At 40.1% G+C, this 144179-nt stretch overlaps 8 protein-coding genes across 13 annotated transcripts; 2 read left to right on the top strand and 6 right to left on the bottom strand.

The window, feature by feature from the left end:
• The first annotated feature begins 824 nt into the window (after positions 1-824).
• On the top strand, positions 825-4165 carry bcl2l10 (BCL2 like 10). The gene is made up of 3 exons (XM_041044697.1): positions 825-949; positions 1944-2390; positions 3901-4165. Exons 1-3 carry the CDS (start codon positions 917-919, stop codon positions 4021-4023), a joined length of 603 nt encoding a protein of 200 aa, XP_040900631.1. The 5' UTR covers positions 825-916; the 3' UTR covers positions 4024-4165.
• A 10903-nt stretch (positions 4166-15068) lies between these two features.
• Positions 15069-51682, bottom strand: trpm7 (transient receptor potential cation channel, subfamily M, member 7). Of its 3 annotated transcripts, none has more exons than XM_041040683.1 (40): positions 51503-51681; positions 44090-44169; positions 42850-42888; positions 41960-42167; positions 41256-41469; positions 40071-40195; positions 39762-39933; positions 38042-38216; positions 36968-37091; positions 36548-36620; positions 35158-35258; positions 34568-34702; positions 34408-34461; positions 34179-34319; positions 33774-33908; positions 33311-33588; positions 32975-33203; positions 32450-32605; positions 31843-31986; positions 29013-29141; positions 28563-28814; positions 26856-27030; positions 26150-26282; positions 25835-26013; positions 25487-25619; positions 24515-25317; positions 23324-23418; positions 22374-22470; positions 22115-22191; positions 21933-21970; positions 21658-21686; positions 21099-21152; positions 20048-20092; positions 19753-19818; positions 18099-18382; positions 16660-16742; positions 16182-16387; positions 16027-16078; positions 15791-15897; positions 15069-15665 (listed from the first exon to the last, which is right to left on the bottom strand). In XM_041040683.1, exons 1-40 carry the CDS (start codon positions 51503-51505, stop codon positions 15553-15555), a joined length of 5736 nt encoding a protein of 1911 aa, XP_040896617.1. In that variant the 5' UTR covers positions 51506-51681; the 3' UTR covers positions 15069-15552. The 3 variants fall into 3 exon arrangements, with proteins under 3 accessions (XP_040896617.1, XP_040896608.1, XP_040896625.1); XM_041040674.1 differs by having other exon boundaries at positions 24014-25317; XM_041040691.1 differs by lacking the exons at positions 15069-15665; positions 15791-15897; positions 16027-16078; ... (17 more) ...; positions 29013-29141; positions 31843-31986 and having other exon boundaries at positions 32470-32605; positions 32982-33203; positions 51503-51682.
• Positions 51683-52768: 1086 nt separating this feature from the next.
• On the bottom strand, positions 52769-63397 carry zgc:123258 (uncharacterized protein LOC641502 homolog). 3 transcript variants are annotated; one of them, XM_041037480.1, is made up of 17 exons: positions 63189-63397; positions 62382-62492; positions 61801-61983; positions 61276-61365; positions 61044-61177; positions 60552-60706; positions 60362-60458; positions 59850-59951; positions 58981-59062; positions 58621-58695; positions 58188-58244; positions 57581-57634; positions 56491-56590; positions 56167-56247; positions 55431-55591; positions 53921-53954; positions 52769-53221 (listed from the first exon to the last, which is right to left on the bottom strand). In XM_041037480.1, the coding sequence occupies exons 1-17, from the start codon at positions 63240-63242 to the stop codon at positions 53181-53183; spliced, it is 1611 nt and encodes a 536-aa protein (XP_040893414.1). In that variant the 5' UTR covers positions 63243-63397; the 3' UTR covers positions 52769-53180. The 3 variants fall into 3 exon arrangements, with proteins under 3 accessions (XP_040893414.1, XP_040893431.1, XP_040893423.1); XM_041037497.1 differs by lacking the exon at positions 57581-57634; XM_041037489.1 differs by lacking the exon at positions 53921-53954.
• A 6328-nt stretch (positions 63398-69725) lies between these two features.
• On the bottom strand, positions 69726-71360 carry LOC121182170 (type-2 ice-structuring protein-like). 2 transcript variants are annotated; one of them, XM_041038536.1, is made up of 6 exons: positions 71306-71360; positions 71036-71139; positions 70722-70849; positions 70434-70568; positions 70232-70343; positions 69726-69941 (listed from the first exon to the last, which is right to left on the bottom strand). In XM_041038536.1, exons 2-6 carry the CDS (start codon positions 71088-71090, stop codon positions 69871-69873), a joined length of 501 nt encoding a protein of 166 aa, XP_040894470.1. In that variant the 5' UTR covers positions 71091-71139; positions 71306-71360; the 3' UTR covers positions 69726-69870. The 2 variants fall into 2 exon arrangements, with proteins under 2 accessions (XP_040894470.1, XP_040894478.1); XM_041038544.1 differs by having other exon boundaries at positions 70722-70846; positions 71306-71357.
• Positions 71361-73703: 2343 nt separating this feature from the next.
• LOC121182689 (type-2 ice-structuring protein-like) lies at positions 73704-75389 on the bottom strand. Its single transcript, XM_041039339.1, has 6 exons — positions 75326-75389; positions 75056-75159; positions 74728-74855; positions 74414-74548; positions 74212-74323; positions 73704-73920 (listed from the first exon to the last, which is right to left on the bottom strand). The coding sequence occupies exons 2-6, from the start codon at positions 75108-75110 to the stop codon at positions 73850-73852; spliced, it is 501 nt and encodes a 166-aa protein (XP_040895273.1). The 5' UTR covers positions 75111-75159; positions 75326-75389; the 3' UTR covers positions 73704-73849.
• Positions 75390-85674: 10285 nt separating this feature from the next.
• Positions 85675-89863, top strand: LOC121179533 (gonadotropin-releasing hormone II receptor-like). Its single transcript, XM_041034428.1, has 4 exons — positions 85675-85687; positions 86767-87370; positions 88198-88402; positions 89340-89863. The coding sequence occupies exons 2-4, from the start codon at positions 86822-86824 to the stop codon at positions 89861-89863; spliced, it is 1278 nt and encodes a 425-aa protein (XP_040890362.1). The 5' UTR covers positions 85675-85687; positions 86767-86821.
• A 3315-nt stretch (positions 89864-93178) lies between these two features.
• wdr93 (WD repeat domain 93) lies at positions 93179-101191 on the bottom strand. Its single transcript, XM_041038668.1, has 18 exons — positions 101188-101191; positions 100794-100906; positions 100430-100494; positions 99803-99947; positions 99360-99561; positions 99125-99189; positions 98785-98863; positions 98595-98680; positions 98063-98147; positions 97742-97892; positions 97405-97475; positions 96979-97068; positions 96714-96845; positions 94258-94465; positions 94097-94157; positions 93829-93985; positions 93439-93625; positions 93179-93296 (listed from the first exon to the last, which is right to left on the bottom strand). The coding sequence occupies exons 1-18, from the start codon at positions 101189-101191 to the stop codon at positions 93179-93181; spliced, it is 2019 nt and encodes a 672-aa protein (XP_040894602.1).
• A 3053-nt stretch (positions 101192-104244) lies between these two features.
• On the bottom strand, positions 104245-127548 carry LOC121183140 (RNA polymerase II elongation factor ELL-like). The gene is made up of 12 exons (XM_041040034.1): positions 127404-127548; positions 126739-126786; positions 114099-114226; positions 112729-112892; positions 110583-110827; positions 108911-109035; positions 108259-108373; positions 107456-107942; positions 106842-106893; positions 106022-106193; positions 105825-105869; positions 104245-105337 (listed from the first exon to the last, which is right to left on the bottom strand). The coding sequence occupies exons 1-12, from the start codon at positions 127539-127541 to the stop codon at positions 105227-105229; spliced, it is 1830 nt and encodes a 609-aa protein (XP_040895968.1). The 5' UTR covers positions 127542-127548; the 3' UTR covers positions 104245-105226.
• Positions 127549-144179: the final 16631 nt, after the last annotated feature.

The following is a 144179-nucleotide window of genomic DNA, read 5'->3' on the forward strand; positions in this document are numbered from 1 at the left end:
TTATCACTTTTCAGGGATAATAATTAAGCTTGCTTCATCTCTAGCCCACATTTCATTTGCAATTGATCCTGTTGCTGCAGTATGGCTGCAGCTGGTGATTATTTTTCTGTTAATTATTTGGTTTTCTGTTAATTATTTGGTTTTTAAAATGTTAGAAAACTGTGAAAAAAAGTACCCCAGAGTACAAAAGACTATATACACTGTCATAAAGTTCTAACCAAACCAGTAAATATTTACAATAGAGAGACTGAGAGTGGAAGCAGGGATTTTTTTTTATTTATTTATTTTATCATTATGTTATTTGTCTTTAAAAAGGATTTTAAAAAAAACTCTGTAAAAAGTGATTTCATTAGTTGATTAATCGACTAATCGTTTCGACTTTGGCTCCGGTATTTGGCTTTATTGTGTCATTAATTGTTTCCCCATAAAATACTGCTATTGTTTTCAGGATTTTTTTTTACCACCACCACAGATACAGGTTTTGACATGACACTGTTCCAAGATTTAAAAAAACAAAAAAAAAAAAAAACATTTATAAATGCATACATAGATACGTATATCTATGTATGTATTTATCTATCTCTATCTATCTATCTATCTATCTATCTATCTATCTATCTATATATATATATATATATATATATATATATATATATATATATATATATATATATATATATATTTTTTTTTTTTTTTTTTTTTTTTTTTTCTACTGTGAGAAATTTGGTTTGTGCAGCCCGCCCGCCTCACTCTGTGATTACTGACGGTAACGTTACACTTCATGGCTCTTTCCAGTGGGTGATAACGGGACTTTTGCGGATATTTCTTTTTTTGCGGAGGCGGAGTTAAGACGATAAACGTGGGGCCGGCTGAAGGGAAGCAGTGAGTGTACCGAGGTTCTCCTTCCGCCGTCCGTATGTGCAGAGAGCAGTCTGATATCGCTGGGAGGGTAAGCTTTTGTTATATTTCCGCCCGAAAAATGTATTTTATCGATGTATTTGTGTATCCTTTTGGGTGTAGAAAACACCGGCTGAACAGAGGTGTTCGTGTAATGATGTGAAAACTGGTTTTAACGCGTCGATTTGGCTGCGGGAGCTGCGCTGTTTCACTGCCGCCTGTGTGGATGTGGTCCTTTGTGTCCTCCATTACTCTGGTGACAGAGCAACGCTCAGGGTAGCGGAGGAGAGGAGAGGAGAGGCAGCCGGTCCCCGTCAACTGCAAGTTCACACGGATAATTAACCTTATGCAGCTATCAGACTACAATACGGGTTATATGGCCGTGTTGTGCCGTTAAGTTTAACGTAGCTTGTATTTATCCCCCAGCATCGCCCGGCTTCAGTTAGGAAGAACTAACGTTAATGAACACCAGCGGCGTCTCTGCGCTGCTGTTAGCCGTTTGAAACTTCAGACGTCAAGATGTCGATTTGGAAACCTGGTGGAAAACTCTGCCGGCAGCTGCCGGTACAGGAACACGTCTTTGCAGTCGACATTTATACACCTCGTTGCGTTTTACAAAAAAAGAAAGAATGAAAGAAACTGAAATCGGCCGGTGTTAATGAAGGAGCGTTACCGTTTGTAAGGAGGCAGAGCTCGTGTGTAACATCGATAACTGCACGGTGTGCTGATGAAAGCTGAGACGGTTAAACGAAAACCTTTTTTTTTAACAATAAATGACAGATTTTCTTTCTTTTTTGTCACTGTAAATTGAAAATGTTTGAATTTTGACAAGTCAGAAATTTTAAGAAGTCACTTCGGTCTCTATAAATAATGGGCATTGTTTGAATTTTATAAAATCAAACAAATAACTTTCAGGTTAATTAATAATGAATAGTGGTTCTTTGTTCTTGATGCACCAACAAGCCATATTTGCTTTTCCTCATAGCTTTTTATTACAGTCTCTTATTTTATAATGAGTGAGTTGTCTTTTTATTCCCCCCTGGCAGAAAATGTCATGCGGGCTGTGGAAAGAGACCCTGGCTCTGGCAGAGGACTACCTGTACCTTTGCTGCACAAGCTCATGGGCAGCCCCTCCACCTCCCAGCGAGTCAGCCGCTGCCATGAGACGCCTGGCCCAGGACATGGAGAAGCAGCACCAGGCTCGCTTCCAGAACCTTGCTCAGACCTTCCTGGGGCAGTGTGGGCAGGACCCCTACTCCAGCCTTAAGAAGGTGATGCATGAGCTGGTGGGAGATGGACACTTGAACTGGGGGAGAGTTGTTTCCATTTTCACTTTTACTGGGATGCTGGCCAGACAGTGTGCTCCAGGGCTGGGCCCTGGGCAGGGGCAGGAACTGGGACAGGGGCCCGGAAACTGCAGGAGACTGGCAGAGACCATAGCTGATTACCTGGGAGAGGAGAAGAAAGACTGGCTGCAGGAGAATGATGGATGGGTAAGTCATAACAACGTCTGCTGTGAAGCTGATTCACACAGGTGATACTACAGAGCCGATTGACCTTACACAAACACTGTAGATAAGATAAGCAAGGTATTTTGAACCCAACTTCAGACACTACGAGTTTAAAATGGAACTGTTAAAAAAAAAAAAAAAAAAACCTCCCACAAAGACGTAAAAGTGAAAGTGATTTTTTTTTAACCACTGGAAACCACCTAGCGTAATACAGCCGTGTTTCCTTCCAGCTCAGGTATATATCTTTAGATCTTTGTGTAAAAAGTGGCTAAGTTTAAATTCAGACTTTTTTTTGTGCTTTATTATTTGCCAATCAGCATTTTGAAGTCTCGTGTGGCTGTAATTCCACATAGCTGCATGTGGCTGTGTGGAAGTGCAGGGTAGCAATAGGCCAGATTCTGAGGAATGTGTACTCTTAACAAAGAGAGACCTCAGCAGTGTAAACGAGGCCATGATCACACAATGCTGGGGTTTAGATTTTCAGAGTGTTTTTGTGATGGTTAGATAGAAGCTGTGTTGTCAGGCAGTATTGGACTGTAAGCTTGTTTAGACTTAGGAAATCAAAAGGACAAAGATAATTTTAAACCTGCCCGGTGCGGCTTATTTACTGGAAGAACTTAAAGGGATAGTTATGATTGACCCTGGGTAGACTATGGTCCCAGAAGCCTCACCAAAATGAACACGCCTACAGTGTCTGCTTTTGTGAATGGGCTTGCCCTGGCCCCATCCCAAACACCCACGTAAACACACACACACACACACGCCCCTCCTTTCTTCAGCTGGCAGCTGGTTTCAACAGACACATAACCAGCTCAGCCAGATGGACTTTGTAGTAACAGTCAAAGCTTCAGTGTGTTGGATTTGGCATTAGCCATGCTGAAAGTTAGCGTGGTATGACAAGAAAAACAAGCAGCTGTAAAGCAGCGAGAACACCTGGAGCAGAGAGCAGGTGCAGTCCCTGGTCGAATGCGTGGTTTCAGTCTGAAAACATGATGGTAAAAATACAGCTGCTGGAGGGGCTGAACAGGATCCGTCAGCCCAGTTTTTATGGATTTGAATAACTTCATCTGCAGTTTCTGTAGAATATCTGCAAAAACCAGTTAAATTTTTTTCCCCTACAAACAGGCTGGCACTTAGACAGCGTTCGTTTATCTTTTTTTTTTTTTTTTTTTTTTTACTCTGAAGAACTGCTGTGCTGTTACACTACTTTAAAAGTTGCAGATATCAGCAGCATCCTAAGAGTCCAAATATTTTTCCGTGGGGCTGTCAGTGATGGTGACATATTTTCCAAAATATATTGTATAATTGCCACCAGCCGTCAGCTAAGCCGCTGTTAGTTGGAAGACATTTTGGCAGCTAATATCTGCTCTTTTATTCTCTAAAACCCTTGAATGGGGGAAAAAAATGAAAATAGCAGAAAAATACTCTCTTGGTGGTAAACAAAAAGTTTCATTCTCTCAACCCAAACATGTTTTTTTTTTTTCCCTTGTAGGAGGGGTTCTGTAAGTTCTCCCGCAGTGCCAGAGAGGTGAGCCAGGACTCGTCGATGAAGACAGCGCTGTTTGCTGCTGCCGGCGTGGGCCTAGCTGGACTCACCTTCCTCCTGGTGCGCTAAATCAGACTTCTACGTCCTTAACACATTCTCATCCGTCATTTCCTTTGGCACAATTAAGTAGACATTTGAATTTTAACATCAATGCTGCAAAAAACAGGCTTAATCTGTAGTGAATTCAGGGTTGTGATCTAAAGTCATCAACTGAATGTTTGCACATGCTCGGACCCCCCCCCCCCCCCCTTTCTCACACACACATTAATACTGACATTTTGTCACTTGCTCCTAAAGATTGTAATGTAATGATCTCAATGCCTTCATGAGTTTTGGAGTTAGTGGCATCGGTTTGGATATTTTCGACAGGCTAATTACTAAAGCACAGGCTTCTTCACAGAATCACCATGCCTCTTAAAGTTTGTATTTCGACTGTGCAGCTAAAACAAAAACTCTTTATTTCAATTTTCCCACAGCTTTTGGTTTTGAATTTAAAATTGTCGGCTGCCTTTTATTCATGTGTTTACCTGAGTTGTGTATGTGCTATAGAACCATTCTAGTGTACAATGTATAAATTAATATATTATATTTATATGAAATGAAACTGTAAAGCAGTGGCCCTTTTCTAACCGATCCACAGCTAATTCAGTTGTTTCATTGTTTGAGTCTGTCCTACATTCATGTGAAATGTCTGATTTATACGGTCGAAAGAGCTGACGACCACAGAACGGTGCTATTGTATGTTATGAAATGTTTCTCATATCAATCTACCAAACCAGGGACCAATCTGACTTTAAACATATTGCTATTAGAACAAACCGTTGCTATGGCATTTCTCCCCACTAGATCTTTTAAACATTATATTTTTACATTGTTTTATTCTATTTATTTGTCGCTGTCTTTGTAATAAAAAAATAAATAAAAAAGAAACAATCATGGAGTTTGTGATTCTTGTGATAGAGCGTGAGCCACTGTACCACCAGCTTTACAGGTTTGTCTTCCATTAAATGTCTGTGCAGCAGGTTGGCGGTGTGTAGGGAATATGAATTGTGAATGATTGTCCTCATTTTCATGTGCAGACATATTGTCATAAATAAGATATGTTCTGCTGTCTGTCTCTGTGCTGCTCTGACCATCACAGTGCTCAGGTTACACTATGGAGGCTGCATTCACAAAACATCCTTAGGCTAAAAGTAGCTGAGTTAGGAGAAATTTAACTCCCAGGTTTGTCTGTAACTGACCAAACATTTTACTCATTAAAAATAGGTCCTAAGTCTGAGAGGTATTAAAGGTAGTCCAGAGATCTCCTAACTCACTAAGACCCTCTCACAATCAGTCACATGCTTTTGATGGTGAGTTAAAAAGAATCAAATCAGCTCACCAACAAAGAACAGCAATCAAATAACTAGGGATGCACCGATCCACATTATTTCACTTCCAATCTGATCCCAATCCCTGTTGGTGGTGAATTTCCAAATCGTGGATTTTGTTGGTATCAGAACTGATACCGATACTGGATCAGATCAGCCCCATCCCTACAAATAACACTGATGAACTTGAAGTAACTGAAAATTATTCCTCAAACCAAAGAAGCACTTCTCAGACCCACATTTCTATATCTATATTTTAATCAAAAATTTGTTTTTCTTAATTTTTCTGTTTTTTTTTTTATTTTGTATTTAATTTTAACATTTTATTTTTCAAATTTAATTTCTATTTGGTTTAATTTTTAGTTAGATGTAATTTATACTTTGATTTACACATGTGCCAGTTTTAAAGTTTCTTTAGATTATGACTTTTTTCCATCCATCCATCTTCTATACCGCTTAATCCATCACGGTCGTGGGGAGCTGGAGCTTATCCCAGCTAACTGTACACCCTGGACTGGTTGCCAGTCAATCACAGGGCCAACACACACACAAAGACAGACAACCACACACACGCACTCACACCTACAGACAATTTAGAGTAAATTAGTAGATCAACCTAATGTGCATATTTTGGGATTGTGGAAGGAAGCCGGAGTACCCAGAGGAAACCCATGCAGGCACAGAAGAGCCAGGGCTTTGAACCTGGAACCCTCTTGCTGTGAGGCGACAGTGCTAACCACTGCACCACCGTGCTGCCCACACTATGACTTTTTTCTTTCAACAAAATGATCATAGAGCATCATTAAAACTAGATTCTTTTAACCACATAGAGGTTTTCATCAGGTGCAGTTTACACTGCAGATCCACTGTTATGATTTGAACAGCCGATATACTGTAGCATATTAGCAGTACTGAAGCCTATAATTTCACAAACCTTTAACTGATGTTGACCATCTTTCAGCCCTAAAGAAGAAACCAGCTTCCATTTTAAAGTATTCACACATTCACTGACATGCAGGAGGCTCACAGCTGTTTCAGGGCTAAATGGAACAATATCAGAGACCCAGTGACCTATTGTGGGCCTCTGCTTAAATCATACACACACACACACACACACACACACACACACACACACACAAGTTGTGCTGCCAAATCATATCAGCTTTCTTTGCTCTCCCTTCTGTTTACACAACATACTATCAGCACACTATCTACAAGCACACACCCATCATCTTCACACACATACACACACCTCCTGGCACTGCCTCCGTGGATGATTCGGTAGCTCATCACTTTATACACGTCATATCTGTGAGGAGAATGTCAGTTATTTAAGATGAACACTCGCAAACAGGGTTTTAAATATGCTTGTTGTGTGGGTGTTTTTGTTTAGCTGGGGCACTGACACCGATCATTTTCCCACAGTATATGGCCTAGTTTCAACACATGCACACACTGTTAACACACTCTCATGGGTCAAATATTTCTCCACTACTGCCGCAACATATGTAGCGTAGTTCATGTTGTTATTGTGAAACAGAGAACAATGGGTGATGTGGGTATCTGTGTTTCCTGTTGATAGTGTTTTTAATCTACCAGATGAACCCCAACAGAGCATCGCAAGCAGCTGACAAATCTCTTGTTATTATCATTATCTGTTTATCTTGTGGATTATGTGGTACAGAGATTACATGGATGGTGGCTGCTGTGACTGCTTTAAAACTCAATCTAGAGGTTTTAGAAACCAGGAGTCTAAAGCCGCAATACATCTGCCAGTCATTGTTTCATGCTATAAGTTGATTGATATCTGTCCTTTTAAAGGTGATTTTGTTTTTCCTCTGGTGATTTGATTGTCAACAAATACCTTGAAAAGACCAAAAACCGACAATGAATTGACCTTTTTTAACGAGTATTGACTGTGTATCCAAAGCCCGATATGACTCATTTCTCTGTTCTATGGAGCTCAATCGATGCCCTTTGTCGTGATGAATACTATGATGAACAGCATTGTACTCAGTCTCATATACACCTGTTCTGCTGCCATGAATACCCATGAGAGCATCTAATGCAGGGATGTCAAAGTCAAATACACAGAGGACCAAAAAAACAAATTTGCTACAAGCCAAGGGCCTGGCTGATTCAGTGTTTATTAAAACATATTGAAATGATTACACATAGCCTATTGAACCAATACCTAACAAGGTGTATACTATTTAGGCTAATGTTTAAATAAATAATCCAGTATTTTTTATGGCTCTGTCAGTAATTTCCAGTGAAAACATTTTCAACAGGCACATAGACAAAAACAAACTTCCTTTAAAGAGAAATCACATGTCCTGTACATTAAATGAATAAAGCAATATTGTCTTATGGCTCTGTTAGTAATTTCAAGGGAAATATTTTCAACAGGCAAACAGCAAAAAAGTAAATGTGATTGTGATTTGTGATTGGGCTTTTGAGAATAGAGCCTGTCGGGCATTAAGACCTCGTTTTAATTCTTCCACCTTCTTTAGCCTTTGTTCCGTGTCCATATTCTTGTCTTTCTCTGTGTGTTTCTTAGACGTTTCATGGTGCCTTCTTAGATTATATTCTTTCAGTACAGACACGCTTTCTCCACACAGAAGACACACAGGTTTGCCTTTTACCTCCGTGAACATGTACTTTGCCTCCCACCTGGCTTGAAACCCCCTGTTCTCGGCGACCACCTTCCGTTTAGCCATTTTTTAGGGAGGGGGGTAGCTGAAAGTCGACATCTGCTCTGACTACTGATGGATAATTAAAACGATGCCCGCTTGCTGCACTGCAATAGCGCGAAGAGTTTTGGTAGTCATGACAAACAGGCTAGCACTGCAGTGAGTCTGTTCGCTACCGTTGCATTGTGGGTAATGTGGTATTGGCGCACGCAAAACGGCAGCGGGCCGGTTCTAATACTAATCAAATATCATCCCGGGGGCCATAGAAAATTCTTTTGCAGGCCGGATGTGGCCCGCGGGCCTTGACTTTGACATATAGGATCTAATGTGTATTAATTCACAGCTGAAAATAGTCCCCACCAAGCACACCATTTGCTAAAGATGCTAAAAATTCTCCTTTGCTATAAATTACAGTGCCCACTTGTTTAAGGAAATTGTTTATCCATTTCTTAAGATGAAACTCTACTTCCATGATCCATTTTTAAAGATTTATGTCTTCAGTGTGAACCAGCACACTTGGGGCTGAGTATCACAGACAGGTAGGTGAAGATTAAAAGAACGGCGAGCTGGTCTGTCATATTGTTGGTTTTGCTCTTTTCATGGGAGTTGTTGACAGTAACAAAATTATAGAACATTGTCAGTCTAATCCTTTAACATGATATGCAAGGTACTCAGCTGCTGCTGCTGCTGATCAGGGATCAGTGTGGCTCGGGGCCATCAATTTTCCAGATGGGTTTTTCAGGACCAGACGTGCAGCTTATGTCACATCCTCGTCAATCTGATGTGTTTCTATTACGCCCCTTGAAAGGGTAATGAGGGACAGGTTAAACTCTCTGACCTCAGGGCTGATCAGTACAACACCAGACACACAGCTGATCCAGATATCTATCACACCATGAGGTTACTGTTCAGTTTTTTTTTCTCCACAGTACAGTGCAGTACACAGGACAGTGGAGCTGTGATAAAAGGTATCCTGGTTGTCATAATCACTGAAAATATTCTGATTACATGATCACGTCTCCACAGCTGATAGGTAATTAAGTACTCTTCCTTAAGTCCAATTCTACACAGTTTTGAGGTACTTGTACATAACTCGAGTAATAGCATGTTATATTACTCCTTCTACTATACTACATTTCAGAGAGAAATATTCAGATTTTTCCTCCACTACTTTTATTTAACAGCTGTAATTAATGGTTACTTTGCAGATACAGATTTAAAAACCCCATGATGACCTTATAAAATTTTAATTGCTTTGAAGTACAACTGAACATCCTGACATTTTCTAAAATAGCTACAACAGGAAACCATATTTACATCCCATCATGATCCCATCCCATCCCATTCAGATATCATTTGATTAAATCTGAAGGAAACAGAGGGCCATGTGAGTGCGAACAGTTCAGGAAGTCTGGCTGATTGACCAGTATTTCTGATCTCTGGCGGAGGCGGATGATTGTAATCGCTCTGCCAGACACACAGTCAGTACTGTCATCTCTCGACACCACACAGAGAGAAATTTGACTAAAGACTTGCCTGCACAGTCGTCTGTACCAGAACAAAGCAGCCCTGTTACAGAGGCAGTGTAAGTGTTTATTGCATTTCTGGAAAAGTGTTTTGACTTTTCTGTTGGAATCGGTCACAAATTAGTTAGCAACAGTATCACAAGTCAGTCAGAGGTTCAAAATGTCAGATTACACATCTGTTTTTTACCAAAACTGTTAAAACAGTAACAGAGATGACAGAACAAACAGTAGTTAGCACATCACAACTTAACACCATCCATTTAATAGTCCATGCATATATTTGACAAAACAGAGCAAATATAGCAGGTATGAATATAAATGACATCTTATATGTCAGAAAAGTGCCAGTCTGTGTCTGAGAACACAGACATCCATGGCTGAGCCTTCATCATGATACTTCATAATGTTTTGAAAATGCCCAACATTTAAAGACTCTTTATGTTCCAGGAAATTAGTGGTGCATTTTTTGTCTACAACCTAAAAAGATTAAATGTTTTGAGGATATACCTTTTGCTTCCTAGGCAATAGTTAGCAAGATAAGACTGACATAACTCTCATGTCTGTATGCTAAATGTGAACCATTTTAAAGGGAGGTTATGTGTTAGATTATTTATTTACTGGCCCGGACCAGTGGCGGAGACTAAAACTGGAAATTGACATTTTTACGTTGTAGTTTTCGTGCTGATTATACAAACAAGATATAAAATGTTCATTTGAGAGCTTTGGAGGTGCTGGTAGTCAGGTTGTGTTGACAGGACACAGCCAGTTTCCAGTCTTTATGCTAAACTAACTGGCTGTTTTAGTAGTAGCTTTATATTCACCTTACAGTGATGTGAGCGGTATCAACCCTCTCATCTGCTGGCAAGAAAGCAAATAGCATATTTCCAAATATGTAAAACTTCTTTTTTTCAAATTCCTGTTCAATTGCGGCACAGAACTGAAACTGTTGGATTTAGCCAAACAGGGAAACGCTGAATATGATATGTGGCTTGATAAAGAGTCACATTTCCTGTTCTTCCATTCCAAAGTAAATGCAGCTAGACCTTTGCTGCAGGGACATTTTAGCTTATGAGTACAACATCAGACAGACACGATGAGAGCAGCTCCTCAGGCTCCAGTAGACTGAAAAGCTTCTAGGCTTGCATCGTGTACACACTGCATGCTTTTAAGTGTATACATTCATAAACAGAAGTGCAGATCAGTGCCTGGCTCCTCAGAGTTGCTCTTATCATCTTGTCGTCTTTGTCTGTATTCACAGTGAAGGAACTATATGGTCTGATCTTCTTGGTGGACAGTGAGACTTGAAGGTTTTGATCACGGTCAACAATTAAAACTGTCATATTTGGTCTTCAGTTGAGCAGATGTGTTGAGTTTTCAAACCACAGAAGACAAACCATGTAGAAGACTTGCAGTGTGAATACAGCTGTTATTTTTCTTTATCCTCCATCCTTTAATGTTGAAGGCATTTGTTCTTCTGATTCTTTGAAGCTTTCTTCCCTTTTCCTTCTTGGACCATCTCCTTCACTTTTTTTGCCATCTGGTCACATGAAACACAAACAAATTCAGTAGTGCTACCTAGGACTGTTTTCTTTTTTTCCTGCTCATTTTAGCCACCCTAGCAGCAAAAAAAACAAAACATAAAAAAAACCCCAAAAAGATGTCATTGCTCCATCGCTTTGGCTCAGACTGAAACTTCTCAATAACTATAAAATGCAGTGGTGCAACATTTTTCACATTCATGTTCCTAAAAGGATGAAATCTAATAATTATGCTGATCCCCTGATTTGTCCTCGAGCACCAGGTACAATCTCAAGTTTATTTTGAATAATAAAATAAAATAAAATTTAATTTAATTCTTGTTCACACTTCGTTCCCTCCCCTCTCGCATGTCCTGTGATGTAACATGACCGGTGACCTAACAGACTAAGTTCTGGTATTTCCAGAGTATTGTTCTCTCTAAATGACCACTTTGGTTTACAACATCCTGAGATTCTGAGATATTGACTATGTGATATCGAAACAGAGACTAAAGCATCTGTAAAGTTCCTCTTAAATATGTGGGTGTGAAGCCCAAACCATAGTTTGTGAAAAACCCAGTCAGCTATGTCATGTCTCATGGAAACTATTGCCTTACTGCTTCAGACTTGATATAAAATATCTTATTGTTGCTTGACACAGATGTTATAATGAAACAGCCCTAAATCATGATTTAATCAGTTAATTATCGCTGTAGGAAAATGTCAGTGGCTTGCTGTTGAAGAGCTCTAAAATAAAGGTCAGTTTAAACAGATTTTAAAATATTTTAGATATTTATTTCATGAAAAACACTAACACTAACCTCTTCAGGATCAGGAAATGATCCCGTCTTAAGCTTGGAGTAGATCAGATCACCATTCACTGACACCTCAAAGCTGTCTGTGGGGGGTGAAAAACAAGACAATAAAAATCAGAATGCATCCATGTCATTTCAGTATGGAGAGGTAACATGAGGTGTCTTTAAACATGTTGTGTGCAACCAGTAAAACTGGTTCCTATTAGAGATCAGGCACAGAATGTCACTGGTGAGGCTAAAAAGTACCACAAGGAAACGTCCTAAATTAAGGTAATAAATAAATGTTTTCACCGTGGTAGTTTCTCAGGTTTTATTGTCTAAATTTACAAGCTTGAAATGTGAACCAGAGTAAAATTTTCAGAAGCTAATATGTGATGTCTTCAGCCAAAAGTTAAACATTTCTATTTCAGTTTTTGATATGGACTGGATGTCAGTATGACGCGATTAGACACAGTTTTTATTGATTATTTTACTACAAACAGGTAGCAAAGAACACTGCATTTATTAAAAAACAAAACAAAAAGCTGCAGTTCTAAAGGCGCTGTGTATAAAACATCTCCCTCTTGTGGAGAATCTGCTGCCTGCGACATGAATGAGTGAGTTTGTGATCAAGCAACACAGTACGAGGCAGTTTCACCGATAAAAATAAAATGAGTCATGGACAGTCACAATGTGGAAATATATATTGAAACGCTAGCAGTGCCAGTCTGAAGTAGGGATGCACATCTACCAGGGGATAGAGAAAACAAACAAAAACTCTGATATTTTCAGCTTGCAGAGGAAAAAGTGCACCTTACGTTCTCAGTATGATGGCACACTTTTCCATCAGCACTGGGCCAACTCGCTAAAGGCACTACACTGAACGTACTGTGCAGTATAAATTTGTTTATTTCTAGTCAGTTAATATCTGTAGCTGTCACACAACTGCAGGAAAATGTGTTGCCACTGCGGTCTCTAAACTTCAGATACTACACAGCATGCTCCATTCATTATTTTCACTCTTTCACATACCTGGGATCCGGTGGTAATTTATCTTTTTGAGAGCTGTTTTTGACAGATACCATTTTAAAGTTTGTTTTTTGTTTTTTTTAACCTGAAGCAAATTTCCAAACCATGTAAGTACTATATGGGCAGGTTAGCTGGTCGCCCCAACCCCCCCCCCCCCACACACACACACAAAGAGGATTTGAAACATAACCACTGGAAAATGTACAACTTACTTGGTCTCCCTTTGACTCCTGTCACCTGCACACCAGGAACCTGCCTGATGGTACCGGCTAGTTCCTGGTAGCGAAACGCATAACTTCATCCTTTACTGTAAAACAGAACAACAGGAAGGAAAAACACATGAGCAGCCTACACTAACTACATGAGTGACTGAACTCTAAATTTAGCTTACTTTCAAACCATACATGAATCTTTTACATAGTGAGAGTTTCTATGCAGAGAACATTGATTTCTAGTCAAGATGAATATGATGAATTAAAACATGTATTTTAGTCCACATACATTTATATCTACCTGCTCCTAGTTTAATTGAAAAATTAAAGATGTGCAGTCATATTATGGCATGTGAAGACAGAAAATACACTGGTACGAGTTTCAGCAAATCACATATCTATATATGTATATATTTATTAATTTCCATTATACATGCATTATAAATTATATATATCATATAACATTTATTTCCTCGACAACTGCCTATCTCAAAATTAATAAGTTCACTGCAGTCTTGTCCTAACTACAAATCTACTGAATAGATGTAAAGAAGTTCAAAACTTACCAGTATTCAATGCTGACTGTAGCCATGGTTTTGTGGCTGATTTGTATAAACTTGTAACAGAGCTATAAACTTTCAGTCTGAAGCTGAGCTGCGTAAAATGCAGAGTCATGATTATACTTCTCTATTTTATAAACCACACCCAGTGGGAAGGTAAACTAGCCCGTCCAGTTTTTTTTGCATCATAAATAAATTTACTCTGACTACCTGATCAACGCTATTGTTCTCAGTTACAGTTTATTCCTCTGCTGTTGTCTTTCTTGTGCTTGATTTAAAGTTAGGAAGGAAAGAGTGACAAATACAAATGTCAAGCCAGCATTCACACAAAAACACAGTGGTGCTGCAGAGCAGAGGAACCCTGTGACATTTCTCCTTTTAGAGAAGTGAGAGAACCAGCGAGTGCCCTACGCTCCCTCATCAAATTATCACACAGGTGCACAGATGAGCAGTTTGATCAGTGGCAGGTGAAGAGAGGTTATTGCTTGTGGCTTCAAACAGCAGCAGCTGCTGAGGAATCTGAGACCTCTGTTCAAACATAAGACCCAGTGTCTCCCTCAGAAGGCACACGTTCAAGAATTTACCAACCCCTTTATCTGCAGGCTGTCACAGCTCGGCTTAACTGTGATATCCGCCACTTGTGAGAGTTTCAGCATTAAAATAACGACTGGTTTACACACACCTCACTGTAGACACATTTTAAAGTACCAACATTTTTACAAGGGGAAGAAAATGGTCACATGTAGGAACCAGCATATGTTTGAAATTTTTGCTTGAAAAATGACTGAAACAATTATCAAAATAACTGTTTAACTGATTTTCTGTCAATCAATTAATGGTTTAAAGCCTACAAAAATAAAATCTTTCAAATGCTGATGTCCATTTTGGGCCAGTTTCTTCCTCACAGTGGAGAAATATCCATTTGATTTGAGACTGAGTTTAACACAGTAATTCTTTTTAAGACTTGAGTGATGTTGCTAAAGCTTTTTAACATTTTTATTTGTTTAAAATGATATCCAGTACAAAATGTATACAGTAATACCCTTAAGTTTGTCAGTTCCCCTGAATAAAATATTTTAATCTGTTCAGCTCATGCCAGATAACAGTATCTATAAGATACACTAGATTGCTCATACAATGGTTGATGACAAAGATATAGCAATAGTACCTTTGTAACAATAAAAACTATCTTCAATATTTTGGTGGACACACTTTCAATACAATAAAATTACATACAATGTTCTGTAAAAGTTGCATTGCAATCTGCCCATATTTTACAAGATTTTCAAATTCATGTATAATGTTCATTATCTAAGAGACAAAAAGTTGTGATACAAGTCTTTATACATTTACAAAAATGATCTGGTGGCAAACTGCAGTGTTGCAGTGACTGAAATTCAGCAGGCTGTCCTCTCTGAAGCTGCTGTAACAGATGTACAATGCACTTAGATTTGTTTTTTTTTTTTCGCTAAAACAAGGCAACATCTCAAACTTTATAATAAATAATAAACCCTCTGAAATGATATTGTACCTGTTGATATATCCAGTTCATTCATATATATATATACACACACATACATATATTTATATATATGTGTGTTTGTTTTTTTTCATATACCCATAAACGTGTACAAAATATGTTTAAAATTTTTCCCCCCATGTATGTGCTAAAAAACCCCCAAAAGATTAAGATGCTTGAATTGTGTGTGCGACACAGCATTTTGGTGGGAACAACAGAACAAAAACAAAAACATGACACAGTCTGCATGCACTGGTTTCCACGGAAACCCAGGTGTGGTTTTTCCAGTTGATTTGGGTGCACCTTTCTGCTTCTTGGCTTTGACTTAAAATAAATCAGAATAGTGTCAGATCGTGATCATTCTCGTGCTTTCACCAATCACAGCATCAACCTCATTGATTGGCGAGACTCCTTGACACCGCTCCCTGGGTTGGGAGGGTCTTCTTGTGGGAACGTCACCTTATCTGGTGTGTAATCGTTCCTCTTCAGATCTGACGAACAAGACAGAAAGAAAATAAGTCAACGTTTTTGAGAACAGATTGGATCTGAGCACAGATGAGCAGGAATTTAGTGCAGCAATAATGTCACAAAACAGCAGCTGTAAAACATCTGTCACCAGGCAGTTTGAGTTTCCGACAGCAGGAGTTGCAGTGGTGTTTTGCACGGAAGTTCCTAATGGCATCATCCCCCAGGTTGGCCGGTCCAAATATCATATCGTAAGATCTGTAGAGTCATGCAGAAGTCATTCAGCGCAGAATTACTTCAAAAAGCTAGGTGGTAAAGTTGCAATTGTACTGAAACTAGATAAATAAAAAGGCCAGTGAATTATGTGTGAAGACAAAGCGCACTCACCCCTTCTCACCGCTCTTTATGACTGAAGGATCTGTCAAAATCTCCCCAACACCTGCAGAGGTTCACAGCAAAGACACAATTGTCATTGTCAAAGACATCAAATAGAAAATACACCAATACAACTCTGCTAAGTGCACAGGAAAGGACATGAATACCCTGCAGGTCGAGCACCAGCAGCTCTCCGCGGGTGTACTCGTAGGTCCAGTGGCTGAAGGCCAGCATGGTTTCCTCCAGGAGGTTGGTGGGGACGATCTCGTCCCCGTTGTTGTTGTTGAACTTCCTGAACTCCCCGGTGATGCACTCTTCTATGGCAAACCACTGTCCGGCTGAGTGACAGTAAAGCAGAAACACCTCCAGAAACCTGAACACACAGAGAACTCAGATTTCAGGGTACAGGCCTACAAGAACGGACACTTTAAAATAATAAAGCCTTGCTGACGAGTACAGTCACCTGCTGTACAGCCTACATGCAAATACTGCTCTGGTCTTGCCAAACCACAATGAGCTAAGCAAACTTTGCTTAATCACACAAGGAAATTAAAAACTAAACATGAAAGATATGAAAGTAAAAGAAAACTGTTTTGAGATGTGTGAATGGGATTTCTGTGTCTTCATCCAACCATGCATGCTTACCTCGGTGAATAAGGAATTGTCTTCGGCCTGACTTGGTTGAAGGCAAAGGTCAGTTTCTGAGCAGCTCGTTGTTGTTGAATTTCCTGGAGTGACACAGGGAAACAAAGGTTACAATTGGAATTATACCATGAGTAAATATAACAAAGGCTTTTTAAAATATCACCACAATTGGAGCTGATAAAGTAGTATTGTGGCTAAATTGTCTTCTAGTTTTATGGGCTTTTTTTTTCCATTGGAGACGTATTCTTTGTAATCCTTAAAGACTGCTGTCAAAGTGGCTAATACAGCTCCTCCGGTCCTCATCTCCAAGCGTCCTTGGACAAGTCAGTGAACCTGAAGTTGCTCCCTATGTGCACGGCAGCATTGTCACCATCGGTGTGTGAATGAGAGGCAAAATTTTAAAGCACTTTGTGAAACGCTAGGGTAAATGGCAGAAGAAGCGAACATTATTTTCATTTTTAGAAGAAGTGACAGCTGAGCTATTCTGGTTGAACAGAAGTGTGCTTTCTACAAGCTGCAGAGAGAAGAGCTCAAACCATAACAGCACATCCAGCAAACCAGGGCGTAGGTTTGGTTTTGTCTTTGGTAGGGACATGTTGACATGTAAGACATCAGACGACTAAAAGTCCATCCTTCTTTTGTCATTCATATGCACACACATACACACATGAACAGCCTGACTCCGCAAAAAATTGGACTTACTTTGATGTCTGATTTGCTGATGTAAATTGTTCATGTCTCTCCTGTTCTGTATCATCTTGTTTCCTCAGATTTTAAACAGATATTTTACATTTTTTAAATAAATATAAATCTCAGACAAAAATTTTATATGTGATATATTTTCAAGAAAATGTTACAAGAAAATAAATGTAAAGCCTGTAAGGAGCCTGTAGCTCATCTGTGTGTGTGTGTGTGTGTGTTGCTCAGGCTGCTGCTGCTGACAGGACTTTCAGAATAAAATGATGCCTGACATTAATAAACAAATCAGCTGAACAAGCTGTGGTTAATTCACTTTATAAACAATGTTTAATGTTTTTATGTCTTAATTTGCTTTGGGAGACATTTTCACCTCCAGTGATAAAGAGGTTTAATAAAATGACATGTCGGGATGCAGCTGGTCAATAACGTGCAATAAAGTTTGAAGTTGAGGGTTGCCAGATCACAGCTGAGTGAACGTTTTGAGGAAAACAATTCTGCAAAGATCTTACCGGTAACACTATGTGAAGTTAAAATATCAAGATAAGTAAAAACACTGGTAGGGACAATTCAGCAACACTTTGACAATGGAAGAGACGCGTCCCTACTGTCCAAGCCCAAATCTACACCCATGCTGTTAATTTAACTAAATCTAGTGAGAACTGCTAAGATAAACTTTCTGTGGAGGCACAAAGCCTAATGCTACAGTGTAAGACATAAGATGGTGTGTCTGTGGTCCCTACCCTGAGACAAAGGTGCAGCACAGTGTCCTCCTTGTAGATGCTCTGCCAGGTTTGGACCACCTCAGGAAGGAAGGACTTGACTATATACAGGTGTCCCGGTTTCAGGATGTCGTACTCTGACCAAGTGCAGAGCACCTTGAGGGCCCGCCTGAGTCCTCCACCCATCTCCTCCTTGCTGAGGAACTCTATTTTGGCGCAGAGGCCCCGCTGGGCCCAGGAAGACATGCTGTTGTTGATTGTGTTGGGAGAGCTCTCCTCCAGACGGTACACAGTCACCGGCTCCCCTGAGGAACACACAGTGGGTGGTAAGACTTAGGAATTAAATGTAACATTCCTGACTTTATATCAAATCCTGAGTTTTAGCCCATGTTTCTCTGCCTCTGTTGATGATCCATGACAAAAGAAAGAAAGAAATGTATTTAGCATGCTAAGTGTTTGACCTGCTTCAGAGGATTATTTTGGGCATTTTTTAAAATCTGTTCTTAATTTGTGTGAGCCATGAAACTCAGCCTTGCTGACTGATGAAGACTTACTCCAAAATGAGGACTGAGGTAGTTCCCGTGCCAATTTCACACCATCACTGAGAGTAGGTGGTTTGATAGCTGACTCTAAAACAACTTCAGTTTCTTAGAAACATGTAAACCACATAAGATTTATATCTGCTGATGGAAAATGACTCTTTCATAAGAACGTTGTCCTCAGTATTTGCTTTTGTCAGTGTTTGCTTTTATTGTCTGTGCTGCTCTGCAAAGTCAAAAATGCAGTTTAGGCAGAACTGAGTTAAGACCAGAATCTTATTGCATCTTTTTCCTACATTAAAAATCTTTGTGCTATAAAGTTGTGTTTTAAAAATCAGCATATCAAATTTATTTGATACAAATTATATTAATTAATTATACAAATTTATAAAACTGGAAACAGAAAACAGAAGTAAAAACCAAACTGCAATGACTGAGCTCCAGCTAGCTGTGACTTTGCTATTTCCTATAGTTGATAACAATTACAGGAACTTTTAGTAACTGAAACTAGGCTGATTAATCAGTCCTGCCATCAGCTACATTTAAAAAAGCACTTAATTCAATGTTCACTGGTAAAATGGTAATAAAAGTAAGATTAAATGATAGCAGCTAAAATATGGTTAAATGGAGTAATAAGACAAAATCATATTAATAACCAGTGGCATGTTGCTGCCCATTTCATTCTGTATGATGCATTGGTTGCAAATACACAGTAATCACCTCCTAACACCACTGTGACGAAATGGCTTGAAACTGCATGGATCACATGACCCACAGGCATTTACACTTCAAAAACCTCACAGTAAAAATAATAAAAAACACACTTTCTTTGACTGCCACTGAAGAAGTTCAGGAAGGAGATGTTCCTGAACTGGGGTGCCAAAAAAATAAAACAAAAAACAGGAAAAAAAACCCCCCAAAACTCCACAGCACCTAAACTTTATTTCAGTCACAACCAAGCCATTGATGAACAACCAGCTGCAACAGTCAAAGGGCAAAAACAATGTAAATACCACATCTCTTATCTGGCTCTAAACTTCCTCATTCTCCAACTGTCTGCTGCCACTTCTTAGAGGTGTCTGTAGTGTACTCATGTGATCTTTCATGTCTGGGAATGCACGGTGATCCAGACTCACCTCTAGGGGGCACAGGAGTGAAAGGGATGCTTTGGGACAGCCTCATCAAGTTGTTGCGCTCAACAGCTACAGGAGGAAAAGTGCAAATGCACACACAGAAATAAACACACGTTAAAATAAACAGCAGAAGAGGAGTGAACAGGAGTAAAAGTTTACTGTAGGATGCACTGCTCTTTTGACCTAAAGCTAAAACTCTACAACAGGTGCAGTTTCTCAATATGACAAAAATTCTATAATCATTAATTTTAATGACTAAAATTATACATGAAAACATGGGTAAAAATCCATGTCTCACCTGAGTACTGGTAGCTTTCCATGGGCTTGAAAGGAGAGCCAATAGCTATAGAGAAAACAAAGTCACTGTTAATCAGAATTTTTTAAAATCTTACTTTTAGGCCTGTTTGGACTTTATTCAATAGCTCACTGTGAAGAGGCAGACAGGAAATGAAGGGGTGTAGAAGTTGGGGATATGACATACAACAAGGGACCCCGGCTGGATGCTAAACGTGGGCATTGCAGTCATGTGGCATGCTCCGTCTTTCCACAAAACTAATCTGTACAGAATTAGTTCATTTAACGAACATGCCAGTGGTAATCTTCTCTGGGCTGTTCCAGCATCCACCAGTAGATGTCACTGTGCTACTTCATAACAACAGACGCAGAGAAACAGGCCTCGTGTTTAAGCCTGTTGCAACAGTTTTAATTCCTGGAAGTAAATTCTGTTGTCAGGTAAAAATAGCACAACAGTGTGCTGTTGGATTTTTATGTTGATTTGTAATCTGGGTGGAGCACTACTTATTACCTCTCTTAATCAAAGTCAGAGGGCCACAGGTATAAACAGTATACCCATTTCTTGGATAAATGACAAAACCACCTAGTATCCATCAGCCAAGTAAAATAAACCATTGTTTAATATGTAAATATTATTCAACCAGGCTCGTCTCTTAATACCAGTTTGGTGTTTTTTTCTGTCATGAAACAGTGTAAAATGTTGGGGACAGGGTGCAATTAATGAGCATTTTCATTATTGATTTATCTGCCCATCAATTTTTTTTGACTTATCAATCGTTTCTTACAGCCCAAGGTGTCTTTTTTTTTTATCCAAACAACAGTCCAAAAGCAAAATGTATTTAATGTACAATGACAGAAAACAGAAGAGCAGCAAGTCCTCACACTGGAGAAGCTGGAACAAGCAAATGTTTTGCTTGAAAAAAGACTGAAACAAAGTGAAAATTAAGAGCTTATATTAAAACAGATGCACATTAATTTTCTGCTGTAAGTAGAATGAATTAAAGGACTGTTTCAACTTAATTAAGAGTGAAGGTTTGTCAGTATGGATTACTTACAGTCCTTTCTTGCTCCCAGGTGGGTGTGTCTTGGTGTGTAGATAGAAACTGCAGCTGTAACCACAGAAGAAGAGAGGCACAGAAACATACATGAAGTATTACACAGCAGAGTTCACACTCAATATTCCATAAATCAGTAAGAGGTCTTCCAAAATGATTTAGAAAACACTTAGACGTTCTACTTCAACCACTAGACTATTTAATGCAATGTCTGCAACTACAGGCTTTTAAATATGTTTGATATTCCCTGACTACCCCAGATATTTAATCGGCTTCTTCTTATTCTGTGCCGTGAAACATTCTTCTCTCATAAAACATGGGTTTTTACAGGAGAAATAAATTATTTTACTGCTGATTTTGTTGATGCCAGTTATATTGCAGATTACGTCATGCACAAGCACACGTGTTGCATGAATGCAAAGAAAGGGAAAAGGTCAAATGCCACTTTAGTAACAGCATCCGTGTAAATGTAGCTAAACCAGCTGATCCAGACAGAACGAGTCTGACCCATGCAGAAGTCATGCAGATGGAGGAACAACAGTGAAACTACTCATCTCACCACTTAGTGTATCTTCGCCAGGGTCTCGCCTGAAAGAGAGCAAGACGAGCAGAGAGAATTCACAAAAAACACAGTTTAAAAAACACCAACGATTACGTGAGCTTGTGTAATGCATTTGCATCACTGTGTGCTGGCTTAAACAAGTGAGACAAACAAGCACCACACCTTTCGGTATGAGTCCCTTTAAAGTAAAGAGGCAGTGGTTTTGTGATACGTATATATGCACGTGTGTTTGTGTATCTACACTTCATATTCCCCAGTGCGAGGACACTTACAGGCTGCTGGCTTGGGCTGATTTGACCTGAACTCTTTCCTGGTGGAGAAATGAGAAGTCGTTTAACAATGACAGAAACTGGAATTAATTAAGTTGATAAGAGTTAAACTATGCAGTTGTTTTGTTTGTTTGTTTTTTTAAACTTTATACTCATGAAAGCACACACGCAGACACACTTCTTACCAGTACTACAGCCCTGGGGTCCTCATGGATGAGGATATCTTCAGCTGACACTCTGCTTCTGTCCTTCTTTGTTAGAGCTACAGAAACAGAATGAACAAACAACAACCATCAAGTATTACCAGGTATTACACTGAGCATTTATGAGCTTAAAAAGGTCAACCGATAATTGTGGTGATTTAAGGGCTGCAATTCTCTGAAATGAACAAAAAGACTACTTTAAGAAAATTTTGCTTCAGAGATGGGATCTCTGTGAGCTTACTGGATTCAGGATGGAGGAAAGCTGGGTTTCTGTCAAACTCTGTGAAGCCAGCGTAGGAGTTGACAGCTCTGATCTGACCATGACCTTCAGGCTGAGCCTGCGATCACAAAAGCAGAGAGATGAAGAAAGACACAGAGTTGGGTGTGAGAGGGTAAACATTATTCTGAAACATTGATTAATTTCATAAAGTTTAATCTTAACAGGCTAAATCATGTATGGCTACAATAGACAATACTGTAAATGTAGCAATCTAACACAACACACACAACTTCATGATTCAAGGTATCCTGCAGCGTTTTATTGGAGGCACACCTCGCCTGTTCTGGCACGAAGCACACCAATTCTAACGTCATTTAATGAATGGGGTGACTGATTTTGAGAAGAGATCAAGTAATCAATCAGAGCAGCATGTTGTCATGTTGGGAAAAAGGAAAAGCCTTCTGAGTGTTTGTAAATTGGGAAAAGAAGAGAGATACAACCAGTCAGTCACAATCAGGAGCTGATGAGTGGGAAACAAGCTTAAGGCACTAGGCTGAAGTTAGTTAGATAATCAACAACTGGACACACACTTTAGCAAACAGAGCCTGCACCCAGTTGTTACCACCTCTGCTAATCAACACCCTGTGGTTCATGTAGATGTGAAACAGTTTGTCTGTAACTGATAACCAATGCCGAGGCCCAGTGAGGCATTGTTCATGTTTTTAGTTAAACATAAAAAAGTGTAGTGGTAGGACCTTTAAAACAAGTGTTTGGTTATCAGTGAGCTACAAAGTGTTCACAAGTGTTCAAATATGACAGCAACACACTTTGAACAAACATCCCTAATATTTTGGATGTCAATATATGATCGACCTGGATAAAACTACAAAGATTCACACTCTCAGCTCTTCTGAGAAAAAAAAAAAAAAAAAAAAAGCAAAAAGCTTTATAGTGTCCACATAAACACACACCTGCGATCTGGTCTGTGTAGTTGGGCTTTGCTGTCTGCTGGAGGTGGAGGTCTCTTTGGGCGTAGAGTGCTGGAGCTCCAAACTGTCTTTATGTCCTGAAACCAATAAAATACCGTCAGCCAACATCAGGGCAAGTTAAACTGCCCTGTCAATCTCTCACATTATCAAAACAAATAAAATACTTGTGTTATTCCCAACTAACTCATGTTAGCCCCTTGTGTTACTGACATTATAGCATCAAAACCATTGTAAATGGTGAATTTTTTTCTAGAACCATTTCATTTGTTTACTACTCCCAGTGTGAGTCGCTGTGCAGCATTGAGAACAAGACAAGCAAACGCACTTCCTGATCAGGTGACATGACCAACACCACAATGGTGAAGTAACCACAGTTCAAACATCTGATTCTTTTGAGAATCTTGTTCCCGCACCTCCACCTGCCAAACACATCTTCAATCAATCACTGGGATGAAAACCTGTACACAGATCACTCATGTTTCAGTCACATCATACGTGAAAACCTCAGAATCACCCAGGAACAGAGGACAAACAAGTTGGACTAAAAGGTCCAGATAGAGAAAGAAAAGAAAAAAGGCACCAGCTAAAGGTCTACTGGGATCCTGATCTGGGAGATGGACAGGCCCGAGCACCCGGCAGATGCAGCTCTCAACTTCAGACTGAAACTCAAACCTCTCGTTTTGTTCGGCTGTCTTGTCGTGTTCCTCTTGTCAAGGGGGACTTCTGACCCACTTTGACCCTCACAGCGGGACGCTGGTGGTCCCGACTCACTCCGTTTCCTGCTTTTTCGTTTGTGGGGTCTCCTTGGTGCCACAGCGGGGCCACGAGCACAACTTGGTCTGGCGCAATTTCCGTGGGCGTGACCCAGCGTTGGATCAGTTACTGGAGCCAGTGGAACTTCAGTGTCTGCACTCTGTCTACAGTGCGAGCCCGACCTGCCCTCGTCGTCACAGAATGCCTCGTTCACGTACCCCCAACTCACCTCACCCTCTCTCTCCCTGCTTCCTAACCCCTCTGCATTCTCAGACTTCACAGTGCAAGCAGGCAAGCAGACAGGCTGAGCAAAGCCCGAAGGCGAGACAATGACAACAGTAGGATACAAACACACACAGTTTTCATCCTCCTCTTTTATCTTCTCATCAACACCAGATTCACCCTCATTCTCACACTTACCCACAAATGCACCAAACTCTACAGTGGTGCTGTCTGGATGGAGGGGCTGCTGGTAAAGCCCAGCCAGAGGGAGCTCTGGGTGGCTAAAGCCACTGGGCTTGGAAGGGGTGCTGCTGATGTGGAACTGAGCCCCGGGGGAGGGTTCGTTGGGCAGGCTGGATGGGGAGTCGGAAAGGCCCGGCTCTTGTGGACGGGACAGCTTACTCTGGGTGAGAGAGTGGCCTCGGAGACGCAGCTCCGTAGGGGAAAAGGCCACAGCACTTTGGACAAAGGCACTGGAGCCGGCACTGCCTGAGGAGCCAGCCTCTGCAGCAAGGTGCCTGAGCCCAAACAACTCCCTCTTTTCTGGACTCAACTGTGGGTTCAGGCTGGGATCCAGCCCCAGTCCTGCTCCAGGGCTGGGCCCGACTCTCCGGCTACTTTCCGTCCCAGCCCCTCCTCCTACACCAACTCCAAAAAGAGAATCTGCTATGTCGACTCCTGTCTTGGGGAAAGAGGAGCCGAAGTAGGGTCCCACACTACGTTTGCCTATAAAGGACGATTTGGAGTGGGGGCCGGTGTCTGTTGCTACAGGGGCGATGCTAGGGACAACATTCTTAGACAAGCTGAGCTCCCGGGTGATCTGATTATGGACCTTGCTGGCCTCTGAAGCCCTCTGAGCAGTGAGGGTCTTAAGAGTGTCCACAGTGAGAGCTGAGAGGTCCTGCAGGTGGCCGATTTGGGAGTCCAGTGTGTGCAAAGAGCGTTTTATAAAGTTGACCTTGTTCCCGACCTCCCTCAGCTGCAAACACATGGTCTCAACTCTGGAAATGACAAACAGTAGCTTCAGTTAGCCACAGATCATCTCCTGTTATCTGCTAACGTTCATGTTAAATGAAAATATGGCATTTTCACTGAGTCATTTTTCGACATCTTTCTGAACATTATGAAAGTTTTACACCTTGCCTCTATGAATGGCAATAACAGTCCCACCTTTCTGAGGTAAGACGTATGCGCTCCTCACTCCCCGAGTGAAACTGATCATCCTTTTCATGAAAGTACGTCTCCACACACTGCTCCTCAAAATCGTGAAGCTTCTTTTGGTCTTCCTCAGTGAGAAACAGCTCTAAAACAAAGAGGACAAAAAGGAAGTATAAATACAGAATATGACACCAAAGTGGATGTCTCAACAGAAAGCACAGACCTGTCACTGTTGGACAACTTTTTAAAAATTGTTTTGTTTCGTACATGTTCCTCTCATATGTTTTGTGTTTACTGAAAATGAATCATCAGCGGCAATCAATTTACATGTTGCAGGCAGAGACACTAGTGTGGACGTACTTGGTCCGTAGGTGTTCTCCTTCTTCCTCTTTCTGCACATACAGAAGAGGGAGTAGATATGGCACAGGAGGATGAAGGGAGGTGGGAGGACAGGCTTCTCATGGTAGGCCATAATGAAATGGTAGCGCTGGTACTTCCACACCAGATTAGAAATGGACTTCACTTGTATATACACATTGCTGAAAAACAGAGTACAGAAATGACACTAAGGATGCTGTTGAAGAGAACCGGGGCCCAAACCTGGGCCATAGTGAGGCTGACGAATACCATTGTTTTTATTTTTGTAAAGACAGTTGGAGTGGGCTGTGCACTTACTTGAAGAAGGCGATGAGGAGGTTGACCATTAGTATATACTGTACAAAGAGGTAGACTGCTTGTAGGAGAGGAGTCAGCCACACTACTGAAGTACACAGGGACTTTACTGATGCTTCACTGTTATTGGCACACACTGAAGAGAAGAAGCAAGAAATTAGCTCCTTATTGGAGCAAACTTAATTTGGGACAGGAACAGTGCAACTAGGATTCTTTTATTTTTATGACTTTTAAAAGTTTGTTTGAAAACTGAAGCCCGCAGAGCCTTGAGCATTCGGTTCTTTTCTTCTCACAAGCTGCTGCCTAATTGAAATCTCACTATTTAACACTTCCAGTACAAGGTCATAATCCCAGTGATAAACCACATGAAAAAATTTCAATGATGTGTGACATGTAAGGATGCCAACTCAGGTGTTTTGTTCCACCCTGCCTTTTACCCAGACCCTTCACAGCTTAGCTGAGGCAGTTAATGCTGTGGTGAAGCACAAAGCCCTGCCCTCCCCATAGAGACCCGTGTTGGCTGCTTCTGCCTGTGAACCATGTTGCGTGAAAGAGGGAGGCTGTGGGGGGGGTCCTCTGATTAGGCCGTCGTGGGTTTGATTTCCAGTGCTCGTTTTGAGTGACAATCAGCTATCATGCCGTGGTGAGAAGCTATGAACAAAACAGTCCTTACCCTCGTAATCTCCCCTACCATCCTCATCGTCCTTACCATCGATTTCATAGGCATACACTTCCCCGTACATCATCCAGTACGGTTGGAAGACCACATCTTTGGCCAGCGTCCAGCTGGGTTCCTCATCTGGGTACAGAATGGCTTTCCGGGGTACGCCGTAGCTCAGAAGGACTATAGCCATAATTACCACAATATAAAACATGTTGGCCACCTGCAAGAGATGACACACATACTGAATGAAACGTTTGACTGATGGCACTCACTACTTGAAATAATATTTGAGTTAGAAAGTACCAGAGAGACTTTTGATTAAAAAAAAACAACAACTTCGTTCACTTTTTATATAACAGCTTGCTGAAAGGGAAAAATAAAAACGGGGCAAAGTTCTTCTGTTCTTTGGTCTGGTGTTGATACACTGGTATTGATATCCCCAGGGCATACACAGTAATGTTGAAGGGTTGATGATTACGTAAAAGCTATGAAGGAGTGCACGGCAGAAATTCCATTTTGTTCAGAGTAAATCTAGTTTCACTTATAGAAGGAGTGTATTTTGGGGAATATGCTTATTCACTTTCTTGCAGAGAACTGCAGCCTGTTAGCTTAGCATGAAGATCGAAAAAAGGGGGAAAGAGCTAGACTGGACTAATGGTAAAAGCCAGCTAGTAGCACCTCTAAGCTCAAATGAGAGCTATATTTTCCAGTGCGTTTAGTTTAGCTCAGCTAGGCTAAGCTAAGATTTATCACCAAATATCAAACTAAATAAATGAAAAGCAACCAGTTTCACAGGTTATTTAACATCATTTCATCCAATATTCTGTTGAAGGAAGGCTATCACTTGAGGTATTACACATTTAATAAAATACAATTGAGCACAGTACACGATGAAAGTTTCGTTCTAAAAGTGAAGGGGCTGCTCAAGATAAAAAGTCACAATATCTGGTTACAGCATGTAAATGATTAATGCTGTTTGAATGTGAATGTTCAAAATATTAATATGATATGTTTGTGAATGCACAAAGACGCAGAAACTGCTTTCTCACAGTATGTTCATAATACAAGCTATAAAAAAAAATGGCAGCAAACATCCACATTTGTCTGTGATAGAGTCACGACTTTAGGCTCCATAAACCAACTAAAAAACTAAAACTAAACTACTTATTTCAAAGTCACTTTTGATACATTGACAAAGTAGTGTTCATCATTTCTGTATCACAGTACTTTATCTGTTTTAGAGCAGTGGGACAGTAGTTGACTGTAACGGAAATTCTCCGTCCAATCTATTTCCTGTGTTGTGTGCAAGCGTCATGTTCACATCTGCTTACTGTACATCACACAGTGGAGTGACTTCTCGTAAGCAGTCCTGTGCTTGTGCTTAAAATTTGAACAGGCTGTTCAAACAGTTGTGTAACAACTATTACTGTTCAGGCATGTTCAAGTCTAAAACACAACACAAGATGCACTAAGCCTGCTGTGTCTTGTTTCAGCCACACAATAATAATATCTGACAGACCCATTAGCCTGGAGGCACAGTCTGGTTTTCACCTGAGATGCACTCTGCGTGTCTCTTGTTGAATATTCCTAGAAAGCAGGCCTAGTCATTGATGGAATAATTGGGAAAAACAGATATTACTCACATACACACTACACTGCATATAAATCTGGCCTTCAATATGACTGAGAAAAGTTCCACTACAAAAAGGTAACCGGTAACTGAAACGTGTTTTCAAATAACAAAGAACTCACCATTTTAGCTATCATCATGACATACGGCCCAGCCTGCTGGTTGACAGCCAGGATATCGAGGAGCCGCACGTACCAGAAGATGATATTCAGACAATAAACTGTCCTGCCAGGGACGAAGGCATCACCTCCAGCCAACCTCAGGCCAAAGCCGATGAAGAAGATCATGATGGCCAGAAAGTCGGAAACATTAAAATAGTCACTGAACCAAACTTTTATCTTCTGGCTTATTTTGCCTGCTTCAGACATGAACATCTGGGTCAAAAAAAGAGGGGGAAACCGATCAGTTCACAGTCTCTGGGGAAGTTAATTTGCAAGACTACAAAGAGAAAATGGTATCAGAAGCTACTGCTGGTGTCTCACAGCCATATGAATAAACATATTCACTATTTTTAAATCAAAGAGCCCAGCATTGATAATTCTTAAGAAGTCTCACACTTCTGTTCCACATACCTCTCGAATTTTCTCAATGGCAGAGGTGAAGATGTAGAGGATGACCACCCACTCCTGAGGAGAAGGCCAGTCAGGCATTTTCACCAGGACCACGTACGAATAGAACATCAAGAAGCCCAGGTAGAAGAGCTAACAGTGAGAGACACACACAAAGAAGACTCATAAAGAACTCTATAAATATCATGCAAAACATAATTTGAAATGTAAAGCATTCATTCCCCCAAGAATGGGAATGAGACAGATTTTATGTGTCCAAGATAAGTTGAATATAGATGATAACTGAAATGTGTTGACAAAGAGCCTCAAAATTCAGACTAAATTCAGAGGGGCTTCCTCTCTCTGAAATATTTTGAGACAAGATCATTTGAGGCCCTCTGAAGGGGCTGAACCTCATCATGGCACTTTGTAGCCGGGAGCAAATAGTCTGCCATTTTCACTGAGGCCTCTGAGCCCTCAGAGCTCAACTGGTGGTTAGCTGTGTGGATAGGGACTGTGTGACAGAGAGAAATTTCATCTTCTCCGTCTCAAGTGAAATTCACAGTTCCCAACAAAGTCTGCTCTGAGAGGGGAGGAGTTGGGGGGGGGGGGGGGGGGGGTTCAGGGGATTATATAAGAAATGAGGATGGGAATTTTTAACCAGCAACTGATTTTAAAGCAACATCTATCAATATTTTTATAGAAATGCTAGGTTAACTAACTGTGTACGATGTGGTAGCTCTACAGAGAATTATCACCACCCCTGCACTTCTACAGTCTTTTAAGCATCTTTTTATTTGTTTGGCTTTATGGCATATTGGCTGTACAGTACAGTTCAGGCTAGTCATAACAACTACTACTATAAGGTGATGTCAGGAATGTTTGTTCGTCAGCCTGTTTAGTGGATCATCTGCCTCCTAATGGCCGAAATCAAGTAATGCAGCTTTAAATCACAGGCGTCGTCATGCTAGCCAACATCAAAAGCATTAGTCTATTACTATTACATGGACTGCCATCAGATTTTGTACAGTCATGTTCCCCAGAGGAGAAACCATCCCCTGACTTTAGTGCCTCTAGTGCCACCAGCAGATTGATATTTCAGTTTTACTGAAATAGCTTGACGAATATTAGTTTGAATGCCATGACTTAAGATACAGATATCCATGGTGTGAAGAGGATGAATCTTAACGACTCTGGTGATCCCTTAAAGGGCAACTCTGGGATTTTTTAACCTGGGTCTTATTTTCCCATGTTTTTTCGAGTGTAAATGATTGATAGGGACAAAGATCTTTGCGATGGATCCACTACTGAGCAACAACAATATACCCGGCAACCACTAAACAGCTGCTGCAATGTAGCTGAACAGTGCTTTAAAGTACACCCACTAAAAGTGCTTGTTTTTTCCCACAGGTTCAGATTGTTATTATAAGCATCTGACAACATTATGGATAGGAATCCTACAGAGATAGACCTCTAGTTTAAAGAGTAAGATCCTGACATATTAATCTGTTTAAAGCCACCAGAAAAAAAACAGTAATTTTATCTTGCAAAACATGGGAGATGCTGACCTACCACTGCCTAATTCGGGTAGTTTTTCGTCTGTGTTATTGTGTGACTTTCAGTAGAGGAAACTGTATTCAGATCCTCTACTTAAGTAACAGTACCACACAATAACACAAACAAACTGACTGAGGCAGCAGCAGGCGAAGTTTGTACAAAAGAGCACACAAAGAGTGTGGGAAAGCTTGAAAATGTCCATATAGGCAGGTTAGGTCATCTTGGATTAGGTGAACCATTTAAAAAAAAATTGGTGAACCTTGACATGCAGTGTGTGAATTGTTGGAAAATCAGCCCTTAACACTCCCATCTGATGGATAAGTCATTGCTGCAGTTCTGCGCTGAGGTGTTGAAACTGGGATGGAAGCAGGTGCAGCAGATGTAGATAAGCTCAGGCACAGGCTATATTACATAGACTAGCAGTTTCAGTGATGTTATCAGCACCTCTCAGTCTTGAAGAGCCTGAGAAACAGCCCTGTCCAGCGCAGCAAATAAAACCCTCAATGACGGCTCCCAGAGAACCAGCCTCAGGCTTGTGTATATAAATAAACATAGTCTACACCAGGATGCAGGAAGAGAGACTGCGACTGGATTCATTTGGGAAAATTCAGAATCTACACGTGAACCAGAACAAATACATCTCACAAGTAACTGAGCCGTTATCGCTACTTGCACGTCGTGGAGTGGTAAATATTGTATGATCGTGTTCCCTGAGCTTGCCTGTAGGCGGTGTTGAGATAATATCTGTCCCCGGTGAGAGCCATTCAGTGCTAATATACTCAGAGTGAGAGAATGTGTTTCTATTATTAGTATCTAGCCACTTTCTGTGTGGGTGCCTGATAAGGCTGCACCTTGTCCCCTCTCCTGTTTGTGGTATTCATGGACAGTCACAATCAGATGTCTGCTTCAGTGACATTAGGCTGGTTTTTTTAACATCTGAGGGCCTTATTTGCCCATGAAAGTAAGGTAAAAGGTTTGACCACTGATCAGTTGCCAGGGTTTCAGTAAAACAGGTTTTATGTACCATGCAGGTGGAGACAAGTATAAGCTATTAAGCAAGTCTCTGTTTTCACCAATAGCTACAAGTCTAGTTAACGACCCTACAAAATCTTTATTCTCTTCAGGTTGGCTCCTGAGAGGATCTCAGTGTCAGGTAACTACTCCTGGGTTTAAGCATCCTCCCTTTGTGGCTCCTTTTACCCAGATAAACCACCAAAATAAATAAATAAATAAATAAATAAAAAATGGGTGGACGAGTGTGTATGTATGCGTGTGTCCACTTCTGTAATCTCCATACCGTGTTGGACCAGAACTTGACAATGGGAGCGTGGTAGAAGGCATAAATTTTCCTGGTTAAGGGCAGCTTTCTGGAGCGAATGTGCGTCTCCATGTCATTTTTCGCCTCCACATGGTCGTGGGATCTGGTCTCCTTGAACACATCCTGCAGAGAAATTAAAAAGGCCCAAATTAGACAACAGCAGGCCACAATGTGGAGAGAAAATGAGAGAAAGAGACAGAAAGAAAGTCTGAGTCAAGAGGAGAATGTCACTGAAAGAAAGTGGAAAAAACTGAAGCACATAAAAAAAGAAATTTTAAGTCAAAAGAGCAAAAGTATTCATCAGCAAACTTTTTATGTGAACATCTGTCTTCCTACTCTTTTATTTCACTAAAGAAAAACAGCCTGTTCACAGCTCATTAACCATTTAACAGTAATTTAACTATAAAAAATGGACAACATTTGATCATCTTTAAGACTTGTTGAATTTATACAAGTTTTCAAAGATTTATTACACTGTTGGGCTGCCAGACTGCTTTGAAGGTAACATATTTCAGAAAAAGACAAAGAAAATTAAACCAGAAGAGAGATGAGAAACTGAGGAACGGAGGGTCTGAGTAAACCTAACCATTTGGATGTCTTCAGCTATGTTCTGAAAGTTGTTCTCACTGTCCTCCATGGTCATCTGGTGGTCGTCCTGACTCTGAGGGATGTGAGCCATCTCAGCCTTGGATTTGTACTCCAACAGCAGGATGGCAGGAGGCACCAAGATACTCAGAATCACCTAGAGACAAACAGACTCACGCTCACTAAGTACTCAATTTATTTTGCCTTTCCTCTCAGTTCATTCACAAATAGTTACAGTGTCATAATGTGATACAAGCAAAGTCTTGTTGGGGCTGAGATTGGCATTAGATATGGAAGAAGACCTTTGTGTAAGATGCTGGAAAACAGCACCTGTTGCCAACATTTCACCAAACTTAGATACTGAACCGTTACAAGATGATCAGTGCATACATTACGCTGTACCTAGCCAAAGATTTCTCACTGCTGAACCTCAGCAGCCACTGTAAACAGAAAGCAAAGCAGTGATTCCAGCACTAAGATAGCTTTTTGTTCGTTACCAAAAATAAAATCTAAATGGAACATGAACCTTGTACCAGGAGTTCTTGCGCATGTTCAGCCGTCCCATCCACATGTCTGACAGCAGCATCTGGGTGCAGGTGTGAGCCACAAAGGGCCGCAGGTGGGAGGAGACGGCCAACTTCAAACAGGTGGAATTGCTCCAGTTCTTCAGCTCATAGGTCAGCAGCTTCATGGCCATGGTCTCATCTTGCCTGAATGACTGCTCCAGCAGGTCGACTGCTAACGTCCCAAACTCACTGAAAAACATCAGTGCAATCAGCGAGGCTTCTACGTTTACTTTCTGACAGAAATTCAAACCGTTTTGTTGCTATCTGACATGCGTCAAAGCCACAGAGATACTTACTTTGAATACTGCTTGAGCTCCTCTGACGTGTCGTCCACCACGTCGCTCTTCTTGGCCTCGTAGCCCATCGACCGGCAGAGTTTGCAGGCCACCAGTGCCTTTGCCATGTTCTCCTCGCCGTGCTGCCAGAAGAATAGTGACATTTTCTGCCTCTTCATCAACACAGCCCACACCAGGAGCTCATTGAAAGGGTAGGGAAACCGCCGTGTCTCTGGGTCGTCTATGTCCACAATCTCTTCTTTGCTCCTCTTTTTGTTCTGCTCTGCGGAAGACTCCAGCTAGGAGGAGAGGGAAGGAACAGAGAGAGGGAAAGGAGGAGACAGATGTCATTTTCTCCCATTAACAGCTACTCTCTAAATGCGGAGACAGATTTTTTTATCTCTGGAGGTCTTTGTGTTTAGGCATGTGGGACGCTTCAGTCTAAAGGAAGCCATGTTCTGTTTAGGGAAAAGCAGGAGTTTACCTTGGGTTTGTACGGCTGAGCGGTCTTGATGAAGTGGTTGTGCCTCGTCTTCTCCTTCTTGTCAGCCTGCATGCTGAAAGACTCATGAGTTTTCCTCAAATGAGAGCCAGGACCTGATGTGTGGCGTCCCGATCTCTGTGTAGGACACGGTAACATCTTTACTGACTGTCTTTCATTGACTTTTAATACAGTTCACAACAGATTTAAATGCCTAAAGTCATTAGTGCCATTCATGAAATGTTACTGTCATTATTATTATTATTATTTTTTGAAATGCAAGGTTTTAACTCCAGTGCATCACACCACTTTATTTAAAGTTAAAACACAGACAGAAATATCAAACATTAACACCATAAAAGACATTTTGGGCATTACTACTAAAACACTCCAACAGTTCGAACTCACCCTATTGTTGCCATGGAGATTGTTGTAAATTATTCGGAAGCGTTTCCTGGTATAGTTGCACCTGTAAGTCCCGCCCATCAGGTACTCTATAACCAGCCCCACGTCAATCAAAGTGATTTTGTAGTTAGGAGGCAGATGGCTCTGTAAGAGGGCACAGAAGAAAAAAAGTTTGTAAATGAAGTTGAAAAGACATTTGTGGGTAAAATTATATGAAGTGGGTTGACTCTACCTGTTTAACATCTCTAACCAGATGAAGCAGAGTTGGGTTGTTGGGAGGTTGTTTCTAAAATAGAGGAAGACAAAAAAGGCTTTATAATGTGCAAAGACAAATATAAATATATATTCATATGTAATTTATTCAGTGGTTGGTGCATGTTTCATAATGTTACCGTGTTGTAAAGCTCCTCCAGCCGACTGATTGTCAGGAAACGGTGCATGCTCACACCATTTTCAATGAGCAACTTGACAAAATCCACCCTGTCCATCACAAGTGCATCCAGCATCGCTTGCTCCAGAGAGCTCACCTACACACAAAGATATACATGCTGCCATGAAGCTTATTTTTATAGTAAATAATTATTTATAAAACAAACACAATTAGGGCAAAGACCACAAATATGGCAAAATCACAAAAAAACAACACACATTAAAAAAATATAAATAAATATAATCTCTTATTTAACCAAGAGCCAAGAGTCCCTGAGTTTGAAAATAAACATAAGCACTGAGGGCAGCTTATGAAGACAACTGTAATAGGGTTCACGTTACAGTCAAGACAAGCATTTCATGGCAGCCTGCCCGAGTCCAGTCCCCTGGCTCTTCAGACTGGAGACTGTGGTCAGCAGAGATTCTGGGGCCATTCAGTCCAAAGGTTTGGAGCAAAGCAAACATCTCTGAAAGCTGTGGCTGACATGCACACACACCTACACACACACACACACACACATACACACACACACACACAAACATGCAGACGTACCAGGAGCTGCTGTCCGTACACAAACACATGATTCTTGGCAATGTCTACACGGTCCCAGGCCAGAGTCAGGACCAGCTGATCGAAGGCAGATGCGTTCGTGCCTGAAATACACAGGTACAACCACGTGGAGACACACACACACACATAAACAGATATTAATTCCCAGGCAAGTAAAGCCTTATTAACCGTGTATTTCCTGTTAGCCAGCTAGCAGGATTAGAGGGGGTTAGTAGAGCAGGGCCAGGGCAGTAATACAGTCAATTACACACTAATACAGCAACTGAGCAGATTAGACTACAAAGTAAATCCCTGTTCAGTCTACTGCTCTCTTCCATGGTAATCTGCCTTATTGTCCTCTAGGATCCATCTGAATCAAATGATCATATTCACTTCACACAGAACTGATTTCGTGGCCGTCAAACAAGAATCTCAATGGCAAACTGATTGAAAATCTATTGAGTGATTTCACCAGATAACCCTGGGTTTTCAGGAAAGCAGTCTGCTTAAAAACTGTATTCTACAGTACGTCCAGGTCTTAACAATGACAATGTCAAACTTCCCATTTAATAGCCAAAGTGCTAAATGAATTGTATTGTAGCAGAAAATGGAAAAATCTCTAAGCAGCATTCAATATTCTTTAAAAGACTTGAGAGCTTTTGTACCCCTGGGTCCTTTTGAGGATGAGTTACTGTTTCACCAAGATGAATGCGGCTTAGGCCGGCAAATATTTGCCTGAGCGGACATTTCAGTCATAGTCCTCAGTTTCTCTTTTCAACGTCAGAACCTGTCTCTCCAGACTATCGATCAGCTGCAGTCACTTACAAATTCCTGGCTTTTGTCTAAATTAACTGAAATGAGGGTGAACAACCAGCCCTGCAGTGTATTTGCTGCAACACCCACCTTTCAGGTAAGGAATTTGTTCTATACTTGAAATGAGAAATGTCTGTGTTCAAATAACAGCTCGTCAGAGTTACAAAAAAAAAATTATACAATGAGTATTTTTCTTCTTTTTCTTCAAATTGTATTCACACCAAATACATTAAATGGATGTTCCACAGCGTAACAGAAACAAAGAAAGAAATGCTCAGGTGAATGTTCAACTTTTCCTCTAACAGACTGCTGAGAGACCGACAGTGCTGGAATAAGGAGGCCCCTGTGAATGTGAGCAACATGATCTCCTGAGGAACAGAGAGAGGAGGGCACACAGAAGGGGAACTCTGCTCTCAAAGCATATCTATATCAAAATGAAAACATTACAAAGTCTTGAAATCTCAATCTCCCAGTGCCAGCAACGTCAGCATATGAAAAGAATGAATCAACTTTATATGACGTTTACTCTCAGTTCCTGGATTAGAGAAGTTTGGGGGTCAGAGAGGAGTCATCCACTAACCTTGGAGTAAAGCCCTCAGAATGGCTACGTCAATGTCCTGGTGCTCCTCGGAGCTGATGTGAAACACAGTGATCTGTTTTCCAAGAAACAAGATAGCACTTATTGTCAAGTTCCCACAGACATCATCCACATCTTCGAAGAGTTTGCGACATGTGATACATCAATTTATGGAAACTAACAGTGGGAGGATCAACTGATGAGAGTGATGTGTCAGAGGTTCTTTGTGGCTGCACTTAAGCTTCATTCAGTTCAAAGCTGCTCAAAGTTCTCCTTTTGTGTTTGGTTTTCAGGAATTTTTATTAAATGGTTCATCTCTGCGAGTTAATGCTGTTGCATTCACTCTCAGTGAAATAGAAATAAACAAAATGAATCGAAAAAAAAGACTGGTGATCAACAAAGTGTGAATGAGCAGGGATTTACCAGTTCTTTGCTCTTCATGCACTCCATCAGAGTCTGAAAGAGGTGGATGGCATCACTCTGGCTGAAGTTGAAGGTTTTCTTAATGGTTGCAATGATGTCAGTCTCCACTCCATCAGGAAGACCGCTGTTGAAATACAACACAACATGGCTAAAGTCAACACTGCGGAAACACACACTGCTATAAAATGCTTTACAGGCTTCATCTCAGCATGTGTCCTTTTTAGAAATCCCTCAGCAACACATTGAAGTTCTCACTCATTACTCTGAAGTGTGAAGCATTACAGACCAAATCTAAACGTCCTGTCCACAATACAGAAGAGTATGTTTTGTCTCTGTACACTTTAAGCGAGGTGTTGTCAGTCCATTTAGGTCTACAGATCAAAGGATACATTTATCTGAATGTGACCTAAGTTCTATGCTCCATAGCCGACTGTTAAGTAACTTTAAAAGGAATGGATAAACCTTAATATCTTAAACCACACATTCTGGATCTGTGCATGTTTCCTGTGATTGCTTATTATAAATCCTCTTGTCTTTTGTGTGAGCATGCTTACAGCTGGACTGAAAAATCCTAGTTTGACAGAACTGATGCAGTTCATATTTGTCATTCAAAAAAACATGCCTGTTAAAAAAAAAAAAATGTCATTGGCTGATTAAGCCTGTCAGCAGATCACTTTTAACTGCGCGCTGTCATAAGTTCAACTATTTTCAACTCTTTTATAAACAGACTGGGTTGTTAGAAACCCTTCAGGGACAGGAACAGATCAGAGCCACTGAAAGAACAAAAAAAGATCATTCTCTACACCAAAGTAAACGATTCATCAATAACAACATCATGCTGCCATATTTTTAAAATCTTCTAAATTTAACAACTAATTTTAACCAGACATCTAAATATTGTCACACCTGAAACCTCGACATTACTTAATCTACTTCAGTTCTCTCCTTTTCTATCATCTGTCTATATGTGTATGTGTGTGTGTGTGTGTATAAAAAAAACTGTAACTTGGAAAGCCTTGATTTTCTTTCCCTCCACCCACCCCTGCCCTCTGTGTTTGTGTGTGTTTGTCGTACCCTCCCTCCTCTGTCTGCTTGTGGACGTAGGCCAGTATATCAGCAGCACGGCCGGTCCCCTCGCACACCACCACTGGGACGGGAGGGCTCTCCTGAAGGTACTCCAGCACAGTCAGGATCACATTGGGACCCCCCTCAAAGATCAGGGCCACAACGGGTACACCCTGACCAATACCTACAAGAACGAAGACAAAGAGCCTGCTTAAAGTTTGGGTTTATGTGACAAAACTCCCCTTCAGCTCCATTGTCATTCATCTAATACAGCTCCACCCAAGTGACAGTTTGTGAGACGTTGAGATGATCATGCCCAGCTCACTGTTATCACCTTGTTCCCACAGGCAAAGACAAACTGACACTTATAATGATTACATCTTAGGGTTAAAAGCTATCTGAAGGGTGTGTCCCAGTGTATGTAAATATTTTTACATGAACTGTATAACACAACCTAAAATCTATCACATCAGACTTTGCTGGAGTCTAAAATCATACAGCAATACATGACTTTCAGAGATTTAAGACTGTGAAGTCTTAAACATCCCAGCTTCTTCAAACACCATCTAAAATTTCCTTAAGTACTTAACATGGCCCAAAAGAATGGTATTCCCAAGCAAGTTCTAATAAACACTAAGGTTATCTGCACACACAGTATTCTGTGATCCAGATCTGACCGTTAATGGCTGCTAATGAATCATTTTCCAGGCAATCTCAATCTCAATGCATGTTTCATGTATTGAGATTGAGGTTTAACCTCAATCTCAATACATGAAGATTCTCAATACATCATGTATTGATGAGGTTTAACCTCATCAATACATGAAACATGCAGATCATTTGTTTTTTCCAGGAAGAAAATCATGTCATTCTCTTTGAACAAGTCCTAACGTAACAATCTGGAGCCAGTACAAACTAGAAAGAGGGAAGGAATTTGTCAACTGCATCGCCTCTGTTTAATGTAAGTAATTCAAATGCAAATGCTGTTTGGAGTAATTTGACTTGGGTAATTGTAACTGCTGGCCCCTGTGGTGCATTGTTAATCTTCTGTCAGTATGGGCATTTCATCTTAAGGGAGTCACCCAAGAATCTGCATGTATATTATTAATCAATAATAATAAACGCATAATAATTAATTGCCCTTGTCTGTAGTTAGTAATGTGTGACCAGTCAAAAGTCAAACAAGTGGGAAGAGTTATGTTCCAGTCTGTGGGTGATACTGCCTTCAAGTTCACTTCTGAGTACAGGTCAATTTTTAACACTTCAGGGAACTTAAAAGTGACATTACTGGGATTAATGCATACCATTAGAAAGTAATTGAGGAAAGCATAGCACAGAGATTAAGCTTAGTTTTTCTTGTCAGAAGGGGGCACTCTGTTAACTTGGATTTGATGCACGGGGACACAGATTTGGGACATTTATGAACAACACAGTGTGGTGTTAAATATTTCTAATATTTAATTTAAAGCCCTTGACAACAAAATGACAAAATAATATTACTCAGGACAAAATAAACTCAAACTACTATTTTTTTCCTATGTGATGTTAGGGATTTCAGCATTAAATGGTAAGTAATTAGAGGACAGAGGCCCCTTGATGTTTCTTTTTTTTTTTTTTTAGCTTTCTGAGACACACAAACAATGTCACTGCATTATCTCAGAAGATCTCCAACCTGCTTTTGCAGATCTAGTTTCTGAGGAATCCAAGCAACAGAAACTGGTTTGCTTACGTGCATGTATTCTTTGGAGGTTGATGTGCTTCTCCAGGTCACGCCGCAGTTGGACCTCAGCGCCGTACTTGCCCACTGTCCCATCATCCACCAGGAGGAAATGGGAATGCAGATTGTTGAGAACATTTAGTTTGCTGAGAGGGTTCAGTAGTGTCTGATAGGGAGCGATAATCTGTGGTGTGGAAATTAGGAAACGGCAAAGAAAAAAAAAGAACAAATAATATGACTTTTTGCACCTAAAGAAAATTTTATGAGTCTGAATTTCAGAAAAGTACAGTCAGAAACAAGGCTGTAACAGTTGTGTCTTACATCTCTGCCGATGAGATCGTTCCTGTTTTCAATGACTCCCCAGGGTGCGATCCCGATAGTGCAAATTTTCTTGGATGATCTGGAACAGTGCTCTTTGAGAGCATCACCCACATGCTTTGCCACACCTTTGGGAAGGATGCAAGAACCAATCGATAAGCGTTTTATGTTATAAATCATTTTTAGAAGTGTTACATCTTTTATGACCACTTCACCTTAAGAGTCACACATCACTTAAAATTCATTACAAAACTTAGCCCTCAACTTATATATTTGATATAAATCAGTGACCAATAAAAGTGGGCTACATACTGCAGAACCCATTAATTATGCATGAGAAAAGAAACAATTAAAAAGCATCCATGACCAAATGGAGCCAGTCCACAACAAGTCCACAACAAGTACATTAGTCCTGGAGATGTTTGTGAACCACAATCCTCAGCTAATGGATCTCATGGATTCAGCAGTAATTTGTGAGCCAGGAGACCATCCCAACTGGCCAGGGTGCCAGAGAGGCTTTAAAAGTAATCACTGGTCTGGGTAAATGACCCTGTGAGCAATGATTTAAACACTATGATCAGACCGCACCATCTTAACGCTGTGCTGTGGCTGCAGACACACCTCGGTCACCACACACAGCCAAATGACACACTCAGAGCCTGGTATTACAACTTGTGCTACATCAGCGCATCGCACTGATGCTGGCTGTTTGTTTGTGCAGGTCTGTGTACAGTGTGGGTGTGAGTGAATGTTCTTTTAGAGGAATCTTCAATTAATATCTATAGAGAGCAGAGTATGTGGCTGCTACATCTCTTCAGTTACGTCAGTGCCATTTTTCTTCAGTTTAGGGTGGTTTTCATTTCACTCAGAATCCCCTCATGGTTTGCTGATGTAGATTTTCAGCTCAAACAAGTTCACAAAGTGTTACTGACACAAAGCACATAAAACACTGCAATGCTAATATCATCCGACCTGCAGCCGACATTCTGATATACTCCTGTAAAGAAACTGTAAAATCCCTAGACTCCCTTGACTTCAGCCAAGACATTTTTATGACTTTCCCTGTCTGGAATCCACTGACGTAAATCCAACTGTATTTCAGAAACTACACATTCAGCAGGGGAACTTTGCCCTCTTCACAGGATGTAAAGGATAAATTAATCTCTGACTTTTTCTCTGACTACATACCTGTGTTGACCCCCCCAGTGAGAATCCAGGCCCCGGTGGTGACTGCAGCTTTGATGAGGCCCTTGCCCACCACCTGCTTGATGCGTGGGTGCAGATCAAAATTCTGAACTCCTCCATGGACAGAGATGAGGATCTTGGGAAGCTCCATATGCCACTCCTTCAGCATCAGCCGCAGGATGCTTTCCGGCCGCGAGTCGTGGGACAAACGCACATACTGCCCATGTTTGTACAGACACGAGGGAAAGCGAGTTCACATTGACACACACATAAAAAACACAGGTGTTAGAAGATGGCCAACAGCATCCCACATGTCTACTAAGCCACAAAGTTAATCTGTGTTTGTAATGTACTGACTGGGCTCAAATATAATTTAAGAGTGGGTTAGTATTTTGTTGCTTAAAGATCTGAACACTGTACCAGTAATACACACTGGAGATCAGCTTTTCCCATGATCCTTTTCATGTACAGTTATTACTTAGTCAGGCGGGTAACCGAAGACAGTTCAACATGATTCATTCATTTATTTGAATTAATTTGTCAAATCAAGCTCAAATCAAGGAATACACCCATGTGACTTCATGTTCTTAGTGGGACCATAGAAATCTAAATTACATAAAACACTTCAGTATAAGAGTTGTTAAGACACGTATGCCTTTATTTAAAAAAACCCATTCCTTTCAGCAGAGAAGAATTTACCCTCCTACCTTGGCTCTGTATGAGTGAGACCCTCCCTGGAAGTTGACGACACCATAGGCATCAGTGGGGCTCGCCTCTGTGTGTTTTTCCACCGACCACTCCTCCAGCTCGGGCATGGACAGGTTGGAGTTTTCACCCAGCTTCACGTCCGAGTACTTTGTGGCCAAGCTGGCTGTGAAGCCAACATGCTGCCGCACCAGCCGCCCACAGCAGCACCTTAAGGGTGAACACAATCATTTTAATTGGTGTTACAATAACATAATCAATTCCATTTATTTTAGCAATAATCTAACTTGGTTGCAGAACAAAACACAGCACACATTTACAGAATTAAATTTAAAACTATTACTAAACAATAGTTTTCAAAAGCAGAACAATAAAACAGAGGAACAGTGAAACAACAAGGAACAGGAACTCATGGGTAAATACATCATTTCAACAGAGAATTACAAGTTGTAAATATTTATAGTGTCACTGTAAATTGCAAAATCATCAAAACATCTCAGCAATGCAATGAAAAACAAAAATGCATAAAAACTTTTACCCTAACAACCAACCACGATGACAACACTTGACAGACTTCCTAGACTGGAGGTGAGCTTTACCTTTACCTTTAATGAGCTATCAAAGTGTCATCATCACAATTAATGACCAACCTAGGCTTTTTTTTCCTGCTATCTCAACTCCTTTAATTACCTCAGGGGAGAATGTGCATCCTAACACACAAAGACTGGAAGTTAATTGTTTCCTGAGGGGGGCTGCTGCTCAGTGGAATTACACTGAAAAAGAATTTGCCTGCAGACTTTTTCTGGTGTAAAGTAACCGGTCAGCATGGTTTTCTCTCTGGCTAAACCTGTCAGGTAACAGAGAATGAGTCAAAGACCAAACAAATACTTACCGGACTAGCTGCTGGCAAATCTGGCATCCTGGAAGGCATCTACAAGGAATTTCAAAGCAACATATTCAGTCACTCATTTTAATATAAATCACTCCAGACAACACGAATGTGAAGTACATTTGCAAACATACAAAGAGAGTTGTACTGGTCTGATCTCTCCTGGTGAGAAGAAAGTTCTTGGTAGACAAAGTCTGAGGACATTATGGAAGGTTATCTGTCAGCTGGGCCGGCCAGATTGGTCTTTAACCAAGTGAGAGTTATGAAACCTGCCAAGGGGACTCTCACTTTGATCGCAGTCACATGCAGGCCTAAATGGGCCTATGTTCACTAACTAACATCTCCCAATCATCCACAGGCAGAAGCACGTAGTGTAGTTAGCTGAGGAAAGCTAGTGGCAAATAATTGATGTAAAAGAAAACACAGGAAAAAGAGTCACCCCATATCATTGTGAGTTTACGAGAAGAAAGGAAGCAACACAAATTCCTGAAAGTGTAACTAAAAACAAAAATGGCTTACATACAAAGGAGGTGGCTAAACAGTGAATACAAGTAAATGTGGGGGGCACTATTTACAATCAAATAACCAAGAATTTTACTAAAATTTTCTATTTCTTTGTAACTGGATGATGGTTTATTCCATCTGCTGAATCTTTAATTGAGCTATTTCCTGTGTGCTTCTCACGTCAACATGGTACATTGTGAATAACTGGCCTGCATGCAAAGCCAATAAGAAGCCTTCTATACAATTTTAACACTGCTTTGTCAGATTCCAGTACGTCTGCAGAAAAATCCCACCCCACTTGACAAAAGAAAGAACATCCACTTCAGTTCTTCACATACAGTTTTTTTTTTTTATTAAAATAACACTACACAAGGAAATAAACTGTGATTAAAAATTGGATTTTGATTTCACTGAATCAAATAAACGGGCGGGAAGTTGGGAGAGTGTGTCAAGTAAATCTAAAGCTTCCTAAAATGGCAGACTGATAAGAGATTAATATGAAATCCCTTTCCGAGCACAGGAAGATAATATGACACGCAGGTTCATCCCTGGCCTTCCCTCTCATTTAACGCTGTAATTACAGGGACAGACATAAACATTAAAATTATGCAGAAACAGACTCATTTACTTTTTGCAGAGTAGTGGTTAGGGTTTGGGCCTACTTTAACACGCACCATACAATTACCCCGTTTCCATGGCTATAACCACAAGGCACAGTACAGTCCGTCTAAGCACATACCTGTGGGGGTCCTTTGACACTGGAAGTATGTACACACATTCCCTCTTGGTGAAAGTGCTTTCTATCCAGGGTTTCTGGGACTGTGAACAAAGAGAAAATCAGTTGTGAGCAGTGGGCATCAGCTGATGTTCTTCATGTTTGTATTTATTGTTTATTGTTTTTGTATCCAATGAATTAAAGTTGTTAAGCAAATAGTCCCAGGAGGATGTTAAAAACAATGCTCCCCTGTACAGTAACTGAGTGTTTGTACAAACAGTACAGACAATATAACCACTGTAGTTTCAAAAAGACAAGCAAAAAAAGGAAAAAGAACGTGGATAAACAGGTAAGTATATGTTTTACTTTGGTTCAGAATGATTTTCTCTGTAAATAACAAACTCCAAACATTATAAAAGGGTGAATGAAGCTTGTAACCCCTTAATCCAGGATTTAGTATATGAAAATCAAAAGGGATTAGAAGGCTTAATAAGTAAAAAATAAAAATTAAACACACAAAATTAGGGCAACTGCAGTCCAGGAGCCACATCGGCTACAGGTATATGCCAATGTTACCAGCTGTAATAAAATAATCTTGTTCTATGTCGCCATTTTATCCAAACAAGGATTTATGTCACAGGAATTTTCAATTAATGCTTCATTCCTCATTGTTCCCCTGGTACAGCTCAGAGGGACCCACAAGTGATTAGCAACATTAATCCCTCCCAGCACAAAGAGGGAAACCTGCAAACACTGTCACCTGCTTTGCACCAAAGAGTTTCAACTATTCCTGAAATTCAAACAACACTATTACAACAACAAGAGCTGGAAATGTTGGGAAGCAGGCAGTTAGCAGTTAGTCTTTCTTCTGCTGGAGCTAGCTGGAAATGATCCTCACTAGTTTACAAGCAGTTAAATACAGACCGTATAGAGACAGAGGTGATAGTTATGAACCAAAATTATTTCACTGCCCCCTCAAAGGCCCACGTGTCGACTTAAATCTATGAATTTATCTATCCCTAATACCTAGAATTAAATCTATCAGATGTCCATAGTTCCATCCAAGGTTCCATGATGTCTACAACAAAACAGGTCATCCCACTGTTTGACCAATGAGACCGAGCCACTGAGTGTATACCTGGATGTCCTCCTCTTCATCTCTGTGTTTAAGGGCTTTGTACAGGAACATACCAGGGCTCCTTCATGCATCTCCTGGACAAACCACAGTCACCGCAGCCTCCCTCGAGCACCAGATCATCAGCACGAGATCACTACGCTTCTCTAAGTCTCCGTGTCTCTGAGGATCTCCACGTTATTTCCATACAGGTCTCAAAGTCTAGAGCGATGCTGTTACCATACAGATCCGGCCTGAGTTAAAAGCTGAGTGATCAGTGAGAGGCTGCAGCCTCCAAACTTCATCCACTGTTAATCTGTAAGAAGCCACTCAGGGGGCAGATGAATGTGTCTGAGACAGACTAGATATTATACTTAGGCTGGGGAGAAAGAGACGAGGGAGGCGGAGGTGTGGGAGAGGATTAGTGGATGGGCAGAGGCTTCAATGATATATACCTAGTTGTCAACTGAAGACACACCACCAACTGTGATTCATGCAGTACACACAAAACCTCCCCCAACAATGTTTTGGCCCCTGACTTACACTTCAGGAGGCCTCCTTTTAGTTTAAAACTAATTTATTTTGAAATTAGTTTCAAAATAAAAAAGGCAAACATTAAAAAAAGACATCTAGATCAAAATGAGGGGAGGAAAACTATGTTTTAACAGACTGGCCACAGGAAAGCTCTTATCACACATGGAGCCCACAACATGTGTTCACACATTTGTGTAAGGCAGTGGTTTTGATGATCACACTTAGGTCTGCCATAAGGAAAATATTTACATCGGGTGTGTCCACACGTCACAAGCAATTTTGATAGATGACACTTTTTTCTATTCTATTCAGGAGAGCACCGGTGACATCAGAAAGGTTGCGTAAATAATGTAACTTCAAACTTTATTTAGCATTTAAATTCTTTTTTTGGACGGACACCTACTCTCATTTCACTTTTATTTTGTTAATCTTTATCTTACAAGAACTTAACATGGCAGAAAGTTTGAACGTACTGTGACCTAGCCAATGATCTTATGTGTGTCATGTTTTTTGTAGGTGTAAATTATTATCTTCACAGCGGGAATTATCATCTTTTTCAATATGGATTTATGTTTGGGCTGAACCTTGCCCTGAATCTTCAGTTAACCACACAGTGCAGACAAACCCTCAATTATCAAAACCACCTGTTTAGAGGTGAAAACAAAAGTGAATGCTTGATAATATTCTACAAATCCACACAAAAAAACTGTGCACATTCAGAGGTATGAAAGTAAGAGGTTCAAAAATAATAATAAAAAAAAAACAATAGCTTAGAAACAAAACTGGAACTGGGGGGAAGCAGATAGAATGGTTCTGTCCAAAGGTAACAAAATCCAGCTCCCAGCACCTGCAAACCTCTAAAACCTTTCAGCTGAGCTAGGCTGCAGCAGTGTTTTCCACACTGACACTCCAGCTCCATCAGAGGCAAATGTAATCATGGTTACAGCTCCACACGCAGTTACATGTGGATCTCTATAAACTTTATTTTTCATGAATTTTGACTCTACAGTTCACCACTGTTAAACATCTTATGAGCTGTGTTCCTGGTGTAATGTCACCATCGTGTGCTGCTCGTGCAGCAGGTCATTGACTCTTCAGTGCCCTCTTGTTAACTGGATTAGTGACCTGATCAGTGTCTCATATCTAATTCATTGTAAAGCGATTTGGTGCCAGCTGGAGCAGAGGCAGGTGTGAGACGCACCCTTCAACCAAAGGGAGATCTCTGTGATTGGCTGCGGAAGAATTCTTACAACAACAACAAAAAAACAAAACACTGGCCTCGTCTTGATTCAACAAAGTGTTAACGAGGTAGATAAAGCCGGACTGTGCCCTGCTAACCTGTAACCATGGTACCTGAGAATGTCAGGCAACAAAAGACTTGAGCACTTTAGAGCCCCTGCCAAAAACACACACTCTCACTCTCCCACTTCCTCACTCCCTCCCTCTTCCTCTCTGGCTTCTTTCTCTGAGCTCCAGCTTTTATGATTACTCTGTTCCTGTAGGAAATATAACCCAGCACCTTTCCATCTCATTCAGTCCAACACTGTAGGATGCTGTGAGTTTGTTTATGGGTAAACTTGTGTGTGTGTGTGTGTGTGTGAGAGACAGTAGGTGAGGTCATGTCCATCTGAATCAACGCGTGTTTGTGGAAGTGAATGTGCTTTTAAATGGAGAGATATTGCTGCTTTTTCTTACAGTTGTCAGCTCCCAAAGCACAAAAACATACAATGTGAACTCGTCCAACAATGTGAAACCTCGCCAACTGAGCTCTTCCTTCCCCTTCCTTCTTCCTCCCAACAATGTAACAAGGTTGGCTGGTCAACCCATCATTCCTCTGGCCCTGCCTGACGTAATATGGGGTGAGATAACATCTGGCTTGGCAATTCTATTACCCATTAGAAAGAGTGGAGGCTATGGGGTCAGCACTTTAGGGTGAGCAGTAGCCAAACAAAAGAGTGGTTCTCAGAGAGCAAGCAGAAGGGACAAAATGTTTTTTTCTGTTTTATTTCATTTTCATTTAATTTAACAAATTGTCATCAACATGCACTAACTATGATAATGCTTGTAGGAGTTTCCTTTTTTTGTGGTGGAAGATAAAAATAACATTTGGGTTAGAAGTAAATGAAAGCGAATTAGTGCTGCAGCCTTTTGATATTTAACTGAAACTACAGTTAAATATGAAAAGGTATTTAACTGTAGTTAAACATTGTTACAACAACTGCAACTGAACCACTGGTATATAGCTATAGTTATAGGGATGGACACAGAACTGGGGCATCTTCCATGGTACAGTGAGCTAAGGCTCCTGCCGTGAGAGTTTTCCATGCCATAACCTTAATTCCTCACTGCTGTTTCTCTTTGCATTAAGTCACATCACAGGGGAACTGCAGCTGTACCACAAAGCCCCCCAGGAATGACCGAAAAATCTGAATATAGACACAGATTGTCATACATTTTGTACTACATTCAATCAGAGCTAAAAAAAGATGGGTTGATTAATCAGTTAGTCGACTGACAAATTCATCTGCAAGGATTTTTATGATCAATTAACTCTTTCAGTCATTTTTCTGGGTTTTTTATGCTGGACTTAAAAACAAGCTGTTTTTCTGGTCTTGTATGATAGTAAATATATCATCTTTGGTTCAATCAGACAAAATAAGACATTTGAAGATGACTCAGAAGAACAAGAAGTACTAAAAATGTGCTGGTATCTGCAGATCTGCTTTCAAGTTTTTTGGGGAATCTCAAACTCTAACACGTTCAAACACTAAGGACAAGGAGAGCTCTGAACAAAATGTCTGAAAAATGTGGTGCCATCTGCCTAAATTTCTGAGGCAGGCAAAACCACTGTTAGGGACTAACAGGCATGATTTACCAGTATACAAATGTCATGACAATTACAAATGTAATCAAAATTATGAAAAATGTTCCACAAGCTTATTGTGAAACATCTGTATTAAACCTCACAGCACACAGGTCTGAATCAGATCTTTTGGTTAACCTAAGTGTGACTCATTTCCAAGTCTCAGGTTTACAGCTCTGGACAGTTCTTTTTGATGGGGTCAAAGTAGGGTCAAAAAAAGAGAATATATCATACACTATGAGACAATAACTCATATAAAGACACAGACGGGCCTTATCACTTTGCAATCCTTGCCCCATCTTAATTGTTTCAAGATCTAGGCCTATAAAAGTGTTAAATGGATGGAAAGGGTTCCTTATAGCCTTCAGATAAGATTCCTGGAAGGCTGCAAACAGAAGTAAAGTCAGTTCATACAGTCATGAGACCAAAGTGTGATGGCTCTCCAACTCTCACACTTGTGCCCCTGGGGCATAGCTCTGAAAGACTGCATAGCATGTGCTCATACCATGCTGGCATGCCACCCTGAGTCCTACCTCCAAGCAGCTGTATAACCCAGTAATGTAAAGCATGTGATGACTTTTCTTCTCAACATCTGGCACTCATAGAGCAGGTTAAGAGACAGCAGCAGGGACAGTGCCAAGTTACTGTTTTCTAAACCTCTCTGCTTAAAGGGCCTGCTATAAAAGGAGAAATGTGTATTTCTCTTTGCACATGCAGTACAATAACAGCAACATGAGAAATAAAAGATGTACTGAGCTGGTATTCTCTCCAGTGCTCTTTAGATAGTTCACAGTGCACACAAGCAGAGAGAGGGGAAGCGGCAGTGGTGGCAGTGGTGGTAGAGGCTGTGGTGGTGGGGTCAGCTGAAAAAGAGCTACAGGGGAGCGGCTCCATTCATAAAAATCAACAAACTGAAAGTGTGGCCAATTTTTCTGAGCACCCAGTCCAGGGCCACTGGAAAAAACTTTATCAGCCATCTTCAAATGGGCTTGTGTGTGTGTGGCACAAATGGATTAGAGCGTGAGATAGCAGGGCTCAGAGAGGCATGCCACAGTCACTCTGCAGGCTGAAACACGCAAGCGGTTACACACACACACGCTCGGTACACAGACAAGCACATAAACACACTGTTGTAGCGTGTCTATTCTGGAGCACAACAAAGTGATGCAAGACCATTTTCTCCCAGCTCACACAACACCAAAGCCTGAGCTGATGACCAGTTCAGCCATCCACCATTACATAAGAAACTGTGACTTAGCAATAATATAGCTCTGTTACCGGCTGGTAATACAGATCAAATCGTGCTGACTACTCTGATGAACCAGCTTTAGTCCAAATCAAGCAGAGCAGCCTGACAGTAACAGTGTCCCTCATCCAGGGGTAAGCTGGGGCATGTGACCAGCTCAGGCAGGCACTGTGGGAAATAAGACAGTTTTGCACAGAGGCAAAAGGCAGGCTCTGGCGGCTCTGGATTTACATTGAAGAAACGCAAATACAATAGAGGCAGGGGATATATATCATTAAATCAATACCACAATGGGAGATTAGGTATCATCTGCGATGTGGGTAATGATATTTTCCTCATCTTACAGGCCACAACACAGATAGCATCTGCTGAATAATTCTGCCCTATTTGAGTTAAGTGAACAACAAATGTCTGTTATCATCACACCCTGATTACTGATTACTCCTTTTTACTTTTAAACATTATGCATGTCTTTGGATAGCTGCACAAAAGTGCCTGCGTGATATGACAATATAATTTGTCTACTGTGAGAAACCTACCACACTGTTCATGCCGTGGTACCTCTCCCTTTAATATCTCACAGTGCATCAGGCCATTGTGGGCTGCGCTGCAAATTACTGAAGAGGACTGATCTATGAATAATTTTATCCATATTGCCCACTCCTAATCGAAACCATGATCACATTATTAATATTTAAGTGCGGGGTATATTAGTTGATATTGTAATTAGCACCCAGCTCCAACACACTGTGTACTAACAACACCGTGTGGTCAAGTCTGACTCACAGTTCTGGCTACATGTCATCCACTCAGCACCTCAGTCTGCTTGTCGAGGAAAGACCAGACAGGAAATTCTTGGGGGAAAAAAGAGGAGGCCGTGCTTGTCACGAAGGGGAAAATTACAACTTAAAAACACAAACGATGAGACAAGTCTTCAACAATGTCTGCTGCGGGCCTGAAACATTTAACTCTCACCAAACAGCAGACAGTCGTGAGCGGGCGAACAGCTGATTAACAAAAGTCTGAGATAATAAACGCACCATTTCAACATCACTTAACTTTTCCCGACGCTGGCGGGATACAAAGCGTTCACTTCAGACGGACTTGGCAGCCACTCAAGGTGGCATTGACTTGTTACTGGCAATGACAGCGTGTCTTGTCCGACATCTGAGACAGCTGCTAAAAATATGTCTTAAACGAGTGCCAACTGCTCTGAAATGGACCCTTTTTATCTGTGCACTATCTATAGGATTATCTAGCGAGTAGAAGCTCTGTATTACGACGAAGAAAGAGCTAACATCAGCCAGATACCGCAGCTGCCGTAGCTAGTTAGCTTACGTTAAGTACCTAGCATTTAGCGCTAGCGAGCTAGCTATTTAGCTTGCTAACGTTACGCCCGTGTGTGATTTTGGGGGATTCTTGCTAGACGGTGTGTCACCGTGTACACTTTACATATTACGTCCGAGCTGCACTGTTTTAGCTGAACAGCCAGACAGTCAGCAACATACAGCAAACACCAACGGAATCTCGGCTGGGTGCCTGACAGGCAGCAGGCAGCATGCATGAGGGGGACCTGACACTCAAAAACCCCCGATCAGTCACGACGATCCTCAGCGCCAAATTGCCCGGGCTATAAACCCTCGGAGGAAGGCAGCTGACTACCGGGAGAGGATCACCTACCATTCTCTTCACCGTTGAGACTCAGGAAGAGCTGTGTCGTGGCTTTTATCCATCTATCGCCGGTGCTCTCGGTTAGCCTTGGAAGGAAAGCCCGGTGGACGTTGGAGAGATCCGCTTCGGCTGCAGCTCCAACGGAAGGTTGCTTTTTCATAATTGTGCGACTCCAGACTGACGCTGCATGACGACCCGGCTGACTCAGCCTGCACACTGTCACATGGCTGAGGCGGAGCCACCGGCCACATGTGCGCTTTGTTTGACCTCCTAATAAATACGAACGGCCCCCAGAAAACGGAAAATATTTCTGCTGTCCTCGTCCTGTCTCAATTAACTAGCCTGGCTGAGTGTTAACATACAGACAGAACGGTTCCACTTTTTAATAAGACACCTACTATGGGTTTATACAGTAAGAGGCATCTTTGCGAATGGTTAATGAATAATTTACTAATGCTTTATAGGTTAGTCGGAGCCCATAAGAACAACTTGGTTGCCAAGTCCTAAAAAAAAAATCCCTCCCTTTACCATTTATTCTCCCCTACATTTGCTTTGAATCTTTATCTTTATTATAAAGACCTTCTAGGTAAGGTTACACTTTGGTCTCATAGCCTTTATAACCGCACACCTCATGGCTTATAAGAGAGTGAGAAATCTCGTGTGTGTGTGTTTGACTAATCTATAAAAGAAGGGAAATCTTGCTTTACCCACTGTTATACTGGTCAACTTACTACTTTAAAAAAATCTCTCTCTATACACACACACACAATTCCAAAACAGCCAAATGGATTTTTTTTTAGGTAGTAAGTTGATCAGTATAACAGTGGGTAAAGCAAGATTTCTCTTCTTTTATAGATTAGTCAAATGATACACGAATTGATTCAGAATATTTAACAGCTACCAGTACAGTTTAGCTTATCCTGAAGTAAAAATTAACCCAGTCATATTAAAATCACAACAGCAAGTTCCAGAGTAAATAAAATGAAATATAACTGGCTTTAAATGGTAGTACAAGATTTAAAAATTCAAACACACTATGCTCACTATAAACCTAGAGGTCATTAAGGCATTACTTAATGACCTCTGTGAGGTATGATGGCTGGTTGGAGGGACTGTTCACAGTGGGCTCCTTCTCCTCCTCACTAAGATAAAGGCCTTTTACCATTTGACATTCAATATGACATTACAAACAAACAGAACAGCAAGTTACTCCTTGTTTAGACCTGTGCCATTTAATCTACAGCAAGATAAAAAAAAAAAAAACATACAAGAGCATTAAACAGAAATTGTTCATTTAATATAAGGCAATGAAAGAAATCACATCTCAAAAGTTATCAAAATGTATCATTTTGAAGTAATTTAAACCCAACGCCCTCCCTTCCCATGACGAATTAACTGTCAAGCTAAATATTATAAAGTGCTTTCTCAGTTTGTTGTATGCAACCATCACCAAGGTAAAGTCATTACAATGTTCCGAACATGAACCTAACAAACATGTATGGCATGAAACAAGCCTCTCAATCACATCTCTGTTCCTCTTATCTATTTCCTAACTGTTCACAGCAGTCAAAATGAACCCAATATGTTTGAAGAATGTGTTCAATAACATATGTTCCCTTGCTTTGCAAACATTATATTAAAATGTATCTTTAAAAAAAACATCCAGCAGTTGGTTCTACACTGTAAGTCAGCATCTTTCTCCTCTTACGGAACAGTCGGTTCTTCCCTCTACAAAGAAAAGGGAAAAAAAGTTAATAATTCTTCAATTTAATGCTTTGGTTCACTGAATACCAATGACAGGCAAAGAAAGACAGCTTCTTAGAGGGGATTTTAATTTGTAATGGGTACTGCATATACAAAGGCAGACGCACAGTACGTTCTACAAATACCAAAACACAGAGATAACATATCCCAAAATCCATGCCACAGCTCTCCCAGGTTAACTGCAAGCAGCAACATGCAGAGGGCAACATGAGCATGTTGGTAACTGCATGAAGGGTGGAGTGGTAAGAGTATTAATTCCCGTTGATCGGAAAAGAGGGATGAGTGGAGAAAGAAAATGAAAAAACAAACTGTGATTAAAACAAACTGAAGAAACTATGAAATAAAGTTAATGGTATTCCAGGGCCATGGCTTTAAAACAAGTCCACTTTGGAGTGTGGCAGAGAAGCTCATATCTGAAGGTTATTTTCAATCACCTAGAGACACCTAGTGGTCCGTTGATGCAAAACACTGTACTGTCCAAACTTCCTCCAAGTTCTTTGTATTTTATCACACTGACCCTGGAAATCAGGAGTTAAAATGTCAAAAGAAAACAAAAAGGGGATAAAAAAAAGCTGGTAAGAGAAGAAAAGGCACTGCAGTAAGCAACACTGTAAAATGGCAGGAGAGATGCAGAGGAGAGGTGTGGGTTGGAGGGAAGCACACCTGGCAACAAAGGTTCCCTGGATGAGTCCAAGACCTGAGGAAGATGATGCCAGGTCAGAATTATATATTTTTTCCTGCTCTCTCTCTCTGACTCTCCCTCCCTCTCTCTCTCTCACACATGTCAATGTAGAACCATAGGGTGAGAAATGTAAGGAACATAAAGGTATTTCAAAATGAACAGTGTGTATCAGCTGTCAACAGTGTAAATGGTAATCATTTTCAAAAGCATACTGCAGATAATGGATGAATTTCCTAGCTTCCAGTCAGCCTTTGATTCAGTTCATGCCTGCTGGGTATGCAGACCTGCAGAGACTTCTGTCTGAAGAACTCAACTAAGATAAGCTGCCAGCGTCCGGTGTAGTGGTGCTCAAAACATGCATCTGCATGAACACACTAGAATTATGTCACTTCAAGGGATTCACCACCAGTGTAAAATTAATTTCAAGTCACAGCAAGTTGATTTTCACACTATACGAACAACAAATGTTGTTGCTGGCTGGAAGGTATGAAAACATTCTGAACAATTAAAAAAACAAACAAAAAAACTGCTGCTTTGGTCCCTAAAGACTGCAGAGTTACTGTTCAGGTTTATCTGCTCTCTGAGGGTGAATAGCTCCTAGCTGTTGTAATACTCTTACATCCCAACAATATTTTAAATTCAAGTTAATTAAATGGTGGTGGTTGTTTGCATATTAACTATGCATGTATTTAAGTGTACTATTTAACTATAAAGTCTTGGAATACCCTGAGCAAATCGCACACTGGCTTTGTAAGCAGCAGCAGCCTAAGATTTCTCTCAAATCCTCAGTGTGACCTTGTGTGTTGAGATAAGACACTTTTATACACATATTACACACAATATACTCATCTTGGATTTTTTACTCATCATGGAAATATCACAAGCCCTTAGCTCATTTAGAGTTGGTCATAAAATAGTAATGACTGGGTGACACACACGGTCACCTCAGGCTAAAAAGCATACAAATCGCAGATATCTTTACATTGTTGTAGATTCAGTTCTTCAAAGAAAGCACAATAGGCTGGAACAGAGTTGGTCACTACACTATAAGTGGGTGACTCTCTGTGATCTCTGAAGTGATGCTGTTGGTGTTTATTCAGTACCTCTACCTGTAGAGAGCTAAGTGCTAACTTGAGTCTTCTCAGCTTGCAGGGCTGATCAGGAAATGTTTTTTTAGTTTTGCTTGCTAAACTAAAGCTTGCAAGTCTTGTTCATAATAGTAAATATGTGACTAGCAGTGAGCATACATCTTGGCAATAAGCCTCGCTCTGAACTTCAGTCTTTCTTTGAAATAGCAGGGTGCTGACTTTTGGTTCCATGAACTGGTGGTGAAAAGGTTATGGCATAGATACAAGAGGAGTGAAGTTCTTGAGAAATGCACTGAAAAACCTGTTTAAATCCACTAAGGAAATACCATCACAGTTCTCAAACACCACTATTGTGCAAACCCTGTGTAAAAATCACTCTGAATTCTCTCTCTACTCCTCCCACCTCATAAGTGGTTCCTGTCCAGAAGTGCTTTATCTCTCCCCGGCACCCAGCCACCACGGCAGAAGTTATCAGCGTGAAGGGCACCAGGTAGAGTAGAGCAGGCTGACCCATCCCTGACAGCAGCATTACGACAAATGTCAGGATCATTCCCAGCAGGTAGGCTAGAGAGACAAACAGAAATACAGCGAAAAAGAAACGAGGTAAACTTAAAGTTGGCACCACTAAAAGATACAATCAAAACTTGAATCCAGTGAAAGTTGATCAGTGAACTGCTGACACCTAGTGGCCAGCCAGAAAAATGTCTGCAGTTTACTAGCGCTATTAAAGAGACACTTTTTTTTACAGAGCTCTATAAGCACATGTGCAACACAAGAATATATTTAGTAATGTAATTCAGTTAAATCTAAAATGGAGGGAGGAGTATGTGCAATGAGAACAAATAATAATTACTGTCCATGCACAATATGAAATATATAGTATTCAAAAATATGAAAAATAGAAACAATGACATCCACTCTTAAAGCGTAACACTGTAAAACATGTGCTTATGAGCACTGTAAACCACCAATTACCTGGATAAGATGTATATTTAGCTAATTTTCTATATAATATTTTATTTTTATTACATTTCCTAAAGATGCAAGTCAAATTACTCTACACAAGATGTCATGTTTAGATGCAGTAATGAAAAAGCTACAATAAGAGTTAAGACAATAATAGTTTAGCTTTGATGTACCTATACAGCAGCTGACAAAGTAGATCTTCTTGCGGCTGTTGATCCAAACATCAAATCTGCTGCAGTAGGCCACCAGGAGACCTGTTGGACCAAGACAAATTCAGACTGTGAGTCATATAATCACACTACAAACGTTTACCTTCCCTTATTCAGTCTCAGCTCACAGACACACCTCTTCCAGGCTAAATTTAGATACTTGCAGTTTGTGCAATGAAAAGAGAGACATAGTTAAACTGACTGGCAACCAGCAGCCACTGTTGTCTGCATTCAAAACATTACCATCAACAGTTTAGGTGCCCACTGATGGTGACACTTTAACCTCACCTGGAACAATGATATCCCCGTAACCCAGGATGGAGAACTGCATCCCACACAGGTTCTGAGCCCAGGCTGAGAACCGTGGGACCCGCATCACCACTGGCAGCTGAGAAAATAAAACATTTTAGATTTTGTGTGTGAGAAAGCAGAACTGTGAGTGAGCTGTGCTTTGTGTTACACTAACTCAACCTGGCTGCAATCTCACTACTTCATATCAGTTTCTCAAAGCTGCAGCAAACTGGAGATTTTTTTTGTTTTGGCGCACATATGTATTTGGATATATTGTGTATACTGCTATATTTTGTAATTCCCATCTGACTGCCATCACATCCACAAATTGGTTCGTCCTCCTGTTTTGAAAAGCCTGTATAGTCTATGTGGATAGTAAAGAAAGTAGCTACTGTGCAAATTCAACACAGTTTACTTGATTTGCTGTTTCATGAATCAGCTTTGATTTCATTTGGTCAATTCAGAAACAGACCAGAACCCCCTGAAGGGCAAATCATATGACAATGATGTATTAACATTGAAATATGCCTTGTAAAATGATTCAGCTTAAGCAGAACTGCTACGTTAAACATGCACTCAGGTAACTTAAAAGCACCCACCACCTGATAGTCACGTGAGTCTATGTCTATCCCTTTAAAAATTCACTTTTGTGAAAGGACTAGGGAAAGATACAGGCAGATCACGCAAGTGTTGTGCTTTCATAAGGTAAATACCAACTAAGAAAAAAATAAAAATGTAATAACATAGAAACACATGAAGAGGGTGGGCAACAAGAAAAACTGGGGGTACACACAAGTGATCGTGTAGACTCCTACATTTCATGGTACAAATATTACTCAATTCAAAAGATGCTACAGAAAGGTATTTTTATTAGTGTGAGTGTTTCGTCAGCTTCTTTATATGTTATTTCTCTCGTTAACACAAAAGTTTGAATTTGGGTGGTTCCCAGGTGTGTGTCTCAGGTTACTAATCAACACCCACCATCTGTTCATGAGAATCGATGTGAGACCAAAACATCTACAACCCCCAGCCCTCCCCACCCACCTCGGGATGTAGCATTAAACATGGATAACAAGTCAAGCCTTACTTTCTCAAAGGGAGCCTGGGGTTCAGCGGGGACCTCCACACTGTTACCTTGCGTCTAAGACAGAGCCCACCCAACCCCAGCGCACAGTTAGTCAATCAGTCTCCTCAGGGCATCAACAACAAGCAGAGCAGATCAGCCAGGATGTTAATAAAGCCGGTGCAAACTTGACAGGGAATTCCACCAAGCTTAGCTTTCAGCGTGCTGTTCATGTGACTTAAATGACTGAGATCAGAAACTCCACACCGCTCTCCTTTAACACAAACTTACTCCACCAAATTTTTATTCACCAAGTGATATTTCAGTATTCAATCTTCTAAAGAAGTAAACAACTTTCATTTTTCATTTTTGCCTTGAACTATAAGCATGGAAAAACAATCCTGGAATGGTATTATTTTTAATTTTTTTTTTGCTGTCTAGATATTAGAACTAATATAAAAAACACTGTCCACTAAGTTTTTTTTTTCAACCTTCCCAAACCTTAAAATTCAGTGAAAAGAAAACAGTGAGAAGAATTGATGTGGAATCTGATATTTTAGAAAATATTTTGGCAAAAAAATACAGTTTGGTGGAGTTCCTCTTCAATGGGAAGAAATGCAGGGGGACTTACCTTCTCCCCAGATGCATCCGGGCCCAGGGCAACCTGCACCATAATGCTAACTCCATTCTGTTGGCAGAGGAAGGAGATCCTGAGCATTCATATTACGTTACTTGTCTATTTATAAAACCCACTGTATCACACTGAAACACTAGAAGTGCAAAAACATCTTCTGTTCAATAATATCAGGCTTCTGTATGTAGCTACGTGTACACTTCCCTTTGCAAATCATCACTTGTTCACTCAACAGACACATGTTAACTGGATGCCAAAACAGATTTAACTTTAAGGCAAAAAGAGGTTGAACATGAAAGTAGGAAATATACAGGAATGGCAGAAAAAATATCATCCCCATTTGAAATCTGTGGCAGTCAAATTATGTAGGAAAACTCCACAGATTCAGCTCTAAGACCACAGAAAAAAACATAAATAAATATACTCATACCTTGGTGAAGAAAGGAGTAATGAAAACGAAGAAGACGTCATACACAAGAAGGAGGCTCAGCAGAATCACACAGATCTAGGAAATAATGAGAAAAATCACAAACATACTGATTACAGAGCTGATGAAACTGAAAAAAAATTACATATATTTTAACATAACACTGCTTTATCAGAACTGTATTATTGCCAATTACAATAAATGTACAGGTCTGTTTTCCTGATGCAAAGGCAACAGAGAGTAGTGGCAGAGGACAATAAATTTAAAAACATATACTTTAATAAACATAGCAATGGCAGTAAAAGCACTCCATATAAACAAAGTACAAAAGAAAGATCATGCAAATCATGAAAGAAGAGGCACCTTGAAATTCGACAGAGAAATAGTCTTCATGAAGTTGAGGCAGAAAGCGATGCCGAGGAGGTCCTGCAAGATCCAGATCCATCTAAAAGGAAAAGAAGAACTCTCATACCTTGTATATTAACCTTTTCATATATTTCAACTTTAACTAAAGAAGTCTACTTATGGATATAGCACATAAAGAAGGTGCAGTAAGTTACACTTTACACAAAGCCATAACTCATTCTCCAGCATTCTCTATCTTTAGATAACTGGATTCTAACTGGTCTGACTTTCACATTCACAAACTTAGACTAAGCTGTCTGAAAAAGATCATGAGAATAAGAAGTCATGTTAAGGACACTGTGACTGTAAACACTAACCGAAATAATATCTCAAAATAATGAGACACTTGGGCTGCAATAACCCTGATCACATCACTGTTACGTTAAACATAACTAAGTGTGATGCTGAGCTTGCAATTTAAGCTATTCATTAATGATTTTTACTCTGTATCTTAAAGAATTAAAAAATGACAGCAACATGCTCCTGCATTTATTCAATTATTGCACACACAAGAGCATATGACACTGTGCCACCATTATGAAATAATACCATGCATACAGGATACCATGGTAATGGAAATAAAACACAGTGCATTCACCTTCATGGACAAGGTCAGTTTGCATTTAGGTTTTAACGATGTAATGTTTTAACAAATAAACACCAGAACAGGAAGTTAAAGACACTGAATTGGGCCTTGCAATATCAAAAACACTGCTATGAGGTTTATCATTTCCTGCTTTACCACCAAAACAGTTCCTGGTGGTGGCACAGGCAGGTAAACAGACAAGAGAGAATATGGTTGTGTGTTTCGTGTACCCAGACAGTACCTGTCTTCATTTCTGTAGACTCCCCAGACCACAGCAATGCTAATGCACACAGCGGCCAGTATGAGAGACCTCACTGAGAAGTTCCAATTTCGGACTGAGAAGCTAGGAAAAGACACAGCCACACACTAAAATAAACAAAGACTTCCAGCAGATGGGGCTGTGATGAGACAGACATGGTGAGTTACAGGAAGAGCGCAAAAAAAAAAAACTCAGTTTCACATCTTCTCACTGTGACCACAATGTCTGTCTTGTTTAGTAGGAAAAAGGTTAGTGTATTTACAGAGAAACTGGGGGAAGAAGTAAAACATTTACATATATTCAGTTACGCTGAGCTGTTCATTAAATAGAACTGACACACGTATGTTCATTTCTGTGAAGATTGTTTTTGTGAAGACTGAATATTGTCTGTGAGTCTCACATCACAATTATCTATTTTTTATTTGCTCAACACAAGTGGAATATGTGGGCGCATTTGTGTGTGTGTATCTTTGTTGAAAGAGAGCTGCTCATACCTCACAGTACCACAGCCAATTTTTTCCAGCACTGCATCAAGGCAGCTGAACAGTGCAGAGGCAGATGCCAGGCAGAATATAGCAATAATGATGTACACTGGGAGGGGGATAGAAAAACAGATCACATCAACAAAACATTAGGTAACATTACTTTTTTGACTACGTAGGAGCTGCTTTTCGACCCACTCACCAAGTACATTGTAGAAGAAGTACATGAGGACCAGCATCCCGCACATCATGGCGACAAAGATAACCACTTTCAGAGGAGAATACAGGGAAATCTCACCACCGTCTGCTTTGTTTTCTCCCCCTCCTCCCCCAACTGCACTGCTATTCAACCGGTCTCTGCCACAAACAGAAGAAAAAAACATATCAATTGTTGTTGTGTGCTTTCCATGCCTACAGGATTAGACAATTGTGGCTCTGGAAAAACTGGGTAGATCATACAATTTAATGCATCTGATACAAAAGCACTGCAATAAATATGACCTTTGGAAAAGAACGTATAGCTGGTTTACAATGTAACTGCCATCTACTGGTATGTAATATTGTAAAGGTGTAATTAGCTGGTTGATAAATTACTTTATTACCGATCACTAACAAAAACATGTTTAAACAGTTTGAAAAACAATATGTTTATCTGTAAGCTCACAGCCCTGTCAGTGCAGCTGAAATATCTCACCTCTCACATGCCCCACTCCAGTAGCCGCCCAAGGCAACTGTGACAATAGAGATCACCAGAATGACGGCAATGCTTGGATCAATCTTTGAGTGAGGCGGTGCATACAGCTTCACCAACATCTCATTACCAAACACCTGAGGACACATACAAAGGTTCAGCAAATCAATCTCTGTAAAAGGAGTGATAACAAGGCCAAACACAATAACACCAGAAAAAGTAAAGACCGTATGACCTGCTGTGCTTCCAGGAAGTCCCTGTGCCTCATGAGCGCCAGTGGAATATGGACTTTTGCGTACTCGGAGTTATTGGCTGATGGAGTGATCTGAAAAGCAGACCAGCATAAAAGAGATTTTTTATAAATACACTTGGTTGGGCTGAAGAAAATTTCTTAACTTGCCTTTGATGAGATTTCTGTCATGTTGTGAAAGGTTTATTGACATATAAAAAGGCAAAGGATGACACAGTGCACCAATCATGATGACTACAAGCAAGAAGATTTGTTTTACATAGAAAATATCTAGATTTAGATGGAAACCCCCACATCCAAACCACTGGTGTGTCACTTCCCTATTTCTGAATCACTTCTGTCCGCGTACACTGGTGTATCCTGACATCAGGATTATGATCAGGGACAAACAGAAAAGAACAAAAGACAACGGATCCTCCAAAGTAGTTAGTTAGAAATTTAAAAGACATTAAAATGTTAGGGGAAAGGTCAAATCACATTTAAAAATACAGATGGATGTAAATGTCCTACCAATGATTTGTTGCTGGCAATGAGCAAAGTTGTAGCTCCGAGGCTCTGAGCAACCAATGCTTTCTGGGAGAAATCACAGTCCCCCCTCATCACCACCAATGCCTTGCCCTTTACCACATCTGGACTGACCCCTGAGCCATTACACAGCACAGTGGAGGTCATATTCACCAGTGGATACTGCGTCTGGAAAAGTGAAAACACAAGGAAAATGAACTATCATTTTCCCATCACAGCTTTGGGAATGAAGCCACGTGGTTGTGAATGTTAGAGTAAAAACAACAAAGTAATTTAATCTGTTTCTGAATTGTAAATACTTCTGGTTACCACAGCAATCAGAGTGGTAAACCACCAGGTCGTACTAAAGATTTAAAAATAGCAATAAGTGATATTTTGGCATATGGGATTATTTATGTTTGTGTACAGTTTGTCTACTTGACTGGCCACATAGGCAGGTAACCACCTGTTGACTGAAAAATAGAACAAAATATGAAACAAAAGGAATTACTTAGGAAGCTAATAAAAATGAAAGTTGCTCTTCTGGTCGCATGCTCACAACAGAATACTGCCTAAAGAAAACTTACAGCAGCAACAAGGGTTTGTGACAGCGGGGTCCAGGAGTGATTGTAGACGATGCAGTACTCCCTGTCTGTTTTTCCATCTGAAATGTGCAGAATCGCTTCTTGGCAGTTTATCTGTTGGGAAATAATAGTTATTTTCTATAGTTTCACACTAACTTTAAGGTTTTTAAGAAAATATCAGTACCGAACGAAGCATGCTAAAAGGAGTGAACAGAAAGCAACTGACTGGTTTGGCATGGCAGTCATTTAAATGCTTTCATTTTCTCATAGTTTTAATATCAAGTACTACCTGTAAAACATGGCTCAGTGATCAAAACATCTTTCCTCGCTTCTGACATAAATAAGCAAATACGTCCTTATTGGTGAGATCATAGAGGAAATCACCCTCCGCCAAACCTCGACATATACCTCTGAATAAGTTGGCCACATTAGATTTTAACGGCCTCCGATTGGGCTATAAAAACATCTCAGTTTTGGAAACTTGTATCTACACAAACACCTTTCACATAACGCTACAACAATGCGGAAATGAAGCTAATTTCATCCAGCTCGAATCAAACTAGCTGAGGCTAACATCGAGCTAGCGTTAGCACACTGACAGCAGCCATTTGTCTAAATATATATCGGACAACACGGACCTCCTGAGGCACAGGCTGGTCCAGAGTACTGTCCACACACTGAGGATGTAATTTAATGAGTTAACAGTAGTCCCAGCTAACATGTTTTTCGACGGTAAGTCAGACTGTCGGGCCCGTCAACTGCTAACACACATCCAAGTTCAGTTTCACTTCTCATCGTTCATCAACTTACCTGCGATACCGCGAAAAGGACCGACAAAACAACGACTTTGACAGCTCTTTCCATTTTGGTGACATTCGCTTTTTCGCAGAGGGCTGAAGCATCAACATCAATGGACTTCTGTACGGCACGGAGACACGTTTTTGTTCGCTAAGTTTCTCGTATCTTCACAGTAGCTGTTGCGCTTGGCAACAGCTGACAGGGACTTCCTGTATTGGCTCGCGACACGTGACACGCTGAGCCGGTGGTGTCTGTTTCGCCTCACAGCGTCTCAGCAGCAACCTGCACATACACTGACATTAAGTCAACTGTACTGGTACTAATGAAATACTTATCGGTTTAAAGTGATACCTGAATGGAGGTATGGTGGAGGAAAACAAGACTATGGGGCATGGGTGGCTTGCTCATGGATCGCCTCCTGGGCACAGCACCAAGGTGCCTGAAGTGACATCTGATATTTTTTCTGGCTGGGGAGTCAATCAAACATAAAGGGACACAAAACAGCTTCAGATACAAACATGTGTAAAATGACCAAAAAGGAACACAAATTAACTGGAAGACAAAAAAAAAATGTAAATAAAATATAATAAATAAAAATAATAACAATAATAACAATAATAAAATAAACTGATTTTTTTTAAGAGAGTTGTCAGTAAAGTGGTAAGAGACTAAATGACTTTGAAATAAAGCTGCTCTGTGAATTTATGAGAAGTCCACTGATTTTCTACACACTTTCAGGTATATATGTTTGTCACTGTCACAATAAACACACAATATAAACAATATAAACGATATAATTTAATTATTTTAGAATAACAAAAAAAAAAGAATAATATACAAATAAAATATAGAATAAATATTCTGAATAGCACAAATGCTTTATCACACAAATGACAATACACTAAAGGAAATCTAATTGTAACATTGTTGCACTAAGAACAGCAAACAAAAACTAAAACCTGACGTTTCTGGCCTTCATTGATGCAAAATCATCAGTAATGTCATCATAGGAAATCTGCTCCCCTATTGAGTGATTGATCCTAATGACAGCAAGGCCAGTGAGCCCTTCCTGAGACATGGTTGACCTCAGGTACGACTTGACCAACGTTAGCTTTGAAAAGCTCCTCTCTGCTTGAGTGATTTTATTAGCCACACAATTCAGAAAAACAAAACCATGCAGGAATTATAGGCCTGTATTTATAATATGAATGTGAATGAGGTGACCTTAGCCCACTAATTCCATTAGAGTTGTTAAACTATACAGTGGATTCACCCCCCCTGCAGGGGGCGCCAATTTGCCAATTCCCCACACAGTAATATGGCAGATAATAGAAAACCGCTTAGCGGCACAGATGATTTTTTTCACGTGGTTGTGCCGCCCCCATGTGATGCCGCCCCGGGTGGGTGCCCGGTTCGCCCGTGCCAAAAACCGCACCTTGCGTTGTGGCTTTTGCGTTTCTGTTGCGACGTATGCATTTGCATGGCCTTTCTCGACCACCGTAGAGTTTGTAGGGCATCCATTGAGCAGCAGTTCAAAGGAGGTTCGGCTCATGACGTCACGATATCATCTGCCTTTGATACCAAGGTGACGGCTCTGACAATGGCGTCACTATGGCGTCACTATGGCAGCCCTATAAATTAGGAGCCTCCCTTCACTGACTCAGTAACGTTTCTGAGGAGGAAGGGACAGCTCTGGTGGGGGTGAGTCGCCGGGGTTATCCGCTACCAACGTCTTTGCTGGAGGCTTTCGGTTCATTTTGAGCGTTTGTGTGGTTAATATCCAGGAGAACTTCAATACAGACGTGACCCCCGGCCATCAGACGCTGTCCTCCTCTCTCTCTCCCTGAGAGAGAAAGAGAGAGTTATTGCTCTCTCTTTCTCTCTCAGGGAGAGAGTGAGAGAGACACAGAGAGAGAGAGAGAGAGAGAGAGAGAGAGAGAGAGAGAGAGAGAGCTCCTCTCTCTCTGTGTTTCTTTCTCTCCCTCTCTGAGAGAGATAGAGAGAAAGAGAGAGCAAAAATTCTCTCTGTCTCTCTCAGAGAGAGAGAGAGAGAGAAACACAGAGAGCGAGAGAGTTTTTCTCTCTCTCTCTCTCTCTCTCTCTCTCTCTCTCTCTCTGTGTTTTCTCTCTGGGTCCTCGATCGTCTCTCTCAGGCAGAGAGAAAGGGAAGAGCAAGAGATCTCTCTCCTCTCTGTCAGGCAGAGAGCGCGAGTAGACGCCAGAGAGTTTCCCTCCTCGCTCCCTCTCTCTCCCCCATACTGTCTATGGGAGAGAGAGAGAGAGAGAGAGAGAGAGAGAGAGAGAGAGAGAGAGAGCGAGAAGGAGAACCTGACCTTCTTTTCTCTCTATCTCAGCTTCTCTGTTGTTCTCTCTTTCTCTTCCTTCCACAGCAAGAGAGTTTTTTCCTCTCTCTCTCAGAGAGTTATTCTCTCCGAGAGAAAGAGAGAGTTTTCTCTCTCTTTCTTCCCTCCTTAATGAGAAAGAGAGTTTTTTCCTCTCTCTCTCTGTTATTCTCTCTCTGAGAGAAAGAGTTTTCTCTCTCTTCTCCTCGTCCTCCTCCTCTTTTCTCTCTATCTCAGCTTCTCTGTTCTCTTTCTCTTCCTTCCACAGCGAAAGAGAGTTTTTTCCTCTCTCTTTCTCTCAGTTATTCTCTCTGAGCGAAAGAGTTTTCTCTTTCTTCCCTCCTTAATGAGAAAGAGTTTTTTCCTCTCTTTCTCTCAGAGAGTTAGTTTTCTCTCTCTTTCTTCTCCTCCTCCTCCTCCTCTTTTCTTTCTATCTCAGCTTCTCTATTGTTCTCTCTTTCTCTTCCTTCCACAGCAAAAAAGAGTTTTTTCCTCTCTCTTTCGCTCAGAGAGTTATTCTCTCTGAGCGAAAGAGAGTTTTCTCTCTTTCTTCCCTCCTTAATGAGAAAGAGTTTTTTCCTCTCTCTTTCTCTTAGAGTTATTCTCTCTGAGAGAAAGAGAGAGTTTTCTCTCTTTCTTCCCTCCACAGCGAAAGAGTTTTTCCTCTCTCTTTCTCTTAGAGTTATTCTCTCTGAGAGAAAGAGAGTTTTCTCTCTCTTTCTTCCCTCCTCAATGAGAAAGAGAGTTTTTTCCTCTCTCTCTCAGAGTTATTCTCTCCAAGAGAAAGAGAGAGTTTTCTCTCTCTTTCTCTCAGTTATTCTCTCTGAGCGAAAGAGAGAGTTTTCTCTCTTTCTTCCCTCCTTAATGAGAAAGTGTTTTTTCCTCTCTCTTTCTCTCAGAGTTATTCTCTCTGAGAGAAAGAGAGAGTTTTCTCTCTTTTTTACCTCCTCAATGAGAAAGAGAGAGTTTTTTCCTCTCTCTTTCTCTCAGAGAGTTGTTTTCTCTCTGAGAGAAAGAGAGAGTTTTCTCTCTCTTTCTGTGTGTGCGTGCGTGTGTATGTGTGGGTGGATGTGTTTAACCCCCCCCCAACACACACACACGCACCTACATAAAATAATAAAAAATTTTAAATTATTAAAATAAGAGTTATAATGATATCTTCCATGATCTCTGCTCTTCATTTTCATACAGTAGTTGTTTAAGTGTAAGTAGAAAACATCTTCTTGAATCCACATCAGCAACTTCAAAATTACAAGTCGGCACGTTACAGGCCATGAATGAGGCAAAGTGGTAAATGCAGCTCCAAAAGTCACAGTGCTAAGAATCCAGATGGGTAAAATTAGAAACTGTGGATACATTACAGATAGCTGTTACTGTAGTATGACTGAGGTGTACCATGTTGGAAATAAAGCTCTTTATACTACGGTGGCAGAGGAAGGCCACGCAAATGCAAACGTTGCAACACAAATGCAAAAGCCACACAATGGAAGTTAAGTCACAACTTACTTTCTGGCTACAAGTGGAAGAGGAGAAGAAGTAAGTGGAACCTTCTTCAGAAACTTACAATTATTGCTGTCATTATGTGATTGTCACAAATGAACAATGCTAATAATTAATATTTTAATATTTACGTACTCTGCCGTCTAGCTTTGGACTACTATAAAGCTTAAGTATAAGTAAGTATCTGAAGGAGGTTTCACTTACTTCTCCTCCTCTTCCACTTTGTATCCAGAAGGTAACAACTTCCGTTGTGTGGTTTTTGTATTTGTGTTGTGGCCAGTGGTGATTCTACATTGAATTACTCCCTGGAAGAGACCCCCCCGCCAAAATTCCAATAAAAAAAGAAGAGACTTTTTGTTTTATTACAACGATATTTATATTATAACAATCTCCAACTCCAACATTGCCAAAACAATTTAGAAATGAAAGTTATCAGAAATTAAATATTCTATATTCATAAAAATCGCAAAAATATAAACAATCATACATAACAACAACAGAGAATAACAATAATATAAAATAAAAACAATATAATTTTATTATTTTAGAATAAAAAAATAAAAGAATAATATGCAAATAAAATATAGAATAAATATTCTGAATAGCACAAATCCTTCATCACACAAATGAAAACACACTAAAGGAGACATGTTTGACCTCAGGTACGACTTGACCAACTTTAGCTTTGAGAAGCTCCTCTCTGCTTGAGTGTTTTTATTAGCCACACAATTCAGAAAAACAAAACCGTGCAGGAATTATAGGCCTGTATTTATAATATGAATGTGAATGAGGTGACCATAGCCCACTAATTCCATTAGAGTATTTTGCTCTATACAGTGGATTGACCCCCCCTGTTCCATTTGGGAGAGACCCAGAGGTGAACTGTCTCCCGCGCCCCCCTCCCCTTTCCCTTCCTCACACAGCTTCTGAGCACAGCACCTTCTCAGCAAGCAGGTGCGCTTGCAGCTGCAGGGGGGGCCAATTTGCCAATTCCCCACACAGTAATATGGCAGATGATTTTTTTTTCGCGTGGTTGTGCCGCCCCCATGTGATGCCACCCCGGGCGGGTGCCCGGTTCGCCCGTTTCAAAAGCCGCCACTGGACCTGAGAGTGTGTAGAAAAATCAGTGAACCTATTATTCCACCTGCCCAGGGACTGCAGAGAGAATGAAGCTAGACGATAAACCTGCTTTAAAGCATTTCTTCTCTTGTAGGATATCAGTGCTTTTAGTCTCACTGGGCCTGTGTATGAACTCTAATCCCTTATTATCCCTTAACTTCTCAAATATTTTCAAATTTTCTATGATCTGTAAACTTTAACCATGATACAAGGAGTGGAGCAGAATTTACTTTTAACCGGACTGAACTCTGCTCAATCACTTCCAGTATTCATGTAGCCTCCTTCGTTATCTGCTGCTTGTAAAAATAAATTATAAGGTTATGTCAACAAAGAAAGAGACTAAAGTCAGTTATTCAAACAAATTGATTTCTGTGCAAACACTTTTTGTATAACAACTTCTACCAATGTCGTTGCACTTGCTGCCAGTAATGCAGTGACCCTTTATAGGAGGTCTGATTACGTGACAATCTATCTTAGACACCTTAGTAACTAATTTCTTTTTAAACATAGTTTCTTCAACAAATCTATATCATCTGTAGGCCTTGATTTCTTTTTCCGTTTCTGTTGTGCATAATTGAAACACACTACAGTTAAATTCAATTCTAAAAGCCCTAGAAACTGCAACTGAAGGGCTAAATAATACTTTATGTATCATGGTGGCCTTGGCAGGTCCTGAACACAGATGTTGAACTTATATTTCCTCAAGAAATCATTCACATAATTTCTCTGTTGGTACATATACTCTTTCTCTGATATATGACCAGTGTTCATTTTGTCAAAATATTTGTCTGATACACTTTTTGGTCTCAGTTAAACAGGAAAGAAACTATGACATTGGAACAATGTCGAATCATTTGTGTATTTTTTGTGTGACAGTGACAAACATATTGAAAAAAGAAAGCAGAGGTTGGAGAAGAGTAAGAAGGATAAAATGGTTAAGGAGGGGAAAGGAGAGATTAGGGAGATGAAATAAAGAGAATGACAGAGAAAAGCAGAGAGAAAAAGACAGAGAGGGGAGAGATAAAAGTGAGAGACAGGTGATGTAGAGGAGGAGGAGAGAGAATGAGGAGCAACAGGAAGAAGAAAGAAATCAGTTCCAAGGAAAAGGCTAAAATTCAAAGCTGAAAATTTGGTACATCAAAAATGCAGGTCATCGTGGTCTTACTGTGTCTTCCTGGGACATTTAAGTAGATCAGAGCCATCGTTAATGTGAGTAACACATGTACTGAACGTCTCAACTGTTACACAGCACAGTGGAGGCCATATTCAGCAGTGAAGACTAACTAACATTTGATTTAACAACAGAGACAGCAGGAAAATTTCCTGTAATTTTCTCATCACTTTGGGAAACATCAGAGTTACAGTCTTTACTGCTTTTGGTGCTAATTTGGTTTTGTTCAGTTCAGTCGTGTATGTTAAGAGTAGAAGCAGGTTTCATACAGTGTGTGCACTGCTTTACCAACTATTTCCACCAAACTGTTAGAGGTGATGAGGGGGGACTGTGATTTCAGACCTGAGAGTGTGTGAGATGCAAGACATTTACACCCAGAAGACCAGAGGACTTCTTATAAATTCACAGAACACCTTGTTTTATGCTTGAATCTTTTAATTTTGAATAAATGACACAGTTGATACAAACACAGACGACAGTGCAACATTCACACAATCACTCCTCCACCAAATGTGTATGTGTGTGTGTGCACTGGATGCATATCTCTGTGTCACATCAGGATTTATTGGGCCTTTCTGGCACAGATCGATGGACGTAAATTGGAGCAGCCGTTATCATCCCAGCATTTGCCATCTGTAAACACCAAAAACACTGAGTTCAGTCGACGGTACACAAACCAGATACTGTCTAATGAGACCACGCTCACATATCTACACACACAGACATGCACAGTTAAGACACAGGCCTGTTTTTTTACCAGTTACTGGTAGAAGTTGTTCACAGTCGTTACGATACCAGTATGATTCTCTCCATACTCTGATATTGAGATTTGAATTAAAATGTTTGAGATTTTTGAGAATTTTTTTTTTTGAAACATCTGATCATGAAAGAGTTAGTCTGAACAGAGATATGTTGTGATTTACCTCCATAATTAATCTGTAAACAGCGCTGTCTGTTCTCAGTATCATCAGGCTGTCCTTGACACCAGTTACTGAATTTGAAAACTGAACCATCACTCCACAACCAAACATTTTCCTAGACAAGAGAACAGATGCATAATTAATTCATGAAGATTCAAATGCTCTTTATGTCAGTGCTGTTAGACTTTGTGTAATAATAAATTACCTCTTGGCAATCTGAAGCTCCAACCCATGTTTCTTGATCCTGTGCAGTGTTGTCCTGTATCACACTCTGAATGAAATGGTACTCCTCAATGCTGTGTACTGATGCAAGGTTTGCATCCATGGACTGACAGTTTTTCTGAGACACAGACAGACAGACAGAGTGGTGTTGGCAAGAAATAGAATCATGATCACTGGGAACAAACTAATTCAGAAGAAGACGACAATGAACCAAATGTGCTCGTCAACACCACCAGAGAAGTTGTGCATGAGTTGAAATCATCCTGATTACCTCAGCCGTGGCCCAACTCAAGCTTCTTGGAACAAAGTTGAAACAGCGATCATTAAACTTCTTCCAGTTACTGGGACAAGACTCATCTCTGTTGATGATCAATGAAGTGCTGTTGATAGAGGGGTCTTCTTGAATACAAACAGAGAAGAGAGAGTGAAGTATCAGTATCAATTCACTGCTCTGTGAAGGACTTTGTTTTCTCCATGAAAAGAAATATGTGCACATGCACAGAGAGAGAGAGAGAGAGAGAGAGAGAGAGAGAGAGAGAGAGAGAGAGAGAGAGAGAGAGAGAGAGAGAAAACCCAAGCACTCACCATTAGCTCCAGTCAGAGCCATCATGGCACAAACAAGTAGCGTCGCAGTCAGCATCCTCGTGGTGGAGATGATGCAGATGTTGAAGAGTATGTTAACCTTTAACCTTTAACAAGGAAAGACAGGTGAGTTACACATAATCATAATGTCAGCTGATGTGAGCAGAACAGGTGTAGTGACTGTGACACTCTACAAGATGGAGGAGACAAGATGTGGAGAGAACAGAGCAGATGAAAACAGGTGGAGAGAGGAGAGAGTCGTAGTAAACCTACAGGAGGAATACTGTGACTTCCTGTGGAGATACTGAGTGAGAGAAAGACCTGTTCTTATATACACTTACTGACTGCTCACAATATTATTTAATTGTACATTCATTGATTTTTTTAAATCAACATCAACAAACCAAAGGGCAGCACATAACAAATGTAACTTCAAGTGTAAATATTGTGGGCAAATGATTCCCGGTAACCTGACTCATGACAGCTCCAGTGAGGGCTATGCACACTGACTTTACAACTGGAGTAAATCATTTTTATTTTGATGAAATCACAATGTATAAAATAACTGATATTTGAAACCATTTTACATGTGCCTGACATGGTATTATACAGACGGGTGACAAATGAAAGGAAACACCTGAAAAATGAGTGGAGAAACAGGAGGACAGTGTCCCCGTCCACAGGGCACGAGGAGTCACTGAAAATGTGACACATCATAATTCCATTATTGTTGCAGCAGATGCTCAATTTTAAAGCAGGGATGCATGATGTTCTGTTAATAGGTCGTCAATAAACCCACCATCAATATGGCAGATTATCAACACGGCAGAAACTGCCATATTTTTTCCGGTTAGAGTCACTCTCCACACTCTGCTACTGAGAAATGTTTATTATTCCACCTGTCCAGGGACTGCAGAGAGAAAGAAGCTAGAAGATAAACCTGCTATAAAGCATTTGTTCTCTTGTAGGACATCAATGCTTTTAGTCTCACTGGGCCTGTGTATGAACTCTAATCCCTTATTATCCCTTAACTTCTCAAATATTTTCAAATTTTCTATGATCTGTAAACTTTAACCATGATACAAGGAGTGGAGCAGAATTTACTTTTAACCGAACTGAACTCTGCTCAATCACTTCCAGTATTCATGTAGCCTCCTTCGTTATCTGCTGCTTGTAAAAATGAATTATAAGGTTATGTCAACAAAGAAAGAGACAAAAGTCAGTTATTCAAACAAATTGATTTCTGTGCAAACACTTTTTGTATATCAACTTCTACCAATGTCGTTGCACTTGCTGCCAGTAATGCAGTGACCCTTTATAGGAGGTCTGATTACGTGACAATCTATCTTAGACACCTTAGTAACTAATTTCTTTTTAAACATAGTTTCTTTAACAAATCTATATCATCTGTAGGCCTTGATTTCTTTTTCAATTTCTATTGTGCATAATTGAAACACACTACAGTTAAATTCAATTCTAAAAGCCCTAGAAACTGCAACTGAAGGGCTAAATAATACTTTATGTATCATGGTGGCCTTGGCAGGTCCTGAACACAGATGTTGAACTTATATTTCTCAAGAAATCATTCACATAATTTCTCTGTTGGTACATATACGCTTTCTCTGATATATGACCAGTGTTCATTTTGTCAAAATATTTGTCTGATACACTTTTTGGTCTCATTTAAACAGGAAAGAAACTATGACATTGGAAAAATGTCGAATCATTTGTGTATTTTTTGTGTGACAGTGACAAACATATTGACCTGAGAGTGTGTAGAAAAATCAGTGAACTTCTGACAAATTCACAGAACAGCTTGTTTCAGTGCGGACGAGGACATCAGACATCTGGTTGTGCATCTGGACTACATTCACACATGTATATTATAGTGTTACCATATAGACAAACTGGACAGAAGAAGAAGGAGGAGAGGAAGAGAAAGAAAATCAGGGAGGACACTGAAAGACAAAGGAGGGAGGAGGAAAAAAGAAAGCAGAGGTTGGAGAAGAGTAAGAAAGATACAATGGTTAAGGAGGGGAAAGGAGAGATTAGGGAGATGAAATAAAGAGAATGACAGAGAAAAGCAGAGAGAAAAGGACAGAGAGAGGAGAGATAAAAGTGAGAGACAGGTGATGGAGGAGGAGGAGAGAGAATGAGGAGCAACAGGAAGAAGAAAGAAATCAGTTCCAAAGAAAAGGCTAAAATTCAAAGCTGAAAATTTGGTACATCAAAAATGCAGGTCATCGTGGTCTTACTGTGTCTTCCTGGGACATTTAAGTAGATCAGAGCCATCGTTAATGTGAGTAACACATGTACTGAACGTTTGAACTGTTACACAGCACAGTGGAGGCCATATTCAGCAGTGAAGACTAACTAACATTTGATTCAACAACAGAGACAGCAGGAAAATTTCCTGTAATTTTCTCATCACTTTGGGAAACATCAGAGTTACAGTCTTTACTGCTTTTGGTGCTAATTTGGTTTTGTTCAGTTCAGTCGTGTATGTTAAGAGTAGAAGCAGGTTTCATACAGTGTGTGCACTGCTTTACCAACTATTTCCACCAAACTGTTAGAGGTGATGAGGGGGGACTGTGATTTCAGACCTGAGAGTGTGTGAGATGCAAGACATTTACACCCAGAAGACCAGATTCTTATAAATTCACAGAACACCTTGTTTTATGCTTGAATCTTTTAATTTTGAATAAATGACACAGTTGATAAAAACACAGACGACAGTGCAACATTCACACAATCACTCCTCCACCAAATGTGTATGTGTGTGTGCACTGGATGCATATCTCTGTGTCACATCAGGATTTATTGGGCCTTTCTGGCACAGATCGATGGACGTAAATTGGAGCAGCCGTTATCATCCCAGCATTTGCCATCTGTAAACACCAAAAACACTGAGTTCAGTCGACGGTACACAAACCAGATACTGTCTAATGAGACCACGCTCACATATCTACACACACAGACATGCACAGTTAAGACACAGGCCTGTTCTGTTACCAGTTACTGGTAGAAGTTGTTCACAATCATTACGATACCAGTATGATTCTCTCCATACTCTGATATTGAGATTTGAATTAAAATGTTTGAGATTTTTGAGAATTTTTTTTTTTTGAAACATCTGATCATGAAAGAGTTAGTCTGAACAGAGATATGTTGTGATTTACCTCCATAATTAATCTGTAAACAGCGCTGTCTGTTCTCAGTATCATCAGGCTGTCCTTGACACCAGTTACTGAATTTGAAAACTGAACCATCACTCCACAACCAAACATTTTCCTAGACAAGAGAACAGATGCATAATTAATTCATGAAGATTCAAATGCTCTTTATGTCAGTGCTGTTAGACTTTGTGTAATAATAAATTACCTCTTGGCAATCTGAAGCTCCAACCCATGTTTCTTGATCCTGTGCAGTGTTGTCCTGTATCACACTCTGAATGAAATGGTACTCCTCAATGCTGTGTACTGATGCAAGGTTTGCATCCATGGACTGACAGTTTTTCTGAGACACAGACAGACAGACAGACAGACAGACACAGACAGACAGACAGAGTGGTGTTGGCAAGAAATAGAATCATGATCACTGGGAACAAACTAATTCAGAAGAAGACGACAATGAACCAAATGTGCTCGTCAACACCACCAGAGAAGTTGTGCATAAGTTGAAATCATCCTGATTACCTCAGCCGTGGCCCAACTCAAGCTTCTTGGAACAAAGTTGAAACAGCGATCATTAAACTTCTTCCAGTTACTGGGACAAGACTCATCTCTGTTGATGATCAATGAAGTGCTGTTGATAGAGGGGTCTTCTTGAATACAAACAGAGAAGAGAGAGTGAAGTATCAGTATCAATTCACTGCTCTGTGAAGGACTTTGTTTTCTCCATGAAAAGAAATATGTGCACATGCACAGAGAGAGAGAGAGAGAGAGAGAGAGAGAGAGAGAGAGAGAGAGAGAGAGAGAGAGAGAGAGAGAGAGAGAGAGAGAGAGAGAAAACCCAAGCACTCACCATTAGCTCCAGTCAGAGCCATCATGGCACAAACAAGTAGCGTCGCAGTCAGCATCCTCGTGGTGGAGATGATGCAGATGTTGAAGAGTATGTTAACCTTTAACCTTTAACAAGGAAAGACAGGTGAGTTACACATAATCATAATGTCAGCTGATGTGAGCAGAACAGGTGTAGTGACTGTGACACTCTACAAGATGGAGGAGACAAGATGTGGAGAGAACAGAGCAGATGAAAACAGGTGGAGAGAGGAGAGAGTCGTAGTAAACCTACAGGAGGAATACTGTGACTTCCTGTGGAGATACTGAGTGAGAGAAAGACCTGTTCTTATATACACTTACTGACTGCTCACAATATTATTTAATTGTACATTCATTGATTTTTTTAAATCAACATCAACAAACCAAAGGGCAGCACATGACAAATGTAACTTCAAGTGTAAATATTGTGGGCAAATGATTCCCGGTAACCTGACTCATGACAGCTCCAGTGAGGGCTATGCACACTGACTTTACAACTGGAGTAAATCATTTTTATTTTGATGAAATCACAATGTATAAAATAACTGATATTTGAAACCATTTTACATGTGCCTGACATGGTATTATACAGACGGGTGACAAATGAAAGGAAACACCTGAAAAATGAGTGGAGAAACAGGAGGACAGTGTCCCCGTCCACAGGGCACGAGGAGTCACTGAAAATGTGACACATCATAATTCCATTATTGTTGCAGCAGATGCTCAATTTTAAAGCAGGGATGCATGATGTTCTGTTAACAGGTCGTCAATAAACCCACCATCAATATGGCAGATTATCAACACGGCAGAAACTGCCATATTTTTTCCGGTTAGAGTCACTCTCCACACTCTGCTACTGAGAAATGTTTATTATTCCACCTGTCCAGGGACTGCAGAGAGAAAGAAGCTAGAAGATAAACCTGCTATAAAGCATTTGTTCTCTTGTAGGACATCAATGCTTTTAGTCTCACTGGGCCTGTGTATGAACTCTAATCCCTTATTATCCCTTAACTTCTCAAATATTTTCAAATTTTCTATGATCTGTAAACTTTAACCATGATACAAGGAGTGGAGCAGAATTTACTTTTAACCGAACTGAACTCTGCTCAATCACTTCCAGTATTCATGTAGCCTCCTTCGTTATCTGCTGCTTGTAAAAATGAATTATAAGGTTATGTCAACAAAGAAAGAGACAAAAGTCAGTTATTCAAACAAATTGATTTCTGTGCAAACACTTTTTGTATATCAACTTCTACCAATGCCATTGCACTTGCTGCCAGTAATGCAGTGGCCCTTTATAGGAGGTCTGATTACGTGGCAATCTATCTTAGACACCTTAGTAACTAATTTCTTTTTAAACATAGTTTCTTCAACAAATCTATATCATCTGTAGGCCTTGATTTCTTTTTCCGTTTCTGTTGTGCATAATTGAAACACACTACAGTTAAATTCAATTCTAAAAGCCCTAGAAACTGCAACTGAAGGGCTAAATAATACTTTATGTATCATGGTGGCCTTGGCAGGTCCTGAACACAGATGTTGAACTTATATTTCTCAAGAAATCATTCACATAATTTCTCTGTTGGTACATATACTCTTTCTCTGATATATGACCAGTGTTCATTTTGTCAAAATATTTGTCTGATACACTTTTTGGTCTCATTTAAACAGGAAAGAAACTATGACATTGGAACAATGTCGAATCATTTGTGTATTTTTTGTGTGACAGTGACAAACATATTGACCTGAGAGTGTGTAGAAAAATCAGTGAACTTCTGACAAATTCACAGAACAGCTTGTTTCAGTGCGGACGAGGACATCAGACATCTGGTTGTGCATCTGGACTACATTCACACATGTATATTATAGTGTTACCATATAGACAAACTGGACAGAAGAAGAAGGAGGAGAGGAAGAGAAAGAAAATCAGGGAGGACACTGAAAGACAAAGGAGGGAGGAGGAAAAAAGAAAGCAGAGGTTGGAGAAGAGTAAGAAAGATACAATGGTTAAGGAGGGGAAAGGAGAGATTAGGGAGATGAAATAAAGAGAATGACAGAGAAAAGCAGAGAGAAAAGGACAGAGAGAGGAGAGATAAAAGTGAGAGACAGGTGATGTAGAGGAGGAGGAGGAGAGAGAATGAGGAGCAACAGGAAGAAGAAAGAAATCAGTTCCAAAGAAAAGGCTAAAATTCAAAGCTGAAAATTTGGTACATCAAAAATGCAGGTCATCGTGGTCTTACTGTGTCTTCCTGGGACATTTAAGTAGATCAGAGCCATCGTTAATGTGAGTAACACATGTACTGAACGTCTCAACTGTTACACAGCACAGTGGAGGCCATATTCAGCAGTGAAGACTAACTAACATTTGATTTAACAACAGAGACAGCAGGAAAATTTCCTGTAATTTTCTCATCACTTTGGGAAACATCAGAGTTACAGTCTTTACTGCTTTTGGTGCTAATTTGGTTTTGTTCAGTTCAGTCGTGTATGTTAAGAGTAGAAGAAGGTTTCATACAGTGTGTGCACTGCTTTACCAACTATTTCCACAAAATGGACAATGACTCTGGAGAACATGATCAAGCCAGACCCTTGAGATAAATGTATTTAATAAAGAGCTCAGTACAAGGCCTCCAAAGCAACTGATTTAAGCAATTTAACATGACAGAAGCAAAGCGCCCTCTAGTGGACCTAGATCACTAAAGCAGTGTTTTCACTTTTCCAGAATTTACTTTTAATCAGACTGAATTCTGCTCAATCACCTCCAGCATTCATGTAGCCTCCCTCGTTATCTGCTGCTTGTAGAAATAAATTACAAGGTTATGGCAACAAGGAAAGAGACAAATGTCAAGTGGTTTTGGACATGTCACTGGTCAGTCATTCAAACCAATTGATTTCTGTGCAAACACTTTTTGCACTTTGCACTTTTTGTATTTGCACTTTTTCTGCACTTTCACTTGTTGCACTTGCTGTCAGTAATGCAGTGACCCTTTATAGGAGGTCTGATTATGTAACAAACTGTCTTAGACACCAGAACAAATACATGTGCACCAGAAAATGTTAAGACTGTTTGACCTGCTGTGTTTCCAAGATGTCTGTGTAACCTCTTTCTTTTTAAACATAGGTTTTTTTGTCAAACAAATCTGTATCATCTTTAGGTCTTGATTTCTTTTTCTGTTGTGCATAAAAGAAACACACTACAGTTTGATGCAGTTCTAAAAACCCTAGAAACAGTAATTGGTTATATAATACTTTATGTATGTAGTTTTAATATTATTTGTAGCCAAACGTGTTTTAAATTTTTATTGATGTTGCCATGGACACTGAATGATGGGTAAACTGTGCAACTTCTCATCACTTCGCTGACTCATATTTGGCTATTTATGAGTAAGAGCAGATCAACAGTATCTTTCACTTAACGAGAAATTTCATCAGTTTTACATCAAGTACTGACTGAATGACAAAATAGTTATGTCAATTTTCAGATGGCCTTTACATTTACTACTTGTTAAACAGTAGATTGTTTTGGTTCATTCTCACCACTCTCATCAGCATCTTTTTCAGTCGCAGTGACTGTTTTGAACAAATAAAACTCTAAAAATCTCTACCTTCCTGTGGTGGTGAACATAGCAAAGCATTTAGCAGCTAAAGAGCCAGAAATTTCCATAAGCAGCTGGTGGAGACCAAAACAGAGCTACAAGAATAGAAAATATGGGGCTTATATTCACCAAGTGGCCAGAAAGAACTGGCAACATGAGGTCTAACCCACCAAACAAACCAGACAAGCTTCATCAGCGGCCTCACCTAAGCAAGCAACAACGCACACACTTTTGTCAGAAACATCACCAGATAAATCCCTCAGCTCAACTTTCTTCACTTACCTTTATCTTTGCCTGCGTCACTCACCTTTCTTCTAACCCTTCACCACTTACTGGAAATACCAGCAGTGTTACTAATCATCTCATAAATACTAAAAAAAACCCTCAATTTTTCAGTTGCTTTCCAGTCTCTTTTCTGACCAGATGCTGCTGTTGTCCCATGACGATGGCCACGGCAGGTCCTGCATACAACTGATGAGCCTACATTTCGCAGGTAATCATTAACATTATTTCCCTGGTGGTACACATAATTTTTATCTAATATATTACAAATGTTCATTTCATTTAAAAATATGACTAAAATGTGTTTGAGTTCCTAATAGAACAAACTAATGTCGAGGAAAAAAGGAACATTTCATTTTTGCTCATGTCACCGAGGCTCCGATAGCATGCGGTATGGCGTTTTAACATGAATCACTCCATGACGTACTGTACGTCTGCACCGTTGAGTATTTCTATATTTGTATTGCTTGTTTTTCATACTGTACACCCTTGTCACTGCACATGACCTTGCACTGAATATTCCACATTCTGCCCTTTGTCCCTTTAGTTTTGCATATAGCCTCAGCCTGTTAATGCATGCAAGTCACCCATTCAGTTTAAGGCAACCAAGGGTGAGGATACATGTGATCATGTTTTTAATGGTGATCTACCCCATGATGTCATCCAGTGTACTACTCAGCACCAATTAGTTAAAAGCCAGTCTGCCTGCTCCACCACGATGTAATCAGATGCTTGTTGAACCTGATATTTCAAATTCATCAGTTTCACATGACTGCCTTTTCCACTGAGCTGCAAATGTTGAAAATCTGAAGACATTATCGGCGCTTAAAGACAGAGCTCAGGATGAACACAGTATTATGGTGGGTGTTTAGTAGGAATATGTGGGTTAAATGTAGCATGTTACCACAATAACTATGTCAGAACATGGAAATGCACAGCTCAAAAAAATGTATGTAGTGTGGATTACCTGCGTTAATTAGCAACATGGTTTTCCATTTCCTCTCACACATGCAGACTGATTTGAATATTATCTGTGCCTTTTTCAATTTTCATTTATATCTTTATGTGAATTAGTAAGGAATATCTATGAATCTGGAATGGATGAAGGTGCAATCTGCACAGCTTGGCAGAGAGAGCTAAGACGAACCATATGGTGATGGATTTTCAAGCGTACACAGAGACTTCCTGGCTCAGCCCTGAAGCTTCACAGCACCAAAACTTGAGATAAACACAGCAGCTGCTTGGCCTTGTTTGACCCTGACCAGTGTACCCGGCTGCTGCAACTGTTGCTGGGGGTTTTTGCTTTAAATGTGACACTTTCAAATCTGCCATCTCACTGAAGCACCCTCGAACTGCACAGCTACGAAACTGTTTAGATAACAACTGTCATGCTGCTTGCAATGCATTTTGAGTGTGCAATATTTCAGATTTAAGCAGCCACATGAATATCTATTGATCCATGCATAGATATTTCGCTGGAATCTTTTCCTGGACAAGGATGAAATAAATCTGCAGTGAATTTTACATTGTCCATTTCTATTTGTATGCAAATCGTTGTTCTACAAATGATGGTGCACACTTTCACGTTAACTACGAACTACACAGACACAGACACACACACACACACACACACATATCCTGCTGAAATCTTTAGGAGCCATGTGGTGCAGATTGATTCTTGCCTAATTTTTCATCAAATGAAACCAATGGGAGTAACAACAGGGGGACAAACAGCAGGATTATACTGGACACAAAACACAGTAAGCTGTCATATGAACTTCTCGTATTTTCTCCAAATTTGTATTCAGCAAAAACCTGATTTCTTTTTTTTTTTAAATTATTTTTATTTGCATGACCTAGCAAGGATAGCATATGGCCTGAAATTAAATATAGGGATAATAAAATGAAAACAAACATGGAGGAAAGGCTGCTGCTTGAGGTTCATCTGTGAAAACACATAAGAAAAAAGGAAATTTACTGGCACATCAAAGGCATAGTTTGACATTTTGGGAAATATTCTTATTTGTTATCTTGCTGACTGTCAAAAAGATTGATACCATTCCCATTCTCACAACAAATACACATATGATGAAGGATATTACTCCAGTTCAAGAAATTACATGCTGGTCTAGTTGAGACCGTAAAGTGTCAGCTCGGCGGGCATGTGTGCAGCAGGGAGTCATGCATTGCACATTCATATGTGCTACTGATTAGCCTTTCACTGACTGTGAAATTAGTTCAATCAAGATGTTTACATGCGTCAGACAGGGCTGTATTTCCACTGTCATTTCACAGAATTGAATATATTATAAAATTCTTTCACTGGGCAAAATACAGGTCAGTCTATGTTTCTCTATCATGGACAACGGGCACTGGACCATTGTATTTTAGTTGGTTCCCTGTTATTTTCCAATACTTTTGACAGGATTATCAATTCTGAGATGGATTCCTAAAGCGCTACATAACACAGTGAGTTAAAACTTTGTGCAGGACTTAAAACTGCCAAGACGCATTTTAGCAAAGCACCCAAGGATATATTCATGTACAAGGTGTCACTCAAGGTGAAAAACCCACAGAGAATTGTCACCTGACTCTGCTGGACTTTTCAGCACTACAGAGTGTTTTAGCATGTTTCAGTGCATTGTTTCGGTTTAGGAGCCTGAAACTTTACTGTTTTGGTTCACTCTCACCACTCTCATCTATGTCGTATAGATGCACCTAGCTGTTTTCAGAGAACAAGCTCAAATAACCCGCTATATGATTCCTGACCAGCACCAAGCAGCAGCTGGACAAAGTTAGTGACAAATTGGTGGACACAGGCATTCATGAAGACCAAAACAAAGCTGAAAGGGGAGAAGACTGGATCCAAATGAATGCAAATGTTGGTCTCTTGAAAATGTTAATGATGTGTCATGTGTGATGTATTGTTCCTGAGCAGGCTGACCAAGCAGGTGGAGAGTTTAACAAGGAGGTATAGAATTTGTTCCAGAAGGGAACTGTGTAGATTTGTTTTTGGAGACAAAAATATGTTTATTTATCATAGGAGGAGTACGCCACAAGAAGAAGTTCAATTAGAATAAATAAAGTTCAAAAGAGTTTAAAAACTGGTAAACAGTGATTAATAATAATCTTTTCACAGGATTGACTTTTTTTCATGTTTTACGTATTTGGCTGGCCAAGGCAGTCTTATACATGTTGTTGCTGTAAACTATGCATTTTTTTTATGACTAACATTTATGACTAATGTTTTATAGGCACAAAACCTTTACATTAGGACCAACACTGTGACAGTGCAGTGGGTCAGGATGCTGTATTTTCAAGCATAATGCTTCCTCAACACCTCCTTCGACGATGTTCATTATCTCTTTGTTTGACAGCTTTGATAAAGAGCTATAAAAAACCATCCAGCAGATACACACAACTCTATTAAACTTTGCAGATGTGGAATAAGCAGAAAGAAAGCTTCCATTAAATGCCTAATCAACCAGCATCAGGGCATTTGAGACTGAGAGCTCTTGAGACTGAATTTCATTACCACTAAAAAATGGTGCAGTGGTACAAAGGCAGACCACATTGCTACTGAGCAAATATAGTAACCACACAGACACAATAACCTGCTCAAATGTGGCTTTAGTTTAAAAGGGCTTATGATGTGTACCAGTCCAGCTACTGTAACCTGAAAAATGATCCTGTCATGTAAAAACAGCACCAAAAGTGTCCTTCGCCATCATATTGTCTCTCTCTGCTATTATTACGAAAGACTGTAATTATCACTGTCGCTCATGAGCTTGAGTAGAAAAGCAAGTGCAAAACTGTAGCTGGTCAGCAGATTGTTGGAAATAAAGAATTGTGGGTAGTCAGTGTTCATGTTACCATTAGGAATGACAGTATTAGATAAATATGATCACATGTTAAAATCAGAAGCCTTTATTGTCATTGTACCAGAATACAACGAAATTATAGAAAGCACACCTCTTCTTGACAAATGACCACTTAACTTTATTAAATGCTTATTTGCTTTTCTTCCATCTAATTTTAACAACAACAAATGCTTTGACAGCTCTCCTTTCTTTTTCTTTTTTTAAATTTAGGAACACAGTTGAGAGTTAATTGCAAGTACTGAGCTGTGTTGTGATTCGGCTTCCCTTCAAGAGCTGGAGCAGGAAGACTGGGCTGAAAAATAACAACATGTTCTCGGTCATCATGTTCCCTTCCTTCCTGGCCATGACTTTGACACCAACAATCTATCCTAAACTGGAACCAGGGAAATTAATCCATCGCAGTAAATCACAACAGATCCTGCAACATGCATACAAGGACATCGCAAAGGAAGGGGGACCAAGTATTTCTTTGCGGGTCCCCTTGCCAATAGATTAGTAGTCTGGAAATGTTTTTTAGAACTGAAATGTTGAATTTTGTTTTCTATGCAGCTACACTATAAGTGCGACCTGTTTTTGCTGCACATTTACCAAGAGAAAGGTTTAAGCCGGCTGCATGCAGAGTTAGCAGACAGTAGATCTCACACACATCTCTCAAACAGCAGTTGTGATTTGCCTGTTTAACTGGTGTGTTTGTCCTCTCTGCTTGATGTATTGTGAATGAATGGCATCACGTGAAGTTTGGTAGGTATGAAAAACCATTTGGTTCAAACTGAGGCCTTCCAGTGATTCAGATGATTACTGCCTGTTCTATACTGAACAACTAGCCTAAAGAACACATTTCTCTCACAAGGCCTCAACCCAAGATACTGTACTTGCACAATCCAACCACACTTGTTCTACCAGAGTACTTCAATTATGTTGAGAGCAGAGGCAATGTTTCCTTTGACTCAGCCTCGAGATTTGTCTCCCAACCTCCATCTCTCTGCAAACACTCCAAGTCCATACATTTCTGTGCAGGTACAAATCCGCAAATGATTCAGAGGATGTTGCCTCTCCGTTGAGAGAAACAGTGCAAACAGTACTAGTCACTCTGTATATACTAGATATTGATCTTGCTGTATAACAGCGGTTCAGAACCTGCTATGTTGGGATCCCTCACAATGAAATCAAGGTTTTGTCTGTCTGTTAGATGCTGCTGACTGCAACAGACCACCCGGCCTCAGGGCACGTAACCGATTACTCAGCCAAATGAGATCACAGTCCAGCACTGGCCTTTGTGGATTGACAACAGAAAAATGACAACAGCTGTCCTTCCTATGATACAATAAAGCTTTTGAACCAAAAGAAGTGATTCAGGATCAAAAAGATCTGAGTAAAAGATTGCCATGTTTTTTTGTTTGCAAAGAAAGGCAAACCAAAATGTTCCTTTACAGCAGACACCAAAAGTAATTTTGCTGGTATGTTCACTGAATTTGTAGTAAATGGCTTTACTTCCAGCGACATTAGACATTACCCACCCCCAAGTAGAAAATTCAACTTGACATTGAACCTTTTAAGGAATTCATCAAGCCAAAATACGGGACAGATAGAGACACATTTCTCAAACTGGAGTGGATGATGAGGAGGAATGTGCTGTGAAAAGTTGAAAGACTGCTTTAATTAATCCCTGTCACCTCTCCTCCTTGCATCGACCTGCGTTCAACTTTCAATGAGACATTACCATGGAAACAGAGCCCAGTAGTTAGATGTACTCAGACATATTTATTAAATCTCTGTAACCATTTCATTAGACAAAGTAGATGACTCTCAGAGGGCAAACTCTGGCAGGAAAATGCATTTGCAAAGATATGACAGACCCACACAGGAAAGACATATTTTTTGGTGCTTAAAGTTAATTCATTTTGCACGAGGTGCAAATACGTTAATCGCTGTCATGGGATGTGAGACAAGGCTGATATACTCTCATGTCTGTAATGTTTCTTTAATCACAGTGTAAAAATGACAATGTGCCATTTTAATGGGAGCGCTGGACTGACCCTGCATTTAACGCCCCTAAAACAGACAAGTTTGTCTTTACATCCGTTCAGAGGTTTTAAACCTTCCGATGAGAAGCCCCAACCTACCGCCACACTGAAATTTGCTCCAGCTGTCAGGTGCAAAGTACTGAACTAACTCCATCCTCATGTGTGGCGATGAAGCGTTTAGATTTGAATAAGCTTTATTGACAAATATACCACATTCTCTGCATTGTAGACATGCTCGTGCCTTTCAGTCGACGAGTATATTATTTTTTCAGCAGCTCTAAGTCTCAGCCTCCTCTGTCATATCCTATGAATCATGTCTTATGTAATAGTTTTAACTGGAGGATTTCACATATCACACCCGAACTGTGATTTAACTGTAAACTGCGCTGCTAATTACTACGTTTCTACTGTGGTTCTCTTACAACTTATTTTCCCCTGGCATTTATTTAGAAAAAAAAACAATATTATTGGCGTTTTGGTGATCATCATAATCGATTCTTCTTTTCTTTTTTTCTTTCCTTTTCTAATATGTCCGTGAATATGCAGCTGAGGTCAGACCACACCCCGGAGGTTTCTCCCGTACGGCTCTGACTGATATGTAGTTAAAGGTGCTCCACCTTGCACAGCAGAGCGCGCAGGACGCACTGGATAGCAGAGGAGCTGCCGCAGGTGTGGGTGAACCTGCCGCCTTGCCAGACTTACAGCACCTCACCTATGGAAAAGACACGGACACTGACACCGACGAGGCTTCGCTCCTGCTGTGAGTTTTAAATAGTTGGGGTCCCAGAACTGCGTAAAAAGGCTAAACCCACAGCCTCCACCGCACATGAACGTAAGTTTGATTCTTCTTTAACTGCAGTATATTCTCCCTGTGATACATGGAGAGGGAACTGTGCATAGTATCCACACACCTCAGCTGAAATTTTCTTCTTTGTCTTTCTGCTGATGTGGACACCAAACTCTTTTTGTAAACAGAACTGATTAGGATGCAGTTCAGATCTTTCAAAGTATGGGCTGGGTGTCTTCTTACGCTGCTCAGTCTCACTTTTGTGGTGAGAATCGGCACACGCTTCAAAATAAAATGCTGTCATCTGTTTTTAGTTGTAGGGATATCTACATCAGTGTGATGTGGCTGCAGAAAAGTAAAAATGTATTTTTAATGTAAGTTTCCACCTCTATCCACATATTTTAGACATTTGAATGTTATGAGCGTGGAATTTCTCTTTAAAAATAATCTTGTAGGATTGATTATAGTATTTATTTTCTAAAGTCTGGAGTCATTATATTTTTGATCTTTTGTATATTCTGAGTGCCTGTATTTTCCTCTTTGCTGCTGTAACAGATTCAATTTCCCCACTGTGGGACTAATAAAGGTGTATCTTATCTTAGTAACAGAAAATATTGAGTTTCTTCTCATTGTTTAAATTTCTTTTTTGTTTCCTTTCACCTTATCTCAAAATTTTACATAATTTACAAATGAGTAAAGAGAGAGAGTCTGTGCACGCTTGTGTGGTCAGTTGTGATTAAACGCTGTGAGTCTTTGCATATCAAAATCAGTCACTCTGAAATACCTGGATCCAGACAGTCCATAGTGTTTGTGTTCATAGAATCAATCTAATGTCAGGGATACAGCTCTATGGTGCTGTGCAGATGTGAGCACTACAGTACTAACTAATAAAACAGCAGCTTGTTAGCTCCATCTTTTCACCTTACTGAATTGCTATGTGAATGAGGCTTCCATATATGCATATTACTTCCCCTTGATGAGCTGCTGTATTATTCATTCATGGGAAGTTTGTGTTTCTCTTGTTGCACCAATATGTTTGGATGATCTACGCCCACCTCACAGCCCCTGACTCATCCACCTCGTACCTGGCTGATTCCCTCTTTTTCTTTTACTCCCGTTAACAGGGCTGCTCTTTATGGTGGATGAGCATAATGTTTCTTCGTCTGCCAGCCTCAGAAAATGAACACCACTCTGTGTGACTCTTTAGTGACCATGTATCACCTGACAACAGACCATCAACTGAACGGCAGCTGCAACTACTCTTCTCCACCTTCCAACTGGACAGCGGGAGGTGACGCCCTGCAGCTGCCCACATTCACCACGGCAGCCAAAGTCAGAGTGATTATTACCTTCATCCTCTGTGCCACATCGGCCTTTTGCAACCTGGCTGTGCTGTGGGCGGCGCACAGTGATGGGAAACGCAAATCCCATGTCAGGGTGCTGATAATCAACCTAACAGTGGCTGATCTGCTGGTGACCTTCATTGTGATGCCTGTGGATGCAGTGTGGAACATCACAGTCCAGTGGCTTGCTGGGGACTTTGCCTGCAGGCTACTGATGTTTCTTAAGCTGCAGGCAATGTACTCCTGCGCCTTTGTCACGGTGGTGATCAGTCTGGATAGGCAGTCAGCTATTCTCAACCCTCTGGCTATCAATAAGGCAGGAAAGAGGAACAGAGTCATGCTGTCCGTGGCGTGGGGCATGAGCATGTTGCTGTCAGTCCCTCAGGTAAGGTCGTATAAGTCAGCCAACTACATGGGTCAGGGGGACAGGACTGATTATCATTTGTTTAGGCTATAAATAGGTTTTCATGAAGTGTCCTGTCCAACAAGTGGTTGTGTTTACACAGAAGCACATGAATATTTTATATCCTGGGATTTAAAATCTGTTCCACAAGTAATATTTTCCAAAGATAGAAAAACCTGGTAACAAAAAAGATATGGCTGCAGTTGCCGTGCCAACCTCAGTCTCAATTAAGATCAGCAAGAAGAGCTTTTCGCCAACATTAACATTTTTTGTTCATATGGGAAGTTGTGGAGGCAAGTACCAAACTTGACAGTCTATTTTAGACCGTTAACACGCAAATGTGAAGCCTGTGAACATGTGGGCCCACCAGCACCTTAAAGGCTAAGGTGGCTTTTAAAAAATCCTGTTATCACTATAAACAAATCCTATGAAGAGACCAAATCCAACAAGGAATTTATCCTGCCACCCTCCCTGTTTTTAGTTGAACTGCTAATGTGCAACATATGGGGAGAGGATGAATGTAGATGTAGCTTTGAGGGTTATGGGACATAAGGATAGGAAACCACTGCTTTAAGAGGTCCACTTCCTGGACACAGATATCAAGTAGCAGAACTAGAAGGCATCTCAGGAAGAGATGAAAACATCTGCATGACAAAACATCATGACAGTGGTAAGTGGGAAATAAGTTTTCTATCAGGCTACATTTCACGTCCTTGATGACATGGCCACCGGACACCTAGGGGTGGCAATGGATGTTACTTGACATGCTCAAAGATGCCTTTTAGAATATTGTTCCTTTCCCTCCTTAGATGTTCCTTTTTCACAATGTGACCATCATCCACCCCGAGGACTTCACTCAGTGTACAACACGTGGTAGTTTCGTCACTCACTGGCATGAAACAGCCTACAACATGTTCACGTTTTCCTGCCTGTTCCTGCTGCCGCTGGTCATCATGATCACCTGTTACACAAGGATCTTCTGTGAGATCTCCAAACGACTGAAAAAGGACAGCTGTAAGTTTAAATTGAGACTGAAGCTCAGTGGATCAGTTCATATGAGCAATGAGCACTAATGTAGCATAACTGCTGCCACACACTATGTTGGAGCCTTTTATTGGCAGAAGTGCATTTATAAAAGCTGGGCTATGCTTTTCAGGGGATTTAATGCTTTATGCTCTTCAGCGCACCCTAGGACAGAACTTTATGATTTTCCAACAGTAGCTTAATCATCTCAAAGGGTTGGTTCACCCAAATTACAGCATTTTCTCGCTCACTTCATGGCATGTGTATGAGATATATCGGTCTATCTGGAATTCCTGCAATTTAGGTGGCTGGAATCTCATTTTGTGGTGTCCATAGCAATGAAAGATTACATTTAAAACTTACTCTGGATAATTCATAATGCATAATGCAAAGTTTTCATTAAATAAATCTGTTTATTCTGTGTATTCACAGGACCTTTTTTTGTTTTGTTTTTGTTTTTTAAAGAAATGTTGTGATGTTATTATTTCAAACTGTTGATCAAACTGTTACTAGCGTGATTGTAGACTGTTACTTTGCTTGAATCATAGTTCAGTGCTGTTAGAAGAAATCTCAGAGACACCTCACCTTAAAACCTGGCCCAATAAAGCTAAAACTATCTGTATGGTAAGTGACTTTTTTTGTAATTTGGGTGAACCGAAAAGCAAATCTTGTGCTACCGCTGTATCATCTGGTGATACAAGTCAAAAGGAAAAGCCAGTAGTAAGGCCTTTGACCATCTTTCCTCTACCATAGCACTCTACAAATGAATCACACACAACTTTCAGGAAGGAAGGCTGATTGTCTCTTTCACTAAATCTGAAACCAAAATGCCATACTGGTGCAACATTTTGCACATTTATTGTTTGCTGGTACCAAGCCTTTTATAAAGTGTACTTTGTTTTGTTTCTGTCTTCTGTTCTGCCCCCAGTGCCCTCCAATGAAGTGCATTTGCGGTGTTCGAAGAATAACATCCCCAAAGCCCGGATGAGAACTCTAAAAATGAGTATTGTGATTGTCTTGTCTTTTATTATCTGCTGGACTCCATACTACCTGCTGGGCCTGTGGTACTGGTTCTTCCCTGATGACCTGGAGGGGAAGGTCTCCCACTCACTGACCCACATCCTGTTCATCTTTGGCCTTGTCAACGCCTGCCTGGACCCAGTCATCTACGGCCTGTTCACCATTCGCTTTCGAAAGGGGCTCCGGAGGTACTACTGCAATGGCACCACAGCATCTGACATGGATACTAACACAGTTATAACTGGATCTTTCACTTGTGCTGTCAATTCTTTACCGCTGAAAAGAAAAGTGAGCCCTGCCAGCCAGGAGAGGTTCATTCTGTGCAGCGATGCTCACAGCAGAGCAGAGTCAGCCTCACCAGGAAGCAGCTTTTTAACAGCAGACGATGCAGAAAGAGATCCAAAACAATCCAGCCCTGATAGCATCATATGAGAAGAGAGCGAAAAACTCCTGAAACTACAGTTTTCACTACTGTTGTATAAATATACTATTTATTCAGATTTATTCACTGTCTGTCTAATGTGTGGGGTCCCATTTTGCTTGAACACTTTGTGTCATTTTGGCTTACCTCATATGTTTCTGTACAAAAAGACCAAAAATCTGTTGGAAATGACAGAACTTTGTGTTTCCTACAAGGGGAGAGGCTTTATAAAGGAAAGTTTAGGTGTTCTGTGAATTGTAATTTGATGTCACCTTGAATTAAATGTATTCACTGGGATGAGTGTCTATTGTGAATCTGTTGCTGTGGGAATTGTTGTTTTGAGAGATAAAATTACAACAAGCCCTGTGGGCAGAGAAATTCACACATAGAGCTGCAATTTTAAGCACGCAAACATGTTGCACAGCAGTGCTGGGCAATTTGTGTGTAGATCTCTTATGCAAACACACTGTCTCTGTACTGATGTGTAGCAGTAGGATCCCTGAGGGCACGGCTGCCTATAATCAGTGATGATTCATAGCGCCCAGATGTAAAGGCCATTTCTACCCTGGAATTGTGACAAATTAATATGTGGCAGAGATAAAAAAAAATAACTTAATTTAAAATCATCAGCTCCTCAGCTCTATGGAAAAAAAGATGGATATTTCATTTTTTGTTCAGAACAAAGAATGATTCAGACATGTAGGTTCATGTGCAGTGGCTATAACGCCTCATTCAGCCAGTGAAGATGATGAGAGGAACCTTTAAGGTAGAACAAGTAGTAACAACTGGGAGATCGGTGTAACATGCAGTTTTAGAAGGAATATATAAAACCTAAAAATAATCACCTAATAAATGTCTTACTGAGGAACATTTATTATACAAATGATTGTAAAGAATTTACTGTGAATCATCATCAGTTTGTACTTATTTTTCCTTTGTTTTACAAATAATGTACTTGAATATAAACTGTCACGGCAGCTGTAATAACAGCTGTATTTCAGCCCTCCAGGCTTTATGTGGAACATTTTCTACATCACTTTCTACTGTGGCTACCAGCCATAACAATTTCAAACAGAGATAAGACACTGAATCCATTTTTAAAATTGTTGCACGTATCGCCCGTCTTTCATTAACTACATTCCTGAATGCAATGTCTCTTCCTGAATGTGAAATCGAGTACACTAAATAATTTCAAGATAAATACAATGTCCTGGCAGGACCACGGGAATGGCACTGATTTTAAATATGAACCTATAGTGAAAACTACCCATAACAAGCCTGAATGTCTTCAGATTGTCTGTTTTGTCTGACCAACAGTTCAACACCCCAAGTTATTCAATTAACTATCATAGAAAACTAAGTAAACAAGAAAAAATAGAAAATATCTGGATACAGTCAGCAAATTCTTCCATTTTTGCTTGAAACTGCCTAAATGATGAATTGATTAGCAAAATTGTTTTTGAATTATTCTTTACAGTATTTATTAATTGTTTTGTAATAAGATAAGCTCACAGTTTCACTTACTACTCTCTGCAGCTTTCAACTCCACAGGTTTTCATTTAGCTTCAGAGGCAGACAATTTTCAGAGAAGCAAACCCCTGTCACTGTCATTTACACCGTTTTGTTTATACCTTCAGCTTTTGCCATTGACGGTCTGTTCATGCTGAAGAGAAAATCAAAGTATAAAAAATACAAACATTACAGTTAATTGGATGTCTCTGGGAAAGGGAAAAACATAACTGAAGTGATGATGGCAGGCTTGTTTTGCATGTCACAGCAAAGGAAAATGTTTATGAAACAAAAATGTCACAAAGGCAGATGAAAAAGTCAAATGAGTATAACAGCAAACTCAACAGCAAACAGTGGCAAGGATTAAAGTCTCTGCCTCGTTGTAGGTTTAATTCAAGAGGCCATTGATGTCTTTTTTTTCTGGCTGATGTCTTTTTCTGGTCCAAAGCTGTTTTTGACAGTAACACATGCCAAGCGCTTTGAATGGAGAACCATTATGCTCTCAATGACGTCTGGGCCCTTTGGCATCAACCCTCCGTAAATCTTTTAGAAATTCAAATTACATTTCAAGCATATATTAAAATCAGTATTAGTATCAGCTTCCTTTCACAGAGAGACGCCACAGTATGATCTGATACGACTAGTGAAGATGGATCACAAATGACGCAACAATGCAGATAAATGTTTTTGTGCCAAGATATCCGGATAGAGTTCTGTGAAATGAACACGAGTACATTCTGGCCCATTATTCGTTCTGCCACCAATAAACTCAAAGAGGGAGCCAATCAGGAACAATGCTACCGCCGCACATTACTGATAAGATGAACAGCATAATACCTAACAGATTAGGAGCTTCCAAAACTGTGAGTCACATTTTTTAAAATCAAATTTTCTTCTAACTTGCTGAACCAGAGAGATGATGTTCTCTTAACTTTTTGTTACATATTGGGATAACTTCTCAGTACAGTCGAAAGGTAAAATAATTTAATCAAATGTTTTCCATCAAATTATAAACTGTATCAGTGGCATGAAACTGAAAAACTTCTTTTGTTATAGAACTGCCTAAATCTAAACCAAAACTAGACCAAAATCTTTACAGTTTGGACAGTCAAAGACATGAATTGGTATTTTTTTAAGACTGTTGTATGACAGAGGATGAAATTTTAAAAACTTTCCACCCTGTTGGAGCCTTTATGTGTCTTCTGACACGAAAAACATGACACATGAAACATTCAAGGACCCCAAAGGCAACAAAATGCCAATGTGCCATGACGCCATGAGTTCAGCCCAGTCACAATCAACCTGAGTACAATAGTCATCCTTTTAAAATATATATTAAAGATGGGCTTCCAGCACCACACACACACACACACACACACACACACACACACACACACACACACACACACACACACACACACACACACACACACACACACACACACACACACACACACACACACACACACACACACACACACACACACACAGGAGAAACATTCAACTGAAGTGAATGTAAGGTGATTATAAGGTCAGCTACACCTTTTGAGAAAGTACTGGGAAACAGTAAAGTGTCACTTGCTCAGTCTTTGTTTTCACAGCATCTCAACGTAATCTTGTGTGCACACATGAACACATAAATACCATGAGTAACACACATACACACACACACAGAGGTTATCTGCGGTTATAGGTTGTCTAATGCAATACAAGAAACAAAGTCATTCCCTTTTCCACAGAAAAACAAATTCAGTGTCTCAAATCTGTGGTTTTTAATTTACTGCTACATAAATACATGATACATGACTCTGTACCATTCATTGCAGTAATTCAGCTGCAGCTTTGCTGTGCCCCTGTTGTTCCATCACTGCAGTCTCCTGTAGGTGCTTCCATGTTTGGGTGATAGCTTTGTTCCTTTCATCGACAGATAGTGCTCTTCACATGAAGACACAGGAAACACATGACAAGAGACTACTTTAATATTCAAATATACACTGACTGTGCTTTGTCCTTGGGATGAAAATCTGGACACCACATATTCAGATTATAAGGGTACAAAGACACAAAAGATACAAACCTTTGCTGAAGGTAGAGATTGCAGGTGTCCTCTAGACTGGCAAAGCTCAGTGTTTTTTGTTGTTGTGGAGACTCTGGAGGTGAAACACTGTACTGCCTCAGGATGTCAGACACCCCAAAATGGAAGATGAAAAGCTGACTCTGGATGTCTTCTTCAGAAGAGGCTCTGTAGCTAGGGTCCTGATCACCTGTGAGACATGTGAAAGCCTTTAGTTACAGTATTCGTTCAATTTCATGCTGCCGTCTTTCTGTTTCCATACCCACATTAATATGAACTTAACTTGAATGTCATACTCCTCTAGAAGATCACCAGTGATTCCCTCAATCAACACTTTTTTCATCTGAAGCTGACAAAACAAAACAGCAAAAAGACATTTTGCTTTGGGTTTACCTCGTATGAACAGAGTTTGCTGTTTGATGTTCAGAGCATACACAGGATTGCAAGGAGTAGCAATCAGATGAGTTTTGGGAGGAATCAAGAAGCACACAGTGGTTTTGTTGATGACATCTTGGAGGAACACTTTTCCATTTCTTTGCACCTTAAGGACCTAGTTCAGGCAAGAAAAAAAAGTTAGTGGTATCAAAGGAGAATAAAATTCTAATACTGTTAAATTTAAAGCCTTTTCTATTCCTGCTAGTAACTACTTCAGTGTTCCTACCAAGCTCTGCAGGAATGGCACTGATGCAGTGATAGTCGGGAAGTCCCCACTGTCTTTAGGCCTGCAGTGATATGTATATACACATACATCAACATACATATAACATATGTTTTTTTTTTTTTTTTGATGCACCATGATTACATTTAATTCATTCGGGTAACCTTTCGCTGAGCAGTGTTGTGGAGAATTGTGTCCCTCTTCCTGTGGTGACTGTGTGAATTGCTCCACTTTTACACACCACCAAAAGACGGACTTCTGCTGAAGCGAAAGTCTGGGAATCATCAGTAGACACAGGCCAGTAATCCACAAACTGCAGTCTGATGAAGGCACTGTCTGTTGCTGACATTAAGACAACAGACAATGGAGACCCTGAGGGAAAGACAAGAAAATGACACAGAAAGAGAATCAAACGGGCCAGAACTAACATAATGAATATTACAAACCTCTAACAAGCAAAAATGGCTGCTAGCTTGTCAGTCAGGCAAACACACACACAAACACACACAAAGTGTTGTTGCATCTTTCCACAAACTGATTCAGCCTCATTATCGCCTTTCAGTGAAATTTCTCTTGGGGAAATCCTAAATATATCTCACATCTAACTGAGATGAGAAGCTTGATAGAATTCACTGAATCATGATTTAATGTGCAAGCTGATAAGTTTGGGGGGCATTTAACCACAGAAGTACCCAGATATGCAGATAGAAGGAGAAGATTTTGTTGTTGGCAGTGGTTGCTACTGAAAGACGATGGACTTGTAATTGATGGCAGATTTATATATACTATTAAAAGCTGTATCTCATATTATGGGGTAATTTCCAGTCACTTTGAAAAATGCTGATGTCTGTTATGATTTCAAGCTCCGTGTGAGGATTTTCATGCATCCATCCATTTTCTGCTGCTTATCCAGAGTCAGGTCGGGGTTGCAGCAGGCTAAGCAAGGTAACCGAGCAAGACATCCCTCTCCCCTGCAATGTTTTCCAGCTCTTCCTGGGGAATCCTGAGGCTTTCCCAGGTCAGATGAGACATAAAATCTCTCCAGTATGTTCTGGGACTATCTCTGGGGTCTTCTACTCGTTGGATGTGCCTGTGCATCCTAATCAGATGCCCAAACTAGCTCAAACCGATCCTTCTGATGCCAATGAACTTTTTAGCCAATAGTGTTTGCAATCTCATTCTTTTTGTCACTACCCAAAGTTTATGATCGCAGATGAGGGATCGACTGGTAAACTGAACAACTCAGCTCACTCATCTCCACAACGCACTGCTGTATTTATCTCCTGCAAGAACAGGACTGTGACCCCACTGTGGCAATTTCAAAAATAATGACCATGAAAACTTCTGTTATTAAAATTCAAATGATTATTTGTGATATGCTAAAACTCTGTGTACAGTAGTATGAAGAAGATCCTAAAGTCAGACAACTGATTCAGTAATGTTTGTTATTCAGGAATATTTATATAAAATCTGCTAACATTTGCTAACATTAGCTAACATAAGGCACATGAAGCTAGTGGTACTCTACTCGCCTTAACTTAAAATAAGACCCTTCAGGTTTGCCTTTTCTAATCTATACTGTGTTGCTTAGTGCACTGCAGTGTTGCACAGGAAGTAATGCGTCTTGATCTGAAAGCACCAGGCAACAAACACTTGTGTCAAAAGTGCCATCAAGAGAACTGGACTGCTGATGCAAATTATGATGGGGTGCCATTACTGTACTCAGCCATCACGCAGAGCTTTATCATGCTAATTACATACATGCTGAGCTTATATTACGGTACTGATTTGTGACACAGTGGGAGAATTTTTCTCAAGTGCTTGTCAGCGGTATTTCAGTGATTTCTTTTATTACCTGTTCTAATATAATTTATTATAGATCTGCTCCATATTGTATTTTTAGGGACAGGTGTTTTGTAGGCAGAATACAAAAGACATAAACGTAACCCAATATGCATTATTTGTAAACAGTATTTAACTTGTATCTAGAGACACTAGATACTAGAGATGAAGGGAATTGCGTTTACAGTGAAGCCACTTGGATTCACAATGCAGCTGTTAGGACAGAAGTGCAGCAGCCAGCACTTTCTGCACAACACCCTGGGCTACCCTGATAGAGAGCAAGAACTGTCCCTGGGTTGGTTGGGCAAGGTTGTATGATGTTGAAACATCTGAAACACAAGGTGACCTCAGGAACATCACTGAGGATGTGTCCCACCGCTTATTAAGATGTATCTTTGAATCAGAGCAGTAAGAGAAGATTGGTGCTTACTATGACTTTGTCTGTAGCTCATCACCAGAAGTGGTTTGGAGACATGGTTTGAGGCTAAACAGTGTTAACATGGCTTTAAATGTCTGTTAAACAACCTTGGTGGGAACATGAAGTGTATGAAACATGGTAAAACAATTCATACTGGTGCTGGTGGCACAAACATTTAAATACTAAAATTTTCATGGGATACTGATTTAAATGAGATCATTTATCAGATTATGTAAAAACTCCAAACCGTTTAAAGGTATTTTTTTTTATATTACGACATATCAGTAACAAAGAGAAATGCTAACTGACGCTGGGTATTTGATAGAAAGTAAGAGGTACCTCACCATAAGATTTGCTCACCAGATTGCCTGTCCCAGACACACAACAAAGCATTACTGAGCCCAAGACCTATGTAACGGGTGCATCTACTAACAGCAGAGCAGAGGATTTCCTGTGCGTTTGGCCACAACACATCTGGCATGGGTTCAACATCTGCTTAAAAAAAAGAGAAGGGATAAAAGCAAAAATTGTATGCATATTGTCCAACAGGCAAAAAAAGTGGTCATGTGTTAGATGTTGTCATGAGCATCCAGTAGATTCATCTCTCTGCTACTAAATATTCTACCTGGTTTGTTCCTTGGTGCTTCCTGCAGCAAATACTGAAGAAGATTGTGACTGCCACTCCACCACACACAGACAGCAACAGGCAATTCTGCTGAGAAGAGGTCAGAGATTAAAGACAACATCAATAGGAGCAGGGCCTGCCACTACAGACCTGAAAATGAATTTTAAGGATTTAATGAATATGCAGGATAAAATCCATCAAAATAACCAGCAGGGCTACATCCTTGTGCCTGTCAACCTGCTGTTTACAGAAAAATTCTGTTTATAGTTTATTATTCTGGAAATGACCAAATGTTTGTAGTGGAAAGGACTATGAAATAATGAAGCAATAGCTAACTGTTTTACATTATCCTTTATCATAGAAAATTCAAACTTTTAAACACTCAAATACTGGACAACCTACCACCACCCTACCTCCATTACAAACCTGGCTGAGACTTTGCTTTAGTATCACCAGGAAACTGTTCACAAGACAGTAGAAAGTGCAGAGTGCAACGTCTGAAAAAAAAAAAAAACAGGAGTTCGTGTAACTAATGCGAGAATTCTGCATTTACATTAAATGATTTACATGATTTATAGACAATATTATTAAGGGCACAATTTTAGTTCCAGTGGTGGGCAGACTCAGCCCCATTAAAAAAATTTAAACACTTTTTTAAAACACATCATGCAAAAAACTGTCAAAGACTGTGTGTATGAACAGAGCAATCATACAGTGTATGACAGCTGAGCTGTTGATTGTATTTGAGTGAACATTGTCACACCTTGGGCTTTTATTTGTTTCTTTTGTTTTCTCTGCGCCTGTATTGAAAGAGCGTTCTTCCCTTTGGCGACTCCAGGTGTCTACATCCACAACCAGATAGTGTGTCAACAGATCTGTCGTTTGTGCCTCGTGTGGACCTTCCAATGTCGTCCCTGCACAACAGCAAAAACTGGAAACTCTCAACTGGAGAGAACATTGATGGGACACTTGGTGCATTCACTGTCATTTAAACAGTATAACCACAGACAGAGATACTTCCATGCTCTGTTTGATTATACTATACAATAGCTGTAAAATATTTTTGGTGTCAATAAAATTATACCTGCTGGAATTTTGGGTGGTTTGAGTTTAGTTGCCACTGATAATGGAGACCATTTCATGCCCAGATCTCCCGAAAAGTTTGGTTCCTGAAGATTAAAAAGAAAGACCAATATAATTTACATTACAATAATATATATATATAATATTTTTCTCAAATAACTTCCAGAATTTGTAATTCAATAACATACGGTTGTATCTGGCAGCAGTTGAAATGACAGATTAAGAAAAAAATGGTTCCCAATCGGGTCAGTGATAAGAAAGGACAAAGGAGGGGCACATTTTTACAAATGAATCAGCCGATAATGTGCCCAAAGACTGCCGTTTAATGAGGTGAAAGAAAACAAATAGGACTTGGACTGGAGTGATTTTCTTTAAGTCATTATGTATTTGTGCACATATTTAGCATTTTCTCACTGTTCTGCATGATTGAACTAATAATAAAAACTAAGTTCACATTTAAATGGTGGTTGACAATTGGATTTCAATATGATGCTTAATACACAGTAATGTTCAATCCAGTTACAGTACAATACCTGCATCTGTGATGCTGCCATCTCTAACTCTTTCAGCCAGGTTTCTGTGGGGAAGTGATAGACTTCAAGCCAAACAGCACCGTTGCCTGACAGGAGGTATGAAGTTGACGATTCAGAATTAGAATGTGACATCTTTAATTAAAATCACACAATCACAATAGCTCAAGCAAGAGGTATAGTCCTTACTTACAGCTGATTGATGCAACTCCATAATGTCCCCCTTGAGATAGTTCAAAGGTCAAGCAAATGCTCCTTTTGTTGATATCTTCCTAATATTGACAAAAGAGTTCAAATCCCTCTTTTAAAAATATTTTACAGAAAAAATAAATGCAAAATTAAACCTACTGTATATGCATCAAGAATACAGGTTTTGTAAAACAATACCGAAGAAAACAGCTATATTTCCTTTTAACCTAATATAAGTACTGTTATCAACAACATATAAAAACTTGTGTTCTTCAGAAAAACTGAGAGGTTTAAAAACAAAATATGAGAAATCATAAAATACAATGATGAATGACAATACACACCATGATGTTAACAACACTGAGGGGGTGAATGTTGTCACAGTGATATGCAAAGACTCTGGCAGTACCTGTAGTGAAAGACAACAACACATTTTTAACAAATGAATGTCATTCTGTATTTACCAAATGAAAACAAAACCTTACACTTTTGAGACAAGGGTTTTATGCAGAAGAGGGACAATAATCACAACAGGAGCTGAAGAGAAGAATGGTGGCTGATCAGAGGCGTTCTACGCACCCATATCATCAATGGTTCCAAGTAGGTAGGCAGTCTCAGCCATTCTGGTCATCTGAATGGATGTGATTTCCAGTCTGTCCTCCAGCCACTCCGCAACACAGATCAGAGAAGACGCACACCACACAGACAAACCCCGGGAGTGACCCAGACTGAGATACCTGCCGTCTTCTGAGCAAGCAAGGCAGTTGGTGCTCTCTGGGAGCTGATGGATAAGATAACAATCAAAAATGAATATCTTCATTTCCTTTGGAAAACGCAGATCTTTTTATGCAATGAACTATTTCTTTTTATTAGAAAGGTAACTAGCAAGGGTTGTGTGCACATGTAAGGTCTTTTCTTTTGTTGATTTGACATTCTTCAAAATAATATACAGTTTAGGAAAGATTTTGCCAGGTGGCTTGTCAAGTCTCTGATGTTTCAGATCCCTGTCATGAAATTTGTACCTGTGTTGCACCGAACAATTCCAAAGTTTCCATTCTTGATTTCTCTGCTTTGCAAGCTGCTTCCAATTCTGAGTCTGTGGCACTCGTGGTGTACGAGAACGTCGAAGTAGTTGGTTTTCTGTAGCCTGCTGAATTTGATGCAACACTGCAATGTACAGGTAGTACATGTAGTTAGTATACAGGTGTCAACCTGCTACCTTCAAAACCAGGAGGAATCAAACGGATGCAGATATGCAGGCATATCTTAAGTAGAACTACTAAGTAACTACCCAGTAAACCATCAGTTAAAAAATATCCCATCACATGTAAAATCCAGCATTTATGATTATAAAGTAAACATTCAAAAGTGCTCATGATGAAGAATGGCCACTTTCTTGTGGCCATTCTGTGCAAATTTAAACAACTTTATATATTATTGGGTGAATTTATTCCATTATATTTAATAAGCATACATGTAAGCTTTTATAAGTTCATATGCGTTTAATATGTGAAGTTTGAAAAGTAAGTAGTTGCTATAGCTATCAAATAAATGTAGTGGAGTTAACAATAAAACTTTTACCTCTATAAATGTAGTGAAGTACACATGTTTCCAAATATAAGTTAAATGGAAATACTCCACTAAAGTACAAATAGATCAGAAATGTAACTATAACTGTGAAGTGACTCACTAATACTGTGACTAATGTGTCTGACTGAGGGAAGAAACATGTAAACTTATCAAACTAATTCATTAAAGTTCGGTTCACTTTTACACAGAAAGTTAACAAACAGCTGAGACTACACACAACAAATATCCCTAAAGCTAATGAGGTGTGTATGTAAACACTGAAAAGGTGAGTTGATTCCCACACAGCATAAACAGCATATTTGTATATCCAAGGCGAACTAAGAGCATGGAAAGGTCACAGTGAAGTGGTTAGCTATGAATTAAAAAAAAATTAAAAAATATCATGTCAAAATCTTGGTAAATATCACTAGCAATAGGTCCTACCTTAATAAAACCACAGCTCACGGCGGCCACACTAGCAGCCTTGAAGGGTGCTAATGTTTCACAGTTGTCATGACAACAGGACGCACCGTTACCAGGTCCACGGAGGTCTGCACCTGGAAGAACAGCCGGCAACAAGTGTCAATAAGATCTCAGATAAACATGGGGTTCATTTGTCAGATATTCGTTTAAGTCTTAATTCGCCACGGTTAAGACGCAGTCACGGATAAACGGCTTCCGATATCTGTCAAACCGGATCGTCGTGCAAGATCAATACGCACAATATGAGGCTTTGTTTCTCAGCTCACAACCATCAAAATCCACGAGAATCAATGGTCAGAAAAGGCATTAGTTGTGGTTGTGTGTGTTTTTTTTTAATATACATACACAAACAAACTCATATTCGTTTTAAGTGGATTTAGTGGATTATACTGCAAACGACAAAGAACAAAATAAAACATTTGATATATCTAATAAGTCACGCTTTATAAAGTGTTAATCAGTTGTGACTAATGGTTTTATTCAATATAAACCATTAACAAAAAGAGCTTTTGTGTTGACAGGCTGTGGAAAAATCCCTGCGGTCCATTTGCTTTGTCATTTCTGTTTGGTAATGTAATTATAAAAGCTCCATGCTTTAAGTCATTAATAATTTGATAATAAATGGACTTTGGCCCAAATGCTCCACAGCTTTTTTTTTTTCTCCCAGAAGTGGTTAATTAGAGGGGCTTCCTTAATTACACAACTACAAAGGCCTTACTGGAAACTAAACAACCCCAATTTGTTACAAAAAAAATGCCAAATAATACATCTTTAAATCATTAGTAAATTATTTATTAACCTTATGTGAAGTCATTACTTTCAACTAACAAGCCCTCCAGAGAGGATGACTTATTTGCACGTGTTTACCATGTTGAGTTTTATGCAATAATTTATGTTCTTCTTCTATGGTCCTGCAGATTTGCGGAGGTCTGCATGGCTGAGCACTGCTGTGATTAAAGAAAACACAAATGATGACGATTACCTGTATGAAAAATTCAAAGAGCAATGCTCTTAATATAATCAACTCTCAAAGCAAAAATGACTTTGATGTTTTTATTCTTTTGAACTTTGCACAACAGGAAAAGAGAAAGTATACATTTTCTAAAAATGCAGTTCATAATGCTCTCTGACTCCTCTGTGAATAAGATGAGGTCTTCCCTTCAGCAGGTACGTAGTAGGCTACATAAAAACACCTGCTGTGCAGTACACACCGGTGCCTTGTGAATGCTCAGCACCGGTCCAAAAAACAAAACACCTTATGAACCTTTTTCTTGTAGCCTGTGATTAAGACTTGCACGGATAAATAAAATTCATATAGTAATTTTGTAAGAAATATTCTCTCTTCCAAGACCAGTGATTCTTTCATCATAGTCAGTAACCCACAGAATATTATAGTTTCCATCATAGTCAATAGCCCACGGATAATTATGGTCTTCAATCAACCACTTGACGATATTATGTAATTTTCCCCCTGAAACATTTTCATAATTACCACCCACTACCTGAAAGTGATTGAGTATTGTTATTTTAACAATGGATATTTTTGTGCTTGAAATATAGCAGGAATCACTGTCTTTCAATCAAACCATATGCGCAGAGCTGTCAGATGGGATGCACATAGGAATATCAGTGATCGTATAAACCACAGTTACGTTCCTAATGATAAATGCCTGGCCGTATGCCTCAATGATGATTTAAAAACAGAGTACCAGACGGATTACAAATGCAACTGCTGAGTAAGCGATGCCATCACAGCGAATCAAAGTGTGTGCTAAACAGATTTAAAAATACATTATGAAATATTTCTGCCAGAGAGTATTATTCAAAGGTGAGGTGAGAAAGCCACCATTGGCATTTATTTGAACAGTGAAATGGTGAAGACAGGTTTAATAGGTAATAGTAAGGCAGATAACAGATGATTGTGGATAACTCTGTGTTGATATTGGCAGTTTGAAGGTTTTTGTCCTATAAAAGTGTAATCTTAAGGCTTCTACATACGTCACTGAGTTCGTGATTACATTCAAAATCTGCAACCACGATGATGAACGATTACAATCTGAATGGAAATTTCACGAACCTGCTGCACCCTTTTTTCAAAATGGGTTTTAAAAAAAGAATGGGCACTGATTATTAACTAGAAAATGAAGGATATCAAACCCTCCAGGGCAGTATTTAAAACACCCAAGTACCACAGCTGTCTATGATGTAGTAAATGTACACTTTACTAACATGGCTCCATGTTTCCATGAAGTCCAACAATTTAGGAATGATTCTGAAATCATTCACTGTACATCATTACGTCCTCAGTTTAGTGTTGTTTCCAGTTTTGTGGTGCTGTCTGAATTCCAAAAAATTCAGTACAATGGGAACAAATACGTAATGTACCAGCATGCCTTGCACCTTACACTCGTAGAGTGAATAATTTCAGACACATTTTAAGTATTGGGTGAGGCGGCCACCAACCTCCCACCTGAGGCCCTTTTTTGCCATTTCAGCATTAATATTTATAGGACTTTGGGGCAGCTTTAACTCGGTGACACTCCACAACTGTGTCAGGTCACACAGCAACAAAATATACAACATATTATGTTGGCCGAACCTTTCATCTACTCCCACCGCTCCCACCAAGCTCCTTGGATACAAACACTTTGATCTAACAAGATCTGACGCTTCAAGCTGTGGAGACCAACAACAGAAGAGAGAACGATGGCTTAAAATAAATACATCAGTAGTTCTAAGCAAAACAAAGAAACACGCTTCTTTCCAGTGGGTTGAAATACTTCAAACTAGACTTGGCGCCTGATTAACAATGTAATTGTTTTGAGGAAGAACATCGTCCTTCCTCACCAAGTTATTACAGCAGCCATTAAGGCCAAGCATTTTGGTCCCTTTACCAATCATTAAAAAGAAAGGGGTGTGGTGAATAAATACTTTAGACAGATGCAAGTGCATTTGGGAGACAGCATACACCTCACTGTACTGTACTGCATCAGGTTCTGTGTGAATCTGACACGTATCCAGCCATTTGAAAGTCTTCCAGTTTTTTTTATCATTATGTTCTGCTGCTTTCAAAATGGTAGAGAGTATTTTAAGATTTGAATTGACTGTGCAATATGTCAGAACCACATCCGCCATTCATGAAACCAGCAAACCAGCTGAATTCAGGTGAACAGTATTACCCCCCTTACTGGCTGTATTGCGACGTATGTTCATTTTAATGCATTGCTTTGTATATCATTGAGTCCATGTCCCAGGGAGGATGAGATTATTTCACTTGTTGCCAAAACAAAATCAGCTTCCTCTAAGACTTTATTAAAAATCAGGCGTCAGGACCTTGATGCTAATGCAGTGACTGCTTTAAAAACCTGCCTGAAACATTAAGGGAAACTGCTTTGGAAACAAGTGTCTCACCCCATTTGCATAATAAGATGTGAAGGCTGAATATAAGATGAAATGACTTAAACATTTCAGTTTTTTTTTTTTTGCAGTGGGCTGCTTCAATCTTGTGTCAGGCAACTTCGATATGGAACTTTTAAAAGTACTCTTTTCTATGCTGCATATTGAAATGTTTAAATAAAAAAGAAAAAAAAAAGAAAAAAGGAAATTGCAAACTTGCCTGCAGCAATGTTTGACTTAATGTGTCAAGAACAAAGTGAATAAGTTAAAGTCACATTTGCTACTTTTTACATATTTCCAATAAAATGGCGTACACTGATATTGGTTTTGAAAAGGCTGGTAAAAACTGTTTGGGAAACTGTCTGTCTTGGCATTGTGATGAGCACAGACGCATAAATCTTCTAATCCCAAGACTATCTTTGCTTCTCCCTCTGACTTTTCACATTAACATAACATTTGAAAGAAACGATAACTTCAATACAAATAGACTTACAAATACCAGAGCGAAATCTGTTCTTGACTCATAAGTAAGTAAGCAGTCCGTGCTGACGCCTGCGGCTTCATCCAAAACCTTTTATCAGTGTTCAGAATTAGATTCCAGTCAATGTTTGCTGTCAATGTGTTTCTGTGTGTGTGTGTGTGTCTGTGTTTGAGAGAGAGAGAGAGAGAGAGAGAGAGAGAGAGAGAGAGAGAGAGAGAGAGAGAGAGAGAGAGAGAGAGAGAGAGAGAGCAGGGCGAGGAGGAAATGTTACCCATTTGAAAATAATAAAGAAAAAAAAGAAGAAGAAAGAAAAAGAAATTCTATAAGTGGCGGTCAGTGTTAATATTGTGGCAGACCACCACAAATAAATCAATGTATGGAAAACACTGCTTTTATATTACTCTCAGGTAAAAACGCTTTGTTTGTTTGATACCTGTGTTGTTTATGCAAAGAAAGGGTTTCCATTTAAAACAAATCTGATGTCAACATGTGTGTGGGAGGGGGTTGGCAGCCTTTGCTACGAAGAAGCAGGAGAGACATCATAGTCCACGATGAGCTGTTTGATGTAGGACAGTTTCTCATGGAGATACTCGCAGCGTTTCTTCTCCTCCCGGTAGCCTGGGAACTTCTGTGGAGAGGGGAGAAAGTGTTTTAATTAAATTAATTAAAAAATATATATATCTCTAACGTTGCAGTCTCATTATCGCTGCACACAGGCCTGATGTTTTCATCTGCTGCTATTTTTAGTCTCTCCAGTGGACGTTTAAGTCACATGCTTCCTTCACGACACGATTTCCATGTTTCCATTGCACTTTTGCCTTTAGTGATACATCAACTCATCTGCCTCAGACAAGCATAACAAGCATAAGGTTCTGGTGTTTCCACTCACTTATTTTCATGTACATATTGAAAATGAGCATAAAAACACTTGGATGGAAACTCTTTACCTGTTTAATTTATTTATTATTGGCATGGGCAATATAAAAAACTGGTGTGGGTCTCTTACTTCACAAAAACTATTCCCATGTGATTTCATTAAGCAGAAAAAAAAAATAAAATCCAAAGAAAGAGAAAACAACTTTAACCATTTAAATGGCAGCAACAGTTTGACTTACCTTACGATACTTGTTGTACTTTTCCAGGATTTGGTCTTCCATTATCTATATGGCATTAAAAAAATTGTTAAATTGTGAATATTAATTCAGCTGCATAAAGTAATACCTTAGTATCTGTTTGTACCATGTGTTCATGTTTGCATGTGTGAGTGTGTGTGGCTAAAACAGATCAGACAAGTTGTAGTTGTCATATGTACCTTATAGTCTTTTGTGCCAGGGGACAGGCTCTTGATCTTGGATCCTAGCTGAACAAACATGTGAGTTATGGTGGCGATCCGGGAGTGGAGGTCTTTGTACTCATCATACTCAGCGCAGAAATCTTCCTGGTATCTCTGACGTTGCTCCAAATTCATTATGGTGCCGTAAGTGCTACAAGGAGACACACAGGCAGAAACAGTGAGGGATGATGACAGCACATGTGATGTGTTATACTGGTTAACATCACAGAGAGTATTCGTCTAGGCCTATCTAAGTGATCGTCTACAGTGAGTGAGGGCATAAAGAACACACTCCTCCATCTGAATTTTATCCTGCGGACCGATTTCCATAGTCACAATCGTTCTTTCACGCAAAATTACCTTGTAATAATTTTGACCTCTATAAAAAAGGCCATTTCCTCAAATCCTACTTTTAATTTTCTTTCTGTGCAGTACTTCTTTTTGACACAAGATGGCAGCACAGCCACAATGTTATGTTGCTTTGATACAGGCGTATCCCCCATTCATCACCACAAGAGACAAGTATTTATCAAATCTTTCAGAAAAATGAGTTGTATGTGTAAACAATACAATTAAATACAGGAAAACAAGTAATCCCTGTAAGTTCTGACACCTGTATAGCAAACAAATATGCATTTAAAATTGGGATGGTTATGACTGTCATATGGTTAAGCTCACAATTGTCCTCATCACATATTTTAACAGACAATACATCTTAAGTGTGTTCAAAAGAAACTACAGCAGTGACACCACATGTAACTATCATAACAAAATGATTTTAAATCACGTTTACACTCACAGAACATAATCCGGCTTCTCCTCAGAGGCCACAGCATTTGTGATGTCAGGATCTGAAAAAACCAAAAAACCAAAACATAAGATAAAGAAAATGACATTAGCTTGAGTTGAGTTGAAACACTCATCGACATGACACTTTGTCACTGTCTGAATGTTAAGCAATGTGTTTTTGTTTTGCAAAAAGCCACAGTGTGAGTGTGTGTGTGTGCGTGTGTGTGTAAGCTTGTGGGTATCAGGAGACATCTCAGCTTAGAGACCCAAAGCACTGCTCACTGCTGTTGTTGAGTCAATCAGCCACATAACACACTGAGGACTCAAGAGAGTGAGCTTAAGGGAGCAAACACAGACATGCTTATGAGATAATACTGTATAAATGCACCAATGAGCTGTGGGACGGTTGCTCAGAGAGACCTCACACACAATTACCACTGGTCACCTGCTCAAAGTATGATGTGTGGTTAACTTATTATTATATAGGCAAGTGCAGAGGAAAAAAAAACAACAACAACAGTTCAGACATCACTGTGTTGGTTTCAGGGTGTGATCAAACAACATGAGAGGAATGGAGGCTGGTATCAGTAAAAGAAATATCTATGTAAAAAAGAGGGATCTTACTGTCAAGTTTGTCTGGGTTCTGCTTAAGATCAAGGCTTGACTCCAACCAATCACTGCCCTGGTTGTCTTTTAACCTTTCCCGCTCCTTGTCTTTGTGCTTTTTAGATTTCTTCTTTCTGTGCTGGCTGTTTGCGACCTGCTGGTGAGTGCAGTCAGAGTCGGCCTGCGGTGGCTGATGGCTGCTTACTTTGGGTTCTTGCTCCCTGCTCTCTGAAACAGGTGCGTCAGAGGTGCTAGACAGTTTGTGCATGAGAGGAAGGCCATTGTGGTCCCCTGGTGAGCCATTCTGGTTACCAGTATGGTTAGTTGTCCTTTGAAACTCAGTCTTTGTGTGGAAGCTGGGGTTAAGGGCAGGAGTTGCACTGTCATGTCCTCCTTTATTGTTTAAGAGTCCGTTTACAGTGGGCTGCTGTTGCAACCTCTGGTCCGCAAGTTTTTGTCTCTTAACAGCTAGCCTTTCCAGTGAGTCAAAAGGCACGGGGCGTTTCTGGGAAAGGGAGAAGAAAAAAAACCCCAAAGAAATCAAACTTTATCACTTCAATCACAAATTAATATTTCCTTACAAAACGACACAAACAACCTGCAACCTAGTTTGTCAAAGTAACATATACCATTAGCACCATTCACAAGCTCACATCACTTCAACCCACTTCACCTCTACGAAGTAAAAGCTAGCCCTCATCGAAAACCAACAAGCCAAAGCAACAAATTCAATGAGCACACAAAAGGAGCACCAGTTTAAAAACACATGAGTCACTTTCCCACATCTTCAGAGGTTAATGAAAAACAATATTGCCATTTACCACGGCAGGATTTTTCATTGTGCTGTGATGTAGTGTCGTATCTTCTGTGGCCTTTAGTATTGACGTGCTTGCTTGAAGATTTCTTGATTGGTTGCTAATCTGCGGCTGCAACTTCCTGTTAAACAGAAAGAAAGAACATGGTAATCTGACAATGAGATATAAAGATATCATCCATGTAGAGTTTAGAAACATTCAATTTAACTCATTTAACCCATTGCAGAGTTCTACAGACAAGGTCTGTTTCTGAGTGCTGATTAGCATATGTGCAAACAAGTGTGAGAATGAGAGAAGATGATGTGGAGCAGAGAAGAAGAGACAGCAGATAAAGCTGGGAGCCACAGTCTGCCTAGAGCTGTGAGAAACAATCACACTGCTAAAAAGAAAAGTTTTCATGTCCAGTCACTATTATGCTATTTATGAGAGTTGCTACAGGTTTCTTTCACCAGTCATGAAAACGATGCTGTCACCTCCACGAAGCAGTAGTTAGTGTTGATCACTGACATATTGAAAACTGAAGAGACACTTTTTTGCACACACCAAGCCACAGAGAAACAGGTTTGACAATGAGAGAGGGAAATTTGATTATTAGTTTGTTGTAATGGCAGAGATGGCGTCCTCATTCGTCCTCATTCGGCCCGTGCCTCTGACCCACCTGGCCAGCAGCCTGCTGATCAGCTGTCTCTCCTCCTCGCTGTAGCCTGGCCAGTCCCTCTGCACGTGCTTGTAGAAGTCATCCCTCAGCAGGTAGCTGCTGTCTTTGGGATTTACTTTTGCCACCTGAAATGTGAGGCACCACACAACGTTACTTTAAACTCCCACTCAAGTCTTCAACGTCTGACTTAATTCACAACTCGGCAAACAACTTAGACATATCTGAAAGAGTGTTGACATCTCCCCTGAAATGAAACAATCTACTGCTTTGACTTTATGTTAGAGTATGTGAGTTTGGGCTTATCAGCCGTGATCAGAATTAAAACTCCAGTCACACACATAAATTAAAGAACAGACAAACATGGGAAATGTATTGTGCCACAACACCACTGTTATCGCAGCATGTGTTTCCTGCTGTACTGCAGCCTAAAGCCCTTCCCCACATCTGTTAAAAAGTACACTTCATATGACCATTCGTTGCAGTGCATCTTTATTACTGATAGATACCATCATGTTTAAACTGTTCCTAACTGTACAGGGCATCTCACACTTGAGTATTAATTTAACTGATTAACTGACTCATACAGAAACATTCATATGTATAATGTAGATATTTTAATCTACTTTTCTGAATAGTTTGGTTTTGTTATTAATCAACAAACAACATTATGTGTATCAAGTGAGTCAAATAGTAACACTGTCACTAACACTGGCACATCCACATTCCTGAAAAGAAAAACTCTTTCTCTGATTCTTTTCCCATCTGTGAATCTCAAGCTTTCTTTCTCACAGCGACTTTACCCTCCTCTCTAATCTGCTCAGACTGCCTTTCTTGGAGGACATCTATCTTTCTGGGGCCTCCTGACAGAGCGTCCCGCCCCGCTGCAAACACAATCTCTGCAGAGACAATTACAGCATCGACCTAATTACACACACGCACAGACACAAAAACTGCCTGCCTGCATGCATGCACATCAACAAGCACAAAGAAAATACAGGAAATACACAAACACACGCACGCATGCACGCAGACCAATGATGGCAGTACAAACACGCAAACATCATTTAGGAGTTGGTCAAAAATGTATACAGGAAAGTCAAGTAAAATAAACGTTTCTAAATTAGATCACAAGATCAATTAAAGCACAGCAGGGCCCGGCTTTCCTTCAGCAGAGGATTATATGTTCGCTAGATTGAACATGCTGTAGGTCTCTACTTTTCAGATCCTGAGTCACAAACGCTTTGTAATGTTGTCATATTCACCCCTGCCAAAATGTTTTGTTTTTGTTGTTTTTAATAGAAAGTATGGCATGAAGCTTTGTTACCACTATATTAGGAATGACTGCTTTTCTTTACATCCCATCTGAGAACAAAGAAAACAGTGATTTATATTCTCATGGTATTAAATGCATTTTACAAAGGTCTTAACATTGTGGCGTTAACATATGTCACTGCTCAATTGGATTTGGGTGTGTGCATGTAAACATGTATGTTCTTGTGTGTAAGCAGGGTGCAGATTTAAAGGTCAGATGTGACTGAACACACACACAAACAACACCATCCACAATGTGTTTTTTTTTTTTTTTTTTTTTATTAAGGGTGTGTATAAGCATGGATGTGAGTGTTTATATGTGTGCGTGCATGAACGCATACACACATTTTTTCCTGCATACCTCCTCCAGTATTGGACTCAGTTCGGCCTTGTCCTTGGGGCCGGCTCTTTCTCTTTCCAGCCACAGCAGCAGCTCTGGTTTCCTGTAGGGTTTGAGAGCCAGCAGGTGGATGATGCGCTCCCTCAGGGGCTTCTGGGCCGACGTGGACATACCGCCATTCCTCCGGTTGTTGGTAGACTGCTTATAGAAGCTGATGTCTGACGCAGAGGGAGGAGCTGGCCTCTTGCTGAACTTGACACATTTACCTGAACACGGAAAAAAAACACAGGGTTTGAGATGGTGAGATAAATGATACTCAGTCATACGGTGTAATGCATACGTTGCATTTGGATTACAACTCTCAAAATGCTACAAAATCTGCTTATTTATACAGATTGTAAACAAACTGTATGTTTACAATCTGTTTAAAAAATGTGTTTCTATACATTTTACATCCACAGTTTCCAGAGACTTTTAGAGGGACTTAAAGCTCATTGCAACCAATTTATGAGCCATAAAGAAACAAAGTCCAAAGCTGGAACTCAGTGAAATGTGTCATTCAAGCTCTAAAACAAAATATAATCTTTTCATATTTTCATGCAGGAGTTCAAGCAAAAATGATGATGTGACAGACAAGAGTTGAAGGCAGCCTGGTTTTAAGCTCTTACCACTGCCTTTAACTGTTCGTGTACTCTCTCGGCTAAACTATCTTGACAGCTGATGAGGACACATTCATCAAAATATCTTTTGCTGACCTTTATCTCTAGATCACATGTTCATGCTGGCCTGCAGCTATTTGTCATCAGATGTATAGCAAACACCCAAATGATCATTGCTTACATCCCTGATGCAGACAGAAGAGGCATGTTAGAGCGGTGAAAGCTATCTCTCTGTGCTAATCCCATTACAGGTTAATCTGCGCTTTGAAGGTCAGAGAGAGGCAGAGGCACAGGAGAAGAAGGGTTTCCTTTCAACCACAAAAGTACAGCCTGCCAAGAGATAATAACTCTATGAATTATCATTACTCTACTACCAGCCATGAATCATGATAACAAATACTCTGAATTACGTAATAATTATGGTGTGTGATGTATGGAGTGCATGCTCTATAGGTTTTGGCATGCCTGTAAAAATACACTGAGGTTCGTGAGCACCTCCTGAGGCTGAAAGGAGAATGTAGAGTGCAGTTATTAAATGTTTCCCTCCGGGCATATATGTTGCCAAGTCATCTTCACCTTAAGACCCGATGTTACACAATCCACAAAGTCTAAATTTGGTCTACACCACCCAGAGTCTAAGCTTCCCTGGAGCTCCAGCACTGACAAGGGGGTCTATAATGATGCCAGGGAACAATATTGCATAACCACGGCAAAGGTTGGAGACGAGAAATAAGAGAAAAGAAAAGAGGAAGTAGTTCAGGCCAGTTCATGTTCTCATATGATTGCTGTGTTACCATACAGCATATCATTACGGTATCCTCACACACACACAACTCTGGCAAGTGTGGCAAGGAACTTGTTGGAAAGCAACTACTGATCACCTGTGAACTCATGTTTTTCTGTTTCTTGGCAAACATCTGGTTAACTTTTTGTAATTATCAGAGGTTTGTGGTCTGTTCAAACTTTTGGCACCACCCTGCAGCAAATTAAGTTGTTTGCTACAAAAATGAAACTATTCATGATCCAACACAGCTAACATTTAATTGCATATGCTAGGTTTTGGAGATACACCCACATCACTTCTTCACAAAAATATGACTTTCATTAGCATAAATGTTAAGAATTTGGCTCTGAATCTCCTACAAGCCTTCTACCTCTGAAATGACAAGTTAAAGAAAGATGTTGTGGACTCTGACCACTACCAAACATCCATTTGGAAAACAGTCTTATCAAAGCCAGATGTGTAAAGAGAGACAAAACAGGACTTAACAAATTGACAACCAAAAGTAAAAAAAAACAAATCAAGGCAAGGCAAATATTCCTATTACTTTTATTGCTGCTATTATATTTCTATTTTTATTTGTATATACTATCAGTGTATCCACATCCAATGTTGCTGATTCCTCTCCAAGCTTAAAGCTGTTTGGCTTTTTCACATGAGAATCTGCAGATGTATCATCCTCTTGTCCTCTGTTTTTGCTCCAGAGAGGCCTCTAGTCTATTCTTACTTGGATGTGTGGCTCCAGGTTTGATCTCAATGGCAGAGCGGCTCCAGCTGTCCTTCTCCACCTGAGACATCCTCTCACGGGTCATCTGGTAGGAGTCGTCGGTGGCACACACAGTGATCTTATCCTGGATGACGCCCTGACCTTCCAGCTGCTCACGGCCGTCACTGCAAGACAAAAAGCACAGAGCCCGTGAACCACAGGGCTTTCTGCTTGCTGTACAGTAAATACTGGAAAAACATAGTCCTATAAGCTATCTTAGAGAAGGATACCAACGTGAACTCCATGCAGCATAAAGTGGCTTTGTGGTGAGAGCTGGCTAAGGTTGGCCTATGGTTACTGTATGTTATGTCACAGGCTAGATATAGCCCTGCAGTCCTCTGCATGTGAGAAAGTCAGATATCCTGGTTCAAAGCAGGACAGAGCCTGTGGAACACCACCAGGATTAGCTTGGCTCCTGCCTGTGCACTTGCAAAACAAGTATCATCTTGGACAAAAGTAAAAAGTTAAATACATGAACATGGGCTGCATTAATGCTGTAAATAAGTCAGGGATTTACTGTGCTGCCAAATGTAGATCTTTCTTTCTTTTTTTTTTGAAGAGTCCTTTTCCCTGATCCAATTTTTATTTTCACAACACAATTACAATACTTGACCACTTATCATTTTTAGTTTTTATCCTGTAAAGAATCGAAACAAATGTGGGGGCAGAGAGAGCAAAATCTTGCCCTCAACACTGTTACGCTGTTGTTCTTGGCTCCAGCAGCTGACTGGAACCAGAACGAGTTTCAGTTCAGACCACAGTTAGCCACCTGGCAGCAGGAGGCAGCAACAGAGCGTAACCCTCACTTTCCAAGCATATCCACTCCATAAACAAGGCATCACAGATCTCAGTAATGAGAGGGTGAGCCCAGAAATATACAGGAAATTACAATTGCCCCATCCTGTGTAGAACTGTCTCTCACGATGCCCTCAGAGATGTGGGCACAGAGAAACCTGAGGAAACACAGAAAAAAAAACGTGGTGCAAGTCTGCTGACCAATGAAGATGACAAAAAGCCATCAGCCAGGGTCACATGTGCCATAGACAGTAGATCACATTGAACACTTGGACTTTAAATTGTGGTGACAGGCAGATCTGGAAGCTTCGCCCGGAATCAATTTTTGCAGTGAATATTTGCCATAATTCTTTGCTGATTTATGTGGAAAAAATGGTTTCTAGGTAGTTTTCCATGGAGCCTGAGGCAGGATCTTGAATTGGGAATAAAGCAGAGTTACTAGAGTGAAACATTTTTAGGAGAAAGAAATTTAATAGTACTTCATATGCTCTTCGGTGCAAGGACATGCAGTATGCTTCGACTAATTAAGTCCATACCTTGAAACATATTGATGGATGCAGTCAAAGCTGGCCTGAGGCTGGTCTTTGCTGTCGCTGGATAAGTAGAATGAGAAGACGCGAAGAGCAGATAGTGACTCCGGTGTGGGAGCTGGGATCTTGATGTACTGTGAAGAAAAAGAAAAGAAAGTCAGATTTTATTTAAAACAGATAGGCCAACAAACATCGAGGCAGATGACAGGCACAAAAAAACACACAAAAGTTAAATGCACCCACATATTAGTGTACAGTCACTCATACGCCAGATTTTCCTGTCTCTTTTCAGCTTTTGTCTTTATAAAGACACTAACCCAAGCGTTCAACGCTGCTTGTGTGCACATCACATCCATTAAAAGAATAGTTATATTGTTTCACTGGCCTGGTACCAGCCAGTTGCTTTAACTTGTCAATTGTTTTCCCAACACTTCATGCATCTCTTGTTATCTTTCAAACTGTCAGCTTTTGGTAGGGAAAAGCAATTATCTACTCAGCAGAATTTCAGAGACAAACTCTGATGCCAAAAAGCTTTGCAGCCAAGAACACAGGGCCGTCCAAAGTCAAGGTTTTTTGCAATCAACATAAATCAGTGAAGTTTCTGTATTCACAACTTTCAGCTCACTGCAAAGACCAGACTCTGACAAATGTAGTTAATAGGTCTGAAAGGAACAGTTCACCTTAAAAAGGTTTGCTAGCGGTTCCTAGAGCCTGGACTGTTCATGACATCCAACAACACAGAAGTGTTTAATGGAACAAAAAGCATGCTGACACACTGAAATTTCCTGTGAGACTAGAAATACACATAAAGAGTGTGAAAAAAGGGCCATGGGGCTGTTGTAGTTGAAGCAATTTATGCTCCTGGGAGCATGAAAATTTTGTAACAAAGCTCAACAAATTTAACAGCCATCAGTCTGATGGATTGAGATCTTAGATATTATCAGATATTATTGTGTTCATCGTCTGTGAATCATAAATGTGCTCAGTAAATTTTATGGCAATGTGACCATCAGATTCAGAGGGATTTCTTGAGTGCAAATGGAAAGTTTGGTGGTACACAACATGAAAGGTCAGGGGCTTACCAGAAACATTAAAGTGGCAATAATCAGTTTTATAATAAAAAACGTATCAAACAACAACGTGAAAACAATGCACTTGTAGAGATAAACCTATGCAGCTCCCTTCGGCTTGTCAGAAGCCGAGTTACAGCATGTTTCAGCTCAGTGTTCAACTGTTAAGCCCACAACTGATGGATGTGTTAAATAAGCAACAGTTTGCTAAAAAGTTCTTCATATTAACTTAAAAGGCGCTCGGTTATAGTTGGTCTTATGTCCATCCTCTGAGGACCCTGAATTTCCAAACCTGACTTCCTGCTCACTCACCTCACCCATTCACGTGGTGAAATACCATTTTAAAGTAAAAATGCGAGACAATCAAAGACACCGGTGTAATTTAATCTCATCAGTTTCCAGAATGAGGCAACAGGGTCTCTCTTCTTCTTCCATGACCACAATGTTTATTTTAAACACTGACAAGTGTGTGCATTTCACCCTGTAGGAAGAAGCTAATACCCTCTTCAAAGACCCACATATGACACATTGCATTGCAGTACACAGAATCTTCAATACCAGTCATTCAAACATTATGATGTTTAAAAAAAAAACAAAAAAAACCATATTGTCTGTTCTTCAAAGACCAGCATGGTCTGATTCATGTTCCACAGAAGCTGGGAGGGGAAAAGTGTCCTGAAACCAGATGACTCGCACATGAGTCTTCTGCCAGAGAACAGGAAGAAAGTACACGCATGACCTGACGATTGTCACTGGGGAAAGTCTAGGAGATAATGAGAACTTGTGAACACACAGTACCGTTGTTTGACTGGAAAACATTTTGACTATGACAAATGAGCCGTGGAGAAATATTCAACTGAAGTGAATGTAAGGTGATTATAAGGTCAGCTACACCTTTTGAGAAAGTACTGGGAAACAGTAAAGTGTCACTTGCTCAGTCTTTGTTTTCACAGCATCTCAACGTAATCTTGTGTGCACACATGAACACATAAATACCATGAGTAACACACACACACACACACACACACACACACACACACACACACAGAAGATCTAGAGTGCGACTTTGTGCCGCTCTGTAACTTTAAATAAATCTCCTTGGGTAAACAGTGTTTTTAAGAGTCCGCTCCACTGAGGCCTCCATGAGATCTCCTGGCAGACTCAGTGGAGCGCAGCTGAGCCAAGGCTGCAACCTCCAGGGCAGACAAATGCACACACGAACTCACACTGAGACATATAATAACAGATCAGGAAAAATGAGGATCAGAATAAAGTCAGGATCTACACTGATTTGACCACTGAAAAAGATGTAATTGCACGTTCATGAAAGCAGAGCTCTGCAATACTCCACTGGTGCTTTCATTTAGTTTTATGAGAAATTCGCAGCACAGCACTACAGAAGCGCTGCAGGAATTTTTGGGGTTACATGAAAGAGAGTAAGAGAGAAATGGATTACAGAGAGAGATTCTGGCTTGCCAGGAGCTACAGTAAATACAGTAGAGTGTATTAGAGTGAAGGTCCCATTGCAGATCCACACTGTCATCACAAGTATCCTTCACTGCCTCGTAACAGCAGCGTCGGGGGTCAGCAGTTTTAAAGCAATCCCATTCTTCATGCTGCAGGAAGCTGTGCCATCTTTTTTTGGGGTGGGAAGGAAGTTTAACTATTAAATGTTTAAGTTTTATACTTTATCTGGTTTCGTTGTTTTTCAAACCCCCTTAACCAACCATCTCCACAGCCTGTCCTATTATGTGTGAATGTGACACTGGCATCATTAATAATGAACTGCAAAAACATATATCACAGAATGTAATTTGTCTCAGTGTCGTTTAAATGTGATATAAGCCTCTAATATTCATGATGTCTGTAATGTCCTTTGACTAATGGCTACAATCAACATTTTTATATTAGCAATAGATTAGAGCTGAAGTAATTAGTCAGTTCATTTATAAGACTATTTTTGATAATCAAATGATAATTTTATAATGAAAATATAAAATATTTCTTGTTCCTAGCTTCTCTGCTTTGAGAGTTTGATACTCTTTGTCACACTGTGTTGGTTGACTCTCACCTGTGTCGTTTTCAACAGTTGGGAGCTTTTTTTAAGCAAAAATGCTCTAAACACTCACTGTATTTTACCTGCTCAGCACCAAGTTGCAGAACAACACAGTTAACAACTACTTGGTGAACACAGTTTGGAATCTGGCCGCTGGAGCCACATATTTCTCTCTGGGGTTGGTCGAGACCAAAAACAGAGCTAAAAGGAGAATAAGTGTTTACCAGATAAACTTAAAAGTTGATTATTTGTTGAGTGCTGTATTTATATCTTGTTCCTGCTGCCCCCCAAGAAGACAGAGGGAAAACAACAGTTAAGGACAGCACATGTTTAAATATAACAACTACAAATACAGCAATTTCTGTTTGGTCCTGCCACTGTGGTGCTGCAGCTCTTCACCAACAGTTTCCTACAATGTAAATAGGAGTTGTATTTAGGAAAAGTGAGGCATAAGCTCAAGTGGTTTTTGCCTATATCAACAGATGTACAAGTTGTTCCTTTACTACCAGTACAAACTGTAGCAAAATCCATCTTACTTGACAAAAACATTTTCTTAGCTTGTTCCTTTAAAAATATTACATCTTTTCTGAATGAGAAACTTGAATTTTTTTCAGCTGTAATTACATGATTCAAAATGCCTTTAAACTGGAAATGTGAAGTTTCTGGCCCCAACTTTATGAATGAAAAACAACACTTTCATGGCCATAAAACTGGGTGTTTACCAGTATTCCACATGCTGCAATGTTCTGTGCTATGTGATTGTTTTTATCTGTGTGCCACTGTCACACAGTGTAAACAAACTTGAATAAAGTTTATATTGAATATGACACTAAAAAGAATAAATATTTAACAGGTCATGAACTTGATCTGAACTAACAACTTAGAGAATGCTGCCTAACCAACATTCAGCAGGGTGGCCCATTACTTCTGTGCTGTCTTTAAAAGTTGTGTCAGATGTCTTGACTCAAGTGTGCAACAAAGCAACACAGACGTTGGCTGTATTCTCTTATCAGCCCGCTGCACATGTCTTTACACGCAGGCTTTCACCACAGGAATTTATACAAACTATACACAGCTGAGCTCTAATAGAACTGAAAGATACAGACCAGCTTGTGTGTAGCTGCACAGGTGGATCTCCTCAGTTTATAACTTAACTTCTGTTTTACGTGTCCTGTCCTGATTATGTAATAGTTGCCTGTGAGATACATGCTTACAGCCTGTAGGTTAATACTGTAGGTTAATACTGGATGTGTCATTGTTTATATAAGACAGAGGTCAGAAAACATGTTGTAATCACTCTGCAGAGGATCGCAGATCACCATGAGACATTTTTGTTAACATTTCACAAGATGTTGTACGCACTTTCTTGTTAATGACCACTTAGTCATATCCATTAGCTAAATAGTAATAAAGTTTAAAGCCCTGTTATTTCAACAACCTTTATGGTGATACAAATAAAGATGGTGATATAAAAACCGATGTAACTATAAAGACTAACTCCTTCAAATCTATTCAAGAAATCTCATTCTTCTGCCTGAGAAACTTTTAATAGTTAGGAAACCAGAGAAAAAGCCAGTAGAGCTCCATAAAACAAGAGGTCATGTTCAGTTCTCTGCAAACTGTGGTTTGGGGTATCTGATGAGGTATTTCAGGTGCTAGAACAATCAGCCAATATGTCAATTATTGGATTCAGCATAAAATTAACTATAAACGTTGATCAATTAATCCTTTAAATCTGCTTAAATATTATGTGTAATGTGAAAGATGGCGCTCGTATTGACAGACATCCAGAGAATAAGCACCAGAATGTGCCCAACTCAAAGGATGGGAGTCTATTTTGTTATTTATTGTTTCACTTTTATGTCATTTTAAGTGACCTCTTAGTTTTGGACTGTAAATTGTTGTCACCTGGGGGCAAACTGGCTAGCCGAATGGTTACAGTGCATACCACAACACCGCAAGTCTGTGGTTTGAATCCCCAGCAAAAAAAGTTTTTTTGTTTTTTATTAAAACAAAACCACAGAAAATTTACATCACCTTTATCTATAATGATAATAAACACTAGTTGCTGCTCTGAACCACATTAAAAAAAAAAACCCAAAGAACAACAGCCCCTGAAGAAGAACTGGGCTTATGCTAGGATTTGGCGTCCCTTTGGCTGAGTCAAGAAATCCGAATTTCCCATATGAACAGTTCACTGTCCACCTGGCAAATGCTGCATACATGGATTACGTGAAAAAGACAGATGGTTAAGAGCCTTGTTACTTAGAATTCCACTTCCAGTGAAAACCCGCATCTACCCTAAGTGTGATTAGCATTTCTTAGGAAGTCCAGTATTAGGACAGCAGAAAGATAAGGTATGTCATCTGGAAAAATGCTAGTTCACAGGAACATGGTATGGGAGGTAGCCTGTAACAAACTTCACTTCTCCTGTGCTCTCTCAGAATTTACAGTAACTGACTTTGTCAATGCTGGAAAGCCTGTGTTCACAGGTCTATTTGAGGATGCCTGGAAGAGCTGCAGATGTAACACACACCTAGGTGAAAATTAAATGTTAAATTAAATATGTAAAAACTTAAATGTTATTCTTATTATGGCAACATTCACTTTTGAGGATCTCAGTCAGAGAGGAAATCACCAGAGGCCATTTCCTCCAATCTTCCTGCAGAGTGGCAACAATTAATAATTTACAAACTCTGTGTTCATTGAGTTGCGCTGTGTGCCGTTGCAGGATTCCAGTTGTTTCAAATGTGCAGTCATGCAGAGCACCCAGGAGCACTCGCTGGCAGTCATACTGTGATGGCGGTTCGTATGACCTGCACGGGCAGACTTCTAGACCCCCGCTGTGCAAATTACAACAAGCACTCTCGTTCCCAGCCGCTGGGGCCCCGCACCAAAGCCCAGTGCGTTCTCCTGAGAGGCGCACACAGCAATGCAAACCCAGAGCTCGTACAAAGAACTTGGCACTTAAAGAATTCAACTGACCGTGAATAATGAAATATTTATTGTCTTTCTTTCAAGTTAAATATTCAGGGAATCTGTGGGTTGCTTCTGATCTTCTGATTGTTGAATGAAGCAGAAAGAAAAATGCTGCAACAAAATAACCACAGATAAAGTTACCAAGGTTGTTGCATGTCAAAATACGTATTATCAAGGGTTTGTTCTTGAGAAATGAATATAATAAAAACTGCCCTACATTTGCGAGTGACTTATTCCCTCAGTAATGCTCAGTGACCCTCAGAGGCCAAAAGGCAAAGAGGCAAACCGAGAGAAGCCTTAATCTGACAAGTGTTTCAACACTAATTCATTCTTTTAAACCAAACTGTGCCTCCTTCTGTGCCTAGTAACGTCACAGATCCACTGTCAGACGATTCAGTCTTATCCCTGAGCCTTCCCCTGTCTCACTCCCCACATCCCCACATTACCTTTTCTAGCTGATACGGCTAAGACAGTCTCTCTGTTCTTCCAATAATTCCTCCTGTGTCTTGGTAAAAAAACAAATATCAAGCCTTTCCTGACCATTAACACACTGTCTCCATCAATCTTTCTCGAAGGCATTACTCTTGGCGTAGACGCTGTCTGTCCATCTGTTTCCTTTGTCTGCAAACTTTACAACACTTTTTGTTTCAACACAGTTTTAGCCGTTTACTTGTATCCATTTGTCTGACAGACTCCTTTCAAGTTTTATTATTTAAATAATTTACATCAGATTTGGAGCAAAGGAAATTTATCTGAAGGCATCTTCTACATGTAGAAAAAAATCACATATAAACATGGACAAGAAATAGTTTAATTTCAGACATTTGCTGTTTTAAATGCTGGAGTGACTGGGCCAAAAAGTGAATCCTCAGGGTGTAATGCGTCACAAACTGACAGGTGCAATGAAGTTTAAAGGAAAAAGACGTCAATCAATCAAACACAATTCTGAACAGCAGCCTGCTGAGTCAAATTAAATGAAAACAACTTCTTTCAACAATATTCACAGTCCACAGAGGCAAACACAAAATGAAACAAAACCGTACCGCAACACAGTGATAAATGGGCTACAATTTTCTTGAACAGTGTTCGCTTCAATGTTACTTCCTGAACTTCTATTTCTCTCTTTACTGACTGATCCAAAGTGAGCAGGACGCTCCCTCCATTTCACAGAAGCAATAAATCAGCACACGTCCATTCCCTCAGGCCTCTAATGTTTTTGTTCCCGATCTTGCCATATTAATCACGTTAGAAATTAGTCTGAATAAATATGAGTTTGTGTGTGTGCTATTGTAAATGAGCTGTATTTTGTTTTCTACAACTTCTACCCTTCTTGCCGGGAAACAGGTTAAAACAGCAACGCAGTAAAAAGTCTTTCCTTTCCCAGTCTTCTTTACAGTCAGAGAAATCATCTGCTACTCTGGTATGCCAAATCATGCCAAGACTTGTATTTCTAAAACATTTCTCGGACATCCAAAACAATATTCAAAACCGTTTTAGGTTCAAATTTCATCTTAATCTCCAGACAAATTAAGGGAATGTCCCACCCTGTTTTTTATATTATTCTGTCATCACTGTTTTTATGGGCACACAACACTGTTGAGGCAACCTATGACCTTCAAAAATGATGTGATGACCTTCAGTGGTCTATAGTCAGACAACTACACCATCTACCTGAATCGAATTTAAAAATTCCACCTGAGAAATATGGGCCAAATAACACAGAAACCCACACTGTGAAAATTCAATATTTAAAGTTTTTGACGCAGTAAAAGTCAAGACTGTCAGTATGTGTGGCGACACCATCTTAATGAGCCACAGTTTACTCTCGACTGTCATAAATGTCTCCACACGCTGAAGCTGCAGGACGAGAAAGGCTCATTTTCCTGGCTTTATCAAACTATAAAGTTGATTGAACAAAAGCTGTGAGAGACTGCTGTCGGTGCACAGGGCTTATGTTTCCTGCTAGCTTTTGGTTGAATGTGGGGTCTGGGTGTAGATCTCATGCAGCCTATTGTTTCCACATCCTCTGCAGCCTGAGTAATGGCCTTCTGAAAACAGGCCGTCTTTTGTTCTGGCCTCCTCGGCTCCAGAGTGGGATGCCATGGCACTGCTTCCCCTTTGTGGTTGATAGGAGGAGAGGGAGGAGGTGCAGGCGGAGGTAGAGGAGGGAGTGAAACCTGTCGCCACCACCGCTGTCTGTTATCAGCGGGAGGCAAGTCACTCCGGGCCCGGGTGCAAATGCAAACTCTGTGTATGTGTATGTGTGTGTGTGTGTGTGTGTGTCTGTGTTAATCCAGCATGAGCAAAGAGGGGATCAGCTCCAGCTCCTCTCACCAGGGTGTAATCAGCATTACTGCCACTCATAAGGCTGAGGAGGGAGAAAGGCCAAAGTCTAGCTATCAGCCAAACATCTCCGCCAGTGGCTTAGACACACACACATGCACACGCACACGATGATAGACACAAACACATACACATGCTCAGACAGCCAGCCAGCCACCACCCTCATCCTCACCACACTTCAGTAAACACTACTTCTCATCATCTCATCACAAACAAAAGAGCCCAATCGTTCCCAGGGCCACAAGTTGACACATGCCATTTAAGACAAGTCCCCTCCACAATGGAGAACAGCGATACAAAACACAATGTGTGTCTGTGTCTGTGGCCCGGTGGAAGAGAGAAGGATGGGGGGAGGCAGCAGAGACGGAGAAGAACATACAAAGAGAGAAGCTAGTTAGAGTTTTTTGTGTGTTTAATGCAGAAGCGTGTTTATGATCCCACAGTCGATCAGTCAACGCTCGGAGCTACGCAGTGTCTTCTGAGTTCCGCGTGCTGGAAGTGAGTGATTAATGTGGCTGCCTCGAGTGGGAGACAGTGCATGTAATCAAGCCCCAGCCTGTAATCACCTTCCATTCCTTTTCATTTGCAATTTCACAGAGGGACAGAGCTGCTGCCAGAGCTGCAAGCTCCAGTACTGAGGGAGAGGAGGCTGGGTGTGAAGGAGGAGGAGGGGGGAAGGATAGGAAGGGGTGCTGTGCCACAAGCATCCCCTGAGGTTTCCCTCTCCGATGCCAAGAACGATACATCTCTGGCAGGTGCCTGAGGCCCAAACTGTCAACTTCAACAAATTGTGGGTCACTGTGCCCGACAAAAGCCCCTGCTTCTACACCCCCTCCCATGGAACACTATGTTTCCACACATGCAGGGCCATACCATGACACACGTGTGTCTCAAGGTATGCCTTTTATGCCTCATTAGCTTCTGGTGTGGATTTTCACATGAAGGGATTAGATGGGACACGTTCCTCAGCGAACCAAGATGTGCTCCATATCTCCAAGCTGCTTAATTGGACAGAGAACTCATTTCTCCCGAGCTGCTGCTGCTGCTGTTGCTGGATCTCAGAGGGCCACTTGTCTTCATCTTGCACTCACACTAAATAAATATGTAACCCTGTCAGCACACAAGATTTTCATTCTTGGCCTTTTAGAAGAAGGAGCAAGTTATAACCACCAGTGTTTAAAACATTATAATCCCACAAACAATGTCCTCTTTGTGGACACATACTGATTAACACGATCTGAGAGAAAGCACACACTTATAACCAGTGACATACACAACATAAACAGTACACTGAATAGATTACTGGAATGCAGTGAAAGCTCTTTTTCAGTGTGCACATGCCCGCACTAATTGCCCTACTTTTTTTCCACGTGTTGTTAAGTACCTTTTAATTTCATCTTTCAAGATGATTTATGCACAAATTAAGAGTGCATTTTTGCTGTGCTTCATATTACAGTCATTTAGATAATCCGCTAGTGTTTATATACCTACATCTTCAGCTTGTACTTTAAATGAAGTAACATTAGTGTTTCCCATGTTAAAAAAAAAACAACAAAATGTGGTCATGGTCAAATTACTAAAGGTTTATGATGGAAGATGTTTGCAGTGTTCTCCATTTTAGGCTCCACTCCATTAGATCCACAGCAGGGAAGTTTCTGTCATGTTGGGCACAAACAAACCCTCAGGGCAGGCCACAACACATCTGGACTGACTGTAATGCGTCACAGTGAAAAACTCGATTCATTTGGGGTGATCCAAGCAGGGTGACAACACACAGCCTGCATTCCCCCACTCATTGTTATTCAAATCAGAGGAGACAACACACAATCAGAGGGGGACTCTGGGGATCTCAGCATAGACAGTACACAGACAGAAAAAAAAAAACCTGCACTCAAACACACAAATACTTGAAAAAAAAAAAAGCAAGAGCCAAAAACTCCCTCGGTCCCTCGCTCTTTTATACACAGAGACAAACCAAACAAACAAACACACACCGCACACAGAGGGTCCTCAGGGGATCCACTCTGGTCCTGGCAGGCTAAAGACTGCTACACAATAGGCAGAGGGGCAGGACAGGAAAAAGGAGGTGGGACATGAATAAATCATGCCTTCAGGCCACACAGGACACAGCATAAACACACACACGAAAAACACAACAAGATTCACACCCAATACATGCATTGTATGTGCACACACACACAGAAAAAGTGGAACACCAGCCTGGGAATAGGAAGGGAAAATTAGCAGGCCAGAGTTCATATAATCTCTCTAGCTATTACTGCAGCCGAAGTGTGCCGATGCTACACACACACTCACACACACAAAAACACACATTCGTGAATGTCTGAGTCAGACAGACAGGGAGAGCTAATGCAAACTGAAGTCATGGTGTTTCACACTGTAATCAAGAGCATTATGGCTCCTGTAATCACCTCTAAACATTCATTTGGCTAATAACTTTAGCTCTCTGTGTCATGTAGAGGGGAGTGGTGTGAAATTCTCAGCAATCCCTCAGCCATCAGAATGACAGTACAGGTCCAAAGATGAACTGTCACTGTCACGGTGTCAAACCTCAGATCCAGGCCCAGGCCTCGCCCAGGTCTCCCAACATGTTTCCACACAGTATTCAGTACAGCACTGTGCTACATTAAATCTCCCTAGTGTGAGTCCTTGTTGAGAAAAAGCACCATGCAATCATTGTAATACAAAATCAGTTGAATTTCCTTCCTTTTAATTTGAACAGCTGGCACTTCCCTCTTGCCTCGGATACAGGACAGAGTCAACAAACTGCTACAGTAGTTTCTCAAATCAAGTGGACTCAGTCTGGTCAAGTTTTATGGCTAACTACTTCTCAGCACAAACTCGGTCCCTCAGATTAGTGTGTGAGCTGTGAAGCCTTGGATTGGATTTGCAGCTTTTCCTCTAATTTAATGCCTCACATATTCCTGTCAATGCCCTGTGCCTTGTTGGAGTTACAGTTAGAATGCAAGAGAGCCAAGGAAAAAAGAAAAAAAAAAAAAAAAACAACACAGCAGCTGACCAACTGCCCCCTAACCTCCAGTACCTGACCCCTAGCACTGAGAGCTGCTTTTAAGGTAGACAAGCCTGCCTGACAGTTTGTGCAGGAGCCAGTTTGGAGACTTTCACAAACATCCTGGACTAATTAGAAAGCCACACCCACCAGATTACAGCAATAATAATGATAATGACGTACAGGAAGTAAAAATGAATTTGACCGCCCTCAAAAATTTCCTCCTTGAGAAACAGATTTTCCAATTTCAACACTCTTTTAGTTAAAACTAACTTTTACAAAGTACCACAAATTCACACAAAATAGGAGCATAGGAAGGATACTTAAAGGTTTCAACCAGACACACAAGCCCCCTGACAAAACTCACCACCATTCAGCTCGTCTTGTCATGTCAGGAAGGGGGTTGCAACTGTTTCTAACCAGGCTCATGCAATTAGCATTGACTGAAAAGTAAAGTATTCCCCAGGGACACATCTGCCCCTCACTTTAGTCTGAACACACAGACTGTGCACTGCAGATTATGGTTCAATAATACAGCGTAACAGCAAATCACATAGAGTAAATACACACCCACACAGATATATAATTATCAAAGTGCTTTTTCCCAAACAAGAACAATGTGCACACATCTAACCTGTGTCACTGAAGGAACCTCATTTGACTTATGATAACTCATCTCTGCACTGTTAACTCTGGTCCTGTCAGTGTGTGTGTGTGTGTGTGTGTGTGTGCACGTCCTGCCTCGCTCCGTCCCTCCCTCCTTTCCTTTTCCCAGCGCCGCTCACTGACCTAACAAAGCCTCTCCACAGTCACCAGGCTGACCCAGTAACCTGCATGCCTCCGATCTGCTGGAGACAACCGGCTATAAGCTCTCATCCGAGCCCTCTGAGGGCTTCGGTATGGTGGGACAAGTGAGTCAACAGCAACGCGTGATCAACAGAAGCTTCTTTGCAGTTGCTGAATTTAAGAAATCATTTGGCATACACCTTTATTATAAGAGATGTCAGACTAACATGTTGCCTTCTTACAGTTTGAACAAACGAGCTGAGGACTTGTGGTATGCAGATGAATAATTATCACTTATATATATATATATATATATATATATATATATATATATATATATATATATATATATATATGTAAATATAACAACAACAAACTTACCCCCTGGTTTCCTTTGAAACAAATTGATGGTTCAATTGGCAAAGATCCCTAAAGGGAAAGAAAGAAAGAAAGAAGGAAAGAAAGAAAGGGAAGTTATTTGTTGTGGCATAGATGCACAGAAAGCTGTCATCTAAATTAGTTTAGTAAACACCTATGCTGTAATCTATTTAAATGTAAGTTAAACTTACACAACCTGTAACGCCTGTGCGCTGTTAATGGTCTTCATTGGAGCTAATTATGAGACAAACAAGCCTACTTGTCAATTAGATAAGCAGGCACGCTGCAGACTATCTGCTTTACTTTGAAGCACCAGGAAGGTTTCCCAGCAAACAGCTGACGGGCTCGTCTTTCCCGACAATCACAGGGTTCAGTCCTGGTATGCTATACAGCAATGTAGCTAACTGATTCAAGGGGTAACGCAGTTAGAAGTGACCGTAAAACTTGTCTGAGCTTCTCTCATTTATTCAGTCACACCACACACGCCAGACGAAACGTTATCTAAAAAACCGATACAGGTAAAACAAACAGCGCAACAGTAATTTAGCAATATGCAACAGTGAAGAGGAAGAAAAGCACAGGCGACAACTTTGACAAGTGTAAGAATGAATTTCTTCTCCAAACGCACGCGCAAACACAAATACAAACACACGCGAGGAAAAAAGTACCTTGAGGTTTTGATAAGCCTCCAGCGCTTTGATGGCCGTGTCCGTGAGCTTGACATGATACAGCGTCCTGCTGGGGCTGTTTCTGTTATTTTTTCCACAGGAGAGCCCATAGCGGTGCTCCTGACCGAGCGAAGCCATCGCTGGCTTTTCTCTCTGCCCTGCAATTAAAGCTGCTTTCCTCTCTCCGCTCCACACGCGCCCCGAAACGTCACGGTGTGGGCGGGGCCACGGCGACAACACCACCGTGAGCGGAGGGCTGACTGTGTGCGCCAGGCTCTGCGTTGTGTTTATACACGGCATTTTACCCCTGTTAGTATCACAGGCTGCACAAAATCCAGTGAACAATTTCATATTTTTTATTCTCATGTTCTCATGTTCTCCATTATAACCAGCCACTCTTCATGGGGTCCATTTGAAGAACAGTAGCTACAGCAAATTCTCGTTCCTCATGTCAGAATTATGTAAATTATGTAAATCAGAAACAAATGAAAGTAAGATTGCATATAAACGCATATGTGCCTACATATTAAACCGGTAATAGAACAACAGTCAGTCCAAGTTTGTTATTATAATTAGAATATTTCAGCAGCATACACACTGCAATTAATGTTCATAACTATCCAGCCTCCAAAAACAAAACAGAAAAATGCATTTCTCATGATAGCTTTAAATCTATTTATATGTTCTTTAACTTTTTTTTTTTGTTTAAAGCAATCTTTAAAAGCAACCTCAGGGATTTTATAATAAATGATGGTAAATGATTCTACTGAATGGCAACCTTGTTCAGAACAGTTTTCCTTAAAGTATTAGTTCTAGTTTGAGGAAGAGCTACCTTATCCATAGTCATTTGACTAGTTTTGTGACAGTGCCTATTTCTAGCACTTATTCGTGGAACATTTTGTCTGCTTTAGAACATACATTCCCCAGAAGAAGGTTAACAGACTCAACATCAGCCTCCCCTCCACCATCAACCAGGACAGACCAGCATGCATTTCCTCAGCCTGCTCTCCGAATGGACAGTTTAAGACCAGACAACCTGCTCAATTCTGAACTATCTAAAGCGTCAGCCAATCTTTTTTTTTTTTTGGCTGCACTGGATCGTATCACAATGCATTTGTTCAGATGTGTCAGAACTAAGTGCTTGGACAAGAAATTACGTAACACATTCTAATAACTTTCATTGCTCTCCCCATTTTAGATATAATTTTGTTGAGATGACCAGACCGGGACATTTGCTCATCAGCAGTGATATCCAAGACTTTAGCTTCTATAACTCTATAGGATTACTTTACTCTGAGATGCAAATTATACTTTTCTTATAGCCTGCCAGGAACCAATATAGGCAGACAAAGTTAGTGACTAGCTGGTGAACACAGTGAAGCGTTTAGCAGCTAAACAGTCAGATATTTTTCTTAGTGGAGGCCAAAACAAAGCTAAAAGAAAGTTGTATATTGGATTTACACTTGCCATCTGGAGAGATATCACTACAAATTAATGCTAATGCTAATGCTGTTTGCTTGCGTGGCTGCTCGATGTGTAAATAGCAAACTGTTTGCTAACACCTTCACTATGCGGCCTGACCCTATCAGATGATAATGAGACAGTGTTGTGTTAACAGCTTGTTCCCCCAAGTGATGAAAAAGTAAATGAATTCTTTATATAAGAACATCGAATCCAACACCCAAGCCAGACACAGTATTTCAATTCGTGAAAAACAGCAAACTTGCTAAGGAATGTAATGGAGACCAAAACCTTTGACAATATAACTTTAACCACCACTTGAAAAAATGCAGTAACACATGTCGAATGCATGTCAATAAAAGAATGTTGCGAAGTGTATCACCAAATTGTGCAGGCTCTGTTTTGACATGGCTTTTCTGGCAGTCAACTAGGTCAGACACAACCAAGCACGCCGATCAACATTTCATAATAATTAGCAGTGTATGTTAAATATGCCAACCACAATAAATGTGCCAGCATGTGTGTTTACTGATACGCCAACACATATCTGGGCGAGTATTGATAATTAAACAAGACTAGACAAAACTAGTTTTTCCAGCCAGTGAATGTGGCCTGATAGTGAGATTGTTTATTTCGTAAAAGCACAGCACAACAGTAATATGTACTGTGTCACTGTAAATGATAGAAAAAAAGTTTGTGTAATTGCAGACTGTGTTGTTTCAAACACACATAAAAATGTGTGTTTGATCAAATTCTTAATTGTGCTGAACAGAAAGAAAAAAGAGAAAGAAAATAGAGAAAGAAAAAAGAAAAACCAAGTAACAATCACAGTGTAGGTCAGTTTGCAAATTATCCTTGACAGGAAAGAAGCTTATCCTAGGAGTTAATGGGCTTAGTTATCGTCATTTTTGACAGTCTGTCCAACTTTCCTTTGTCTTGTTGGTTAAGGTCCAACAGTGAAAGGACAGAAGCAGGGGCAGCTAAAACTGATACTGAGCCCACTTCTGAGCAGACCTGTTCCCTGTCAAGGAAACTGATACGTTCGAATTAGTGTGTCTCACAGCCTGGCAAACATGACCAAGCTGAAACGACAGCAAATCTAAGCAACTTAAGTGTTTGCATAACTGTGAGAAAGCACACAAGCGATGGTTGAGGCTGGCAAAGCAGATGAGTCTGACAAGTAAGCCTATTTAGCTAAATTGCTAAGCTACTCCCTGAATGAAAGTACATGACAGGAGGGGGAGGGGTTACTAGAGGTCAACAGAGAACAGGTGGTGCTGAATCTTCACGTCATGTCTCACTTAAATGAATCTGAGATTTGGAAAAGTCCTGTTTCTTCTGATCATCATGAAACACTCTGCAATCCCAAACACCTTGTATTTGAAGAATACAATGCTGTTCATCTGTGAATTCAGCTCCTGAGAGGACCACATACTGTATAATAATACTTAAAGACAGCAGTGCTTCCCCCCACCCACTGACGCATGTAGGTCTGAAGTCGCTCCTCCAACAGCCAAGCCGTGGGAGATTAACACATTTCAGCCCCTCCCTCTTTTTTACCTGGCTTGCCTGTCTCATCCACTCATTGTCTGTGGTTTGCCATCTGCTGCACAGGAGACCGCTAATGCACACCGACCCCATGGGAGTGACGTTTCACACCTGAGGTCAATGACTCCCAGGACACCTGCAACTGGCAAGAAGCAGAGCTTGTTCACATTGTACTATTGTGCCTCATGTTTTGCTTCTTTTGTGCGGAGTAGTCAGTGCTGAAAACTGTAATCTGTCCATTTCATCACCATTAAAGGTTAAATAATAAAGATTATGTCACAGCCTCAAGGAGAAACCATGATGGTCTATGACAAATTGTGCGTATCGACATATGGCTCCGATGGGAGCCTGAGAAGTACAAGGAAGCAAACAAATCTTATCTGCATAAGGCTACATACTATACCATACTTCTATAAATTGAAATGACATGATGAAATACCTTTGAGAAAAAATGCAATGCAGTTCAATTAGTTTTTTAAAAGATGCAGAACTATGCTAAATGCAATTAATGCCCATATAGAACCTTTAATTTATATCCAGTACACATTACCAGTGTAGACCTGAAAACATACTTGACGGTATGTCATTTGCTCACATCCAAAACAAAGAAGTTGCTTACTTACTAGCTTTAGTGGAGATTTAGCAACGTTATTCTATTATATTCACAAAAAAACAGCATGAAGCTCCAGTTTGATACAGGTTTAAAGCCACAATGCAAAGAATTCTATACAGAATGTTTTATTTAGATTTACATACATTACATACATGCAAGCATACATACATTTTTCTTTGTAGATGAATGAGAGAATTCCAGTGAAAACTACTGCAGTCTGTGTTTACGTTCACATGATTTCAGCTCATGTCAGCGCCTCTAAGTTGGGAATGGGTGGGCTAGCAGTGTGCTTTCAAAATCAGTGCAGCAAAACTAAAGATATTGTCGTTTGAATTCCATGCATTCTGCTTCTTTGTCAAAACCTGGTATCTAGACTACCCACAATGCAACTCAGTCTCCAACAGTTTGATAAGAGATATGTGTATGTTACATAATGCAGCCAATGTAGCCTGGCACCCCTGGCCTCAAGCAGCAGATGAGGAGCGGGCCACATAGGTCTGGTAAACCCAGTTCCTTCTAATGCTGCAGCTGTAAAATTTCAGACTTGTAGTCTTCAGCTCCAACCCACAAAGTGACATCAATTGAGGTAATATATTAGACTTCATGAAAATCTACTCCTAGGACATGTAAACAGGCTTTGATGTGTAAAATTGGAGAAATTTCCCTTTAAGACAATAATAAAGCGGTTAAGGTTGCTTTTATTTAGATTTAGACACAGAACTTCTTGGTAAGGTTTAGGAAAAGACCACAGTTTGCGTGAAGTTCTTCCTTAAGGTTACAGGACCTTCATTGTCACTGTCACTATAATAAACACACAGTTAAGGTTAAGATCATGGTTAAAAGAAACAATGTGTCACACGGTCATTAGCGGACTGCGGAGAGTGTCTTGAGCCACAGTAAATTGTTCCCATCACTCTCCACCATGCAAATGCATGTAAGTATAATGTATTAATCAAAAAACATCACAGACCTCGGCTTTAATGATTTCTAAATGGATGTGCTTCATTCACTTACTTGAGAGGAAGTAACATTAAGAGGAAGTAACTTTTTTTCTGCTTGCAGTGTACATGCATAAAATAGAATAGTCTGTCTTTGTACACACGTGAAAGAAAACACGTGGCATATGTTTATCCATATTCAGTTATACACACGAAAACACAAGCACACAGACACACACACACCTACACACGCACACACAGGATGCACACAGCACACATTCAGTCTCCACACATTTCGCTGTGAAATCCAGTAAAATCTTCACACAGACCGTGCAAATGACTCAAAGACTGAGGCTTAGAGGGGATGTGTGATATTCACATTCATATTGCACACACACACACACACACACACACACTATTTCAGCTTGCAGGGATGGTGTTTCTGGCAGAATGAGATGTCACTCATGAATTTGGGGAAGGTATCGGGTTAGACACGCTAACGCCTTTTGTGTGAGACTAGCACTTTGCCTGGTGTCAAACACAACAGCATGTTTATGCAGTTCTTTCACAGGCTGCTGAAAATTTTGATTTTCTCTCTTAAAGAATTTGCATAAGTGCAAATGGTTGTTTTTAGTTGTGTAACATGAGGACCAACATTATAAAGTTTGGAAAACAAAGAAACAGAAAGTGAAGTGCACCAAAAAGTACTTTAGACACTTTCGCTTGTCCCTGCTGGTTAAAGAGATGTACTGTGAGAGAAATGGAACAGAGATCAGTTAATTGATATTTCCCAGCAGCACATGTGATGTTTGCAAATGAGCACAATCTAGTCTGAAGTACATGGAATACCATCATGTTCTTTGATATTTAAAGAGGCAGATAAATGAGACCTGGCAGCACACTTGACTGTTTTTTGCATATCTGACTTTCATGATTGTCAACATGAACTGCTAAAACATTGTCTAACCAAATAAGCTGAGACATGTTATCAAATGTGTCAAGACACGCAACACACCCATTTGTGTGCAGAGTGCGTAGCACCACATTTCATTCACATTTTGTAAAGAGGGACAAGATAATGAGCAAGCGCCTTTATACTACATTTTTAAAAAAGTTCTATTGTTGAAGTTTTGAAGTCCAGGTTTCTGTGTGCTGAACATTTGTACACATAAGTAATGTGTTAATGTGTAAAATGTTAATTTTATATACAAGTGTCAGTGTTGTGTTGTAATAATAATGACTGAAGATCACAACTCACTGAAGTGGGGAAAAAAACATTTAAAAATATGAATTAATGTTCACAAAAGCTTATTTTGAATTTAACTTAAATTTCCTCATAGTGATTTTATAACAACGAAGTATTCAGCACTTTACTATTTAAATAAGAAGTAAATGTGAAGCTTGTCTCATGTTTTAACAAAAATGAGCCTCAATAACTTTGAGTCTTAAATGGTGACTTACTACAGTTGTACTAACTTATGCTCTTTAGGGGGAGAACACTAAATCCTTTTACAGTTTAAAATCGCAAGTTATGTTACTGACTTGTAATTAGATCAGTTTGCCAATTTAAATTGTTCAGTCGTCATTTTCAGTAATAAGCAAGTGACAAAATGTCCAGTGGATCATTTATTGAACCCATCTGAAGTTATTAGGAAACATTGTTAACTTATTAGCATACACTTCCCAGCATGCATTGCATTGCAATTCTCCAGAAATTCTTCTTTTTTTCTGACATGAGGAAAATTACATGATGGAGTCTGTTAATTGTGTCTGAGAGGAGGGTTGGATTGGTCTCTCCCTTCTTCCTCAAAACAAACCATGATGAAGACAAGCATGTACTGTAAGGTATGTAGAATCATAGGGGTCACTTTGAGGAACAATGATCTTTAGTTTATCATGAGATTTCGTAACATTAGTTTACTGAGAATTTAAAGTGGACACAGCACAGAGACCTGACTCACTTTAACTGATAAAAATAGTCAATATTCTGAGCTGTGGTGGTGTAAGATAACATTACACTGTGCTACTTTAAGTATGTAGACAGAGATAAAATAAAGTTTGTTGCCCCAAAATTGAATCTTCTTAACTCTTTTTTTTTTTTTACAGTGTATGCACAGGAATGTGCCTTCCACATTGACCCTATTTAAAACAAAACAAAACAAAAAAAAAAAAAACAGACAAATGAAAACAAAAACACAAACAAATGAAATATACATTAATGCTTCTTTTTTGAGATTTCAAAAAAGAAAAACTTGTCTGACAACTGCACTGGATGGAGATTTGTAGTACTTGTTTACATGAGTAAAACCTGAGAGAAGAAATTGGACTCAAGGCCTCTGTGTTTCAGAAGGGGAGGAATTTCAAGGCTGAGTGTTACTTGCGAGGCATGTTGGCAGTAGACAGGTCCAAGAACTCTCCATCTCTCAGTGAAAGCTGCAGTTAGTAGTCAGGGCGGTTTTCTGTATGTGTTGTGATGTGTAATGTGTATAGCCCACAGAACAAGTACAATAAAATACAGCTTAGTAACATTTACTTTCTTGAGGGATTTGACGCTCCCTTATCTTTTGCTCTGTTTGGTCTGTTAAGCAAAACAAAATTAGTATTGTGTTTATTCAGGTTGGGTTGTGCAAAAGAGACTCAGCCAGATTCAAAGCTACTATGGTAAACTGGCTCAAAATGAAAGCCCACTGAAGTCGCACCAAAAAGTTAGATACGATTTAATCAAAACAGTCTACCTGATGATTTCACAGGCTGTAAAATACAGCTCAAACTAACTACCTCTTTCCACCAAAAAAATTTGAAATAACAGAACAGCATCTGGACCTGGTAATAGTCTCCTGTAACGGCAGAGAAGCAAGCTTATTCAGCAAAGTCTGAGGATTATGTTCACATCTGAGATTTGCACATTTGTTTTCACTGTCTTCAAAGTGACGGTGGGTGCAAACTTTCCCACAAAGAAACACAATCAGACAGGAATCAGCTTTTCATTCCCTTTGTGGGTGTGTGCATGTTCCTCTGTGTCTGTGCCATCACACACACACACGCATGTATACACAGTAGACCCAGGTGTTTGGTGTTTATTGAGATCACAGGCCCTTTACAGCCACCACTTTTACAGTGACTGTACAGGTGTGACTGATCATTCCACTCATGAAAAGAGATCGCAGTCAAACAAGGGATGGTCTATTCCTGACCTGGAAAACATCCTCATACAACCAGTATAATGAGTTCTTATGTCTGCACGTAGTCTACGCTGTTGACTATTCAGAAAGAAAAATTAATGACTCTTCCTGTCTGTTGCTGACATCTGACAATGTTTATGTTTGAGCAATGGTACTGAATATTTACCTAGATCACAGTATCTGTACCTCTTCAATTGCATTCTTTCAGTTTCTCATCCATACATCCCATTTTTTATTTAATTCCTTGTTTTTGGCGTTTGCAACCAACAACCACATTCTGCTTACAGTGAAACCTAAGTAGTAGTGGGATGGTTAATGTCTGTGTTTTTACAGCATAATTGGACAATTTCTGATTGGTCTGACATAAACAGCTCTCTGCCACTACACACAATAGACAACAATAATGGCGCCTGCCACTGAAACAGGATTGGGTAATTGGGAGCAGGAGCCGAGCGATCCAATAAAAGCCAGACACCAGACTACTGAAGCATTTATATCAAGGGACCAGGAAGGGGCTGTGTCTCTGAAGCCATGTTTTCACGGAGCAGGGTAATGCAGTGACCAGACTTTCACACTGTGATGAATTTATTGCCACTAAAATCCAAAGTAGGATGTCTATGGCTTTAAAAATGAACCCGTAATACCCCTTTTGGAATTTTATTGTCACAAGTGACTAATGAACTGGTTCAGTCTTAGATCAGGTAAAATGTGAGTCACAGCTGAGTCTCATTTAAACACTTGTGACTGGATGAAGAGACTATCTGATTATTGAACAAGGCAAAGACTCTACAGCCACTCTAACAGCTCTATGAGGATGTGCTCAGGCACAGCTTTGAGCTCAATGCTAATGTCAGCTTGCTAACGTTCACAGTGACAATCCTAACATGCTGATGTTTAGCTCGTATAATTACTATCCTAGTTCAGCATGTTAACAATGCGTGCTAGCAACAGCTAACATTTAGCACACTAACACAAGGCAGAAGTTGATGGAAATTAGCTGTACACTGTATTGGACAAATTAACATTTTAACATGCAAGGTGGTACTGAAAAGTGAAATTATTACTGTTCATCCCTAGGGGACCATAAATTGCACCAAATTTAATGGCAATCCATCCAGTAGTTGTTGAGATATTTGAGTCTGAACCAAAGTCAGGGAGTGATCGACCATGCCATCCATGTAGCCATGGCACTGGTGTGGCTAAACATGCCACAGATGTCAGAGCAAAATGGCTATAAGGAATGTGGAAATGCTGATTTAAGGCTTGGTAACAGGAATGAATGCCACATCAGTGTCATCAGTAATTCATTGTGTTGATCGCTAGACAAATGAGTGTATCCACACATTAGTTACTGCACATCAAATACTCGGGCTCATATTTCAACACTATTGACTACACAACAGGGCTGTCAATATGTAAAAGTCTTCTGACCAGCTGACATATTTCTGTGCTTTGACGAACTGAAAAAAACAGATCAGTGTGTTCTTTTTTGTGAGTGTGTAGCCACCACATGATGCTGTTCCCTTTGAAGCTTGATTAAAGTCATCGCCCTGTCAAGAGCTGTATTATGTATTATGACCAGGTAATCACACTTGAAAGCTGAAGGACTAGAAACATACAAAAGAGTTGCACAGTGTCTTATCTCAGATTTTAGTGCTGTTCGTTTTGTGCCTGTTGTTCAGTCGGATGATTGGAGCTGTCTCATTTCAGGATTTACTGGGGGGGAAAGGAGGGTACAGTCAGCCAGCTATAGCTTTCTCGGCAGCTCTTAAGGGTCTTGATGACTCACTCAGGTCACAGACGTCATCTTACTCAGGGCAGGTGCCTTCATAGCTTCATGGCAGTTAGGTTCCCAAAAAGGAAAAAAGGATACATTAAATGAGCAAAAAAGCACAAGACAGAGGAAGAGAGAGGGCTACATGTAGCATAAATCTTTCTTAGGTTTTTGAAAATATATTGCAAATGTATCTCTTTTTTTTTGGTCATTTTGGTTATGGAAAGTTTAGGTCCTGCTGCTTTTGAACCAGTTAATGTTAGGAGCTAAATTAAACAACTGAAGAACCAGATGTTTTTTCAGGAGTTGGTGGAGACCAAAAAAGAACTAGAAGGAGAGTGCACATTGGGCGTACATTCATCAGGTGGCCAGAAACATGACTCTGAATGAATAATGATGTCGCTCTGTGTCTGCTAAATGTGTGAAAAAGTAACTGCTGGCAAGTTTACAATAACAACTCATAGATGACAGCATGTCAGTGTTGTATTTGCAGTTTGAAGGTTACAGTTTACAATTAAAATACTATGTGCGTTTTTTTGTTCAGTATTTCACATGCTGTATTCAGTATTTTTCATGCTTTAAAATCAAAGTATAAAAGCATCAACACAGACTGTATTAAGTGCTCATCATTCTCTACATTACACTGGATTTTATAGCTAAAGTGCCCTGGGAACAACGACAAGACTTAAAGAGAACCCTGCATCTAATTCCACCCTTCATAATATTTGTCTCCAGGTGTCCTCTCAGGGAAAAGGCGCTGTGTATATTTGTTACATCTCAGACCAACAATTATAGGCTTTACTGTACAGAACCAGTCTGCTGTACTCATTCAACTCTGCTCTGGTCCCGGGAGCCATGTCTCAAGATGGGTAAGGGGTTCCCATGTGTCCTGCCTCTCAGCTAATTGAGGGTTGGTAAAGGCAAGTTGCCATGGAGGAGACTCCCACATCTGGGATGCTACTTTTAGTGGCACTCTTTTGAGCACATCGCTAGGTTCATGCTGAACATTTATATTTATATTTTGTGCATAGGAACAGTACAAACGTTCCATTTGTTGTCTGAATGCAATAGAGTAAAGATACATTATAAATCACAACTTTCCTCTTGTCCAAACAAACCTCATGGAATTTCTGAAATTCTGTAACTTTCCAAAATTGACACCCACTTCACACGATGATTAGTCAGGGCTGTGGAGGTGACAAAGTTAACTGAGTAAATGAAGCTTCTCTCTCCAGCTCTCTTTTTTCATTCTTTACAGAACTACTTCTGTTTCTGTTCATACAATATTTTGAATATCTTCCAGGAGAGACTGTCTGAAAATGTATGCCACAAAATTTTGATCTGATTTACCAAATTTCATCGCAACCCGTCTAATAGTTGTTGAGTTTCATGTGACAAGCTCAACATTATAAGCATGTTCATATACATAGACAGGCTTTCTATCACATCATATCCACCATCCATGTGTGCTATAGTATGTGCTCCATACCATGTTGGCCATAAAAATTTGTCATGACAGAGCTCAGCCGAATCAGTGACACCTTATGCATACAGAGTGCTTTCGCTGAGTCTGGACTGCACAGCCTCTAGATTTCACAGAGATGGAATAATTCTCTGTACTTTACATGCAGAGTGGGGAGCCATCAGTCAGATCGTCTGTCGCTGGAACCAACTAAGATGAGTCAGCCAGGAGACGGTGGTGAGCTCATCCACGGCAGTACGACAAAGCGACAGACAGACAGAAAAACATGCTCACAAAAAAGACACGATCCATATTTTGAAAGTTAATGGTTCATCAGCTTAGAAGATCAATGTGTGTATTTACTGCAGCTCTGGAGCAATTATCCTGTTTCCAAAATCAATTTGATGTTGGACCATCTAACCTTGTCAGAGGCACTTGGTATGATCCAACACACCCTCCACTGTTATCTAGTCATCCCTATATTCTGGACATAATGCATTAGCAGAGAAACGGCAGTTACCTTGGCAACCATTTGAAAACACATCATCTGGACAATGTCATGATTTCATTTCATTATTGTAATGAGACTGGTCTTGACGTAAGCCCATTTTGCTCAGCATATTGACAACGTGAGCAATGAAAATCCATAAAATCACATTATGGATTTGTCTGTGGGCTTTGTTCTTTTTAGTCAAATGTTTTTAAATATAGTACAGAATCACTGAAAATCACTGAAGTTACTTTGTGGACTTGTTGAATTAGTGCACACTTTCATTTTGTACTGTTAGCAGGGTACAAGTGACTGAAACCAGGATACAAACACAAGACAAACACACCAGAAGACAGAGTGTACGTCTGGTGTAAATTTAGAAAAATAAAAGCCCTCATTTTCTCCTTGGATGACTGTTATAGTTTTGTGCCAAGTGAAAGAACATTCAATCAAGCTGTATCAGAGGACAGGTCGTCACATGTAGCTGCACACTGCAGCGTAGCTGAGAGTGGCCTGAACTTACATGAGGAAGGCTGATTTGTGGCTCACCAGATCAAATTGAATTTGTTCATTTTTTCCTGATAATCTCACAATGTTCATTCACTTGGTGTCTCAGCTCCTATCATAGGCATTGTGTTTGTGATGGCGCTGATTCAGAGAGAATAAGGACAGGGTAAAGCCTAGGGAAACCCAAATGTCTGAATCTTCACTCAAAATCATGACGATTCTTTTGTTTCAGGTTGCTTAGACAAACACTGCACAGCCTTTCCTTATTCTCACTGTTAAATAATTGTGCGAAAATATATGGACTATTACTGAGAAGCTTCTTTTACCTATTGGTAGCCTTTTTCATGTATTTCCTTTGTTCTCATGCACCTAACTTGACTTCTAGCAACTCTTAAGTAAATTTTGTCTGTGCTTTCAGAAAGTTACATCCATGCTCCTGTCAGTGAAATTCAACCCAACCCAATCTCCACCCCTGCTGGATTGTGCTTAGTGTTTCCACAAGACAGGGTCAACCAGTGCAACATCTGCACTTCAGAAGAAATCACCTTGATGCTTATGTGCCTTCTTTTGTCCCCAAATGACTCTTGATCAAGCTGACTAGTTCCCCTCAGGCTCAGACCTCAGAGAAAAGGTGAAACAATGGGTCAACTGAAACGGCTTCAAATCAGGTGAGACGGGATTGGAAATGAAGGTGCTTTTGACTGGCTCAGTCGCCTCAAAACAGCAAAAATCTCCCTCCTCGACCGCCCTCCTCCACCGATTCAACAGTCTGACTCACTTAAGTTTTATTGTTAAAGTATTTTAATGCTGATAACAGGAGGTTTTCATTTACGTCTTAGTCGGAAAGAGAAGAAAACAAACACAACATGAATAACGTGAATAACATGATCCATTATTAGTTTTTAACTTATCTAAAAATCTAAAAGCAGAGTGAGAAGGTTAAAGGCATTTTTTGTGTAATCAGTAAATCCTTCACTACAAGCTGTGCACCTGTACAATTGCCCTGCTCTATCTCACCAAGAATTTCACTTATTTTGGCTGAGAAGACATCTCAGAAACATGCCCTATTTCCACCAACAATGTAACACATTAACCCATTTTACTGTTATTTTCCACAATGCAAACTGTGTTTATACTGCTGAAAGCTTTATATTGAGCACAGCGGAGGACAAAGGTGCAGGTGAAATGAATCGCTGCCTTGCATAATATAGATGCTGATACCCATGAGAGCTGCACATGTAACTCATTTTTCCTGGCCTCGAGAAACAGCAAGTTTGAAAATGTCTTTGACTGAACTCATGAAAAATGTCGCAGTTTGTTCTGTCTTAATTGTTGACGGACACCTATCCAGAAAGTCAATTGCAAGTCAGCATCATGCCCCTAACTTAAACATATATCAAATCTGAAAACCCTGGATAATAATAATAAAATATCTCTTAGGGTCAAAGTAGTGCTCCTTTGATTACATTTTACATGGACATTTTATAGAAATGTTATAAATTGGAATGTACTTTTTCACAACATGTTCTGAGATTTCTGAGGTTTGGATTTTAAATAAGGTTGGTAATGTACTATTTAGGTTAATGTAGCCTACATAATGCTGTAAAATGCATGTTAAAATATTAACAATACATTTTATTTTGAAAGTGCTGCAGTTTCTGAACATATACTGCTTGTTTGATTTATTTTTGTGAAATATGCTTTCTCTCTCAGAAAAAAGAGGTTTCAGGAACATAGGAAAAATACATGTACAGTTGTTTGCACTACACCATGAACAACATAATACTTTCATAGGCTCATGTCAAAATTAGCTTCAACAATCTGGGCACGAGGGACATTAAGGCACTGCAGAAGATGGGATCAGCAAGTCCCATCAATCATTCACGACAGCAGGCAGGACTCTGGCAGCGTGATGGATGACAGCGGTGAAAAGAGACAGAGAGGAATGCACCATACGTCCAGCTTGTCACACTAAGTTTATATTGCCACATGTAAGTGCTTCACCACTTCATGATCAGCATTAGCAAAGACTGCTCTAAACAGGGTAGACTATGCACGAAGACTGTGCAATCAAATGGTGGAGGAGGAACCAACAATGGTTGGCCCGTTGCTTTTGACAGTATCGCACAACACATACTTAATAGACAAACATACATCACACACAAACTGAACTATTTACTACTGTCAGTGTGGAAATGTGCTGGAAGTGATGAGAGGGCAAGGACTCTTACTGTTAATATAAAATCCCACAGTTAAATATAGAATAAAATCAATGGAAAACAAAGTTTTTCCTTCTCATCCTTTCCCTTTGATTAAATTGGATACACAACAGGCAACATGAGGAACTGCTGAGCTCCAGAGCATTAACATTTAGAGGCTTTGTAAAGCTCAAGCAGTCAACATTGTCAAAATTACCAGGTGGTGATAATTACGCTGGGAGACAAAAATAGTTTGCTTTAAGCAGGATGCTGTCACTGAAAGCAGCTGTGGGGAAAACAAGACAGAGTCAGACATCCTGGGCTGCTCTGTGTCGCCACCAGCCCAATAAACTGACCACAGTGTTCGACATGCTGTTCTACACACTGTTAAAGTCGTCACGCTCCAGCACGCATGAGGCATAAAGAAGCCATGGCTGTTTATTCACTCAGTCTCCTGTCCACAATTGCTAGCATTAAGATCTGAGTTTCTGGGGGCCACGGGAGGGGGTCGGGGTCAAAATGACACCATTTTCATCCATAAACTGCTTCAGTCCCATAGTATAAAACAAAATCTTTCCTTTGTGTTCACAGAGAGAGCGATTTGAAATATGGTGAAAGACAATCAAGAGCCGTAGAAACTGAAAATGGAATAAAGCGTATTTCATCTCACAGATGCTCACATTCCTTGATGAAAATGTGTCAAATATGTCAAAACCAGACCATATACACATAAGTACAGAAAATGTATGCGAGCAGTGGAAATCCATGATGTCCTGAAAGTCAGCACAGTAAAGAAGGGATTAAGCCACAGAAGTCAGTGGCCAGTTAATGTGTCTTCTAATGCCAATGAAGAGGTCCCTCAAGTGGATTGGGAGTAATTGTTACAGTACAATTACATCAAATGATATAAATGCATGATTTAAATGTATAAATTGTATAAACATTTGAATAATCCAACTCTTAAAAATGTTAAAAAAATTGGATGTGTTGTCTGCCTCAGCTGTATTTTGCATTTAATGCTAATTAATAAATATTAGCAAGCTAACACACAAAACTAAAATTGGGAACATGATAAACATTATAGGCTACCTGCTAAGCACCAGCTTGTTAGCATTGTCACTGGGAGCATGTTAGCATGCTAATGTTAGCTCAATGCACCACTTTGCCCAAATACAACTTCACAGAGACACTAACATGGCTGTAGACTCTTTGTCTTTTTTTTTTAAAACTGAATTATTGATAATTATGTTACATAAGAGATTTTCACCAGGGAACAATTCATTTTTTGTGCCCAAATACCCTGTGGCTGTTCATGCTCCTCTGCATTCCTGACTCTTGAGTGCAGTTTGAGCTGAGTGCTTTTTGTAAAGTCAAACTCATGCAAGATATACTGTAACTACAGTCTACAGTTAAAATCAATGCAGTTTATGTACAGAAATAAGCATTTCTGTTCACTGACAATGTGTTTATAGATTATTCTAGCCAGTGATGTATGACCATCTGTCACGAGGACATTTCTAAATTACTGCTCATTATGTTTGAGAAAGCATACACATGATTTTGACCTCAAGGCTTTGATCATATGACAAAAAAAAAAAAAAAAAAGGAGATTTGGGCTCTACTTTTATCCATTAAAGTAAGTTTTAAGCTGAGCATCCATCGAGAAATAATTTGCAGAGACCTGCAGACCAGAACAAACTTGCAGCATCTAATTAAATTCAAAGAAGATCTTGTTCTTCACTCAAATAGACTGTTTGCTAGACAATCACAGCAGTAGTTTGATGGCTCATTGTATTCAAGCGGTAATTATGTCCTGAAAATACAGTATTCGTCTTTGAGAAAGAAACCCAACCCAGTCCTCATTCTCCTCCCACAGCTCACTTCCACACATTTTAACTTTTATTCCAAATGCAACAAGCAGACTGTACAGTTGTTATCGTCTTTGCCAACGAATCTAAACCTATTGATACTGAGTGACGTTTCCTGCTAACCTTTAAAACAACAATTACTTACTTACAATGTTTACTTAATTTAAGTAAATATCTCATTTTCAGCCAAACCTGTCATGTTCATGACATTGTTTGATTTTATGCAGCTGCAAACAATCATAACTTTCTCTTGAGATGAAACATGTGCTGACTTGGAAAACACTTGTTTGACTGTGCCGTGACCTCTGGTGCATTAGGCACACGCAAGTACAGCTGCATACAGAATGTTGTCTTCTTCTATTCATAGTTTCAGTGTCTGGGTACAAGTTCAGTTTTGGGCAGACATGACTCAGTCATCAAGCCTATTTAATAACCAGACAGTCAATAAAATCACCCTACTAAAACTGCAGAGAAAACATCATGTTCTTTTTTCTTTTTAATTGCAGAACAGAAATAACACTAAAAATTACTATTAAGAAGGTTCCATTTTGTACTTTAACTTACGGTTGGGCAATAATTCAATATTAGTAGAATCACACCACACTGTGGGATTATTATTCAAAATGCAAGTCTGGTGTCACAATACCTAACAGTGGAACACTGTTCATTGCATCAATTTAAGTATTTTACATCAAATCAGTTTATTGTTTTGCTCTAAAATTAAATAATTAGTAG

Source organism: Toxotes jaculatrix, chromosome 1 (assembly GCF_017976425.1).
Source record: "Toxotes jaculatrix isolate fToxJac2 chromosome 1, fToxJac2.pri, whole genome shotgun sequence".
Classification (NCBI taxonomy): domain Eukaryota; kingdom Metazoa; phylum Chordata; class Actinopteri; family Toxotidae; genus Toxotes; species Toxotes jaculatrix.

Coding starts and splice junctions, on each gene's coding strand:
- bcl2l10 (XM_041044697.1), top strand. CDS start 917: ATGTGCAGAGAGCAGTCTGATATCGCTGGGAGG. Junction 950..1,943: donor AGTCTGATATCGCTGGGAGG/GTAAGCTTTTGT, acceptor CCCCCCTGGCAG/AAAATGTCATGCGGGCTGTG. Junction 2,391..3,900: donor TGCAGGAGAATGATGGATGG/GTAAGTCATAAC, acceptor TTTCCCTTGTAG/GAGGGGTTCTGTAAGTTCTC.
- wdr93 (XM_041038668.1), bottom strand. Junction 97,476..97,741: donor GAAACAAATAAAAGCCCAAG/GTGTGACAATGT, acceptor TTTTTTTTTCAG/ACGTTGCACTCTGCACTTTC. Junction 96,846..96,978: donor AGCACCAAGGAACAAACCAG/GTAGAATATTTA, acceptor TTTTTTAAGCAG/ATGTTGAACCCATGCCAGAT.
- zgc:123258 (XM_041037480.1), bottom strand. CDS start 63,242: ATGGAAAGAGCTGTCAAAGTCGTTGTTTTGTCGGTCCTTTTCGCGGTA. Junction 60,707..61,043: donor TGGAGTGGGGCATGTGAGAG/GTGAGATATTTC, acceptor TGTTTGTGGCAG/AGACCGGTTGAATAGCAGTG. Junction 58,245..58,620: donor TTACTCCTTTCTTCACCAAG/GTATGAGTATAT, acceptor CTCTGCCAACAG/AATGGAGTTAGCATTATGGT.
- LOC121179533 (XM_041034428.1), top strand. CDS start 86,822: ATGAACACCACTCTGTGTGACTCTTTAGTGACCATGTATCACCTGACA. Junction 87,371..88,197: donor TGTTGCTGTCAGTCCCTCAG/GTAAGGTCGTAT, acceptor TTCCCTCCTTAG/ATGTTCCTTTTTCACAATGT. Junction 88,403..89,339: donor ACGACTGAAAAAGGACAGCT/GTAAGTTTAAAT, acceptor TTCTGCCCCCAG/TGCCCTCCAATGAAGTGCAT.
- LOC121183140 (XM_041040034.1), bottom strand. CDS start 127,541: ATGGCTTCGCTCGGTCAGGAGCACCGCTATGGGCTCTCCTGTGGAAAA. Junction 114,227..126,738: donor GTTTCAAAGGAAACCAGGGG/GTAAGTTTGTTG, acceptor TTTTCTTCACAG/TACATCAAGATCCCAGCTCC. Junction 109,036..110,582: donor TGAGTCCAATACTGGAGGAG/GTATGCAGGAAA, acceptor CTCACATTTCAG/GTGGCAAAAGTAAATCCCAA.
- trpm7 (XM_041040674.1), bottom strand. Junction 42,889..44,089: donor GTGTCAAAGGACCCCCACAG/GTATGTGCTTAG, acceptor AATTCCTTGTAG/ATGCCTTCCAGGATGCCAGA. Junction 27,031..28,562: donor TCATGATGATAGCTAAAATG/GTGAGTTCTTTG, acceptor CATCTCTTGCAG/GTGGCCAACATGTTTTATAT.
- LOC121182170 (XM_041038536.1), bottom strand. CDS start 71,090: ATGCTGACTGCGACGCTACTTGTTTGTGCCATGATGGCTCTGACTGGA. Junction 70,569..70,721: donor TGAGTTGGGCCACGGCTGAG/GTAATCAGGATG, acceptor TCTGTGTCTCAG/AAAAACTGTCAGTCCATGGA. Junction 70,344..70,433: donor GAGCTTCAGATTGCCAAGAG/GTAATTTATTAT, acceptor TCTCTTGTCTAG/GAAAATGTTTGGTTGTGGAG.
- LOC121182689 (XM_041039339.1), bottom strand. CDS start 75,110: ATGCTGACTGCGACGCTACTTGTTTGTGCCATGATGGCTCTGACTGGA. Junction 74,549..74,727: donor TGAGTTGGGCCACGGCTGAG/GTAATCAGGATG, acceptor TCTGTGTCTCAG/AAAAACTGTCAGTCCATGGA. Junction 73,921..74,211: donor TTTACAGATTAATTATGGAG/GTAAATCACAAC, acceptor TGGTGTTTACAG/ATGGCAAATGCTGGGATGAT.